Genomic DNA, 102,148 nt, shown 5'->3' on the forward strand with positions numbered 1-102,148 from the left:
CGGTCCCGGGTGTGCCGGTCCCGGGTGAGCCGGGCCCGCGTGTGCCGGTCCCGGGTGTGCCGGTCCCGCGTGTGCCGGTCCCGGGTGAGCCGGTCTCAGGTGTACCGGTCCCGGGTGTGTGCCGGTCCCGCGTGTGCCGGTCCCGGGTGAGCCGGTCCCGGGTGTGTGCCGGTCCCGGGTGAGCCAGTCTCAGGTGTGCCGGTCCCGGGTGTGTGCCGGTCCCGGGTGTGTGCCGGTCCCGCGTGTGCCGGTCCCGGGTGAGCCGGTCCCGGGTGTATCAGTCCCGGGTGTGTACCTGTCCCGCGTGTACCGGTCTCAGGTGTACCGGTCCCGGGTGTGTACCGGTCCCGGGTGTGTACCGGTCCCGGGTGTGCCGGTCCCGGGTGAGCCGGTCCCGGATGAGCCGGTCCCGGGTGTGTGCCGGTCCCGCGTGTGCCGGTCCCGGGTGAGCCGGTCTCAGGTGTACCGGTCCCGGGTGTGTGCCGGTCCCGGGTGTGCCGGTCCCGCGTGAGCCGGTCCCGCGTGTGGCGGTGCCGCGTGTGCCGGTCCCGGCTGCCCCGCACACCGGCTCGGGGCTGCCGCGCTCCGCGGCCCGGGCGCTCTTGGAGCAGGAGAGAGCGGGGCAGGGAGGGGACCCACGGTCCCACCGCCGTGCCGTGGGCACGGACACCTTCCCGCAGGGCAGGCTGCTCCAGGGGCCCTTGGCACCGAACAGGTTTTATTTCTTTAAACAGCAGTCTGCAGCCGTGGGGGGAATGCGGGGAAAATCTTTAATTGTAACAAATAATGGTCGGTAATAGGTAAAAAAAAAAACAAAAACAAACAAAACAAATAAACAAAACCCAAACCAAACAAAAACAACAGCAAAAACATCAAAAACCCCAACCAAAACAAAAATTCCAACCAAACAAACTTTCTTAAGAAAGGATGCCCTTTAACATTTGATCTTTGTAACTTTCAAGCCTAACCAACAAGAAGGGATGTTTAATCCGTGAAACACATAGTAGCTAACAAGCAAGCTGTAAGTAATGTCCATGTGTTACAAAAACAAAGTTTAGGGCTTGACATGTTTCAGTAACCTAAGAACTGGGGGACGAAGTTAGCATCGCTTGGGAGGAAGGATGTTACCACTAATAATGGACACAAAGAGTGCAGAATTTATGGGGCACAAGGACATTTGGCAGGACTCCCAAGACAAGGAATAACTAATAAAACTAATTCAGTGATTGCTCTGAAATCAGCTCCAAATGGGTAGAAGGGAATTCTGGTAGTGGGGGTATGTGGCCATCAACACACAGACCACTGATACTAGAAATAACTGACCCAAAAGAAGAGAAAGACTAATCAGCATGGGAAGCAGGCAATCATTAACCAATAGAGAATACTAATTAATTTGTAGCCAATGAACACTAATTCCTTTGTTTTCTAAAATGTATCAATTGTTAAAAGTTTTGATAATTGCCATACATGTTAGGTGGAACAATCCCCCATGTACCCAGCGCTGAATACTGTCAACTTTCTAACCAAACAAACTGATTGGAGACTTTATTTCCCATTTCTCTGTGTCACTGTCCAATCTGGCCTTGAACACTTCCAAGAATGGGACAGCCACAGCTTCTCTGGCCAACCTGTGCCAGGCCCTCCCCAGCCTCACAGGGAACAATTCCTTCCTAATATCCCATCTAACCCTGCCCTCTGGCAGTGGGAAGCCATTCCTCCTTGGCCTGGAACGCCAGATCCTCATTATGATCCCCCCATCCCCTGCAGGCCCCCTGTAAGAACTGGGGTGTCACTCTGAGGACTCCCCAGAGCTGTGGAAGAGCTCTGGGGGAGTGAGGTAGGAGCCAGTCCTGGGACAGAGACAGAGATGCTTCTGGTTTGTGGCTGGAGGTCCTGCATTCTGGGGTAGGACAGTACCACCCTGCAGACTTCAGCCTCTTTATTAAGAAAAAGGCATATTACAACAACTTCTAAAGTACAGCTCCATACTCTAGTCTCTGGGTGTTAACACATTCTGAAAAGCACTTGGTTAAAAAGCAAAGTCAACATGAATATCATCCTGGCAAAAAACGGCGACATGTAGCAAAATGAACATTCAAATAAAGCAGAGCAGTGTCAAACCTTTGGCATCTGTCCCTCTGTGGCGGTGCTCCCCAGCACGAGGCACAGGCGTTTATTGTTCTCACTGAGCTTTGCAAACTCAGCCAAGGACAATATTTGTGCTCCAGCGAAACCACAGCTGCTCTGGGACCAGGGGAGCTGAGACCAGAAGTGCTGCCCTCCTCATCTCTCTGCCAGAGCCCTCCCAGGTGTCCCAGCACAGCTCTGGCCAGGCAGAGGTGATGTCCCCACCGCACTGGGGTGACAGTGACCTTGAAACATACAGACAGGGCTCGTCCTTGCGGGGCGAGGGGGCTGCAGCTCAGGGCTGTACCCACAGCCCCTGGGCAGAAAGGGTCTGCTGCTTCAGACATGCAAAGATTTGGGGCATTCCCAGGGCCTGATAGTCTAATTCCTGTGGTAATTGCAACAGGAAAGGGGAGCTTTCTTGGAAGCTGCGAGATGACTGAAATCTATCGGGAAGAGCCAGGAGGCACAACCACACCCTGGCCAGGGAGGGCCAGGCACCGTTTGGGTGTGGGCTGGGTGCACCTCTCACACACCGGCAGCTTCGCCCCCTGTTCCTGCCCGAAGGTGCGAGGAAGGGTGGGTGAGATGAAGGGATTGGATGTGGTGGCAGTACCGAGTGTCACCCTCCGTGTCCTGCCCAGAGGCACCATCCTTTCATGGGGCTGGGACAGCAGCGTACCTGCAGGGTCAGGGCTGGCAAGGAGGACACAGAGGCAGAAATGGGGCCCTGGGGAGCAAAGGGCAGTTCTGACGGCGAGGGGACACGGTGCTTTGATCCTTGTGCTTTAACTGGCCGTGGTGTCTGGTGGCTCCTCCACAGCTGCTGTGCTCTTCGATCCTGAGCTCCTGCTGCTCCCCCAGCCGGCACTGGCACTGCTGATCTTATCCACAGATCTCAGATACCTGCATGAGGCAACCCAGAGGCGCAAGGGAGTTCTCTCCCATCCTGTTGGCAGCCAGGTGCCGACAGTGCAAGAGGGTGACAAGAACAGGCGTGCAGCGAGGCGGCTGCAGCGTCACTGCAGCTAGACTGGCTCATCAGGGCTCCTGGGACGTGAGAGCTGGTGCTCTAGGAAAGGCAGGATGGTGTGGCTTCACTGGGGCAGCAGGAGCCAGTTCACAAGGCTGTACGCAAGGACTCTGAAAGGTTCACCTAACCCACAAAAATGAAAGTCCCTTGTTGTGCTGCTGATTTACCTTCTTAGTGTGGAGAGCTTGGGAAAAGCAGAGCAATCCCTTCACACCGCTGGCTCCAGCCGCTTCAGGCAGGACGTTTCTTGCTGTGTCACCGCCACCTCTCCTGGGCAGCCAGGAAAGAGCACCCCTCAGTCCCCCCAGAGCACCCATCAGCTGGGCCATGAACCTGGCTTTGCCTGCCACAAGGTGATTCACAGAAAGCTTCCCCTGGGAAGCCAGCAGGGCCTGGCCCCAGTTCAGACTGTCTCAGCACAGAGCCATGCAGCAGTGGGAGGGCTGGGAGCCTAGTGGGGATGCGAAGGACACGGCTGGGAGTGCTTAGATTAGTCCTAGCAAACACATTCAGAAAATATGGCTTTTTAGCTAACAGGGTCAAGAAGATGAACTTCCTGACTAATCTGCCCAGGGTTAAAGTAAGTCCAGGGGAGCCTGCACCCCACAGCCAGGACTGGCTCTGCCACAGCGAGTGCATCTTCCCACACCCACTGCTTGCCTCACACCTGCTGCAAGGTGCATGTGAGACATCACTTTCTCAGATAGCATTAGGAAAAATAATGATAATAATAATAATATAATAATAACAACAATAAGGAAAAGAGAAATTAGCAAACCAAACACATCAAATCCATACTCCTCCGCAGAGCTACAGAGCGAAAGCGGGTGCAGAGGAGAGGAGCCCGGCTGTTAGTCTGTAGACAGCTCTCAGCACGTGGTGGTTTACACACACAAGACGTTGTTTAACAACCGAGCATTATTGCTATGCTTCCATTTCCAGTCTAATCTTTAAGCTTTACAAGTCAACATCAAACACTGCCCGTTCCGTCGGTGTCGGCGGTGGCGCTCCTCAGTCTGTGCTTCCAGGTGCGCGGCGCAGGCTGGAGCTGTGTGCGCCCTTTGGACTCCCGAGGAGTGCAGAGCACAGACTAAATGCACCTACAGGTCCCTGTTACACCTTACAGGCTAAGGGCTAGCTTACAGTGCGAGGGGGGAGTCTACGAGAGCCCCCCGCTACAGGAGGGGAGGGCAGGCCCTGCCTGGGCCCCAGTGGCTCTCAGGCTCCTGGTGGCTCCAGCAGCCTTTTCAGTAAAAAATAGGAATACTGTCTTTTTGATTTTTTTTTTATCATTTTGATCTCTTTGATCATTTTATATAAATACAAAGATTAAAATAATTTATCTCAACATTATTTCTATTACAATCATACAGTTTTCCCTTCAAAACAAGTGCATGTATGTGTGTGTGTATATATATATATATATAAGTGTATATATAGTATCTCTAGAGCTTCCCTCCCCCCTAAGAAAAGCAGCAGTGACTGAAGCAGGTACAGCACGCAAGAGCTGATCCTTCCTGCTCCAAGGCAAATGTGCCCAAGGAAAAGTGCAGGGCTCACCCTGACAACTCATTTCCAAGCACATTACGTTGGCAAGAAGGGGGAAACTGGGGTGCTCGCTCTCCGTCCCTTTGGGAACCCCCCCCCCCGCTGCAGGCGGCTCTGCCTGCCCGGCCCGGGGCTCCAGACCTGCCCAGCTGGGGAGGGACCGGCATGGGGGGCTGGAATGAGATCAACTCCTTGAGCAAGCTGCTAATTACTGGCGGAGAGGAAAGGGCCCCGCAGCTCAGACAGGGTTGCTTCATTTACATACTAGGCACTACGGATGATGATTGCTAGGAAGGTATTTACACAGGAGAAGGATCATACTTCTCCTTCCACTTTTCAATGCTCAGTCATAAACACCATGATCTCATGAAAAAGTTTGTAATAAAGATGCAACATACTGTGTCTATCAGGATTGTCTAGGAAGGATGGGAAGCATCTGTGCACATCACAGCTGCAGCAACAGCCGAGCACACAGGGACAGGCACCGCCTTTTTCACCCTATGAGAGGAGAGACAAATCTGCAGTAGAACCTCTCAGAACCTGAGAGAAACAGCAATTTCCAGAGGCCAACAGCACCTCACGGGCACAGCACTCCCGGGACTGTGACGCTGGAGCCCTGGGGCTGCTGCCCTCACAAACCTCCCGTCATTGCCCCGTGGGTGGGTGGCAGCAGGGCCCCAGCACACCCAGCTCACCCCGGAGCTGGGGCTGGCACAGCCTGCCTGGGTCACTGTGCAGAGGGGAACGGGCAGGAAGCATTCTGCAGCCTTGCCGGGGAGCTCAGGGCTTTTCTCCCTCATGTAAGTGCTGCTGGTGCTCAGAGCCCAGCGGGGCGTCACCAGAGCCCCCCGTGCTGCCCTGCACCTGCCGAACCTGTGCAGGCAACCCGGGCGTGTGGAGCTCTGCAGCCACGGCCTGTGAGCACCCTGCCGGGGCTCCCTGAAGCCTCCCTCGGCTGTGGCAGTCTGGGAGGAGAGCTGGGGGCTCATGGGGGCTCTGCACGGCCGAGGCAGCAGCTCCAGATACCTCAGGGGCTGCAAACATCTCCCACTAGAGCTTTCGTGCCCCAGGAGCTGCACACCTCGGCCTGGCTCCAGGCCAGGCTGCTGCCCAAGCACTGCCCAGCGTGGCTTTGCTCTTTCCCAAACCCAGGGGTGTGTTAGGGACCATGGGAGCAGCTGGGGAGTCCCAAGCCTCAGGGGTGCCCTGGGAGAGCACGAGGGGTCTTGCCCTCCAAAGCCTAACTAGTCACATAACAGCCAAAGAAAAGGTACAAAAGCTGCTAATTTCTGCCCTGCTAGTGCAGCTCACATGCTTTGGGGTTTGTTTTTACCAAAGAGCTGGTTGGCGACTGCTGCTGTCAATCTCATAAAGCATTTTAATAGAGTATATAAATATTGAACTACAAAAATAGACAGCTCTGACTGCACGGGCACACTGAGGGTGAGTGCGGGCAGGCCAAGCCTCCCTAGTCTATGAGGGTGATGTCTTTCAAGAGGTTTCAAGCTGAATTGGAAGGAAATAAGGTCTGATCTCACCCTGCAGCTCCCTCCTGCCCACACCAGCTGCGGAGGCAGTGAGGGTCCTGCGGGAGGCTGCTGCCCACCAGCCTGGCAGGGCGCTGGCTGCAGGCAGGGGCCGAGTCCCGGCTGGGCCAGCCAGGCTGGCAGCCCACATGCCAGGGCAAAACCTGCCCCTTGAGTTGCCCTGAGCAGCACAGGTCCGGCAGCAGCGGAGCAGAGTGACCTTTGCCCTGCCTGGCCGCCAGAGCCCTCCTCTCCTAGCGCTGTTTCACAACACCCAGGGAGTGACTGTAAAGCTGGCAGTGTGGTTGGAAATGGGGCGAGGCTGCCCCAGCGGGGCGAAGGCAGCTGCGTATGGCCGCTGTGCTAAGGATGGGAGGCAATGGGGGAGGACTGGGGGCTGCTCAGCCCTCAGCAGCAAGCCCAGACCTGGCTGTGGATGTGACTGAGAACCAAATGCTGGTGCCGAGGAAGCCCTGTGCAGGAGGCACAGGGTGCAGCCCTGCTCCAGCAGCACGTGGAGCCCGGCTGCAGTGGCCGAGGAGCCACGGAGTGTGCAGCAGGACTGCCAGTCTCGGCACCTCTCCAGCTGCCTTGTCCGAGTCCTGCGTGTGAACGTGATGAGGGGAAATCCGTGCTGGAGACAGCCAAACGGCTGCACAGGGGAGCGGGGGACAGGGCCTGGCCAGCACAGCAGCACTGTCCTTGCGGAAGGGGATCCCTCCGTCATCCACAGGGTCGACCTCGTTCAGCTGCCTGCGTTCTGGAGAACCTTCCTGGTGATGTCCTGGGCCCTGTCCTGGGCCCGGTGCCGGTGACGGCCGGGCTGGGCTCATCCCGCGGTGCCGAGCCATGTGCCGCACAGCCTGCTGCTGCTGCACACCCAGTCCCAGCACCCCGGCCCGGGGCACGCAACCCGGCACCCACCCTGAGGGCAGCAGCAGCAGCAGCAGGAAAATCTCATTTCAAAAAGGCTTCCTCTTCTTTCTTTCTCTTTTCTCTCCTCGCAAGCTCGGACAGGCGCTCAGACGTGTCCCCTTCCCAGCCCGGGTGCTGGATGCTCCCCCGTCCCGCAGCATTGCCGGTAACATCCCCGGCTCAGACCTTTCGGGCAGAGGGGACCCTCCCTGCCTGCCGGTGGGTGGGAGGCGCGGGCAGGGCTCCGCGTTCGGCCGCCCCTTCCGCTCCACCGAGGGGACGGGGGCCAGAGCCTCGGCCCGCGCCCGCCCCGCTGCCGCCGGGCTCAGGCCTTCCCGGCCGGTCGGGCCGCGCCGTCCCCTCGCCGCCTACTCCTGGGCCCGGGGGGCACCGTGGGCACCGGACCCCTGCCTCTTGCCGGGCTCGCCCTTGGCCGACCTGGCCCTGGCCGCCGGCTCCTGCGGGGGCTGCCGGGGGTGCCGCTGGCCCCGGGAGGCCGCGGCGGCGCCGGCCGAGGCGCGGGGCTGGCCCGGGGGCTCCGGCGGCGGGCGCTGCGGGCCGCGCGGCCGCGGCGCGTAGAGGAACAGGGCCGGGTCGGGCATGGCGTCGTGCTCCTCCTGCGCGGGCTCCCCGGGCGGGCGCCGGGCGGGCGCCCTGTGGCCGCGGCGCCGGGGCCGAGCCTCGGCCGGGGGCTGCTCGGGGGCCGGCCGCCCGCCCGCCCGGGGGCCCGGCAGCCGCTGGGCCGTGGCGTGCAGCTGCAGCGAGAGGTAGGCGGCCGCCTCCGTCTGCTTCTGCAGCTCGGTGTCGAGGATGGTGACGCGGTGGCTCCGGCGCTTCAGCTCCTCCAGGAACCGGCGCTCCTTGCTGCGGAGGCTGGAGCGCAGCGCAGCCACCAGCGTCTCCTTGTGCTGCAGCTCCTTGCGCAGCTCCAGGTTGTCCTTCTCCTTCTCCTGCAGCTGGGCCTCCATCGCCCGGCACTTCTCCTCCAGCTCGCGGTCCAGGACATCTGTGGGTCAAGGCACAGAGGGGTCAGGAAGGGGAGCGGGGCTCAGCCCCACTGCTCCTGGCAGGTCCCCACACGCTCCCAGCGTGGACGTGACCACTCCGTGGTGCCAGCATGTCCCAGCGGTGCCATTGAGGCTGCCTGGGTGCTTCTTGAAGTTGGGAAAGAACTCCCCGTGAGCTGCCCGAGCACGGGCTCAGTGCCAGCGCAGGCACAGGAACCCCAGCACCGGCCGCTGGCACGGTGCCATGTGCAACACCCAAATGCGGGGTGACAGCAAAAGGCAGTTTCACTGGAGGATGTTGTTGCCATGGAACCTGCTGCTTCTACCTTGCTGCAGTTTAAAAATTTCCCTAGGTAAGTAGTTTTTCACCCTAAAAGTGACTTTGAATGTGTGCAGAGGGTGTGGGGGAGCACACGGGCTGGAAGAGAAAAGGAATTGGTGCAGGGAAACCATCAGCCCGACTTTGGAGGGACTTTTGGCCTCAAGCCCTGGGACTCCAAAGCCTAGTTAGTCGGGATGGAGATGCTAATCTGAGATTACAGAGGAATTGGGCTTCGCTCAGCAGGGAAGGAGCCTCCATCCTGGGACAAGGGAGCGAGTTCTAGGGAATGCTGTCCTGGGGCAGGATGGCCAGGCAGCTTGGGGAATTCGCAGCTTGGGGTTCAAGGGCCAAGCCCAGTGGGCAGCAGGAAGGCTGAGGAGTCCTGACCCCAGCCCTGGCTGCCTGCTCCAGCACCCAGCCCTTGGCAGGGTGCAGGCTGGCACCTGCCCGCGCTCCCTGGCCTGCCCAGGCCTGCTCCCATCCTCTGCAATAATCTGCTTTTTATGATGTGATTGGCAGCTGCTTACAGCCTCAGCTCCTCAGTGTTTCTGCAGCTTTCTAATGAGGTCTTAGGGAGGCGGTTGCAGGCAGTAATTATTGCATGAATGGCATTAGGAGAGCAATCATTTGATGGCATTGTAAATGAGGTGCTGCCCCATAAATGTGGCAAAGTGATTGTGTAGCTCTAAAAGGCTGAAGGATGGGCAGGCACCATGCAGGAGACTCGCTGCATTGTGGCTGGTGACACCCCGATGGCACCTGGTGGGTGGGGCACCAGGCCCTCAGCCAGCGAAGCCCACGGTGCAGAGAAGGGACCCCTGGCTCCATGGAAGGGGCTGGGAGTTTGGAATTCCCATGGAGCCAGCCATGGCACTGTGTCAGGGTGCCAAGGGGTGAGGACCCTGCTGGCCCCAGTGAGAGCAGCCCACACCCACCCTGGGACTGCCTGCCCTGGCACTGAGGACAGAGCACAGGCTGGGGCTTGGTGCCAGGCACCGTGCCCAGGCAGCGCCAGGGAGGAGTTTCAGTTTCGTCTGTGGGACAGAGGAAGGAGAGGAGCCAGGCTGCTCCCAGAGCAGCCTCTGCCGGCCGCGAGGCTCCCGGGCATCACCAGCAGTTATTGGGCTGCCAGCAGGCTGTGCACGCTGCCTTCCCTGTCCTGCCCTCAGCCCCACTGCCCCCTCAGGCAAGGTCCCCGTCCCTGCAGCCCTGATGGGCCCCTCTGGCCACAGGCTCTTCTGCACCCACACCTGCTCCCCTTGCCTTGTGCCCAAAGCTGTGCTCTTACCTTGTTGGCGGGCCTCCAGCTCTTTCATTTCCAGGTCATGGGTGAGCTCTGGAAGAGAAATCCAGCAGGACTGAGGAGAAGCATCCTACCCATTCTGTGCTCCTCAGGTCCTCCTCTGCTCCTTTTGGGGCACTGGACATCACTGTGGCTGCAGTGTTATCTCTGCCCAGCCTTCATGGGAGTGTGACCATCTTGGAGCACTAGCCACAGGCTGAGCAAAAATAGGCAATTCTGGCAATTTATATGTTATTAAGCAGCCTCACGGCGAGGCATTGTCCGCAGGATGCTCTGCTCCTCTGACAATGCCTTTCCTTTTTCTAAAAGATTTGCTGAACCGTTTTCAGTGCTATAAACCAAGAAAAGAGCAGAGCGATGGATTGAAAATAGACCAAAGTGTTAGCTGCCACCCAAAGCATTTCAAATTTACTGCTCCAGGCTGATTGCTGCTGCTGCAAGTGGGGATGGCCTCTTCCCAGCACGATGTGCCTGCAGAAGAATGCTGCCCTGCTCCAGGGCAACGTGGAACTTCCAAATCTCAGGAGCTGCAGCACCCACCTGCCTGCTCAGCCCCAACATGCTGCCTCCTCTCTGCTGCCCTTTGCCTGCTCGCTGTCTAGCCCCAGGCTACAGCACCAGGTCACAAGGGCAGCTCAGGGACCTTCGGGAGTTCGCTTTACCCTTCACTCTTACAGACAGTCCCTTCTGAATTAATTATCACAGCCCACCCAACCACTAACAGCCCTGAGCAGAGGAAGAGAGCGGTAGCAGCAGCATTCAGCTGTTTGGGGGCTATTTTTTCTCCTGAAAAGGAGTTCAAATGGTTAATCTTTGCCCTACATTTTTCTTTTAATCTGCTTTTGTGTTGACTCTAATCCCATCACTGCCATCCTTCTGAAACCCATCGCTTGTCTCAGGCTGCTCTGCCTGTCTGTCTTGGAAAACAAATCTGTAGTGAGAAGGGAGAAGTACCTGAGACCATAATGCAGTTTCTGGAAAGCATTCAGCACTCTCGACTGCCCTGGTGGGAATCAATGGCCATTGTGCTATTTTTTTTGAAGCTAAAATAATAGGTTTGGAGTCTCAGCTATATTTCAAATGAAAACCAAACCAGTTGCCTATTTCCAAAGACATCATCCTGCTGAGCAAGTGCAGGGATGATGCACAGCCTGGGGTCCCAGTTTCTGTGCTGGAGCCAGGGGGCTGGTGCTGATCTGCTTCAGTACCATCCCCATGACCCCTGAGGGGCACCTGAGAACCACCTCTGTGGGAGGGAGAGCTTTTCCCACAGGGATACCTCAGAGAGACCAAGGGGATAGTGAAAAAGCCAGAAACAACAGTGCCAGGGCAGCAGGCGAGGCTCCACAGGGCCACATTGAGGAAAAACTGACTTAAAGACTCTACTCTCCTCCTGCAACCAGCCCCCCAGATAATGACACTCAAATGTCAGGGAGGTCTCCTTAAAACTGCCCAGGGGTTGCCTGGCAGTCCTGGCAGAACCACACACCTCGCCCAGGAGGACAGGACCCCTCTGGTCAGATATGGCTATCCTTGGGTCACACTGGGAAGGGGAGATCACCCCTGCAGTGGGCTCATTTCAGCCCATGGGGACAGATCCCCCAAGTTTGGTTTAGGCAGGAGAACCCCACTGTCTTGCCTGCCTAAAGAGGCCGTAGATGAAACCATTAAAACAATGAAACAGAACAGCAAAAGCTCAGAAAGGATGGGGAAAAATAGCCAATTTTATCAGTGCAGACATTTCTTTGTTTCCCAGGAACCTGGGAGAATGAGAGGCTGGAAGACAAGGAGTAATTAGCTATGGCTGAATTATTGATGAGAGCAGCAGCACAAGTTGGAATGAGTTCCAGTGGTGGCAGAAGGCTGGGCAGCCATCTCTCCTGCAGGGGTGTCTGGAGGGGACTGTGACACTGCTGCGGCGGGGTTGTGGGGGCAGCTGTGCCCTGCAGGAGTGGAGCAGTGGGCAACCCTGCACAGCCAGGCAGGGCCCCGAGCCCTGAGCTGCAGCCTGGCACTCGCCTCCTCTGCGTCCTGCCGAGCACCCGTGTGAGCACCCCGGGCTGCCAGCAGGAGCCTTCCTGCCCGAGGTGCTCCGGGAGCACTCAGCTCCCCCACACCGTGGCCGCCCCAGCGCTCACCTGAGCAGTGCTTCTGCAAGCGGAGGATCTCCAGGTGCAGGTCATGGAGCAGCTCCATCTGCTCCTTCTTCAGGAAAGCGATGTGCCGCTGCACACTCTGGATCTGGTGCTCCAGGGACACGGTCTCCATCGCAACCAAATTCACAGTCCAGGCCTGCAGGGAGTGGAGGTGGCTGGTGATCAAACGTGCGGCAGTGCACTGGGCTTGCAAGCCCCAGCCCTGGAGCCCTGGTGAGGGGCAGAGCCCCTCACAGAGGTGCAGGGTGCTGCCTCCTCTCCTCAACCCTCTCCACGGGGACTGTGGCTGTGGACAAAGCAGCCCTGCCCAGCTGATGCCCAAGGAATGGCCTCAGCCCTCTCACCTTCCAGTGCCTCTGGGGCCGGCTCCTAGCCTGCCTGCTCTGAGACTGCACAGGCAGAAAATCCTGCTGCATGAACCCTGGCATCATAGCATGCCTGTCTGTTCTGAATTTGGCCCCAGGAAATACTTTACTACTGAGTAGGATGCATCTGGGACAGGATTGCTCCTCGTTGTCCCCAGGTGGGAGTTGCACAAGAGACGATTTTGGCTCTCACTTGACAAGCCCTGCTTTCCACAGCAGCAACTGCAGCACATGAAAAATACAATATGCTCTGTCTAACCCGATCAGCACTGCATGGCTAGGAGAGTCATGTTGCCTTCCAGGAGAAGGAACATCTTCCCTGGTAATTTCCCTGGCAGACAAGAGCTGCTGGCAGGCTGTGCCAGGCAGCCGAGCTGGGCTGGGGGTCCATGCCCACGTCATCGATGGCTGTGGCGAAGCAGCTGCAAAAGCTGCCCACCTGTGCTGCTGCACAGAGAGATAAAAATATCCCCTGAAAGAACCCTTTATGCCAGCAAATACCATTTTGTGGTGTGTGGAATCTGTCCTTGCTCCCTACACACAGCCCAGAAGGAGGGAAGCTGCAGCAAATCAAGGTAACCTGGCAGAGTGGCTGGACTCAATGACCTAAATGATTCTGTGGGGAGATGCTGTGCCACAAGCCTGAGGGATGGAGTCCATCATCCTGTCCCTGGGCAGTTGCTCCCCACATCTGAGTCCAGTTTTCTCTCTACAGAAACTGCAGAACCACTGTGGCTCACTGTTCCAGCACCCCTGGCATGGTCACATAGGACATTTTGCAATTCCTGCAGCCAGAATGCATTTAAGATCAATTCCTCAGTAAGTGGTCTTGGCAGTGCCCCAAGGTCAAAGCTGCGTTCCAGCCAAAGGCTCTGTAGATTTGTGACAACACTACAGTCAGGTCTCCACGTTCCTGTATTTGATGAGGTGGAGGGTGCAGGCTGGTTGGGGACGGCTGAGCACCCAGCCTGCTGGTAAAGAAATGATCCAAAGTGCATTGTCTTCTAGTTGTCCTTATGGAAGGTGTCAAACCCAGCTGTGCCAGGGGGCTGGGGCTGGCTGGGCCATCCTCCTTGGAGGGCCATACGTCCTGATGCCAGTGCAAGAGTTATGGCAGTTATCTGGCATCTGCCAGAGACCAGGAATGCAAACTACACCATGGGTACATCCTCCTGCCAGCCCTGGCCCTGGTGGGCTGAGCTTCTTGATGGGAGTTGTGTTCCTCATCTCAGGAAACATTAGAAAGTAGGTTGGCCAAAGCCCAGGGGACACATACTGCTATTTTCAAGCACTTTGTTCTGTCTAGTAGAAATGTCTTTAGTAGGAATGGCTGCAAATTTTCCATTGAACTTTCCCTTCTCCCCTTAAGTAGGAAATTGCTCTTTTTTTTTTTTTTTTACCAATGAAAATATTTTCCTTTAAAAATAGTTGATAGATTTCAAGCTGCAAAAAAGTCAAAGAAAAAAAATCTGGAATTGAGGTCTGTTTGTTGTCTCTGATTTGGAAGCTAAGAGCCTTCATAATTTACCTGTGCATGTGGGAAGTCTGTCTCCAGAACTGCAGTGGGAAATCCTTAGTGGGTTTGAATCGGCTTTGCTTGTCCAACATGACTTTCATGTTTTCTCTTGAGGAGCAGCTCTCAGCTTGTGGCAGGAACATCTGAAGCCCCACATGAGGGATGAGCACCTTGTTTTGTTTAGCCATGAACCTCCCACCAGTACCAAGGGCATGGAGCAAGGCAGAGGTGGGACACAGAGGCAAGCAGGGCAGGAGCTGCCTTCACTGGAAATGAGGACATGGAAACAGTCGTGCTGTTGCCCAAGAGCAGTGAGGGGAAGAGCTCTCCAGGGATTCCAGGGACCCGAGGCTGCTTCTGTTCACCATTTGCAGCCCCATGGGAGGGCCATGTTCTCCCCTCTGCAGGTCACACAGCTCTGCCTCACAGGTGATGATGCAAGAGCCAGAGCTGTTAAGGAAGATGCAATCTCATCCTGAGGCTTCAGTAACATCAGTTTTGGAGCGTCCCTAACTTTACCAGAGGGCAGTAGACGAGCATTTGCATCACTGAGGCAGTGTCCACCTTTTACCCCAAAGGAGTTCAGAACCAAACTCTCAACAGCTGGTATCCTCCCTCCAGTGCTTCTGAAGGCAAGGGGGATTGCAGGAGCATCCTGAGCCTTTAGTTTGATGTGTGCCTTGTGTCATTTCACACAGTTCGATCCTGGGCAGTGTTGGGAGTTGATTAGCTGCTGCTGCTGGCTGATTTAACACTTACAGGGTCACCGCAGCTCCCAGCTGGCAACACCAAAACTCCCTGTGCCGAGGGCTTCAGAACACCCACAGTGGGGATGACCAAAAGCCTGTGCAGTGAGCCATGGCAGGAACTTTCACCCTGTGCCACAGACACGAGAGCCAAAGCATGATGAGTGGGGCTGTCCTTCCCACCGGCTCCTCCTGCCCCAGCTGGGTGTGCGTGGCTCCCAAAAGGATGGTTGTACTGCAGCGAACAGGGACACGGTTGGGGGCCCCCACTCTGATCCCTCCCTCGCTGCTGTAGCTGTGACTTCTCCTTTCCAGACTAGTTCTAAGATGCTGAGGCAACTGGTGGTGGAAGCTCTCACAGTGACCGTGTAGTCTGTGATTTTGACGTGTTATGTATGAGGTTACAAACCTAGAAAACAATGTCATTCATAATAAAAGCCAAGAGTAAGTGATAGTAGTCCTCTTTAGCTTGAAGGATGCTCTGTGTCCTTGTGCTTCTGAGAGTTGAACATGGGCACACACAGCAGCAAAGGAGGCAGCAGTCAGCTGAGCAGTGTGGTTTGCCCCTGTTCAAAGGTGACACCTACAGCCTGGGCTGGCCCCTGCTCCGTGCAGAGCTCTGGCTAAACAGTTCTCTCCAGTTTTGGGGTCTGGACTTCATGGGGCTTTGCTCCACCACCGAGAGCTTTCCAGGAACGATGTTCCTTTGCCGATCCCCCAAGATTTTGAGCACAGAACTGATGAGGCGGCACTGGGCCCTCCAATTCCCCACGTGGACTGACCATGAGCATGGTCTTGACTGCTGAACCTTCCTGTGCACCTGCCTCTAAACCACGTTTTTTTACGCACTTCTTGTACTTTCACTATGCAACCATGACTTTTGGCACAAGCATACTGGGAGTCCTGATCTCAGCTGCTTCTTTCAAAGTGCTGGTGGAAAACCCCAGTGAGATTTACCATTTCATCCCAATTTATCAAATTCTTATTTCATAAACCAAAATGACTGAAGCAACCTCTTGGAGCAGCTACAGTGACCAATTCAGTTGCAAGTCTACCAAGAGCTGATTTCCTTTGCACAGACAGGCTGATTGAGAGTTTGCTTCCAGGGCAAAACTCTGCTCAAGTCTGCAGGTCAATGTAAATCGAATCCCAAAACTTTGACCCAAGAAAAACCCTCCATCCCAATGATGCATGTGAAAGGGAGATGCAGTATTGCATATCCACGTACCTCTGTACACACACCCTCACACCACGGTCTGGCCCTTATCTGTGATTGTTGTTCCCCATAAATGGCAAATTAGCTGGGAGTCAGAGAGCATGAGGTTTGCAGGAACAGGTCAATAATTTGTCCTGCTGTGGCTGCCAGCAACCCCTTCTCCATCACATTAAAACATACGCAGGAATAAACACTGACAGAACTAGAAATCCAGAGCGCTTTGTATTTACAGCTCAAAGAATATAAACTGCAGCAGTGCTGCTAAGCTAGTGCATCTTTAAATGTAGGCAAATTAGACAAGCAGGAAGCTCAGAAACTTGCAGAAGGTCACAGAGGCAGTGGCAATGCCAGGAATAGAAACCAGAGGTGAAATCCCGGCCTTGGAAAAGTCAATGGGAAACCTTCCCTGATCTCAGAGAGGCAGAATTACACCTGGAGTGCTGTTTGCTATTCATTATCTGTCAGTATCTATTTACAGATAAAATCAATACAGATGGTGATTATAAATTATTGCTTCTTGCAATTCTCTGAGCACAACCGCCTGAGGAAAAGCCCCAGTGACGCTTGTCAAGAGGCTGCGGAGGCTGAAGGCAAGTCCGTGCTTTCTCCTCCCGGCTCCGAGGCAATTCGCTATGGATCCAGCTCTGCTCCGGGAGCGGAACCGGGCCATCACCGCCGCTCCGGGCCAACCCTCCTCCCCGGCGGGGGAACCCGCGGTGCCGCCCGCACGCTGGGGCTTGGCAGCGACACTGCCCGGTCCCGGCGCCGCGCTCCGCGGCGGCCGGCAGAGCCCGGCAGGGCTCGGGGGGGCCGCGGGGACAGACCGCCGGCGGGGCGGCACAGGCGCTGCGGCGGGGTCACGTACCGGGAGAAGCAACTTCTAGAACGGGCACGGCGGGGCTGCGGGCAACTTCTGCGGGGCCGCCCCGCGGCCCGGGGACCCCGCCCGGCCCGCGCCCCCGGCCCGCAGCCCGGCCCGCGCCCCCGGCCCGCGCCCCCGGCCCGCCCCGCGGCCCCGCGGCCCCGCGGCCCGTGCCTTACCTGGGGGGAGCGGCGGGGCCCCAAGGGGCGCCCGCTGGGCGTCATGGGGCGGCGGGGCCGGGGCCGGGGCCGGGCCGGGCCGGGCCGGGGCCGCGCCGGCTCCCGCGCTGCCCGCGCTGCCTGCGGCGGCCCCGCCTCGCCCGGCCCGGCCCCGCCGCCCGTAAACAGGCGGCAACGTGACCGGAACTGGGGAGCTCCGCCGGGCGGGCGGCACGGGCGCGGGCACACGCCCTGCCCCGGGGCCGGGCCGCGCCGAGCCGCCGCCGGGGGAGCCGCATCGGGGCTGGGGCGCCGCTCCCTGGGACCTTCGGGGAAGCGGGGCTGGGCTCCCCGGGACCCTCGGGGCCCCGCTCCCGCTCCCCTGGACCCTCGCTGCGGCTGGGTCCCGCTCCTCGGGGCTCTCGGGGTCCCGCTCCCCGGGACCTTCGGGGCGGCCGCGGCTCCGCTCCCCGCCGCTCCCCGCCGCTGTCCGCGGTGCTGAAGCCCGAGGCCGAAGCTGCCCCGCGGGTCCCGCGGCCGCCGCCCGCTCAGCCCCGGGCGCGGGGACCCCCGAGCAGCCCCGGGAGGTCAGAGCGGGGGGCTCTGTGTCTGTGGGGAAGGCTGCGGCGGTGTGTCCCTGCAGGGTCACCGCCACTCGGGGGGATGCGAGTCAAACGGGGCCGGTACCGGCTGCAGCCGGGAAACCGCCCGGTCAAACCAGCGGAGCTGTGATCAGAGAGATGGTGAGAAAAACTTGTTTACTCAAGTGGTTACTGATTTTTCATGCCTTTTGTTTGTGGTGCCCAGACCAGCTGGGGCTTCACTTTCAAGGATGACTCAATGCTTTGCGCCTCTGTTCCGGCAGGGAGGCTGGGATGCGGTGGCCTGTTCCATGCTGCACGGCGGTGACGGCACAGGAAAATGGTAGCGTCCTCCCGTCAGCTGACAGTCTGCTGATTCCCGTTCCCTTAAACCCAAATGTGCCTGGAGAGTGCCGTGCTCCTGCTCTGATGCTGAACTGTGCTGCCGTCTCCCTGTAAAAGCTGCTGCAATCCTGCTTATCCCCGTGTGCAGCCATCACACAGAGGAGTTGTAGGGGCGCTCACAGAGTGTGGTCTGTGGTATCATTCTGCCATCCCACATCCTTCCCTCCCCTTGAATGCTTCCAGGCTCTGAGTGAGTGTTGGTGCTCCACAGATCCAGCGAGGGTGTGCTGTGGCCAGTAGACTGCCCTGTGCCTGCAGCAAAGCACATGCTCCAGGTGTGATACCGAAGGTTTGTGACATCTCTGCACAGTAACGGCCAAGGACTGGGCCCTCACCTGATGCTCAGTGGTGGGGTCCAGCCTGGCTTGTTGTTTCTGGTAGTTGAGAAAGGCTGGGCTTGGTGTTAGGACTTATCTATGGAGAGTAAGTTTAGTTCATGCAAAGAAAGAAATCATTGAATCAGGAGAAAAGATGAGCTGTGTGGTCTGAAGGTCTGTACATGCACACACAAGAAGCTCATTTGCAATAAGTTATTCAGATAGATCTGCTTGCAGCCCCAGACAGCACAACGGAGAGCTGCAGGGCCTCCCAATGCTTACTCAGTCATGCCAACTCCTATGTGGGCCTCCTCTCAGCTTGTGTTCTCTGAAAAATGAGTTATTGAAACAAAAAGTTGTTAAGGGGTCATAGATGCCTGTGTGAAGGGGGAGAATGCAGTCTTTCTTGTTCAGAGCAGCACTGTCTGATGTGGAGCCCCTCTCACGCATTTGTGACCCTCAGGTCAATGCTTGCCAAGGTGTCACTTGTCCTTCTCAGGGCAGTGTGCCATGTTTGAGGTGTGTAGCTGTTTTTAACGTTTCCTTGTGTCTTCCCCTAACTTGTGTGCTAACTTGAGCAGCAGTGAGCTACAGACAGGAGGTGGGGGGGGAGAGAGAGGGAATGTCTGAGTGCATCATGTTTCACAAGGTTTGTACAATTTTCATCGATTTTCCACTGGATAAAAGACAAGCCTGCAAACAGTCAAGGTCAGGCACTCAGGGACAGAGAGCTGCTCTGTAAATGAGGTCATCGCTCCGGGATGCAGCCTGCCGGGCGGGCGGGACAGCAGCAGAGCGCAGCGCGTCCTCTGCACCCAGCATGGCGCAGGAAATGTCGGTGCCTCCTCAGCGGTCACCGGGCAGCTTGGGGTCACTCTGGTGCACACAGGCTGCTCATGTTTCCCATCACCAGTTCCAAAATTAACTGGTTTCACTGGCAGCTTTCTTGAGCAGGACATGACACGGCAGTCCCTTTGCTGATGCTTCCAGCCACCGTGATGTCCTGCAGTGCAATTATGCTGCATCTCTTCCCCACTCCCTGCTTGCTCCGAGAGACAGAATTCCTTCTCAAACAAGTCTGAGGTTACAATATAGTGAGGCAAAAATGGCAGGAATACCAATTCAGGAGGAACTGGGGCTCCCTGCTGCCACCTCAGACGTGTGACTGAGCTCCAGAGCCTGTTGGGCAGAGGCAGTCGGCTCCTTGCCAGTTATACCCCAGCTTGGAGACATCTCACTGCCATGTCCCTCAGTGAGAGCGCTGCAGCCCCCGCTCACGGCGACCCACGGGACATGGGGACACCCACCAAGGGCCTCAGCTCCGCGTTCTGCTGCAGCAACATGGCTTTTTCCCTGGTTCGAGGCCGGTGGAGATTGTGGGGATGCAGGACGGGGAATGTGGGGATGTGAGGATGTAGGGATGAAGTCTGCGGGATGCGGAGACGTGGGATGAGAGATGCGGGATGCGGGCACTGCGGATGGGGCTGCGGGCGGCAGCTCTTCCGAGCGGGGCTGGGCTCCGGCGCCGCCGCCGCTCCGTGCCGGCACTGACCTCTAGCGGCGCCGGCACCGGCACCGGCACCGGCACCGGCACCGGCACCGGCACCGGCACCGGCACCGGCACCGGTGGACAGCGGTACCGGCTGCGGTAAGGATAAGCGGTACCGGCGGCAGCACCGGTACAGGCAGCACGCGTGCGGCCGTGTGTGCCTGTGTCTGTGTCTTTGTGCATGCATGTGTCTGCATGTATGCGCACGTGTGGGCATGTGTGGGTGTGTGTTTGTGGGTGTGTGTGCATGACTCCGTGTGTGGGTGGGTGTGCGTGACTCTGTGCGTGTGCGTGTGTGCCTGTGTGTGCCTGTGGGTGTGTATGACTGTGTCTGTGTGTGTGTGTGTGTGTTTGTGGGTGTGTATGACTCTGTGTGTGTGTGCGTGTGCGTGTGTGCCTGTGTGTGATCGTGGGTGTGTATGACTGTGTCTGTGTGTGTGTGCGTGTGTGTTTGTGTGCCTGTGGGTGTGTATGACTGTGTCTGTGTGTGTGTGTGTGTGTTTGTGGGCGTGTATGACTCTGTGTGTGTGTGCGTGTGTGTTTGTGTGCCTGTGGGTGTGTTTGACTGTGTGTGTGTGTGTTTATGGTTGTGTATGACTGTGTGTGTTTGTGGGTGTGTATGACTCTGTGTGTGTGTGTGTGTGTGTGTGCCTGTGGGTGTGCCTGTGGGTGTGTATGACTCTGTGTGTTTGTGGGTGTGTATGACTCTGTGTGTGTGTGCCTGTGGGTGTGTTTGACTGTGTGTGTGTGTGTTTGTGGATGTGTATGACTGTGTGTGTGTGTGTGTGCGCCTGTGGTTGTGTATGACTGTGTGTGTTTGTGGGTGTGTATGACTGTGTGTGTGTGTGTTTGTGGATGTGTATGACTGTGTGTGTTTGTGGGTGTGTATGACTCTGTGTGTGTGTGTGCGTGTGTGTTTATGTGCCTGTGGGTGTGTATGTGTGTGTGTTTGTGGGTGTGTATGACTGTGTCTGTGAGTGTGTGCGTGTGTGTTTGTGTGCCTGTGGGTGTGTTTGACTGTGTGTGTTTGTGGGTGTGTATGACTGTGTGTGTGTGTGTTTGTGGTTGTGTATGACTCTGTGTGTGTTTGTGGGTGTGTATGACTCTGTGGATGTGTATGACTGTGTGTGTTTGTGTGCCTGTGGGTGTGTATGACTCTGTGTGTGTTTGTGGGTGTGTATGACTCTGTGGATGCGTGTGGGGGTGTGTGTGTGCGGGTGTCGCAGGCTCAGGGCCGTGCCAGGCTGTGTGCCCGTTGTGGCCCCGCTGGACACCCCACACCCAGTGCTGGGCCGGGGGGGCGGCTGGGGGAGGGCTGGGCAGGGCCAGGGCCGTGCTGCCCTGCAGGGGGAAGGTGTGCTGGGCACCACGGCCTCGTTCTGTCCTCAGAGGTCCCCGAGTCTCGCTCTGATGCGGAGTCCAGTTGATCCCATCTTGGCCGAGCTCCACGTCCCGTAAGGACAGCAGCCATCCCACACCGTGCCACAGTCAGCGGGCAGGAACGGGCTCCAGGCAGCACCTGGGGCTGCTTCTGCCACCATCTCTCCTTCCTGGGGCTGCCAGAGGAGCTGAGGGATGGAGCCTCTGCCTGCAGGTCTGGTTGTGGCCAAGGGCCTGTGCTGGGTAAGCCCTGGTCCCTTCAGTGGTGACTGGTTCCTGGAACAAACAGCTGATTCCCAATAGGAGCTACATCCAATGTGCACTGGAGTTAACCTGAATCCTGTGCCCTGCCGGGGTGGCTACGGGAGTGCTTTGAGACCAGAGCTTTCCCCCGCCACCCCCGAGTTAATTATTGGGGGCATTTTTTCATTTAATTTATAAATGAGTTTAACTTTGCCTCAGATATTATTTTTCAACCTAATTGAAATGTAGTGTGTGTGTGCCTTCTAATTGCTTTGAAGAACCTAATAAGAAGCTCCTTAAAGTCTAAAGGCTAAAAGCTGGAGGATGGCAGATTTTAATAAATTTAACATTAGCTTAACATTTCCACAGGGATTGGAAAATATCTACTCGTAAGGCTATTTGCTTGAGCTAAGCAATGCAATTTGTTCCTCTGTGTTAGTGCATATGTGATATGTGAACAGTAAAATTTTTAATTTTTCTCATGGTTTAAAAACTCTTTTTCAATGAAAGTTGCTTTTATTTTTAAATCTCACAGGTCTTTAAAAATTGTTATGCTGAAGCAGGGCTGGGTCAGCTCCGGGGCCCCAGGGGTGGGAGGGTGAGTTTCGGCCCCTCTCATCCCTCAAGTCCATTCTGTCACTGCTTCCCTGCCCGTGCCCTCCCACAGCTGGGGCAGGGGCTGGGGGGAAGCTGAGGCTGGGTCAGTGCCAGTGAAGGGTCAGCCAGGGCTGTGCTCGGCAGTGTGAGTGGTGGCAGCAGCGGCACAGCTCGGCTGTCCCCGTGAGCCCTCTGTCCTGCAGCTGTGGGGCTCCTTACGGCTCTGGGGCTCTGTGGAGCGTGGCCTCACCGAGCCCGGTGGTGACCATCAGATGCGGTGTTCCAGTGATTCCCTGGCCACTGTTTCAGCTGACACACACACACGAGGGCCAACTGCTGGGCTCCCACGGGGGCATCCCATCTGCCAGCTGCCCACCTGGCACGTGGACATGTTGTCTCCAGCCTTCAGCCCATGACTTGTCAGAGCTGACAGCCCCTGTGGAGGGCAGGTAACTGCCCAGATTTGGGAGAATCTGAGTTCCCTTTCTGTGGCCCAGGCAAGGCACAGCCTCTCCAGCTAGCATGGCTAAGCAACCTCAGCTTCCCAGATGTGAGGAAGCATCAACACCCTTCACATATGTTTGCACCCAACAACAGCAGGACTTCAGAATTACCAATAACAGGAATTTACTCGAGTAATTAACACTGTTTGCTTTAAATGAAGCGGTTGGCTTGTGGATGCAGCACCTGGGTTTGCTGAGCTGTGAAATTAAGTTCTCAAAGATCAGAAAAGTGAGGATTCCTAAATCCAGAACACCACTTTTGGGAAACAGCTTTCAGTGTGGTTTAAAGCTCCTTGAAGTAACACCTGACTGCATGTGTGGTTTGCTTCCTGAGCCCCCTGCAGCGCCCAGGAGGGAAACTCCGGCTCGGGCAGGTTTTACTTGGACTTTATGGGAGAATAGCTCTGCCATTCTGCCAAGAGGGTTGGGTGGGTGCTCTTACAGCGAGCAAGGACCGTGACAGAGCCAGGGGCGGGGTCCAGCCCCCAGACTGTGCAGCTGTGGCCTCCGCTCGCCCCTTGTGAGGGATCGCGTGAGTGGCGGCTCGGGGAGGACCAGGATGTCAGGGTCCCGTCTTGGGGTTTCTTTCCCCCGGTGGCTGTTCCGAGGCACTTTGGGATGCTCAGCGCGGACTTGCTCTAAGTGTTTAAAAGGCTGGGAAACGTACATTTCCCCGGAGCCCCGGATGGGATCCAGCTGGTCGGTGCGAGACTCCGGGCTCCGCAGAGAGGTACCAGGGGCGTTGTGTGCCCTCGGGGCTGCCCCGGCGGGGGCGTTGCATAACGCTTTACATAACCGGGCAGAGCGGTGCTGCCCCCCCGTACCTGCCCGGGGCCAGGCCCCCCCCGGGTCCCCCGGGCGCCGGAGGGGGCGGGAGCGCAGGAACCGGCGCAGCCGCCCCAGCCCCGGGGCCGGCGCTGAGGAGCCGCCGCCGGCTCCGAGCGGGGTCTGCGGGCTCCCCCCGCCCGGCGGACCCCCGGGATGGCCTCGGGCAAGGCGGCGGGGGAGCGGCGGTGGGAGCTGGTGCGCTGGTGAGTGCGGCGGAGCCGGGGGTCCCGGCTTTCTCGGCAAGGGGGACCCGAGCTGAGACCGGCAGGGGCTCAGCTTGCGAGGGGGTCTGGGCTTTGGCGTGGGGATGATCCCAGTCCGGGACAGGAGGAGAACCCGGGCTGGGGGGACCACGGGTAGGGTTGAGGGGACACGAGACCTCGCCCTGGAACTGGGATGCTGCGGGGCGCTCCGAGGGGCGCCGCGTGGTCCCGGCTGGAGCGGGGATCCCGGGGGTGCAGGGAGGGGGCGGGTCCGTGCTGGTAGGGGGATCTCTGGCAGAGGGAGGAGAGTCGGATCCCGAAGACTTTTTCCACTTGGGAAAGGGTCCTGCCCGCTGAGGAGGAAGCGTGGGAGCGGCAGCGGGCCGGGATGCCGAGGTCTCCTCATTCCGGGGGAGTCCCCGGACTCGCGTGGCGTGCTGAGGCTCCACTGATATCCGGCGTGCGGGGACGGGGCTTGGAACAGGGCACCGTCCGTGCCCGGAGCAGCCGGGACGGGCTGACATTGAGAACAAGCTTTGTCTGTGTTCTTTTATGTTGAATTGTGCAGTTTGTGACGTCCGAAGCTTGTGACTTTTGAGCAGGGCGCTGCGGCGATGCCAGGCTGTGGCTGGGTGGCTCCGTGGGGATGCTGATGGAAGCGCTGGGACGGGGCCCGGGCTGGTCCCCAGGCGGGAGCAGAGCCCGAGCCAGGCCGGCGCTGGGTGCCAGCGCCCCAGCCGTGGGTGGGAGCCCCTCAAACCAGGGCAAGAGTGGGAATCACTGAAGCTTTTTCTTCTCCTCTCTCCCTCCCTTCCCCCCACTCTTTGCAGCCAAGGACACTTTTTTCCCCTCACACACTTGAACAAACTATTACAGCAGCTGCATGGCCCGGCTGTTCTGCATCCCCACTGCCTCACCCCCACTTCCCAAGGGACATCCTGGCTTCCCTGCCTCTGCTCTGTGCACGGTTATCACATACCAGAGCTGCAGGGAGCACTGGCATTGCACCGTGCTTGGTTGCTTTTAGAAAATTGGCAGGTGACTCTGTGCTGGGATGCTCAGGGAGCCTGTCGGGTTTCCTTTAGCTGCAGAGCAAAGTTCCTGCACTGTCACTACCCCCAGCGCCACGGGACCCCGCAGGGCTGGGCTGGACTCAGTGGGCTCAGGCAGGTCACAGAGCCCAGCAGCAGCAAGTGGGGAGCTCATGGCACAGAGGAACATCCCCTCGGCCCCATCCAGACAGCGTGGGCACATCCCTGCCGTTAATGTTGGGAATGAACCTCCTGGAGCATCCATGTGCAGAGGAAGGGACAGGAGCTCTCTCCAGCTCTGGCTGAGGCTCATGGATGCTGCAGCTGTGTGTGCCTGTGTCTCCAATCAGTACTACAGGGGCTTTAACTTATTAATTACTTGCTGATGAAATTTCATGTTCAGAGGAGTGTGTATGAAGTGCAGCTGGCTGCTGGGCTGGAAGCAGGCAGCAGGATTTTGTCACAAAAGATGGAAACAACTGCAGTTATCAGAATTTTGCTCACTTAACAGGGAACCCATACTCTTCTAATCAAATTCATAACCATCAATTAACTCGACTGTCACTTGTTAAGCCTCGACATCTGGCCTGGCATTTGAAGTGATGCTAGAAAGGCCTTAGCTCGGCTTTGGAGCCAGTGACAGCCTGGGGAGGGGCTGGTCAGGGGGTGGGTGTGTGCTGGGCACAGGCTGTACCCCAAGACGATGGTGCTGAGCAGGGGGTGCTGTACCTCTGTCCCCTGGGCCTTTACAGGGGCATGGCCTGTGCTGCTTTGGAAATGTTTGTTCTTTGCTTTCCTGCACATGGTGGTCACGGGGGCCTGTGGGGCTGGTCTGGGGGCCCTGAGTGGGTTGGGGGCTGTACAGGGGTGGCTGCTGGCAGCAGCCCCACAGATACCCATGGAGGGTGCAGGGACTCCTCCCTGGGGGTCAGTCTCAAGGGATGCCCTGTCCCAGACACGGCCGTGTGCCCGTGGGTGCATGGGCTGGTGGGCAGTGAGGGATGGGGGTGGCACAGGGATGCAGGCAGATGGGCTGTAAAGTGATTTTCTGCTCCCACTGAGGAACGCGGTGGTGCCGAGGCAGCCGCTCCTGCATCCTGCCGCTCCCTCCCCGCAATCCAGCGCTGATGAATATTTCAGGCTCTCTCGATGTTATTTTTAGGTACGTGCGAGAGGGCCGCTTTCGCATTGAGGAGAGGACGCTGACGGCTTTCCAGTGGCTCTACTCGCCCCACCAGCACCGCATCGTCAGCCGGGCAGACCTGGGCTCCCCCAGCAGGTAAGGGGACTGCTGGGTGCAGGGCTGGGGACTGTGGGGAGCACTGGCACAAACCCTGCTGCTTGCTCTTTCACAAGCCCTTGTGGTTTTGACACAGGCCTTGTGAGCCCCCGCCTGTCTGGAAACCCTGTGATACATGAACATCTTGGGCTTTGCTTTAAAATAAAGTCCCAGGCGCAGCGGCTGCACCAGGAGCTGCAAACACCACATAAGCACTGTTTAGTTTAAAGCAGAGGAAAGGACAAATTATCACCTGCCTGCCCAAACTTTGCTTGTAATCACCCCCATGGTTTTGGTTGAGGATCTGCTTTATGTGTGCAGCACTTGAGGTTTACTTAAAAACAGATGGTAGCCGGGGGCTGTGTTTCCTCCAGCCATCAGTGATGATTGGAAAATACCTGTCCTGATCCCCTGATTTTGGTCTGTGCTTAAACTCTCCCCTTGGGAGCCACATCCCAGGCATGTGCTGTGGCTCTCCCTGCTGATGCATATGCATTGCTGTCAGTTCCCATGCCGTGTTTGATGATAAAACACCATTAACATAAAAGCCTCATGGGCCTTCAGACACACACAGAGCAGCATCTGCTCTCTGGCCTTCGAAGAGCTCTGGAACATGCTGAGTCCCTGAGCGGCTGTGGCACTAAAAGCTCTTCCCTCTGTGTTTCAGCAGCAGTTTTGCTCCAAGAGCCCTTAAAGCCCTGAAGTACTTATCTGCCTGGAATTGCATGGATAAGAACAACAGAGGGTGGCTGCAGAGGAAGGAGGTGCCCAAAAGACTTGGCTTTCCCAGGACAGGAAGGGCTGTGGGTACTCTTCATGCAGGGCAAGCAGGGTGGGGGTGGAAGGAGGTGACATTCACTCCTGGAAGAGACTTCCAGGGGCATGAGGGAGGTGCCAGCTGTTCTCGGCAGGAGCCATGGCATACACGCGTACTGCTGCCCTCTGCTTCCCGCGATGGGAATTCCTCTGCCTGCCGCTGGAGAAGCTTTCCAGAAACTGGAATGACTGTGCTATTTATTGATTTTAACTAATTTTTGCAAATTGCTTTCAGAGGTTGTGTTAGCCTCACGCCTGATGTGCACGTTTCATTTGGCACGCGGAACTGAAATGCGTGTAGCATCATTTATAATTAATGTTAAGTGCTGTTGGGGTTAATTTCACTAGCTTCATTTGATTTCCCGAGGGGTTTCATTTCCCTGGATTCGTTTGATTTCCCAGAGGAAAAGTTACCTGGAAGTTTCCCCCGGGAAGTTACCTGGAGCCGACTGGAGAGTCTGTAGGACATCAGCCACCAATTAAGAGCGGTGTCTGTATCTCTCTCATTGGAGTGAAATGTTTGTCTCCCAGGGCAGCCCAAGCGTAAACTCCGGCTCGGCGAGAGCAGCCGCGGGCACTGCTGCGGCCGGGGAGCGGAGCTGCTGGGGCACGGGGATGCTGCGGGCCGGGCCGCCGGCTCCAGCTCCTGCTCGGTGGGAAGGGAACGAGGAGACAGGCACGGCGAGGCCGTGCTAGCGCCTTTAGGCCCCTTTAGGCAGGACAGGGCGGCAGCCTGCGGGATGCCGGGCCGCGGCGGCGGGCGGGGAGCGCGCACGGCCCCGCACCGCCCCGCACCGCTCTGCCCCGCCCCGCGCGGGGCCGGCTCCGCCACCGCGGCGGGATCGGCGAGCGGCGGGCACGGCGCGGGGCTGCGGACTCCATCCTCGGCGGTACGTACGTGCTCCTGGCGGGGCAGCCCGCGGGGACGCGGCCGGACCCGGGCCGAGGCGCCCTCACGGCTCTCGGCTCCTCCGTCCGCGTTCGGAGCCGCGGTACCGGGGCAGGGGCTTGGCGCCGGGAACCGGGGGCTGTACGGAGGCTTGGGGCTGGGGACGGTGGACCGGGACCCATGCGTGGGAGGACGGTGAAGTGGCTGCCAGCACCGCTCTTAAAATATTGACCATTCGAGGAGGCGATTTGCAGCAGTCCGCGCGGGGCTCTGCCTGCTGTCCCCGGGGGTCCGGGTGGTGGGGCCCGGTGGCACGTGGGGGGCTTTGTCCTGCCTCCCCCGGGCACCTCCTTGGCTGGGGAGCCCCAGGTGTTTGCACAGAAAAGGGACGTCTGAGCCTCCCTGCATGCCCCACGCCAGTCTGCTGGGGCGATCCTCCACACCGCTGTCCCTGTGCGAGGATGCAGCTCCTCTCTGACAGGAAAGCGGTGCAATATCTGCTCACCAGGCTGAGCGTTTCCCTTCATCCTGCTCGTTCCCACAGGCAGAGCACCGACGTGCCTGGCGTGGGGCTGCACAGAGCCCGCGAGGGCTGTGTGAGATGCTGCTTGCATCCCTGGCGAATGCGGGCTGTGAGATGGATCCTGCCAGGTTGTGCTGTCTTCTGCATGCTCTAGGCTCTTCTGTTTTGTTTAAGACTGCTTGTTGTTTTAGTAGCAGAAGGGACATAATATCTGTCCACAAGGCATGATTTATTGAAGGTTGGAATCATGCCAAAGAGTTTAAATTCAGATCCAACACGCGGTGTGATTGCAGGTGTGCTCAGCTGGCTCACACTTGCACACACACCACATTTCACAGATACTGCATTTTCCCTCTGCTGCTGGTTCCTCCCACTAGGGACGATAACGATAGCAGCAAAAATGCCTTTTTCTTTGCTTGTTTGTTTTATCATCCTTCCTTCCCTTCATCCCTAAGCATATCTGTATGGTAGCGGGGTCCTGAGGGCTGCTCAAAGAGGCCCTCTGCTGCTGCTGCCTGCTGTGTACCTGGTCAGATGCTCTGGTGGTTGGTGGTTGCTGCTGCTGTGGAAACAGGAACAGGACTTCAGCAGCAACAGGAGGAGAGACATTTTTTCCAGGAGCTAAAATCAGCTTGATCTCCACAGACAGTTTTGCAGTTTTGTGGGGGTAGATGAATCCCCGCTTGGAGTTAACATCTGCCTCCAAGCTGGATGCCAGAAGGACTGTTCCTTGACTGTGATTTGGTTTCAGCCCAGCTCTTGAAAAGCCCACCCAAAATGGTTGAAAAATACAGGTGATGTCGGCAAGAGGTAGCAGGACTTGGAAAAGCTCAAGTCCAAGCTCCATGTCGCTTGTTTGCAACATTCAGAGTGTCCACACACAGGTTTGGCCTCAAACCTCAGCCCTGGCTGCTGAGGTCTGACCTTGTGCCAGCGCAGCTCAGCCAGTCTGCTGCTGAGGCTGGGGTGCAGGGCAGGGGAGTCTGAGAGGAGCAGCCCTAGTCAGGGGAAGGTGCCAGGACACGTACTGGGTCAGCGAGCCCAGCGCCCCGCTGCTGCGGGACCACAGAATCACAGAATGGTTTGGGTTGAAGGGACTGTAAAGGTCACCCAGTTCCAAACCCCCTCCTATGGACAGAGACACCTTCCACTAGACTTTACCATCTTGTGTAACATCGTAAATGTTCTGAGTCTCGGTGAGGGGGTTGGGGTGTTTTTGATTCCTTTCTTTCCATAATTAGGAAACTGTTCCAGAGATTGATTGTATTGAAAATTAGAAACCTCCTAATTTCCAGCCAAAGCATGTTCAGGTCTCTCTCATTCCCATGCTTTCATCCCGCCCCCACGTTTTCCCAGCCCTGGTTTTCAGTTTAAGCTGTTCTTTTTCTGTCTCTCCACGATTTCTTCACTGGCTGCAGCCACCCCCCTGCTCCGTGTTTGTTGTGTGAATTGGGCCAAACATTTCCCAGTTCCTGGCGCAGCTGCCAGTGCCAGCCTGCCACTGGGAACAGGTTTTTGTGGGAGGTTTGCCCCAGTGCATCCTCCTTCCACCAGCCCCTGCACGGCCTGGGCAAGCGAGCGCTGAGCTGCTGCTCCTGCAGGCAGTGGGGACTGGGAACGCGGGCTGGGATGTGCAGTGGATGTGCAGGTAGCCATGGTGACAGCGCCCAGGGACCTGGCGTGGCATGGCAGCTGCTCGTCTGGCTGCAGCAGGGATGCCACCAGGCACAGAGGGCAGCACGGTGGGAGCAGTGGTGCCTGCCCTGTCTCTGGAGCATCCTGTGCAGGGCACCCATGTGGGCATTGTGTGGATGTGCAGAACAACCTTCCTGCTGGATCCTGGGGAGGCAGACTGCATGAGGATGCGAGCCTCTGCTGCTTCCCTGAAGCATCCTCCCTCAGGCTCCACTGGCATGGGAAGGGGGTGGTTGGAAGAGGTGGAGAAAACAGGCACAGAAAATCTGTGCTTGAACAGGCTTTTCCTAGAGAAAGCCTTTTCATGCCTCTTCATGAGAGGCATTTCATGCCCTTGCTAGCAAGGCAGGACTCTAAAATGGGTGGCCTCGAGAAAACAAACAACGCTGTACGTTAAATTCAGTGGGCTGAGAAGAATTCAATGAGCCTGGGAGCCCGTGTGATGAGTTTCTGCATACAGGGCTGTGATGAGACATGATCTGTGTCCCTCTACAGCAAAGAGCTGGTTCATGTGATGGTGGGAGAGACCAGTGGGGCTTTGGGGGTCACAGGCACCTGGACAGCACGGGGGGCCAGGTGGTCAGCCAGCACCTGTTGGTTTCCTGGGTTCCTCTCCTCTGTGCTGGGCGCTTCCTGGGCTGCTGGGAAAGCTGGTGCTGCCACACCTGGGTGTAAGTATCCCTCTGTGCCAGCTGCCTGAGAAGTGATGCTTGCAGGTCGCACAGTGGCCTCCTCCAGGATCTGTTTTTCAGCCATTTCCACAGAAATGAGCAGGAGTGGTCAGATGACTTGGACATAGGGATGAGTCCATGAGCCATCGGTGTTTTCTTGAGAATGTGGAAGGGGAGCTGGAGCATGGTTTGCAGCTTGAGCCGGGCATGGCCTTGGGCTCAGGAAGGGCTCTGGCTCTCCTGTCCTCTGTCTGAAGCTGTCCTCTTGGGTCACACACAGCCTCCCCTCCCCAGCGTGGTGGCCGAAGGAGCCCTCTCAGTCCTTCTGGTCTGAGTTGAACAGTGCAGAGCCACCCCTGAGAGCTAGCTGAGGTTTGTGGGAAGCTGCATTTGAGACATCAAGTTTCTCTTTTCACTTCAGCAGTTTCATAAAGGGGAGAAAATAGTGTTTAAAATATTCCATGAACTGAGTCAGACGTAATTTGGACACTGTTTTCCTTTGCTCTGTAGGTCAAGCTGATGATGCGCATGGCATGGTCTTCCTGTCAGGACAAAATCTAATATTTCTGTGTGCCCACAACCTTCTTTAGAATCATAAGAGGAAGCTGAATGCCCTCAGAGTGCCGCAGGCAATATTAAAGTACTAATGATGCAATCAGTCTCTTACCCCAGTCAGAAAGAGACGAATTATGCTGCCCTTGCTGGGCACCATCCTGCTCTGTGTTACCAGCAGTGTGGCACTGTTCCCAGTAGGCAGGAGCTGCTCACCAGGTTGGGTTGGAGAATGGTATCCTGGTTCTGGCAGAGGCCCCTGGGAGATGTTAATTTAGACTGGTGCAGATGGTACTGAGGAGTTGTCCTCCCCCAGGGTTTTGTTCCCTAATTTTGGCTGCTTGGTTATGATTTGCCTGTGCCTGCTCTGAAAGTAAGAAGGTTTTTTCCTTGTTGTTTTTGAGCCTGTGTGAAATACCTCGGGGGGAAGAGGGGAAGTGAGAAAATGTCATTGCAGAGACTATTTCTGGAGGCACGCCCCTGCGGGTGAGATGGTGCTGGGCAGGCTGTGGTGTGGTACCCGGGACCGAGAGAGGCTAGTGGCCTCGGGCGAGCCGAGGTTGGGTCCCTGGTGTGTTTTTAACCTTTGCCTGGATCTGTGGTAGCTGATGTGGCCCTGGGGAGCTGCTGGTTGTGTGGGGATGGGGAGCAGGAAGAGCTCCACTTCCACCACTGCCAACCACAGGTATCCCCAGGTGCTGGAGCGGGGTGAGGTGGGATTGTGCAGGGGCTGCCCCACACCCTCCTGGACTCCTGGCAGGAAATGGAGATGCTTCTCTATGGCCATCCCAGGGTCCTGCCCTCTTGTGCTCTGAAATCCTGGGGCAGGCATGGGGGGTTACCCTGCGCTTTAGCATGACGTGAGGAAGCTGCAGGAATGATTCTGACCTACTGACTGAGGTCCTGGCACAGGGAGTCAGGTCCTGCCTCGCTGTGCGTGTCCCTGTTACCCTTCCTGCTTCCGTGCCACCTCCGGCAGCCGCAGTTCCCACAGGGCTGAAGCAGCAGAACAAGATGCAGTAGATGGTACTGCAGGGGAAAAGGTCTAAAGCTGGCCATTTCTCTGGACTCTCCAAGTTGTTCCTGGTGTGGTACCAGCTAAGGCCGGTGCTTCCCACAGCCACTGTCACTCTGTGTCCCACACCTCTGCAGGCAGGGCCGTGCCGGAGCAGCCGCACTGGGTCTCATTCCAATCCACAGCAGAGCCTGGCTGTACCCAAAGCTTTTGTTTTCAGACATTTTAATTGTGAGCAGCTCGGTAGAGCTGGGTAGAAACCAGCTGGGAGGAGTGTAAGGAAGACATGACCTGGGGGAAGATGAAGCGAGAGGATAACGTCAGGCTGCTGTTGGTGCAGAGCTCTGACACAGATCATGCAGGCCAGGAGCAAATGTGTTCCAAGCAAATGACTGCTCCAGGTATTTTGTAGCACCTGAATTATGGCTTCAAAGTCTGCAGCTTTTTTATTTTAATAATGTCCTTAAGAGCTCTAAAATTAAAAGATTTTTCCATCGTTTCATCCCTTTAAGGCTGTGGGCAGAAAAGTAGGAGTTGAAATAGCTGGATTTCAGTCCAAGTTTTTTCTCTGGAGTTGAGAGATTTCTCTCTCCAGCTCCTTATACCCTCTCTCCTCCCCCCCTTTTTTCACACATCAGATAGAATTCAAGCACCTCTCAATTTAAAGCTTTTGGGTGCTTGTATGAGAATGCTGGGCTAGAGCTGCCTCTGACCCAGGAGCCAGCACTGCATGGAGTGCCAGGGCAAGGCGATGCTGTGAGTCCACACCAGGCATTGCCTTGGATCACTGGGGCAGGAGGTGAGTGATCTGGCAGTCAGAGGCTCTTTCTGGCCTTTGAGCTGCAGTGGCTCTGGGACACGGGCTCCTGGATCCCGTGGGCATGGCAGAGGATATGTGGCTGAGCAGCTCGTCCCATCCTGGCTGTGGTGTTGTGCTGTGGCCCCAGCACAGCCCAGCTCCCCCTGCCTCTCCCCTGCCAAGGGGGGCTCAGCATTCCCACCCCTCCTCCTCACATGGACTGGCAGAGGGTGATCCCCTGGTCTAGCCCAGCTCCAAGTGGTGCAGGTGGGAGCTGGTGGTTGGTTTGGGGAGCTGAAAGGGGTGAGGACACCTGGGCATCATGCCCACCCCTGCAACCGGGCTCACCTCCCCGCATCTCTGCTGTGCCCTACGATGCCCAAAGCGTGGTGCACGGAACAGCATCTGTTTTCTGGGGATTTGTGACGGATGGGAGCTCACACCCAGCTAGATGCCAGCATTTCCCTTTCTGTGGGATTTCTGAAGCCTGGCTGCTAAAGGACAGGGGCGTTTGGGTGGTGGTCAGGCTGCAGATGCCACTTCAGCCTTACAGAGCTGCCAGGGAACCAGAGGATGGAAAACCTGTGTGCCACAGGCAGCTGCATGGGAACTAGTGGGAGATGCCTTGCTGGGCTCTGGGATGGTGGGATCTGTTTGCTGTGAGAGATGAAGTGATGGGGTTTTGCTTACTGAGGCTTGATGCCTTTAGTGGGATGTCCCCTGAGGGGCACTGGAGGGGTGGGTGCAGGTTCCCCTAGCAGGGAGCCAGCCTGGTGCTGTGACTGCAGCGCTACCATTTCGGGGACAGGGAGGAAGAGGCAGAGTACCCCGCTGCCACCAGTGACCCTCCGGATCGGGCCTTGGTGGCTGGGCAGCCGCAGGGCACGATGTTTGTGGGTGACACGGTGTCCGTGGATCAGCCTCGCTGCCCATGCGGCACTGCTGGTGGTCCTGCCATTAGGAGAAATACGATATTTGCAGCGTGAGGTTGCGAAAAGCCTGTGGCCACAAAAAGAAAAGGAAATGACTTTTTTTGTGGGGTTTGTGTGTGCGCGTGTGCAAGCGCTGCTGCGCTGGGGCGGCTGGCCGGGCCGTGCTGGGGTCCCCCCGCCCCGCACAGCGCCCGGCGCCGGCAGAAAGCGCCGCTCCGGCCGTGCCCACGGCCGCCGCTGTCCCAGCACCGCTGCCCCGTGCCCGCAGCGCCCTGGCGGCACCGAGCCACCAGCATGTTCCAGAGGAAGCGCAGCGTCTCCTTCGGCGGCTACGGCTGGTGGGTGCCTTCCCCTTCCTCCCTCCGTGCGCTGGGAGCCGCGTGAGGAGCTCTCCTCCGCCCCTCGGGAGCAGGAATCGCCGGGCGCTGCGGCGCGGTGCCCCCGCGCAGAGCCCTTCCCTCGGCCCGTGCCAGCGCGAGCATGCGGGCGTCGGGAAGGACCTTCCTGCCCCTGTGCCCGCAGGAAGCCTGGCACAGCTTCAGCCTCTCAGCAGAACCTCGTGAGCTCTGCGGGTGATGGGCACTGAGGGGACCTCCCTGCGGGCTCGCGGGGGGCTCCTGGGGGCACGTAACCTGCCAGAGTGTCTGTCCCCGCACCTTTCTCTCGCCACTTTCCCTGCTGCCTGCTCCTCCTGCACCCAGACAGCGATGCTTACAGCCACCTTGGGCACGTTGGGGTGTGCAGAAAGCTCCCTCCTGGTCCAAGGCAGGTTCTCAGCACCACTGGTACCTCCAGGAGTCATCCCTTCCTTGTCTGTCCTCAGCAGAGCACTACGGCTGCTGCCCGCACCCCGAGTTCAGCGGGACTGTTTGCTCCTGTCTCTTCCCTCTGAGAGGTGCTCATCTGTAGGGAAACAGCTTAAGAAAACCACACGGTTCTCCCTCTGCCCTCTCTTCAAGTCTCCTCTCCGGGGTGTTTTATGCCTGTTCCAAGTCTCTTATGGCCGTGATGGTGTCTGGGGCAAAAGGCTGCTCTGCGCCCTCCCCGTTCCGCAGGGGCTGCAGCGGCTGGGGCTGGACAGTGGCAGCCCCGAGGCTTTGAGGGAAACGTGGTGTCCTGGACTTGGAGCTGCCTGAGACCGGCTGGGGGAAACGCTGAGTAACTGCGGGGGCAGTGGGAGGGCAGCTGGAGCGCCGAGGCTTTCGGCAGGGTCCCCTGGGATGGAGCACACGCCTCGCTGAAGCCAAGAGAGCTGCCTTGGCCGGATTGAGTTTTCCTTACTTACAAAGGCGAAGGGAGCACTTGGATAGACTTCAGTACAAATAAGTTTTGTGATATGTGGGCTCATGGTGGCCAAATCGCAGCTCTTGGACAGCTCTGCCCCATGGTCGCTGTTGAGAGCAGGCTCTGGGGCCCTGACTGCCTGGGGGCATCCCAGGAGCTGGGACCCTCCTTGGCAGGGCATTCAGCCAAGCTGGGCTTTGCTCTGTCTTTTTTCTTGCTGTGCTTTGGGAGTTGCGGGGGAAAGAAAATCACGAGCTGGAGAGTCACTGGGGAAAACGGGCTCTGCCAGCTGGGGGAGGCTGCACTGGCTCTTGGGGGCTGAGGCGGCTTTTGGGGGGCTGCACTGGCTCTTGGGGGCTGTGCCACCGTTGCAGTTGGGGCTGGGGGACCAGGACCCGGGCTTTCCTTTAGGCACCACGCCCGTATCTGCATGGTGAGAGCGGCGGGGGGAGCCCCAAGGGGGTCGGTGCGCTTCTCCCCGGGTCCCTGGGGAAGGCGCCGCCTGGAAAGCCCTGTGCACCGCCGGGAGAGCCCTTCCCTGGGCGTGTGCTGGAAAAGAAGTGATCTGCCACAGCCCCGTACCTGCACCTGCATCTTCTCACGGTCCCGGCCGACCCACCCTTCCTGTGGGGCTGCGTGTGAGGTGCCTGGGCACACCCAGCCGCCTCCTGCTGTGGCTGCACTCGCTATTTCCAGCCTCTGCTGGACTGGAAATTGCTATTTTTTAAACTCTCCACCGGCTGCATCTGCTGCCAGCGAGGTCCCGGAGCGGTGTGCTCGTCTTCGGGGACAAACGTGGTGCTCCCAGTCTGGCTGTAGGGACGCACATGGTGTGCAAAGCCGTTGTGAGTGAGTGAGAGAGTGAGTGAGTGAGTGAGTGCTGCCCCCGAGCTGGAGCTGCCCAGGGCCGGGGAGCCCCAGGGCTGTGGGGTGTGGGCAGTTTCATTTTGCCGCCTTTAGGGCAGGGCGGACAAACGGCTCTCACAGTCACGCTGCAACTGCGGTTTCCCAAACATGGGAGTTTATTTCCTGTTTTTTTTTTTTTTTTTTTTTTTTTTTTTTTTTTTTTTTGTTTTTTTTTTTTTTTTTGGTTGTTGTTTCTTTTTTCCCCTTCTCACTCTAAGAGGCCAAATAACAGCAACTGTTTTTAATTCCTGTGGCTCCGGATGGAGCCACTCGTGCAGCCCTCACTCAGGGACAGGTCCACAGGTCCCATGGGAGCTGCCCCAGCCACCCACTGTCCCTGAGCTGTTTTGCCACTGAGTTTGGAAACAGCTCTGCTCCCCCGCATGCTCTGATGTTCAACGTGATTTAATGATCAACAAGGTCTGGGCAGGCTTGTAAGGTATTAAGCCACAATAGCAGGTGCTCTAGATCTATTTTTAGGAGCAGCAGCATGCTGGCTCTCCAGAGCATAGCATGGAAGCTGATGCTTGGGGAAATGCCTGGAACAGAGCTCCCGTGGCCATGGGGTTTTGTGAGGGTGAGGTTGCTGCAAGTGAGGGACCCTGGGGAAGGTAATGGTTCCTGTACCCGAGTGCCTGCCAGGCTCAGCCTGTGGCACAGGGTGCTGAGGACCCGGCCCCCTGTGCCACCCGTGGGTGCAGCCCCCTCCTGACAGTGAAACCCAGCCTGGGGGTGGAGAAGGTAAAGCTGCAAGTGGGGGGAAGCTGTATTTCTGTGGCCATGCTGTGTTCTCTGCGATCACAGTGCAAAACAAGAGGGTGTTGGGGGTGTTATTTTGCTGTTTGGTCTTTTTTTGAGATGTGGAATTGGTTCCATGTGGCAGATTACAGAGCATTTTCAGTGACTGCCAAAAGACATTATTTTGCATTTTGAGACATTACTATGATTTGCATTAATTAATATTAATATGACTGTAACCACAATGATTCTGAGGAGACGAGCACTCATTACCAGTGCCTGAATGAGTGAAGCAACTGGGGCTCCTGGTCCCATATGAGCCAGCTAGGGCTGGGAGCGATGGGGCTGCTCTGTGTTTTGTCTGCCTGGGGCCGGGTTGCAATATGTGGGGTTTGGGGGGATCTTCCTAGCACGACAGGGCTGCCACAGGTCCATTATCTGTAAACACGTGTTTTGTGGCAGCTGTGCTTTGGAGAGAGCTGGGACACAGGCGATGCCCTCCTCTGCTTCCCAGCTCACCTCTGGCATTCCAGACTGGGAGGCAGCAGTTCTGCACCAGGAAAGACCTGGGGGATCTTTTCTTGCTTGCTGCCAGACTTCATTTTGGGTTAAATCTTGGTTGATTCTGTTTTCCAATGAAATCTTTCTGTGGCGATCGTCGTGTCAGCCGGAGCGCTGGCACCTCCAACCATGTGCTGAGGTCGTGTTTGGCAGCAGCGCCCAGTATCCAGCCCCCTGCCAGCTACATCTGGAGCCCTTGTGCCTCAGTAACACCCTCCTCTGCTCTCTCCTCAGGATCGACAAGAAAATGCTGGCCAGCCTGAAGATCAAGTGAGTACCTGGCTCTTCTCTCGCGCAGTGATTTCCCGTGGGGTGCGTGGTGCTGCGAGCTGGCTCGGTGTGTGGAAGATGCTTTCCTGGGAGCTGGGCTCCAGCTGGTGCAGTGGAGTCCAGCCATGTCCGCCCACTCCAGGACTTGTGTTCGTGCATGTCCCACAGTCTGCTCTCCTGGAAGCATGAAGTGAATCAGGCACTGGGAGATTACAGCAAACATGGTGACACGATCACTGTGAGATCAGCGGGCTGGGGTGTGCATGGGGCAACCCACAGGGCACCAGCTCTGCCTCGGGGGTAATGGGGGTGGCAATCAGTAGGTCAGGCTGGCACTGAGCTTCTGGGTGTAAATCCAGTGAAGTCTGGAAGTCTTGTATTTTGTTTTTCAATCTGGAGAAGTGGTGAGTGTCAGTGGAACAGTGAGTGCCTGTCTGTGACCCAGCTCCTCTCCTGTGCTGCTGAAGGGCTCTGGGCACTGCTCTGGAGGGGGCGGAGATGCTTCTGGGGTCCAGGAGGGTCTGTGGACTGGCAGTGTTGCTTGGTGGGTCCATCTTGGATTTGCCACTTGCTGGACACTGCTTGACACTGCTGGGTGGTGTGGGCTGTGCAGCTCTGGCAAGGTGGTTGCTGGTCCAGGTCCTGTGCTGTGATGGAGTGAGTTGTGTGAGGTCACCATCCCCGCTGGGGTATGTCCTCGGCTGATGGGGAAGAGAAGGTGGTGGAGGTCTGGGAGTGGTGCCACCAGTGCTCTCTGCTCCCCCAGCACTCGTGGCTGTCTGGGACCTGCCTCCTGTTCCCACCAGCTTTGTCCTCCTGGCTGCACATCCTGGGTACTGATCCCTTCTCTCCCACTGTAGTGCATCCTCCCCTTTCCTGGATTCTGGGTCCTGGATTCCTGGAAGCCCGGGTCGGGTTCCCTGTTGTGAGCACACCTGCAGCTCCAGCGCTATCAGCTACACCCTGTGCTGATACAGAAATGCTCTGGGCAAGCCTCCCCTGGGCTCCAGGCAATGCATAGGGTGATGGCTCATGTGGTTTCCCTCTATAATCATTCTGCAAATTATTCATTAATGGAAAAGTATCCGGAAAGCCTGGGGGAGCTGCTGCTTGAACGAGCCGGCAAATGCCCGTTGTAAATGGCACAACAGAACCGCTGGCCTACGCTCATTGCTCAGGTTGTGCTGAACTAATGAGAAGTTTAAATCAATGCTTACTGTTTTAGGGAGTGGAGGGAATTCTCTGCAGACTTTCCTTTTTCCGTGAAGCTGAGAAGGACTGAGCTGCTCTTTGCACTCTGCTGTACACTGTGCCCTGATTCTTTTCGAAGGCCGTTGGAGCAGTTCTGCAGCAGAAACCCCTGTACCCTCCTGTCTCCACCGTGCCAGGCAGCCAACGCCGTGCTTGGAATGCTGTGCCAGTGCTGTGGGCACGCTGCCATGCTCCTGCCTGGGCAGGGTGAGGATCTGGGGCCACGTTTCTCTCTCTATCTCTACCTTTCCTGCCCTGGCCAGAGGAGGGAGTTTCCTTGGAGCTTTTGATGAACATCCACTGCTGTTTGCAGCTAATGCTTCCCACAGCCCCGTGGTGCTTCTGGTCTGTGGGTAGGCTGCTTCATTAAGTGGTTCTGTAATTGGGGCTCAGCCAGAGCCACGTTTCGTATTTGTAAAAGCTTTTAAAATTATAAAAATATTGTAAACCCAAACTTTTGGGGTTTTAGCGCCCTCTTGTTATTGCTGCAGCCTCTGTCGGAGTGTCCTGGTTTAACCCGTGGCACAGAGGCACCAGGCATCGGAAGTTTTCTTCCCCTGTATAGGTTATTTCCGAAAATCTGAGCTGCTTTCCGCATGCCCTGGAGCACTTCAGGGAGCCTCGCGCTGCTGCAGACATCAGCACTGACTTGCCGAGAGCTGGGCGGCCAGGTGGCCACCGCTTTGATGCCTGATGTGGCCCCCCAGAGTGGTGCCGGGCATGCCCTGCCTGTCCTCCATGGGACAAACTCGCCCACAGAGTCAGGATAAACTCAGCCACTGGGGCACCAAAGCAGTTTTCCTCTGCCTGTCTCTCCGTTTTCTTCTTCAGTTCGGGTTTGGTTAGTTCCTATGGTAACCGTGAATGTGTCGGAGGGACTGGAGAGCTCGAGTAGGCGCTGCCGAGTGGGAGCTCGGGAGAGGTGATGGTGGGGAGCCCTGAGCATAGGCAGGGCTCAGCTGACCCCTCTGGTGACAGGCAAAGGTGCCAGGGCTGCAGGTGGGCAGGGAAGGTGTGGTACAGGGCTCGAGCATTCCCGGCAGCTGCTGCCGAACAGCCACAGAGCTCGGCCTCTGTGAAGCACCCGGGGAGCTCTGGAGTTTGGGTCTGGCTCTGCCCCAGGGAGCTGTGCCATGCCCGTGCCTGCCGGGCAGAGGAGCCTGGGAGCATCGGCGCCCAGCCAGGAGCTGGTGTGCCCTGTCCCACCACTCGGGTTTGAGTGTCCTGGCCGTGGGCCAGCCCTGGCTCTGGAGCCCACTGTCCTGTGGCAGGAGGAAGCTGAGCCTCTGCTGCTCTGGGGAGCTGAGATATGCTCCTGCCCAAAGGAGTCTCTGGGGGATGAAGAGCCTGGGAGAGGGCTTTGGAGTACTCTGCTGACTGTTTTTAGGGGTGCACGTCCCCAAGGGTGGAAGCAGGCACTGGTGCTGCTGTGCTTGGGTGCTGGGGCTGTTGAGAGCTGCTGGGACTGGGGCTGGCCCCAGGGAGCTGTGGGATGGAGACTGAGACACTTGGGCAGTAAATGGGATTTGGCATTTGCAGACCCTGGGTTTGGTTTGGACCAATTCCATTGTGATCCCTACTTTTCAGTTACATTTTTTTATTCCTTACCCACTTCAGGGGAAAGCACTTGGAGCTGCTGAATCCCCTGGGCTGGCAAAAGGGGAATCGTGTCCAGAAGCAGCTTCCCAGCCTTGGTTTGGTGTTGGTATTTTCTTGTGTCACATGAAGTCTCTGTAGGGAGCTGGAAGTGTCTCCAGGTTCCTGGGGTCCCCTTGGTTCTCCTGGGGGCACAGCTCCATGCAGTCCTAATCAAACATGGGGTGCTTGAGGTCAGGTTGTGCTGCTGGGAAGGGAAGACCTGAGCCAGATGGCAGCTAAGCTGCTTCCCTGGTGGGAAGGTCACCCTGGAGAAAACCTCAGTCTGCAAAGGATCTTTGCATGTCAAACAGCAGTTCTGGCCAGGTGAGCCAGCCAGGTGGGTTTGCTTGCCTCTCACAGCAGCCCAGCAAGTGCAGGAGTCCCCAGGAAAGCAGGCAGAGACCCTCGAGCCCCCTGGACCTTGTGAAGTCCTTGTATTGGGGATGCTGGAGGAAAACTGGGATGGGGACTCGTGGGGCCCTTCCTCCTCCTCTGTGGAACAAACTGGTAGGGTGATGTCCCATGGGGGTTCACCAGCCCTTTACCTGCTGACAGCTCCTCAGCCTTTGTGCTCTGGTTATTTGCTCATTGGTATTGATGGGGTGTACTGAGAAACCAGAGAGTGTTAAACAAAAAAATCAGTAAACCCCCCCACCCCCCCCTTCAGGCAGAGTCAGCTCTTCTTTTAGCCTTATAAAGCAGAAATGGCACCAAAATAATCATGTCTCTGTGGAATGGAGGAGCCATGTACAGCAATTACTGGGAGTCAGTGTGTGTGCAGTCAGAACTCACATGAAAGAGCATGTGATGCTCCTCTGCTGATGGGAGCAGGAGGATGAAGGTGGGAAGAGATGAAAGATTTACTCGATCTTTGTAAAAAGAGCTGTGTCCAGGCTTGAGGCTCTTTAATATTTGATGGGCTGGAGCTGAGTTAATGGGAAGATGTGGGAATGATTTAGCATCTTAGAGCTGGCTGCACTGACTATTGCACTGATCTTGGAGGTTTGTGCTTGGGTCCTGTGAGGACAAGGTCTGGTGAGCAGATTGCATCTAAGTAAATTCCTTTGACTTATTAGCACTTCATAAATGGATAATTGCATGTAAATGTATGTTTTACAATTATATTTAGCCGGAGAAGCGCATGCAAAGGAAATGCTGTCAAAACTACTGCAAAGCAGCCAGCTGCAGCACACAGGGATGCTTCCTATCTCCGTGTCTTTGGAACTGCTCCTCTCCATTGCTGACGGGCTTGGAGCCAGCCCAGTGTAAACCCCAACAATGACCCCCACCAGCAACATGTCCTGGATGGCTATCCCAGTTCTGGAGCCTGGCAGTGACCCCCTCCTGCCAGTGTGCCTGGGAAGGACTGAGCGTGCAGGGCCAGGGTGCAAGGAATGCTCTTGACTTGCAGAAAACTTTAAATTCGGTTAGAACCAGTGCTGAGCTGGAGGGGCAGAACGAGGCCGGGCTGTCTCTCTCAATGGGTCAGTGCTGGATGGGTGTTAGTTGTGCACCCAGCAGGGCCGTGGCAGCTCCCGGAGCCATGGCTGGGCATGGCGTGCCAGGCAAAATGAGTCCTTGTGTTGGTAGCAGGTCTTTCGCTGGGTTCCTGCTGGGATGAAGCCCCTTGCAGTGCCAGGGAACTGCAGGCGTGTGCCCAGGGTTGGTGACAGATCTCTGCTGCTGCCACGGCTGGTGGCTGCCACCGGCCCTGCTTGAGTTGCCTGCCAGGATGGTGGCAGGGCCATGGTCTGTCCGTCCCTGTCAGCCCAAGGACCGGTGGGAGATTTACAAAATCCAGCCAGTCCCAACGTCTCCCTGCTATCTCTGGCAGGCAGGCGGGAGCGCTTCCCTCTTCGTGGAAGGGCAGTTATCGCCCTGGCTGCCTGCCCACACCCAACCCTGCACCCACACAGCATCCTCCCAGCACGTCTCACAGCCTGCCTGGGACAGAGGAAGCTTTCACAGGAGGAGGAAGGTGCTGTCAGCTCTGAGGACTTGGAGTGTTTCAGCCATTTAATCTGGTAAGCCTCAGCTATATAAAATTTCAGGCCGGGGGAATGGGTACTGGCACAGCTCCATTGATGCTCCCCCTTGGTATTTGACTCTGTGCTTTCCTCTTAGTGGCCTGCTGTAGATATTTGGGTTTATGTGAGGGTTTGTTCCTGCAGAAGGCCCAGCCACAGAGCAGAAGAGGTGGGCTGGGATGTGGCGATGCAAGCGCCGCTCCCCGGTGACGTTGGAGGTGGCGCAGCGGCAGTGCCGCCCCGTCCATATGCTAAAATGTTGTTGTTGCTGTCAGACAGCCTTCCCATATTTAAAGCTAGATTATCCACAATTACATCTGCCCAGAGGACTGAGCAGCCCCACATGGGTCTATTTTTAGCTCTGTCTCAGCACTAATAAACTGTGCTGGTTTTTCCTCCTGCCATATTTATAGCCTGTCAGGCTGGGAGCTGTTTGCAGCCGGAGGGTGGTTGCTGGGAGAGCAGGCACCTTCTGAGAGCAAATATTGTCGTGATGGGTGGAGGGAGCCGTGATGGCTGCGGTGATTGAGGCACCATCTGCCTGTGGGTTCGCTCCCTGTCTGCAGGAGTCACAGAGGTCACCCAGGCAGGGTTTGCAGGGGCTCTTCCCTGCTCGGGGTGGCTGCTGGCCACCCCTCGGCCCTGGCCATGTTCCCACTGGCCTCCCCTTGGCCATGGACATGTGCCCACTCACTGCCAGGGTGGGAGTGATTTGGGGACCGTGAGCAGCCCCATGTCTGCCGGGCCAAGGAGCCCAGAGCAGGGTAGGCAGTGCCGGCGTGGCAGTGCAGGCATTCTGCCAAAGCCTGTGGTTTGTTCCTGATGATAATTTTGTTAATTACTGCACCGCTCCCGCCGGCTGTTGCTCTTGCTGCCAGTTGGCAGGGCCTGGCCTCCTGCCGGCGCCGGCGAGCCCCGCGGCCCGGCAGGGACGGGCGGCCACTGGCCCCCAGCGGCATTCCCGTGCCACGGTCCTGCACTGGAAATGGCCCTCTCCATCTCTGCTGTTTTATTTCCAGTGGGGCTTGTGATGCTCTCAGTGACCCATACCATAGCCAAGGAACTCACATCTTCCAAAGCCTGTTGTGAAAACATGGCTCAGCTCAGGCTCCCACCCAGAAGAGACATGCAGAGGCTTGGCAGGTACTTGAATAGGTCAGAGCTATATTCTGAGTCTCTGTGAAGTCTCAAAGGTCAGTCTTTTCAGGCACTGTCCTGTCTTGTTCCTATCAAATGCTACTGATGTCACACCAGGGACTGTGACAGCTCCTTCCTCCTACAACAATATAGTGTTAATCCTTCCCAATTTGGAATGCAGAGTCCACTTTCTAAAGCCCAGACAAGCTGATCTAGGTCTCTTGTTCCCGATCATTGATGAGGTTGCACAGTGTGAGGTGATTTGAAGAAGAAGGTGGTGAGTCTGCAGCTGAAAACTGCTTCATTTTCCATCTTTTCTTATTTGGAGCAAGAGGCAAGGAAGAATCTGTAGAGCATCAGAAACCCCTGGATGTGATTGACTTCAGAATGTTCCCTGTAGTATGGATGTGTCAGAGATAATACCTGTGTTTTAGCTCCGCAAATTATATGTCTTTTAATGCTTTCACATCAAACAAGGTGTGTGAGGGCGGCGGGTAATGGAGATGGTGTCATCTCCGAAGCGTCGCAGGGGCCCAGGTGCTGCTGCTCCTGCTGCCACCCCCTGTGGCACTGGGACTGTTCCATGACCCCCTCGCTGCCCACCACCTCCTCCCACATCCCTTGCAGCATCCTCAGGAAGGGCATTGCTCCACTGAGGCTAAAGTCTGGGCCTAATCCCAAGTCTCCCAGCAGGATTCCAGTGGAGATTCATTGGCATAATGGCTTCAGAGACATCTTTGCTCTGCACGGGGAGCGGAGGGAAGAGCGGGGGCTGAGCAGGGTGCTGGTGCTGCTGGAAGCTTTGGGTGAGTGGCTGTGCCTCCCAAATCTGGCTTTATTAGTGATGTTAATGATGAATGGTGACATTTAGCTCACTGATTTGCTAGTAAAATTCAGAGGATCTGCTCATGCTGTAAAGACTAATTTCCTCTGCTGATTTGATCTAATTTAATTGGATGCTGAAATCTTGGAGCTCATCTCTTCAGGAGGCCTGTGTTCACAGGGAGAAATACCCAAATTATCAGGAATACAATTTCCATGTAATTGTGCTGCTGTCATGGCCACAACTACCTCGTTCCGTGTCAGCTGTGCTGTGGCTGATGCTGCCCCCAGTTGCCACCACACAGCCAGGCTGCAGTGCAGGAAGAGCCCAAGGGTGACTCACTTGGGCTGTCTCAATTACAGAACAGTGTTTGGCTCATAGCCAGTGGCACACAATGGATGGGAGAGGTGGTCAAGAGACTCCTTGTACCCATAGCTTGCTTTGTTCCTTGATAAATGCATCTTGGAAAACCACTCACTCATGCATTCATGTGTTGATGGCGTGGTCAGTGTTCCAGGCTCCTGTCACTGATGCTCTTGGGTCACTGCTCTTTGGTGGCTTTCTTAAAATTCTTGGCCTGGCTATGGCTCAGGTTTTACCCCCTCTGGAGCTGGTGTGGCTGAGTGTGTCTGCCACACATGTGATCAGTGTCACCTGCACACGCTGCAGCCAGGAGCCCTTTCACTGGGATGCTCTGGAAACTGTGTGCCCTTGAGCAGGGGCAGCCTGGGGTGCACAGGGAGGGGTTGCTCCCAGCACCTTCCTTAGCTGTGCTCCTCAGCATCCCCTCTGCCCAGGGGAGAGTGACAAGACCCACCTGACCTCAGCTGCTTTCTGCAGTGAGAGTTCTTTTATTTTTGTTCTTTCGTTGTGGCTTTGACCACTCTTTCTGCCTGTTGCTTGGGAGGGCTGGAAATTGTGCTGGGGATATGGGCACTCATGGGCCCTGCTTGGCCACAGGCCAGGCAGAAGGTCGATGCTGGACTTCACTCATCACAGGGATGGGCTCTGGACAGGGCCAGCCCATCCCTGCGTGCCCCTCCTTGAGCTCAGCAGGTAAATTTCTCCTTTCTTGCACTTCAGCTCTGCTCCTCTGTACAGGAGCCACAGAGCTGGGCACGGGGAGCTGTCAGGGGCACTGCTGTGCCAGGGGGGCCTTGCCAGCGTGTGGGGTGGGAGCTGGGGAGCTGGGGCTGCCCCACGCCTTGGCACACGCCGATCCCATCTCTCAGGAATGACGTGTGTCGGGGTGGCTGGTGGCGTGTCACACCCGTCTCACACCATTTCTGGGGAGATAACTCACTGTGCTCTGTCGCTCATTGCCTGCATGGAAGAGCTGGCTCTGTGCTTTCCTGGGATTTCCTTCATGTCTTTCTAACTGAAGCCATAAAATAAATTTCTAATCAGATTACTTGGGGCTGGATGTAATGTAATCTAAAGCTCTATTTCTTGTGATACTTCTGTAAAAGTGGATGCCCTCTTATCCTCCTCCTGCAGCACCGATTGAAATACTATAATCGCTTTCTCCCTCGTTTGCAAGCTCCCAAATCCGTTTCTGCCATGCCAGGGAAATCGGGATGTGACTGCTCCTTTGCAGGGAAACAGTTACTATTTTTGGGTTTTGGGCCATGCTGCATTGTCTCCTTTTGTTCCTCTCTGGCTCCCAGTCCTTGGTGCTGGCGCAGCAGCCCCATCTCAGCTGTCCCACCTGGGCAGGGCAGGTGCCCGTGCTCTGGTGGGAGGCAGTGCCCAGAGGGGCTCTGGGCGAGTGCCTGGGGCAGAGGTGAGGGGTCCCAAGGTGGTGGGGAAGGGCCCCGGGCAGATCTCTCTCTCTCTCTCTCTCTCACTCCCCAGGCAGATCTCTGGGCTCCCGGCAGCCCAGGCACGGTGCCGCGGGGATGGGCTGGTCGTGCCTCCAGCCCGGCTGTGGCAAATGCCTGGCATAGCTTGGGTATTTCTGGCACTGTCCCTCATGAGCGAGGGAACCAGAAATATCTCCTGCCCAGGGAGGCACGGAGGGTGACAGGGACATATCCTGCACTGCCTGATGAGGCCGCGCTGTGGCTCTGGCCAGAGAAGCCCTGAGTCACCAGAGCGGGGCTCAGCGGTGGCTGCAGCTCAGGTGTGAGCACGGGGCTGGCTCCTCTGCAGGTGGAAAGGCCCCTGCAGGTGGCTGAGGCAGATTGATGGGCTGCCCACCTATAGGGGGTTTCATCTCACAACAGCACCTATACAAAAGCCAAAGTTATTACATAAATTAATGGCTTCATAATAATATTAATAATGTCATTTATTCATGGTAGATTCCATACTCCTAAGGGACAAAGGCTCAATCTTGTCTTAGTCTGGTGTGTTTAGATCCTTCTTTCTCAGCAGTGTCCAGACGGCTGCCAGGTGATGTGTTAATCACGGTGTGTAATTGTCCTGACCTGTCCTGCGCTCCCTCCAGCCCCTCAGGCTTCCTACTTCATTGCCAAACTGCTTTGTCTGGAGCAAAAACGTCAGGCCATTTTTCAAGGGATATATATTTCTTCATAAAACAGGGGCAACCTCTTACCCTGGAGGTGATTTAGTCACTGACAGGGTGATACTGATGTTTTAAAGGAACGATGGAGACTCGGAATGTCTTGAACGGCAGTGTTCTGTCTTAGGAGATGTCCCTTGGGACATCTGGAGAGCTTTGGGGGTGCTGGCCCTGACAGGGCGTTCCTATTGCAAACATTCAGGAAGGTGATGGGTGCTTTGGGGGCATCACTGTGGGAACAGGAGGCTGGCTGGAGCCGGAGCGGGTGAGACATGGGGAAGACAGGCAGGGCAGGAGCTTTCAGATGCACCAGCCCTGCCACCTTGTGTGCCTTCCTAGGCACCCCTGTCATCCTGCCCCGCTCCATCCTGGAGCAGCTACCAGATGGCAGAGCCTAAGAAATACAGGGCAGGTTCTGCAGGGCCTGGCACAGCCAGAGGTGATGTCCTGTGGGGCAGGAGGTCCTGGTTCCTTCTGCCTATGTGAGCATCCAGCCCTCCTAGGAACCCGTGGCCCCCAGCCCACCTCAGCCCTCACCATCTATTGCTTTGCCCTCAGCCCATAAATTACAAATCAGCTGCTGTGAGTCCAGATACAATTACTTCCACTGTGGGCTGGGCCATGTTTGCGTGGAGAGGGAACCTGAGTTTCTGCTCAAAGTATTTGTCTATTTCCAAATAGGAGAGAATTGGACATCTTTAAAAATCAATACAAAGCCACTTCAGCATAAACCAAGAGGAGATTAATACTTACCTTGTCTGGAAAAGGGGAGGGGAGATGTGGAAAATGTCTCCAGAGAGGGACACTCAATGAAATTTGAATCTGCCTGTTTAATGTGAGAGCTAAAAGATTTAAAATTAACCCCCTCCCCCTCCATTAATTGGAAATGAGTTCAAGAACTGGTGTAATTTGGCACAGAAATAGGATCTAATTTTTTTTTTCCTGTGCCTGAGAAATTTGTCAGACTGATAGCTTCAGCTTGAAGGAAAGCAGACAGGTATTTTCTGCAGGAAGAGATCTATTGATCCATCAAAAACTTCATTGAAAGGCTTGGCAGTGCAGGTAGCACCCAGGTTTAGCAAAAATCATTCCTTGTACCCATTTACATTCTTTCACCACCACTCAGAGTTTGGCATCATCTGATGTTGTTCTGAGGAGACAGAAATGAATTTTGGAATTTTTGGAGAATGAGTTGGACTTTTTCTTGTGGAGAAGTGGTACCTCAACACTTGTCTGCTGTATTGCTGCTGCCTCAGTCTCCCCAGGGACCTCGAGATCCGGTGAAACACAAAAATACTGTTCTTGGGTTTCAGTTTGGGTCTTGACTCTCTGGAGTGCTCCGTGTGCACGGTGTAGGTCGGGATGGGTGCTGTGGTGACGCTGAAATGCTGTCTGGTTCATCTGGGGTGAATTCATGTGGTGTGTTACAAAAATAACAACACGGCTGACTTATCTGACTTACAGTAGGATACGGAAAGAGAGTATGGCAATGATAGGGGTTTTGTTGTTGTTGCATTTAAAGAATCATTCTGATTAGAGATTCTGTTGAAACATTTAGATAGAGAAGGCCAGAACTGGGGTTATGTTGATCTCCTTAAGGGTGGTAGACAAGAGTGTGACAGGCAGGACGAGGCAGCAGGAGCGGCTGTTCCCTGCCAGATGTGGTCTGTGGCCTCTGCAAGCTGTTTCTCCTGAGCAAACACATTTATTACAGGCTTTGCCATGGGAGCCCCATGCATTGTTAATGATTGACTGCCCCAGCTGGGGGTTTCCAGGCAGCTCCTGTTGGTGCTGGGCCCTTGCTCTGTGGGTGGGGAGCAGGGAGCCTTTCTTGCCATCTTTCCCTGGGAGTTGCTCAGGTCCCGCTTGAATGGGTGGTGGATTTGCTTGTCTGCAGCCTGTGTGTGCCCCTCAACAGGTTCCTGTTTGTGGCAGGGTCCCCTCAAAACCCTGACCTGGCTGTGACACTTGGAACTGCTGCCCCAGGGACCCTGCACCTGTGTGCCACTGCCAGGGAGGTTCTGCCCTCCCTGCCCTAAGGCCAGGCTGGTTAAACCCACCCAGGGCAGTGGGCTGGACCAGATGCAGGAGGATTGTTTGGACTGTTCCTAATGGCTGCAGGGATCAGAGAACAGCAGGCAGGCTTTGGGAGGTGCCCGTGTCCCGTCCCGTGCTGGGTGGATGTTCTCATGAATGATCCCACACCTGCTGGCAGCAGGCATAGTGCTTTCATCCCTTAGACTAGGAAGTAGCTCAAAGTGCTGTAGCTTGTCCTGTGTCTAATTCCTGTGAAAATTAAACTGGCAGAGGAGAGAGGTGAGATAAGGGGGGCAGAGGGACCTGGGTGTTTTATCACCATGGCAACAAGGACTTCCAGGGAAAGGTGCTGAAGTGAGAAGTAGATAATTTACAGTTTACTTAATAAAAAAAAAGAACTCATTTCCTGGAGGGAGCTGTGTGTCAGCTCCCGGTGTGAGGGACAGGCTCGAGGCCCCGAGCTGTCCCGCTGCTGCAGCCGGGGCTCAGGGGGAGGGATGCTCGGCCCTGGCAGAGGGATGGCAGGGCCAGGCTGGGACCAGCCGAGAGGTCCTGCGGGGGTTTGCTGCGGTGAGGAACCCGGCTGTGGGGCAGAAGCGAGTCCTCCCTCTGTGGGGGTTGAAGGGGCTGTGCTGGCACTTCGCCCCTTAAGGAGTCCGGGCTGCGGCTGCCGGGAAAGCCGGGAAAGCCTCCGTACCGGGGCGACCGGGGGCTGTGCCGCGGACAGTCCGGTCCCCGGGCCCGTGACGTGCTCAGAGCCCCGCCCGCCCGCAGAGCCGGCCCGGGGTTGTCCGGGGGTCTGCGGACACACCCGCGGCCCCCGGCCCGAGGGGACGGGGCAGAGCTGCCGCCATTCCGCAGCCGCTCCCGCGGGGCTCCGTTACCGGCCCCGCGCTCGCTGCCGGCGGCGCGGGGCGCGCGCGGGGCGGCGCGGGGCGGGGGCGGTCGCGGCCGTGGACGCGCCGCCGCCCCCGCCGGTGCCGGCGCTCGGTCGGCGGCGGCAGCGGCGATGTCCCGGGCGGGCGGCAGGACGCGGTCCCGGCGCGCGGGGGTGCGGGCGGCCGTGGTGCTGATCGGGCTCCTGCACCGCTCCCGGCAGAGCAGCGAGAGAAGGTGACGGCGCGGGGAGCCGGGGAGCGCTCGGTACCGTCGGCCGGGCAGAGCCTGGGGGCTGCGGGGGGACGCGGCGGGAGCGGCGGATGGAATTACTGGGCGGGAGGTGCCGGCGGCGGTACCGGGAGCTGGAAAACAGCACCGGGAAAATCGTGACCCGCTCGAGGTGTGCGCTGTGTGCCTGAGCGGTGCCGGGGACCAGACAGCCGGCACCGGCGTAACCGTGACCCGCTCGCGCTGTGCGCTGGCAGCGGCGCCGGGAGCCGGGCACCGGGATAACCGGGATAACCGGGATAACCGGGATAACCGGGATAACCGTGACCGCCGGGGCGCGTGTGACCGCCGTGTCAGTGCGTGTGTGTGCAGGGGCCGCACGCCGGGCCAGGTGAGCCCCGGCACCCGCTGCTGCTGCACACCGGGAGGAGCAGCGCGATCCTCAGGGCCCCCTCGGGCGCCCGTGCAGATCTGCTGTAACTCGGCTCCGCAGCTTTGTCTGCGGCGGGAACAGCTGACAAATGGTCTCATCTTTCATTGCCGAAGCCACGGGCTGCACTTCGTGTTCAACTTTGTGCCGTAGGAAACGGCCTGTTTGCAGTGCTCTGCGAGCTGGCATCTGCTCCGCCGGCGCCGCTCCCCCCGCTCCGCACGGGAGTTGCTGTTGGCCTCGGAGACTGACCCCGCGCTGATCTGTGCGGGCTGCCCCGGGCAGGGAGTTTTCTCCTCCAGGACTCTGCTGCTCTGGCAACTTCGGTGTTAAAAATAGTCAGAAATATGCACCCGAACCTCACAGTGTGTGTACCTCTGTTTCAGTGTGGAAGCAACATGCTGCAGGCTGAGGGTTTTTTTTGTTTCTTTCTTTTTCTTGGTTCAATTTGTGATTTTGTACCAAACTAAAATGAATGAAGAAACGATTATTTGGAATAGTTACTGTAAAATATTCTACCACTCCCTAATCTATAAGCACGAAAAATCAGAGTGAGGCGACTGAGGATGAAGCTTTTTGTCCACCATCAGTTGTGGACTGTGGGGCTCGTACCCCATTTCTTAGTGCTGCTGGCGTTGGGACTTTTCCTTGGACAGCTGGTGCCATGGAGAGCAGGATGTCAGTGATGCACTAAAGACTGAACATTGGCATTCTGGGGAGTTCCTGTGTCACTTGCTGGATTGAGATATTTTTGTCTCCGTGGCTGGGATATTGGGTAGATCATCAAAGCAGAACAGTTGGAAAAAACCAGCCTGCAGGTCCAGAATGAGCAGCAGTAATGGCTGCTCACCTGAGCTGAGCCGTGGCTGGGCCCCCTGTACCACACTCCCAGCTGGAATGAAGGATGTGGGGACTGTGCTGGGGCTCCCTGCTGGGCTTCACTGTCCTGCCCCTGCTGTTGCTCCTTGGGTTTTGTCCTGTTTAGCCCAGGCCCGTTCTAGCCATAGCTCTGCCCTTGGACCATGGGCTCTAGCTACCAGCTAGCAAGTGTTGGAGGGACTGGCTGGCTGGGGGTGACCTGGAGTCTCTCCTCCTGCTTTCACGTGTGTGGGGACTGTCCGAGTGCAGAGTGACACTGGTGGGGACCCAAATGATCCTCGGGATGTTGTCCACACTGAAACTCATTGGCCAATCCTGCATTTGCCTCAAGGGCAGGGAGTGCTTTACTAGTCACACCAAGGAAGACTTTGCCAAAGAATTGTCTTTCCCCCAGGTACCAGGTTTTTATGAATGAGCTCAACATGACACTGGAGTGCTTAGAAAAAACCTGGCTCTGAACTTGCACTGGAATCTACCCCGTGATGTCTGAGCCTGCTTTTCCTTTTTATTTTTTCCCCAGCATCATGTTGTGTACAAAACGTCTCAGTGTGCCTCTTGCTGCAGGGTTTACTGAGTACAAGAGTCACACAGATTTCTCAAGGGGAGAACAAGACCCTGAGGAGGTTTTTTCTGTCTGCCGTGGACTGAGGAACCTCCATGGGAGTGATTGCAGGAATTCAAGCAGTGCTTTACGGTGGTTGTTCCATCTTATGCAAGCTGCCAGGGCCATCAAAGTGACATAATCTGCAGGAAAAGGAAGGGACTGCTAGCAGCATCGTCAAAAGGGACTCTGTTCCTCCACCTGCTCCTATTTGCTTTTTTCCCTCCTACATTCAGTCTTTGTTCTGCATTTGCAATTGAATTTTGCTTTCCATGAGCCATATGCAAGCCTGGCAGGATCAGTGGCAGCTGCAGAGTCTGTGGTGGCCCATGTCCCTTCCTTGTTAGCAACCCAGCAAAGTGCAGCGCAGCACACCAGGCTCCCCTGGCAGAGCTGGGTGATGCTTACCTGCCCCTCCACCTGCAGTCTTCTCACCTGTGCCTCGCCGGCACACCTGAGCTGGAGGGGAGGACTGGGGAGGTCTGGGGGGGTGGCTGCTGCTGCGGGCTTTTCCTTGCTCCTGTTTGGCTCTGAAAGCCTGGGATTTGGAACTGTATTTATATCTACATGGATTTTCCCAACTGTCCCACATGCAAGTGAGGTGACGCTCTGGTGGCTGCCCTCTCACAGGGGAGAGCTGGTGGGTGGGTGCCCTGGTGTGGGCCACTTCTCCTCTCACAGCCTCCCCTTGCCCTTTGGCACCAGTGCCATGGCGTTTGGAGGCGCAGGTTTCTGGGAGCTGTTCTCTGCAATTTGCAAATTATTGAATCAGCTCAGAAACGGCTGCCCGAGGCTCCTGGCTCGGGTTTGGCAGGAATAGGATCAGACGAGCCTTCTGGTCTGAAAATGTCTGCAAGTGCCTTGGCTCAATTACCCAGATCTTCAGGAAATTGCCACTTTCTCTGTTCCTGCAAGGGAGAGTAAGCAGCACATTTTGTAAAAGATAAAAACTTCTTTTCACCAATACTTGCATATCTAGCCTCAGGGGCCTGACCTGGCCTGGACCAGTGGGAAGCCCTTGGCCAGCTCGAAGGATTCCAGTGTCTGTAGAGGTGCAGGCAAAGCAGGAGTCAGCTCCTTGCTGCCCCCCGCTCCCCAGAAGGACAAGCATGTGTGGTGTAGCAGGGACCTCACGGCCAGCACCGGCAGCAGGGTGACCCCCGTGGCCAGCGCAGGCAGCAGGGTGACCCCCATGGCCAGCGCAGGCAGCAGGGTGACCCCCATGGCCAGTGCAGGCAGCAGGGTGACCCCCGTGACCAGCACAGGCAGCAGGGTGACCCCCATGGCCAGCGCAGGCAGCAGGGTGACCCCCGTGACCAACGCAGGCAGCAGGGTGACCCCTGTGACCAGCGCAGGCAGCAGGGTGACCCCCATGGCCAGCGCAGGCAGCAGGGTGACCCCCATGGCCAGCGCAGGCAGCAGGGTGACCCCCATGGCCAGCGCAGGCAGCAGGGTGACCCTCATGGCCAGCGCAGGCAGCAGGGTGACCCCCGTGACCAGCGCAGGCAGCAGGGTGACCCCATGGCCAGCGCAGGCAGCAGGGTGACCCCATGGCCAGCGCAGGCAGCAGGGTGACCCCATGGTCAGCGCAGGCAGCAGGGTGACCCCCATGGCCAGCGCAGGCAGCAGGGTGACCCCCGTGACCAGCGCAGGCAGCAGGGTGACCCCATAGCCAGCGCAGGCAGCAGGGTGACCCCCGTGACCAGCGCAGGCAGCAGGGTGACCCCCGTGGCCAGCACAGGCAGCAGGGTGACCCCCATGGCCAGCGCAGGCAGCAGGGTGACCCCCATGGCCAGCGCAGGCAGCAGGGTGACCCCTGTGACCAGCACAGGCAGCAGGGTGACCCCCGTGGCCAGCACAGGCAGCAGGGTGACCCCCATGGCCAGCGCAGGCAGCAGGGTGACCCCCATGGCCAGCGCAGGCAGCTGGGATCCTGCCTGCTCAAGTGCGGGACGCTCTGAACTGTTCAACAATGTGTATTTGCTGTTTGGAGGGGCAATTAAAGCCAGCCCCACTGGCAGTTAAATGTCACCTTTCTCTGGGCAGGGCTGCGGTCCTGCTCTGAGGACAGCGTGCTGAGGACGCTGCGTGTGTGCAGGTGCAGGCTGGCAGTTTGCAAATACGTAATTTATTGCAAGAAATGTAGATGAGAAAATGCTGCACTTTTTTTTTTTTTTGCTGACTCTCAGGCTTCGATGTGAGAAGGCGACACTGCTGAATAGGGCTAAGCTGAGCCAGGGCATAACAAGGTAAATCAGTTTCTATAGAAGATGTTCCATGGCAGGGGCTCTGCCCAAGGGTCTGGCAGCTCTGCAGCAGTGAGTGCTTGGGCTGCACCCCACGTCTGGGGGGGATTCTGGAGCCCCACAACTGTCTGACATCAGTGGGAGCCTGCAGCAGTGCATGTCCTCTGCTGATGTCCTCCGTGGGATGAGTGATGATGCAGCGAGATCTTGCCTGCCTGGCATCCTGGGATTGGGTGGAGAGCTGCTCAAAGTCAGGGCAAGGTTCTTCATTCAGGCACTCACTGCAGACTTCCAGGTGTAAACTCACAGCAAGGTGCCCTTGTCTGTGTTGCAAAAAATCCACAGTTTTGGTTGAGTTGTTTTTTTCTTTTTTTTTTTTTTTGCAATTTGTGAGCAGCTGGCAAGGGTCCCTGGCTGTGCTGCTCTGCCTGGTGCTTGTGTCCTGGGAGCCAGGGGTCAGTGCAAGTTGTGTGGGGGATGGAGAGGAGCACCCCCAGAAGGAGGACGTGCAGTCTGTGCCCCCCTGCCCACTGTGGGCAGGGCTGAGCCCGGGTAGGGAGAGGATGGAAAGTGATATGGAAGCACAGTCCCCTCTGAAAACTTGGGAGACTGGACATGGAATATTAAACAAACCAAAAAGGAAGCAGCTGGCAAGGTGATGCCCATCAAGGATAAAAAATGATGAGTCCAAAAATAGAGGCTGTTAATTTACAAGAGAGTCACTGCTGACCTTCTCAAGGATGAGGCATCTGACAGGCAGAACTTGTTGCTGCAGGAGTTTGGTACCTCCTTAGGCCAGGTTTCTGTGGAATTAAGCACAGGCATACAGGACCTGGGGTGCTCCCATCTCATTTGCACATCTTGACAGAGGTAGAGCCAGCCACATGTGGAGCATTTCACCATGTCAGGTAATATGCTGGCACCTCCCTTCCCCACCTGTGATTTATCTAAATGTACTGTGTTGACTTAGAGCCTGTCTGGGAAATAGATCAGATGGACAAAATGAGGAGGTGGGATGCATTAGGACAAAATGAGGAGGTGAGATGCATTAGGGCTTTTTCATTAGGCTTTGGCTTGAGAGCGCACAAGAGAAGTGTGCACTTGGAGTCAGGGTCTGGATGGGAACACTCCAGGCAGCCTTGGCTCATGCTGAACAGGACTTTTTAATCAGAATTTCAGTATGTCCATGGGGTTTGCCAAATACAGGATATTAATTTGAAGGTGCTTTAGGACTGTGATCAGGGAGGCTTTAAAGAGAAAGACCTTATCTGCCCTTGCTGTGTTGGGAGCTCACTGGTGTCCATGGTTTCCCCCCAAACTTGGGGGGGAAAATCCCTATTTTCTCCCTCTTTGGAAGGAGGCAGAAGAGCAGCCTTTGGCAGGTGGGCTTTGCCTCCCTAAGAGCTGGCAACAGGTCCCAGCCCAGTCCCGGTGGGCTGGGATGGCTGGGGTGATCTCAGTCTCCATTCGGAAACCCTGCAGTCGGCCCTGCCATAACCGCATTAAGGTATTTCCTTAATTAGATTTACTAAGTATGTAGGATTCTAATTCTCTCTTTTCCTTCTCTCTTAATTTGCCTAATGAGAAAAACAGAGAAATAAAATTACAAAAGTCATGCCCACGTTTCCTTCTGGAGAGGCCGGTGTCCGGCCGCAGCTCCGGAGGATGCTCTGGCCCATGCCGTGCGCTGCTGCCTGGCTGTGGCCGTGGCCAGGGTGGGCACTGGGGGCGGGCAGAGCCCCCTGGTACGGGCCAGGTGCCCCCTTAGGGAGCGGACACAGCGCTGTGACCTTTGGATGTCGGTGCTGGAGCTGCGCGTCTCCTGCGGTGCCGGGGAGGGGCGAGTGCGCGCGGAGCTGCCCGGCGTCCCCAGCGCCCAGCCTCGCTGCCGTGGGCACCATCTCCACCTCTGCTGTGCTGCAGGCTTTGCAGAGACTTGCAGCCTCAGTGGCAGCTGGGGACTGGCTCACAGAGCGGGGCTGCTGCGAGTCCCCGCTGGCCCCGGGCTCGCTTCAGGGGGATCCCTGCGGGCTGCACCCCTCGGGGTGCACAGACAAAGACGAGCTAATCTTCCCCCTGATTCATTTATCATCCCCTGAGGGCAATCCGTTTGGGAAGTGGGCCGCTGGCCCTTGAACCCAGCGCTGATGGCGGGCTGAATCATCGGCGTCTGTGGTTGGACTTTAACATAACAGATTCGCAGCGCAGAGGCCCTTCCAAGCAGTCCTTGGGGATGGGCTTGTTTTGCTCTCCCGGAACTGCAGGAGCAGTTCCAGCAGTTTGGCCCCAAAGAAGCAGCCAGCATGTGACAGAGGAACATGTTGTTAAGTTGGGTGATTTTATAATACTTAGAATATGATGCTATGGCAACCCACTACAAATCCCAGATCAAATCAAATTATTTGTGCGCATCCCTGTAACTTTAATCTTTTCAAAGTCGTATCTGTTTTATGCCTTTGAGGCCACTGTGCAGCTGAGTGCAATCAGGCAGAGCTCAGGGTTCAAAGCAAGGAGAGCAGAGGATGAGTGGTTTGCTCCAGATCAGGCTGTGCTTTAGTGTCCTAGAAAGTCAAAGAGCAAACAAGGAAAATCTGTCATCCTTGGCATTTTTCAGCAGTTGAGACATGTTGAGGTTGTGGAGAGCAGAGAGGGAAGGAGCTTGATAAACAGTATGGGTGGGCAGGACAGGAATTCCGCTATTGCCCCACATTGCTCCAATTAATTTCTTGCATTGAAAAACTGGAAGATGCCAGGAGCTCAAATGAGGTGTAACAATGTAAATTTAACCTGCCCTGATATAAAAAAGAGAGAAAGAAGATTTATTTTGATTTAATGTAATGTGAAACATCAGTCCTTGGTCTGGGTTCACGTTTGGACACAACGCAATGGGTTTTTCCCCCAGTGCCTCTGGCTAAGTCCATGCTGCTGGCACAGCCCAGGTGGTGCCATGACTCTGCTGGCTGTGAGTAGGATGATGCTGCTGGTCCCACTTTGCCTTCCCAGCATCCCTGCTGCCTCCCCGCTTCATCCCCTCAGCACCTCGGTGGCACAGGGCCCTGCTGAGGAGGCGCTGCAGGCACGGCGTTTCCCCACGGCCAGCAGGTGGTTGTCACCTGCTGTCACAAATGCTGGGGTTCGGGAGGAGGGGGCATCGTGGGTGGGAGGGCAGGGCTGCTGGTGAGGGCAGGTGTTTCGGAGGGCAAGTGTTGGCAGAGGCCGGGGTGCAGCCTGTGGCAGGAGCTGTGTGTGCTGGAGAGGCCCCGGCGGGCACCGGTGCCTGCTGCGGCGCGCAGCGCTGCGCGGAGCCATCCCGGGGCGCGCTGCCATGGGAACCAAACCTCCTTACGGCGAGATAAACAGTTGGACATTTTGGCCCGGTTTCTCCAGGACTAACCTGGCAGGGACTAGAGGAAACTAAATTAAATCTCAGATTTTCTGACTCCCAGAGGAGCATCTGGCAGTGCCACTGCGTGATGGCGTGGCTGCCTGCCCGGGAACTGCTGGGTGACAGGGATGGGAATTTTGTTCAGGGGAGGGCTGGGGCCGTACTTTTCCAAAGCTTAGGGGACTTTTGGGGGGGCTATCTTGACAGCTCCATGGCTCCGCTTTCCTGGGGTCTTGCATCTTCATTATGGCTCTTGGTGCTTCCAAATCCGGTGCCAGGTGCCGTGTTGGCAAAAGGGCCCTCAGCTGGGTCCCTCCAAAGCTGTGCTGGGGTGTCCCTGGGTGTCGCTGAGCCTCCTTTGCTGCCAGAAGGCTGCTCAGCCACAGGTCCTGCCCAGGTGGGGAGGGTGCCAGAGGGAGGGATGGCTGGTTCCTGTCATAGGAACCCAGGCCTGCTGCCCCTGCACCAGCAGCACCACACGTGGGGACTCGCAGCCCACCCTGGGCACGGGCTCTTCTGATGACTTTTATCACCTTCTCACACTGTCTGCTGGGTTTTTTCTCAGATTCCAGATACTACTGTACGGGCAGCTGCACACCACGGCTTTGCCGAGGGAGATAACCCTTATCTCCTGCCTGGTGAGCTGGCTCCGGCAGGGGGGAGCTGACACGGCTGTGTTTGGTTTTCCAGGAAACAGGAGCTGCTGAACAGCACGGATGTGACCGCCCCGGAGCGGCCCCTGTCACCCCCGCTGACAGCCCCACCGACCATGAAGGTGAGAGCGCTGGGCCGGGCCAGGGCCCCGGGTTTGGAGAGCCAGGTTGGTGGGGAGCAGCACTTCCAACGCAGCGGCTGCACGGATTAGGGCTGTTCCCACAGGAGCAGCAGTAGGTGGTTTCTGGAATTCCGCCGGCAGCCTGTTCCGACGCCATCCCTCTCTCCATCCGCGGTGGCGAGCCGTGCCTGCCGGCCTATCCCGCGCCGACACTCCCGTTACGCAACGGCGAGCGGCGGTGCCAAGCAGGGCGCTGAGCCCTGGTGCTGTTTCCCAGCCAGTAGCTCTCCCAGTAAGCCTCCCAGAAACCATCCCAGTAACCTCCCCAGCACCGCGCTGGGTGGCTCGGTGCCAGCACGAGGCAGGCGCGGCGTGCCCGCCATGGGGCCGGGCATCGTGAGCTGTGCGTCCCAGCAGGCACCTGCCTGTCCCCTGCCAACCCCCCCTGCTTCCTGCCCAACCTGGTCCGGGCACTTGGCCTCCCAGGGGAGCCACCCTTAGAAATAACAAGGCAGCTGCCCTGCTGTGCCTCTGGCTTGAGGAAACGTTTACCAAAGGGAGGTGGGGCTGGGCAGGGATGGCCGGGCTGGGGCTCTTGCGGGGTGCCCATGAGGAGGTCTGGCTGTGTGGCTGAGGCAGGTGGGAGTGATGCCAGGAAGGTAATAGATTTCTTCCAGGGCTGCGACACGTGGGGGAGAGTGCTGGGGAGGGGGGCACAGCTCTGCTTGCTGCCCTCCATTCGTGGCAGCTCCCGCCTGGTGCAGGGTTTTCTTTCTGTCCTTTCCTTTGTGTCCCAGGAAAGCTGGCTGTAAGTGGGCACAGCTCTCTGAAGGGCTGCATGCTTTGCTCAGTATGTGTGCCATTTTCTGTCGGACTCGCTGTAGCAGCTGGGTCTGGTGCCGCCGTGGGGTCAGGTCTTGGCTCTGGCTACTGGTAGAGCAGGACCTGAAACTACCCAACAACATTTATACGTGGAGATAAACAGAATCCAAACCAAGCTCAACTAAGGAAGATTTTTAAAGAGTATTCAGCTGTGGGCACAGAGCTGTCTGAGCCTGGGGTTTTTCATTTTGACTCCCGCAGGTGTGTTAGGTAAGAAGGGGCATGGACTAAAGCTGGAAACAGCCAGGGTTGTGTCCGAGCCACAGCTGCCCCACCTGTGCTGGCAGCCATAGACTGCTCGTGCTGTAAATCTGACCTTTGCTCACCACAAATATTAAAGGAAAAAATTTATCTCAGACTTTTCTTTTCCTTTGATTTTCATTTCTTCATCCCCTCCTCTGTTTTTTTCCTTTATCTTTTTATCTTTTGAGAAATCCAGTGTATTCTAAGCGCTCACTAAAAATCACCCCCCTTGCCTTTCCCCTTGTTACCGTGACCTCCTTTTTTGGCCCCAAATCATGCATGTCTCTCCCGCAAGCCGTTTCTGACAGCCGGTAGGATGGGAGCTGCCGATCCCGCTTTTCAGTCCCCCTCGGGCTGGCAGCGCTGCCCTGGCCCGGCTTGTCCTGGTCTGCGCCGGGCGCTGCGGCCGGAGCGGCCGGGAGCAAACGAGCAAACCCGGCCCGATGAGATGAGGGCTGAGAGAAGGGACGGGGCGGGGGCACCACGCCTCCAGAAAAGCCACTTAGGGTTTACTGGGAGTGCCGCATTTACAGCCGTGGTTTGGCTGGGTGATTTATTTGTGCGTACCTGACAGCAGGAAGAGCTGGGAGAGGGCTCAGGAGTGTCCAGCAAGTCCAGCTTCTGCGGGTGCTGTGCTGCGGGGGTGGCCCCAGAGCAGCTCCACGGCGCACCGGCCACCACCAGGACGGTGGGCAGCGCAGGTAGATCAGGCTGGGCACAGGGTTACCTGAAGTTCCCGTCGCGGAACTTCACCAGAGGGGTCCTGGCAGCTCTCCCGGAGAGGCGATGGTGGGCTGTGCCCACCCCGGTGGGGTTCGTGTCCCTGACCCCCTCTCCGTGTCACCGAAGGTGCAGGGCCACTCACCCTGTGTGAGCACGGCTGCGGCTCCTGCCCCCGGCACGGAAACAGGGCTTCTGATGGGAGCAACTCAGTAATCTCTTCAGTTCCTTTGGCACGGGGGGGATTAACCCTGCTCTGGACAACCCAGCACCACAGGCAGCAGCTTCACCAGTGCTGCTGTGATTAAGAAAATAAATGATTCAAGACCCCTGATCAAACATGCTCAAAGCTCGGCACTTTTGGTGGTCAAGAGCTTCTGGCAAGGCAGCTGCTGCAATGATGCTGAGCTCCAAGTTGGGCTGGATGGGAATCCTGGTGTTCCAGCTGCCTGGTCACATTCAGGGAGCAGGACAAGTGCTCGGGGTGGGGGTCCAGTGTCCCTGCTGTGATGTGGCTTGGACTGGCTTGCCTTGTGTCTGCTTTTATCGAACAGTAGATTTCCTTCTTTTCTTTTCAGTCGGCAGAATTCTTCGAAATGCTGGAAAAAATGCAGGTGAGCAGCACTGTGCATGCCAGTAACTCGAGATGCTTGCCCCAGCAGAGCCCCTGAGGGCAGAGGGCCTGTCCCAGGAACAGACCTCACCTTCCAGCCACTTGGGTTGGAGTGATCTCCATGTAGCAAAATATCCTCATGTTGGTGGACCGACCCCCTATGTTGGTAAAAGCATCTAAATTGTTTGATGCATTCATTTTCTTCCAAACAGGCACCAAAACTGGAAGAACAGAGGTCTGGAAGCCAAAAACACAAGGTTGGTTGATTTTTGTTTCTTGAGGGGATCTCTTCAAGTGTCCCCCCCTCATCTCAGAGGTTTAATGTGATCACCAAAGACAGTCACTCAAAGGGCTGGGAAGGATTTAGATGTTATCTAAAAACAAGGCACTGATTGAATTGCAGAGATGGGAGCATGGTGCCTGTAAATCCCTAATCCAGCTTTATGTCCAGACCAGTGCATTTCAGCTTCCAGCTGTGCAAAAGGGTTGGGGTTTGCAGGGAACACTGCACTGGAAGTTGCACTACCCTTTAGGCAGGACTTAGGCTGCATTGATGCCTTCTTGTGAGGGACCAGCAGGTGCTGGAGGCACTCCCTGGGTTGGGTGGGCAGGGCTGGGGTTTTAAGGGACAGCTGGTGGGGAGCAGATGGCCATAGATGATGTTTGGTTCCTTTTTCCAGGAAGACTACATCCCATACCCCAGCATCGATGAGGTGGGTACCCTGAACCCCCTGAACACCTTCTGGTGAATGCCTTTCCAAAATTGCTGACAGCAGAGGAATTGGTGGAGATTCTGTTTGAGAGGAGCTACATAAAGCATGTTCCCCTCTCCCTATCTCTGTGGTTTTTGGCTTTTCCTCAGTAGCATGTGCCCCTCTTCTGTGACAGAGAAGAGGTTTCAGAGAGGGGTGGACTTGTTCCTGCTGGGGCCAGGGCTCTGGGGTCTGCTGCAGTAGGGGGGCAAAACATGGAGCAATGAGCTCTGCATCCCACATCCACACCCCTGTCCTGCCTGATGCCTCATGGCACGTGTCTCTGCAGATACTGGAGAAGGGTAGCCCCTACCCGCTGATCATCCTGCCCCAGTTTGGGGGATACTGGATAGAAGACCCAGAAAACCTGGGCACGCCCACCTCATCTGACAGCAGCATCTGCGAGGAGGAGGAGGAAAACCTCAGCCCCAGCACCTATGGCTACAAGCTGGAGTGCAAGGGAGAGGCCAGAGCCTACCGCAAGCATTTCCTGGGAAAGGTGGGTTCCTCCATCCCACGGGGCCCAAAGTTGCACACCTTTGACTAAGAAAACTCTCCAGCTGAGAGCAAAATGGGCAAGTTTTACAATTTCCCTCTTTGCAGGGAATGGAGGCACTGGTGGGTTCCCAGCATGGCAGTGATGGGCACTCATGTGGCCTTTGCCCCTGGTCCCACAGCCACAGGTCTCCTGTGACCCCAGTGGGGATGTGGGCCCTGAGCCTCCTGTCCCTGGGCACCTCAGCCAGACATGGGGGCCTGTGTGGCAGCTCCTGCCCTGGTCCTGGCAAGGGGGTGCAAGTGTGTGAGTGATGGGAGGGTGTTGGGGTAGCAGGTGAGTGTCCAGGCAGTGTCCTTGCCATTGGCAAGTTGCTTCCTGGCTGCTAACGTGCTGTTTTCTATTTTTAGGATCATTTAAATTTCTACTGTACAGCCAGCAGCCTTGGAAATCTGATCCTTTCTGTTAAATGTGAGGAGACAGATGGTACAGAATATTTAAGGGTTATACTCAGGTATGGAAAAAAAAAAAAGCTTTGTTTAACAAAATATTCCCTCTTTGGGAGTCCCTGATTCTTTTTCTACAGCAAGTGCTTGAGCTGGACTGGCAGCATGTGGTGGGGTCTGGGTGGGACAGGAGGCAGTGGCAGCATCCCTGTATTTCTGTGCTGAGGCTGACTAAACCTGATAATGAACATGAGACTTTGATCTGTTGCTAAACCCACTGGAACTGAACATAAATCTCTGTGGGCCTAATCCTCCCTGGGATAACACCAGTCACTTCTCTCATCATCCCTCCATAAGCTGACAGGACCCAGCATGTCTGAACCGTTGTGTCATTTCCCTGGAACTATGAATATTTTAAGAGATGAGAAGACAAATCGAGCCTTTGCTCACTAACCAGGCCCAACAAATGCAGCACAACTGTGTTTCCCAAGAGCGGGTGTTGCTTTGCTGTAGACACTCTCTGACCTCTGTCTGCTTGTTGTTTCTTTGCTAGGTCCAAAGTGAAGACATTGCATGAGAGGATTCCACTGGCAGGATTCAGCAAACTCCCGAGTATCCCCCAGATTGCAAAGGTGAATTGCCTGGCTTGGCTGGAACACGTGCAGCAAAGCCTGTGCCAGCGCACAACAGAGGCAGGGCTGGGACGTGTTGGGCAGCACCACAGTGTTGGGCAGCAGTGCCTGTGCTCTCAGGTCAAGGGGCACTTGGGTGATGCTGGTCCTGCTGTTGTTTTCCTGCTGATCCCAGGCAAGGAGAGAAAATGGCCCTCATTTGACATGGAGGGACCTGGGACTTGGCTTGCTGCATCCTCAGTCGGGGCCAGCCAGGCCATGGGGCATCCCGATGAGAGGGTGTGAAGGAGGGAGCTCCTGCTATTGCAGGCTGTATTTGGCTTCCTTATAAGACATTCATGGCTGAAGCTTTGGCCAAGGACCTGGCACTGACTGCTCTTTCCCCTTGCCCACAGGCCTTCTGTGACGATGCCTCTGGGCTGAAGTTTAACCCGGTTCTCTACCCCAAGGTGAGGTAACTTGCCCAAGTTGGTCGTGTGTTCTGCAAGAAGACTGAGAGCCACACTCAGGGCCACTGTTGAAAACTTTTAGCCTAATTATGTGGGAATTTGGCTTCTTTGCCCCTTCCACTCCCCTGATGCCGCCCAGCTGTTGTTGTACCCTACTGCAGCTCTGGTGGGCTCTCCTCACCCCTCACCATGGATCTTCTGGCCATCACATTTTGAACCACCAGGTGAAACAATTGGCATTTTGCTTTCCTGCAGGCATCCCAGATGATAGTGTCTTATGATGAGCATGAGGTCAATAACACATTCAAGTTCGGTGTGATCTATCAGAAGTTCAGGCAGGTGAGTTGTCCCCATGCTGCTTTAATGGAGCATGTCCCTGTGCACCAGAGATCCACGTTTCACGAGCACAGGCTCAACTCTGACCTTAATTCTGCCATGTGCAGCACCTTGTGTCACTGGATGTCCTCACTGATTGTGTTTCTCATTGCTTGGATGTTTTCCCCACTCATTAAAAAATGATATGACTGAAGAGTCTCGGTATGGAAATCAGCCCACAAGCTGCTGTAGGGAAAAGCGGATGTGAAAATGCATTTTAGCAGGCGTGGTATTTTAATCAGATGTATGTTTAGACAGCTAACCAGCTACGTTTGTCTGGAGGGACTGTGGGCTCTGAAGAGAGGTGCTTGCTGAAAATGCTGTCAGTAGCAGGGGGACTCTGGATGGGGAGTGCAGAACTCAGCCTCAGAACTCACTGAGAATTACTCTGACAGGCACTCTACATATTGCATTTTGGGTTGGATGGACTGACTCATGCAAGGCTGTAATTAGGGTCTCATTGTTTTGAAATACAGCAAGCAGGAGATGATTAGGGATTTTCAACAGAGGATTCACTTCTGGTTTGGTATTTCCTGGTTATTATCCTAAAGTCCTTGCTGGGGCTCAGAAGAGGCTCTCAGCAGCTTTGCCCTAGGCTGTCCTGGCACTGAGCGGGCTGTGATAGCCCATGGATGGTGCTGGTGGCTGGCGGTGAATGTGGTGGTGGCAGCTGGGGACCAGAGGTGGAGAGCAGCCTGTGGCTGTGCAGGTCACCATGGAACAAGACCCCAGGGACCCCCTGCATGGAGCTGGAGGTGGCAGGGGATTGGACAGGCAGGGAAATTGGGGCTGTCAGCAGATGCACCCTGTGTTTTGTAGACCCAAGAGGAGGAGCTGTTTGGCAATAATGAAGAGAGCACTGCCTTCAAGAACTTCTTAAGTTTTCTGGGAGACACCATAACTCTCCAGGACTTCAAAGGGTAAGTTAAATAAAAAGGATGATTTTACAAATACATTAACAAGAGACCATGTCATATGTAAAAATATCTACGTGTGAGAACAGAAGTCATCTCGCTCATGAGCGGGATGTGCGGAGCAGAAGCAAATATAGTTTTGGCTTGTTTTTCAAAGCTGGGGGAGTTAAAAAAAAATGGAGCTGCCAAGAGAGAAAAATTTCTTTTCCTTCAGCTTTGAGGTTGTGATAAAATCTGGCTATATTCAGCCATAGATGGAAGGCAGTCTGTGGAAGTGTGCTGTGCCCATGGGTGCCTCGGGGGCAGTCCCTGCAGCGGCCACAGTGCGGGCAGAGACCCCCACTGCTGGTGAGGGATGGTGAGGCCACGGCTTGTGCCCATGGCTGTGGTGAGCCCTGGCTGACCAGCCCTGCTTTATGTGCACCCTGAATTTCAGGCTGGTGACAGCGATGGCTGGTTACAACACATGACGCACGGTTTGTTCTTTCCCATTTGCTCCCTGCTAGATAAAGATAAATGAGCTGGGCTGTTCCATCAGCCTGTCCCCTGACAGCCGCGGGTGCTCTCTGTGAAGCTTTCAATTAACATCTCTTCGTTTCTCTCCGCCTTTCCCTCGATCTCCAGTTTTCGAGGAGGCCTGGATGTCAGCCATGGGCAGACGGGAGTGGAGTCTGTGTACACGGTGTTCAGGGACAGGGAGATAATGTTTCATGTCTCTACAAAGCTGCCTTTTACCGAAGGAGACACACAACAAGTAAGAGAGATGTGTTTGCTTGCACAGAAGGGTCTGAGTGGGGCGGCACTGACCCTGCCCAATGCTGTGGGCACTGCCAAGCCCTGGCACCGTGGGAAGTGGCTGCTTGGTTCCCCAGGGCAGGACTGGCACTCGCTCCTGCAGGAGCAGAGCTGCCGGGTTTTACCGACCCAATGTTCTCCCTTCCGGTTTAGCTCCAGAGGAAGAGGCACATTGGCAATGACATTGTGGCAATTATCTTCCAAGAGGAGAACACGCCGTTCGTCCCAGACATGATTGCCTCCAACTTCCTGCACGCCTACATTGTGGTGCAGGTGGAGAACCCCGAGGCGGAAAACACGGCGTACAAGGTGGGTGCAGCCCCAGTGTGCCCAGGTTTGCTTCAGCAGCTTCTGACAAGGGCATGGAGTGACGGGACAAGGGGAAATGGCTTCCCACTTGGAAAAGTAGGGTTAGATTAGAGATTAGGAGGAAATGCTTCCCTGTGAGGGTGGTGAGGCCCTGGCACAGGCTGCCCAGGGCACTTACCCTGTGCTCAGTGATGCAGTCAGTGTAAGGCCTGGTGGGGGCTTGTACCTGTGTGCTGAACACACACAGGTGTGCACACAGGTGTGTTATGCATGCACTGTTACATAATGTGTGTGTATACAGACATCAGTACATAAAATACATGTTTGTAAACAGCTCATTTGTTAAAGAGTTTTGATGGTCCTCAGCATTTGAGTGTGCCGTGGAGCAGTCTGACATATCACCTGGGTGCAGGTGGCATAAACCCATGGGAATAACATGTCTCTTGACTCCTCAGGTATCGGTCACAGCCCGGGAAGACGTTCCCTCCTTTGGCCCACCCCTGCCAAGCCCTCCGGTGTTCCAGAAGGTAGGGGCTGAGAGGGAAGCATGTTCCAAGCTGTAGAAAAAGTAGATGTGCATGTCCAAGATGTTTCCAAGCACACTGGCTTGGGGAAAACAGGACTTCTGGAATTGACCTGCATTAATTTTGGTTTCCATTGAGGCCCCTGGAGGTTATGGTAGGGTGAGTGGCCATGCACCACTGCATGGCATTACTTGAGCAAGGTGGCAGCAGCAGCTCTGGTGCTGAGGCGCTGTGTTGGTGCAGGTGAGCACCTCAAACCCATCTGGGGTTTTCCACCAACGCTTCCACATCTGGAGGGACTGCCAAGTGCTGTGAGCTTGGGTTTTGGGTTGGTACAGCTGTGGTACCAGAGATACAGAGAGTCCTAAAACGGTGGGTTTTTTCTACCTTGGTTGTCTCCCCACAGAGCCCCGAGTTCCGGGAGTTCCTGCTGACCAAGCTCATCAATGCTGAGAACGCCTGCTGCAAGTCCGACAAGTTTGCGAAGCTGGAGGTAACGCTGCCCACGTGTCCCTGCCTGGAGCGGCTCTGGGGAGCTGTCCCACTCCTCCTCAAAGCCGCCTTTCCCTGTTGAACCGGGTCAGTGCTTGCAGGGACGAGAGCGTGGTGACCGTGGGGCGTGCGCTGTCCCCAAGGAGCACAGCTGGTGCCGTGGGTCGGTGCCTCTGCTCCTCCCTTGGGTCGGTGCCTCTGCTCCTCCCCTGAGTGCTGGCTGAGCCTTTGTCTCTCCCTCAGGACCGGACTCGGGCCGCCTTGCTGGACAACCTTCACGACGAGCTCCACGGGCACACTCAGACCATGCTGGGGCTGGGGCCCGAGGAGGACAAGCTGGAGAATGGGGGTCATGGAGGCTTTCTGGAGTCGTTCAAGGTAAAGCCCTGCCCTTGCCAACAGCAGAGCTAAACCCCAGAGCACCTGGGGTTGGCAGAGCGTGTGTTGGGGGACAAGAGGTGTCCCCCGAGGGCAGGGTGGCAAGACGAGGTGGGGGCTGCTGCCCCCACCGGCTGCTCAGCCTGCCAAGTGCCCGAGCTGGTCCCAGTGGGAGCAAGCCAAAGCTGGCATGGTTGCATTGTTGGTGAGTGTCCCCATTGGAGTGACTTCTCCAGAGCTCCTGAGCACCTCTCTACCAGTGTGCTGCAGCATTTTTTGTGTCCCCAGAGGGGTCTCAGTTCAGGCCCAGTCCCCTGCCACAGAGTGTGCCTGCAGCTGGGCTCTGCTGTGGCAGGACATGTCCTGCTCATGTTCTGGCTGCTGGCTGCCACTGCTGTGGGACTGGGATCAGGAGGGGTGCCTGGGGCAGCTGCCACAGCAAGCGGGGGGGTGGTGGTGGTCATTGTGCTTAAAACAAAGATAGAACAGTGCTGGGTGTGGAGTGGGGAAGTGGTGCTGAGTGTGCCAGGGAGACTGGGCAAGTAGGAGGGAAAGCAGGTGATGTTGCCTGGAGGAAAAGGAATGGGTAAAGTGCTGTGGAGGAAACTCTGAGCAGCCACTGGCAACAGGGACAGTGACTGGCTGGGCAGCAGGGACACCCCTCGAGACGGAGGAGCAGCATCTGAGTCTGAGGGTATGAGCCATTGCCAGGTGTGTGGTGCAGCTGCCCTGTAGCACAGAGGGGGCTGGCACTGGGTGGCACTGGTGGTCTGGGCAGGGGGCTGTCCTGGCTGCGACTGCTGGGACAGCTCCTGCTGTTATCTCAGGCATGGTTATTTCTATAGCATAGAGAAGTGAGACTGGTGAATGAGCCACCTCATCCTGTACCTGGAGGATGGGGCGGGGGAGGAGGGCTGCACAGCTCCCCAGACCCCGCTGCAGAGGCTCAGATGTGTCCTGTCCAGTGTGAGACGTGTAGGAGTGGCACTGCCATACAGTCAGTCAGACATCGCAGCGTTCACCTCAGGGTCTGCATGCTGAGGTGAAGCAGGGATGTTCTGGCACACGCTGAGTGAGCGAGGAGACAGCGTGCTCTCTTGGCATTGCAGGGAGTGCTGGGGTGGGAGGTGAGCCCCGTGGTCCGTGCTGGGCGCCTCGGGCCCGCGCTGCTGGGCTGCCTGCTGGCTTACATCCTGCACCGCGCGCTCTCGGAGTGACGGGGGGAGACACACGGTGAAGGAGGGCTGGAGGGGCTCGCACCTGGTCCCCATCGTATCTTTTTGCCCGCTGCCTTGCACCTACGGCCCAGCCTACAGACCCATCCCTTTGGCCAGGGGACCAGTTCTCAGAGGTGAGCAGAGCCCAGTTCTGCTCTGAGTGAGTGAGAGCTGCCTCTGCCTCTTCTGCGGGGAAGGGAGCCACTCCTCAGGGCTGGGGTGCTGGGGAACCTCACAGAGTTCCACATCCCTGGACAGGAGCCTGCAGAGAAAATGATCACTTTTACCTAAGAACAACATCAAATTGTATATGAATGCTGCTGACCCCAATAAATTCAGTCTGATGGACTCTTGCTTGATGTTCATTATTGCATGGGCAGGAGGGGCTGTTGAGGCTGTGATCTTCAGCACTGCAGGCTTGGTGAGAGCTCAGGGCTGCAGCTTCCTCTTACCCTGGTGCAGGTCCACCTGTGGCTCCATGACCCCCAGAGCCAGCAGCAAACAGCCTGTATGCTGCAGATGCAGCTGGCACCCTCAGGAGTTTGGCCTGCCATGGCTCATTTACTCTTTAGCCTGGCTGGGATTCAGGGGCTGGAGGAGCCATGGCTGAGGGAATAGCTGAGATGAGTGAGGCTGCTGATGTGAAGAGTGAGGGAAGGGGGCTGCTTGCCATGGAGAAATGAAGATAAGCGGGATTAGGGAGAGCCTGTGGCTGCTGTGGGGCCAGTGCTGCACAGCTCACCTTCAGTCCCTTGCAGAGGTGGATAGACCAAACCAGAAGCCACAGCAGCAGTTCAGGCTAAATGTATTCTGAAGCAGTCGATTGCTGAAGAACAGAAGAACTTTTATGTGGCTATGAAGCCTCCAGCTCAGGGGATGTTTTGGGAGAGGCTGGAGAGGTGCAGGAAAGAATCTGTCCTCTCTGAGTCCAGGCAGAATTGTAGAGGGTGTGCACACAAACATGGCTTATGGCTTGGCTGTGGTTCCCATTCCTGCCGAGGGGTCTGGGAGGTTGGCCAGGCAGGAGGCAGGGCTTGGGGCTTGTGTCTGCATCTCCTGGTCCCAGAGATGGAGTCCTTGATTTCACAGAGCAATGGGGGGAGAATCTGATCCTGTGGTGGCTGTGGGGCTCCCCAAGGGCAGCCCACGCTCAGCTGCACCTGCCAGGGCTGCTGTCACGAGTTGTGCTGTTGTTGGGGTGTGTTTGCTCTCAGAGAGGCATAGACAGGTTGTTCTCCCTTGTGCCTGGGGAAGACCTGAAGCTGGAGAGGAGTTCTGGGGACAGCACCCCGCTGGGTGTGATGACCTGCTGTCCCCTGTCCCCTGTGCCACAGAGAGCCATCCGGGTGCGCAGCCACTCCATGGAGACGATGGTGGGCAGCCAGAAGAAGCACCATGGCAGCGGGATTCCAGGCAGCCTCAGCGGGGGCATTGCACACAACAGCGGCGAGGTGACCAAGACCACCTTCTCGGTGAGCATGTCCACATGTCCCTCTGTCCCTCTGTCCCACTGTCCCTTCCTCTTCCCACCCCTCCACAGCCCGACAGGTCACTGCATTCCACTGATGCAGCTTGGCAGTCCCCTGCGTGGGCAGTGAGGGGGAGACTTGAGCAGGCTGTGAATTTGGATGCCTTGTTCAAGTTGGGCTCATTTTGTGGAAGAACCAAAGATAAGCTTCCTGGGGTTTTGGCCCCAAAAGGAGATAGAAAAGCAGTTTTAGCATTATGTGGTTTTTAGATGCGCAGGCAGCACAGTTCCTCGCAGGATGTTTAGTGTCTGAAGTCCCAGGAGAGAGCTCTGCTCTCAAACTCAGATTGTCCTCTGCTTTCAGCCCCCTGTCCCAGCTGTTGCTGCCAAGAACCAGTCCAGGAGCCCCATCAAGCGCCGGTCAGGGCTGTTCCCTCGCCTGCACACGACATCGGAGAGCCAGGCGGAGAGCAGGACAAGGTGGTAAGTTTGTGGTGGTACCTACAGAGCACTGCCACTCTCACAGTTCATTGTTGGCGTTAGGTAGGACAATGTGACCATCATTTCTAAGTCTCTTGTATAACTCGTGCAACCTGTCTCTTTGTGCCCTCAGTGACAGTGTTTCTGGAGCCCAGAAAACACCAGATTTGGGACATTCTTCCCAAGAGATGAAATCTGAAACCTCATCCAACCCCAGCTCCCCTGAAATATGCCCCAACAAAGACAGGTGAGCCAGGACGAGCCCATCCTCCTTCCACCAAAGCTCAGCAGACATCAAGGAATTTGTGAAACAAAACCATATGTAAATTTTACTGTAAATAAGTTTGATATTAAGGGAGAAAAGATTCTGGTGATTCTTGAGCACAGCTCCTTTTTGGTCTTTACAAAGAAAGAGCAAAGAGCAGCGTTTGACCGAGGCTGCCCGAATCCCCAGGACATGGAAGGCTGCTGTGCCTGTTCCTCCCTGCCAAGGCGAAGTCAGCTCGACCTAGGGTTTCCTACTGGGCACCCACCCAGTGCCTCATCCCACGCCTTTGGAAGTGGTTATGTGCTGAAGCACCCCAAGAGGTTCATTCCTACGGCAGCACTTTGCTCCGGGGGTGTGCAGGAGGGTCTGTCCCCCCGTCACAGTCCAAGGGACATGCTTCCCTGGTGACAGCCACGCGCCCTTCCTTCCGTTCCGCCTCTCTCTAGGCCTTTTATCAAGCTGAAAGAGAACGGGCGGTCGAACATCTCCCGTTCCTCCTCCAGCACCAGCAGCTTCAGCAGCACGGCGGGGGAGAGCGAGACCCTGGAGGACTACGACAGCGTGGTAGGTACCAAACCCTCCCCCGGCACATTCCCCACTCCCCTCGGCTCCCTGCTGCCTCCAGACCTCTGGGGTCCGACGGGGAGAAGTGCTTGCCAGCCCCCAGGTGCCTGCTCACTGCTGATGTGGAGAGGCTTAACCCATCTCTGGGTGTGGGGAGGAGGAGGGTTGGTGTGCCTGGTGGGACATCAGGGTGTTGTGGCTGCCCCATCCCTGGAGGTGTCTAAGGCTGGGAGCAACCTGGTCTAAGGTTGGACAGGGCTGGGAGGAACCTGGTCTAGTGGAAGGTGTCGCTGCCCATGGCAGGGAGGGTCTGGGTTAGGGTTAGGGTCCCTTCCAAACCAAGAATCCAAACCATTCTGTGATTCTGTGGCACCCCAGTGAGCCTTGGAATGCCCTGGGCACTGCTCGCTCTGCCCAGGCCAGTAGCTGCAGTGGGCACGGGTGCAGTGGGGCATTGGCAGGGTGTGGGGGAAGACCTGACTGCAGGAAAAGCCATGTCCTGTCTCTGTGAGCAGGGAAGCCAGCCCTCCACCGCGTCCCCATTCAAGCAGGAGGTGTTTGTCTACAGCGCTTCGCCCGGCAGTGAGAGCCCCGGCGTGGGGGCCACGGCCACCCCTGTCATCATGAGCAGGAGCCCCACAGGTGGGTGACAGCCAGACTGGCAGGAGGCACCAGCTCTGCCTTTCACTTCTGGAGCTACCCACACCCAAAGCCCCTGGGTTCCTGTGGTGGCGGGTTGGAATGGGGTCTGTGGCTCTGGGATGGAGGAGCCCCCTCCCAGCCTTGTCGGGGTCCCAGGGTGAAGCAGCAACTTCACCCTGGGACAGGCACCCACGGGGTGTGGGGCAGCCCCATCCTGACAGGGCTGTTCTGGAGAGGTGGCCCCATGTGCTGTAGTTCTGTTCTTCCATGGGGAATTTGTTTCCTTCCTCAATTAGAGTGCAGAGGTGGCTCTTGCTGTGGCTTTGTTCCCTCTGTCTCCCCTGACAGGCATGTGCAGTAGTCGTGGAAACTCTGTCTCCAGAGGCTGAGCCATGACTCACAATTACTTCATCAACAATCAGCTTCCCGTGGTCTTGGCTCCATTCCTCTCCTGCCAGCCCGCTCACCCGCTCCATCCATTTCACTGGGAGGATTTGCACACTGAGGTGCAGCTCAAAAGGGCCAAAGAGGCAGGAAAAGCTCTGTGCTCTTTGCTCCATCCCGTGGTGACGGTGCAGTGAGATGGGGGACAGCCGCAGTCACCCCTCGCCCACAAATCCCCATGGCTGTGATTCCTTGAGCTTCAGAGAGCCTGCCACAAGGCACCAGCATCCACGTGGAGACACGCTGTCAGCTGAGGAGCTCTTTTTGAAACAGCTGGGTGGCACGAATAGACCCAAACAGCTCTGTAACTGGGAACTTTGCGGGCAAAAGGGGACCATGGAGTGCAGGCAGACTTTTTGTGTCTCGGCACCCCACAGGTCCTCCTCCTTACTTCATTAGTGATTTTCTGAACCCTTAAACCAGCCCCTTTTAATGCTTGAAGTGTTTATTTTGTATTTTTCCTGCCAAGAACATGAAAATCCACCCATACATTATATGGATCAGTCATTCCTTGTAGCCTTTTCAGTGGCATTTTCAGGAAGAAAGACTCTGAAATGTAATTAAGCCTCAATTTGTTCCATCGCAAACACTTAATGTACAGCTTTTGCCAAACATTCAGCCAAGGCAGACTAAATATTGGTAGCACTCCTGACAGCCTATTAAAGTGCCTAGCTGGGCGAGTGCAGCCAGTACTACAGCAAATATTTTTGTTCACAGTTTATTATTTTTGTTCTTTGTTTGTCCTCTCCCTCCAGCAGATCTAAAGAACAGAAATTCTCCAAGGTCCAACCTGAAGTTTCGCTTTGACAAGCTCAGCCATGGCAGCTCCAGCATGGTAGGTGCCAGGGCTCTCACTGGTGGGATGCTGTGCAGCCGTGTCCTCCCTGCCTGGCATGGGGGTGGCTCTGGGGCCCGTGAGGGAGAAAAGGGAAGGGATTTTGTGACTTCTTGCCCCTTTGTTTGCAATCCACCCCATGTTCTGTTCTTTCACATAGAGCCACTAGCAGGAGGAAGTCATGAACTTGTCACAGGTGAGTGTTGGTATGTTTTCTTTTGTTTTGTGCAAAAAAGCTGTTTGGGGCTGCTCACTCTGCTTGGTATTGCTTATGGTACACTGTACCTTAGAACACCTTAAATGCTGCTGTAGGTGAGTGAGGGAAAGGGCAGGGATTCATGACAGGCCTGCACCCACCCGTGCTGCTGCTCCTTTCTGGAGCACCATGCTCCTGCACCTGCTCCCAGGGTCAGGCACCCCGGCCCAGCAGGTTGCATTTTTCCCAGTTAACCTTTGTCAAACACTGGTGCCCGTCTCCAGGTTTGCTGTGCTGTGCTCTGGGGTGGAAAGGCAGTGCAGGTCCTTACCCATTCCAAAAATCCAAGGGGAAAACAAAGATGCGCAAGATGGATTTCATGCGCAGAGGTAAAGGGAACTCAGTGGGATTTACATGGGTTCCTTCTGTTCCATGAAATTAAGGGTGTCATTAGGAAGATCCAAACTGAGCAGAAGAGCCCATAGAACTTGAAATGAAAGAAAGTTACATTTCTGAAAGCATGGGCCTCAAAAAGCTTGGATTTTCTCCCAATCACTGGGTATCCTTCTCTCACAACCTGGGAATGATGGGTGGCCTGGCGTTTTGGGGAAGGTCGCTGCTGTGGCTTCAGCTCCCTCCCTGGGACAGGTGCTTCATAGCCAGCACCTCAGGGGTGGGAATATTCTCCTTCCACACTCCTGACTTCTATCTTTTTCTTCTTTGCACAGGATGTTTCAACAAAGGGAAAAATCTTCAACACCCCATGGGACCATGCACGCCCCGGCCATGGGCAGCGAGGTGCCCTCGCCCGCTACACCAGAAAAGAGCTCTCACCTTGCTGCAGTCCTGTCCTGACAGGGACCAGCCACCTCTCACCCGGCGTCCCCCTGTCCCGCACACGCCCTGCGCCCCCGCTCTGCGTGCAGGAGGGGAGTGTCCCTGCCTGTGCTGCACACACGTGGCCAGGGCCATGTCCCCTTCTGGTGCTGCGCTGGCTCACCCTGGGGCTGCCCACAGGTGCTGCGGCTGGTGGGCACCGTCCATTCCCCCGTCCCTGGGTTGCCTGGCAGCTCCTTTTGGGCAGAGGGGCAGCAGGAGAGACCTCCGCAGAGTTTAGGTCCCTCCATGCTTTATTTGCAGTTATCAGTGGGGAAACGGGTTTATGTTTGTTTTTTGAAGGGTGGGGGTCAGGCCAAAGTTAGGTGTTAGTGGCTCTGGGGCAGTTTGCCCTCCACCATCGTTTGCTCTTGCTCTTCTCTGGGGACAGTGGGGCAAAACCTCCCTGGGGGGCCCTGGCCAGCTCTCCCTGGAGGGGGGTCTGCAGTGTCTCTCCAGCCATCCCCCAGCTCCTACCTAGACCCCAAAACTCTTGGGGCAGAGGCAGCCCCTCTCTCCAAACTTGCTCAGTTTCTTGCACAAGAGGCAGGTGAGTGACTTGGCCCAGGGAATGGAGCTGGGGACAGCAGCCCGCCCATCCTCCTTGGCAGGTTCATCCTCCCTGCTTTGTCCCTGCCTGAGCACAGGCCTGGGAAAGGTGGCCCAAAGCTAAAGCTGTGCTGTATTACAGCTTTAGTTTTTCTAAGTACTAGAACAGGAGCCAGAGGGGATTTACCTGGTGGGCTCTGCTTTGCCCTATGGCTTGGATCACCAGGCAAGCAAATGCATAAAACTCTGGTGATTTGTGAGGCATTAGGCTGCTCCAGGCCTTACAGAGTTTGTCCTGCTGCTTTTGAGCAAGCTCTTGTAATTCTGAAAGGATTATAGATTCTGCAAGGTAACTTTCCCATAATGCCCTTTCCCAGAAAATACCTCTCTCAACATGCCAAGAAATCCTTTTGCTCCTTTATGGAACTTCATGTGAAGTTTCCTGAAGCCTGTCCGTAAATTTCACATTGCTCATAGATTTCCCTTACCCATTTTCTGGAAGACAGGCCATGATGCTGCAGAGATATTCCCCCCCGTTCCCCCAGCCTGTGACCTTTGGACACCCTCATGAAATCAGGTTCTCAGTCTCAAGTGAATGCAGTTCTTCAAGTTTGTGATTCCTACTGAAAAGAGGACTTTGAGTGCCAAAGTCACCTTCCCCCAGTGGGTGCTCCAAGAGGCACAAGGTACCTGACAGTTTCAGGAGCAGGGGCAGAACTGTGCTCCTGGAGCAGCCCTGGGGCTGCTCCTGCTCCCCTCTCTCTGGGGCAAGTGCTTGTAGGATTCAACCATCACCTGCCCTCCTCCCTGCCATGTCCCTGGGCCAGAGACGAGCCAAGGCAAGCAGAACGTGCTCTGCTGACCCTGCTTCTGCAGGGAGGTGCTCTCCGAGAGCCTTACGATCCGGTTCACGTAGGTGCTCCGCTCGTGCTGGAATTAATCCGTGCAGGAAGGCTGTAGTTGTGATGGGAGGGGAACCAGGTTAAAGAAGGAGAACAGTTGTGAAAAGGCAGGGAACAGTTTCACCGGCCCTAAGTGCTGTGTAGGACTAGTAAATATCAGTAAGTCCCACGGGGATGGATGCTCCCTCCTGCTCCCAGCCAGTTGCATTTCAATAGAGCTTAAGCCTTGAGTTTCCTTTGGAAGAGGAGCATGCAGTGTGCTCAGCCCAGCCTGTAGCTGTAGGTGTCTCAGGATCACACACTTTGCTGTTCAGCACTTGTCTGATGATGCTTCAGTAGCACTTTCAAACCCACTCCCAATTCTCCTCTTAGAAGCTTTGGTCTGATTTCCTGAGGCTGCGCAGTGAAACAGTGACTGGTGCAATGACTTACTCCCAGGGTCTGCTCTGCTCTGGGTTTGCTTTTTCCTCTGAGAAGTCACTCGGTTCTGTAGATGTCGTCATTCCTGTGGGTGCTGATCTCCATGAGATCTTTGAGCAGATGATGCAGTGGCTACTGTCAGCTGGTTTACCACTTTTGGTTGTTTTGTTGCCTTTTTTTTTTTTTTTTTTTTTGGAACTGTGTCTTTCCTTTTTGACCTAGATTGATTTGGGAATTATTCAAATGGGACTAGCAGAACAGTGTGAAGCCTCAGGGAGAGTTGCAGTGCTCTGGACTGGTCTCTCCTGCCAGCCCGCGGAGCAGCGGTGGGGCCGGGGTGTGGCACGAGGTCTGCCAGCGGCTCCGGCGGGACATTTCCAGCAGCACTCCTCGCCAAAGGCCGAAAACCCGCTGGGCATCCTCACCAGCAGCCGGGCTTTGGCTGCTGCGGTCCCGGCCGGGCTCCAGCAGCTGCCCGTGCCGGCCCGCGCCTCCACCCCGGCGTGTCCTGGGTTGTCCCGGGGCGCTTCTGGGGCTGAGCCGTGCTTGTGCTACATCCCGGGGACTCCTGCACTTCCAGCAGCGGGTGGAGGTGTTCCTGTATATATTTTGCAAAATGTTTTGTGCTTATAAGTGACACTTACACGTCTATACATATATAAAAGGGATATATATATATATGTATAAAATATATATATTTATATATATATATAAAGGAAAGGATCCTTAACTGACACTAGAATTACTGGGCAGTGCATTTTCCTTTCTGATTCCGCTGTTTCCATGCACACAACCTCTGCCCTCCTCAGAAGTGACATTGCAGAGGGAGCAGAGGGGGCTCAGGAACGCCTTAGGGGGGTGATGGGGAAGCCCCCCCTGTGGGGAGGAGTCTCTGCTGCTGGGGGTGCTCCCCCTCTGCTGGGGTTTGGGTCCCTGCCTGCTCGTGCTGCAGCCCCCCGGCTCAGCTCAGGTGCCGCTGCACATCTGGTGCCGCTGCACATCTGGTGCCGCTGGCTCCGGGAGAGGGCCGGGACCCTTCCCCTCCATCGGGGGCTGCAGTGCAGCTGCTCCGGGCTGGCAGAGCGGCTGCTCCGGCTCGGCTCCCGTTCAGGAAAGCACTTTGGCACGTACTTGCATCTTCTTGAAACCCCACAGAGCCAAAGCACAACACGGAGGTGCTTTTTCCCGAGGGAAGCAGGGGATCCTAAGCACAAACTCAGTTTCTTTCCAGAGTTTTGAGGGTCTTCAAGAACGGCAGGTGAGGGGCCTAGAGCTGTTGGTGCCGCCAAGGGGCTGCGCCTGGGGCTGGGATCTCGTGGCTGCGGGAGGTGCTCGGGGCCGGTACCGTCCCCCGAGCCCGGGCAGAGCCCGGCGCCTCTGCAGGTCCCGCCTGCGCTCTCGCTGCTCCGCGGCCGCTCCAGCTCCGCCCGCAGCCCCAGCATGCTTTCATCGCCCTCCATGAATGTAGCACTGCGTGTGTCCTGCAAAGGGAAATGCTGGGTTTATAGCAGAGTATGTGAAGAGAGTTTATAGAGTGAAAATAAATCTTGGAGAAATGTATCTGACAAAGTTTATTTTTGATGTAGAGAGGCAGTGCTTTGTAGTTTCTGGTGACCTATGTCTGTTGTAAATAATGTATATTTAATTTATTGCTATGGTAGCAGATTGTTATGTATAAAACTAAAGGTTCACAAATGTATATTTTGTTGCTTAAATGTGTCTTTGCAAAATTCACAATAAATAACATATTTTGTGTCCATATACGTGCTCTGTGTGTGTGGCCGTGTAGTGACAGCTTTAGAGGAGCTTTTTGGGAACTTTCATTTGAAAACCAGGTGAGGGCATGGAACGGGGCTGAGACGTGGCAGTGGGAGCCTGGGGGAGCTCCAGTGAAGTCAAACACTCCGGCACTGGAAGCAGAGGAATACTGAAGCACAGGCACATGTAAATGGGGAAATCTCTGCTGGTGCTCCCAGCTCTGAGACTGGAGCAGTGGAGGAGGAGCCAGCGGCTCTTCTGCAAACACTCAGCCATTTAACCAAGAGAACTCTTCTGTCTGAACTGAAACTGGTGTCCCTGAAGCTCCATATAAACCGGTTCCTGTCGGCAGCCAGCCCGTGTGGCAGCAGTTCTGTGCCAGCCGAGCTCCCCTCAGGGCATCAGGCTCCGGCGTTGCCTCTGGGCAGTCTGGGTAAGCTAACAAGGAAATTGCGTTTTCTCTCTCCAGCTCCTCAGCCTCCTTTCAAATCAATTTTATTTTATTTTATTTTATTTTTTAATATTGTAACAGGGGTTAGGGAAAAGGGTGCTGTGGGAGAATCTGAGCAGCTCGGTGTGTGGTCAGGGGCACGCAGCCTGTCTGGTACCACAGGCAGTTGTCACATGGTGCAAACTTACTGACAGCTCCTCACGTTCAGAGCAGGGTCAGCCTTGAGCGGTTTAAAAAGTTAAGCTTTAAAATCAAACAGTGTGAGACAATGTTGACAGATAAACAAGCAGTTTTAAACGATTTAAATAAATGTTTTCTAGACCTGGCAGATGGGCAAGTTGGGAATTAATGGCTGAGTATTCCAGCCAGAATTTGGAAAGTTTCCCACGGAATCTGACTCTTAAGTTTGGTGGGAGGGACACTCAAATACTGCAGACAACTGGAAAACAAACTCGAAACAGGCTGCTCAGCCAGAATTGCTTCACTCACTTTTATAGTTTAAACAAACCGTGAGTGTTGTGGGAACAAGTACCCAAATCCAGGTTTCAGAGGAGTTTGCGTAGAGTCTGTCATTCACGGGGTTGCAGCTTTCCGCAGCCTCCAGAGCAGCGTCCCCGACTGGTTCTGCCAGCAAATTGCAGATGTGACCAGAGCCAGAGCTGGGGACACAGCGGCGCTGCCCAGTGTGGCCCTGCCAGAGGTCCAGAATCACGGGAGGACGATTTTACTGCCCGAGCACCTTCTCTGTCTCCTGTAGGGACTCTCACTGTGCCACAGACTGCTCGTCCTGATCGCAGAGGAGGGTGATTTGATCATTCAGTGACAGGAGCGTCTGCACACGTGAAGACACTGACCCCAGTTAAAAGTGGTTGGATGTTCTAAGGCTGTTCCAAATCATCTTGAGAGCTTATCAGATCTGGCAGGGCAGCATGGGGCAGCTATTAGGAAAAATGATAAGACCTTGTCTGTCTCTTTAATGAAAGTCTGGAGGTACCAGATAATCATGCTGAATAGTGCTTAGTGGAAAACCTCCTGAATGTAATTAATCAAGTAATCAAGTAATTTTCCAGGCACTGTAGGAAAGAAGAAGGACGAATGAAATCACAGAACGCTTTGGGTTAGGAGGGAGGTTTAAAGATCACCTGCTCACCCCCTGATAAGGGCAGGGAGATCCACTAGGCTCAGGTGCTCAAAGCCTTATCCAGTCTGGCCTTGAACACTTCCAGGGATGTGGCTCTGCGAAGGTGCTGCTCTGGATGCAGCTTTGACAATGGCTCAGCCAAGCAAGGCACCAACTGGTAAAAATCAGGTTTGTTCTTAAAATTTGAAATTAGGGAGAAGAAAATCCAACTTTTTTTTTTTTTTTTTTTTTTTTTTTTTTTTTGGGGGGGGGTGGTTTTAATACCTGCACACTCAATACAATATAAAAAAGCTGGATATTTCCCACAGTCCTCTGGCTGTGTGGCTGGATGCAGTGTAGTCTCCAAGGATGAGGTGTGTGTTCCACGGCACAGCCAGGACACTGTGGCCCCACAGCAGTCTCAGGCTAAAAACCTCTGGGAAAGGCTCAGGATGACAAAGAAAAGAAAAACGACTATTGCTGATCACGTACTTTAATCATGGCGCCATGAATTTATGTGACATGAGGCTTTGATATTTATAGCCAGACTTACACTTTACTTTTTTTTGTAATAGTTTTTTGTAGTGTTTATTTCTCTCACCCATTACATCCCATCCCAGAAACTGCACAAATTTATGACAAAGTGAGGCTGATGTACTTTCTTCGTATAATTAGAAGGTTTTGGCACCTGTGGGCGTCTCCAGCACACAACTCAGTGTGCTGTTGAGCTACTGAAATGTAAATCCTTCAGTGTTTAATTTCAATAGTGACTGAATTTTTCCACGTGGGTGGGGGAAGAATTTTCCAGTTTCATGCCTCGGCGCTGCTGAACTCAGCGGTTTCCCCTTCTGTACAGAAGGTGGCACTGGAAATACAGGAATGAGGTGTCGTCATCTGCTTGCCTTTACAGTCAGGCTGGTGTCTGGTAACACCTGTCAGAGCACCTGGGAGCAGAAGAGCTCCCTCTCTCCGTCAGCGAGGTCCCGTTCTGCCTCTTGCTGAGGGTTAATTTTCCAGGCGACCAGCACAGTTCCCACAGAACACATTTAAAATGTCTGAGCCCCACAGCTGAGCTGGGGTCTGATGGGAATTGTCAGAGCCCAGACGCCCAGGACAGCGACAGACAGTCCTTGACACGGAGAGCTGGCCAGCGCCGTCCCCTTTCCGAGCAGGGAGCTGCTGGGCGGCTGAGCTGGGTGCCCCCGTGTCCCCGGCCAAGCCCCAAGAGCCGAATCCTCTCCGTGCAGGTCCCTGCGCGCAGGATCCCTCCAGCAAACGCGCAGGACCCGAGCCCAGCTCCCCATGGGCAGGCTGAAGGACTCTTCCAGCTGATCCGAGCTCTGTGGGCGGCAGGAGCGGCGCGAAGGGGTCGAAGGGGACGCGACCTGGAGCCGCAGGCTCCACTGGCCGCAGCCCCGGAGCCTCGGGACGTGGCAGCTCCGCCCGGGACCGCCGAGCGGCGGCAGCGCCGCGGCGGAGACACACACCGAGCCTGCGGAACATCGCCTCTGGGGGTAACCTGCAAATAAAAAACTGTGGCTGCAGGAGCTTAGCGCTTGCACGCTTGACTGGACGGGAAAAACCTTTCTTTCTCTGCAGTGTTGGAGGCGCTGCAGGAGACCTCAAATTCTTGTCTCACAGGAGCTTCTGCTCAGGGATGGAGCAGCTGCTGTTGGGAGAAGCTCAGCTGCAAAAGGCATGTTTGTGTTCATAGTGCTACTAATGTTTCCTTTACAACTTTGCCAAATGCAACAAGTTTAAAGAATATTTGGACCCAATGAGAAGAAATGAGTTAGGCCTGCTAGCAGTTCTTCTTGTGTTACCTCAAGTCCCATCTTCGGTGGAGTCAGCAATGACCTTTGCTGCTGGGATGCAGAGGGAAGGTTGCTGAATAGCTGTGAATTTCAATAGTGCAAAACACAGGTCTGGCCAAGGCTCAGAAGCTGGCTGCACATCTGGCAGTTCTCTTACAGCCAGTGCCACGGTCTTTAATTTCCGTGCTATTTCTGGCTCTATTTCTTGTGTCCAGTAGGAGAGGAAAGTTTGGAAAGGAAAAGAAATAGATCTGTCTCTGTGCATGGCTGACACTGAGACCTGCAAGAGAAATTGTGTGGCTCTCTGAAGCTCTGCAGGACTGCACCCCGCCCACTGATCCATCTCCCTTGGATCCCTCCCCATGGTACACCTTCCCCCTTCCAATTTCCACCAAGCTCTTTCTGGGAAGGGCCCTCGCACCTCCCGACAGCTACAGGAGCTTCTTCCTGTACCCTCAGGGCCACCTCCCCTCTGTTTCCTGAAGTCAGAAGCTGACTGCACTTTGGAGTGTAGAAATGGCCACTTTGGGACACTCTAATCATACCTCCAGTTGTCTGACAGGGACTGTGATGCTTTGCTTTACTCCGGTGCTTTGTCTGAATTTTGTCTGCAGAAATAGGGACTGGGCTGTATCTGCTGTGCTCTGTTTGCTTTCCTTGACGCCTTCCTAGAGGAATTATTTGTTAAACAAATAGAATGTGTTGGGAATAACACACAATGGTTCATAATTCTCTGTCATGTACCACTGACTCCAGTGGGGATTTCTGCTACATCACTAGCACAGGGCTGGGGCTCAAGAGAGCACTCTGGGAGGTGGTGCTGCTGCTGAAGACATGGCCATATTCATTGACAAGCAGAATTAATTTGTTGGGTTTTGTTTGCATGGATTTTACCGGAGTAAAATCCCACTTATTTTCCATTTCAGTGCCATGAAAAGTGTATTGATTTTTCTTCACTTCTGATTGTTCACATTACTGGATTGCTTTTAAATAGTTGACAGAGATCATTCATTTTCCAGCTGTAACATATTTTACAGCCTGTCCCCTATTTTACTTGTGTCTGCTTTGGGGGAGTTCCACAGTTATACATCATACTGATCACCTTCTGCAACCAGCAGCCCTGGCAGGAGGGAGGGAACTCTCCCCCCGTAGGGTTTTTGCTTCCTCCTGCCTTCTCCCTAGCAGCTTCAGCACCTGTGTTTCACCTTCCTGACTTAGAAGGTGGAGCTGAGGCTCAAAAACCCTCTACGCCAAAGGGCAAAACAGGCCAAGGAAAGAACATGGCCACAGAAAAATGAGTGGTGTTGCAAGAGGTGTTGGTTAGTGAGAGAATGTAAAGAGCTGACCTTGGAGTTGGTGAGTGAGGGGTGATGAGCTCAGCAGGGGAGGGGCAGCATCTTTCCAACCCAACACACAGAGAAATGCGGGAACCTCTGGGCATTTCTTCAGTGCAGAACCCACTGGGTTTGGAATGCTGCCCCAGCCCAGCACACCCCTCTTTACCCTTTCTCCTGAGCTGTGTCACCTCTCCAGGCTGAGCCCTTTGGGAGCAACAACTGCCTGTCCCTGTTTGCTAGTACAGTACCTAAACAATGGGGTCCTGATTTCACAGAGGCCTCAGGCAACAGTGCTAATAATGAGAATTAATTATTCATTTATCACTTTTCTCTCAGTGAGTAATCTCCAATAATCATGTACAATTTGCTGCTTCAGTGAATACTTTGATACTAAACAGAGCTGGTAGAATAAAGTCACAGAAGTGAAAATCCCATGTAAAAGGAGTGAGAAAATGGTCAAGACTAAAAAAAGAAATATTTGTGCATAAGCATTTGCCCAGATCTAGTAGTGCCCTGGATAAACAGATGTAAGGCAGATAGAGACATAGATTGCTCAGTCTCTTCCCCAGCTCTTGCTAGAGAGTCAGAGGTCACAGTATGATCCCAAACAGGAGCCTATGTTCTGTGTCCAGAGGGTGGTCCAGGAGATCATTTTACCCTCTTTAACCTCCTTCTGGGATGAAGGAAGTGCAGTAAGGGAAAGCTACTTGGCACTGAAGCAATTAAGTGGGAAATAAAGTATTCTTAAGGCCTAAATGACTGGGGCATCCAGAGTTCAGGTCAAAAGCAAGCGTGCCCTGGGAAGTCAGGGAAAGCTGCCTCCAGTGCTGCTCAGGGTGAGTGTGCATGGTTTGTGATAGTTCAATGACATTGATTTTCCCATTTTCCCTTGCCTTTTCCCTTCCCATGGCTACTGAGAGCTCGACCCATAGGGCTGTGCTCATCCACACCATGTGCATTTATTGCAGAGCTGTTTGTGACAAAGGCAGATTCCAGCAGCCAGGAGCTGTGCTGGGCCGTGGTGTTGTTATGGGAAACTGCTGAAACATTGTCTGTTCCCACATGGAAATCTCTTTCAGAAGCAGATTGCACTGTTGTATTTTAGACGGTGGTGCCTGCTCACATTATCCCTCGCTGACGTACAGTGATGATGCATATGTTGGATCTCACAATGCTGAGAGAATTAACGCTTTGGGAGTGTTTACCTCCCCCATTATTGATGTTCTGTCAGTAGCAGTGTGCTCATATTCTCTGCAGAGAAACTAAAGGCACTGATAAAAATCACTGAGCTTCTCTTCTCATCTAAATCTCCAGGTAAGAAATGGCATTTCTGTATGTGAACAGCACTGTTTGGTGACACAAACCCTTACCTGTTTGCCCTTTGAGCTACAGGATATTTGTTCAGTTTTTCTTTTTCTTTTTTTTTTTTTTTTTCTGGACAACTTTCTGAAGTATCACTTGGCAGATTTTATTTACTTGTGCTTTCCTCTCTTATATCTATTTCCACAGAAGTATTAAAGGGTTTAACTTCCATTTATACATTCATAAGTGTGTGACTAAAGTCCTGTTGGTGGGATGAACAGCTACAGCTCTCCTGTGCACTGAAAAATGGGCATTTTCAGAGAGAAAACAGAGTCTAACATCCTAAAGCTATAAGGAATTCAGATATCTCATGTTTTGGACAGCTGGTTGGAACATAAAAATCCAGGAAGGGATTTACTCATTTTCTCGTTCAGCCACCTGAACCAAATCCCAATGTCTGTGTGAGATGCTCTCAGTGAAGGACACGGGTGTTTGCCAGTGCTAATCAAAACAGCGCAGGCTTGGGAATGCCAGGCTGGCAGCAGGGCTGAGCAGCAGGGCAGCCACGCCGAGCTGGCACGGGTCTGGACCAGCACTGGCCCAGGAGCTGTGGGAGCAGAGCATCCCCACCTGGGAACTCCCCTTCCTCAGCAGGGCCACCAGCCTGGCCCCACAGGTGGGTCGGGGCAGGAGCTGCAGCTTGGAAACTCTCCTCTTCCTTGTGCTGGCACCAGCAACGCTCTGGGATTCACAGCACCGGATCCAAACTTCCCCAGTCCTGGAGCATCCCCAGCCTGCAGCCCCAGTGCTGCTCACTGCTGAGAAAATGCTAATCTTCCATCTTGCAGGCATGTCCTGAGACTTAATTAATGCTTCTCAAGTATTTTAAAGCCCTCAGATGGCAAGCAGGCTAAAATATTGCCAGTCCCTGAGGAACCTTCCCCTTCAGGGAGGACTCTGGGTGTTTTATTTAATGAGCAGCAGTGTCTGAGGACTGTCTTGACTGATTATTTCTGAGGCAAAGCAGCAACACGTTCACACGATGCTGCTGAATTTTAAATAGACTCCAGTTTATGGTGGAAATACAGCACTGGAGCAAGTACTCCCTTTTGCACTCCTGCAGCCAGCCTGGCCAGAGACTCTTCCTCCAGGAACTGCTCCACAGGGGCAGAAAAGGCACCCACGGAAACCATTGCACCATGAACAAGCTGGGGAGGTCCTACCTCTTCTCCCTCAGGGAAAAATGTGTGGAGCCAGGTGATTCACGTTTTCTGCAGGAATGTGTCTTGCTCACCTTTTCTGTGTCTCTGAGTTAGACAGCGCTGGCTGCATTGGGCAGCATCTCTTCTCACACCCTGGGAGTGCTGGGCAGCTCAGCGATGCTGATAAACAACTTTATGATAATGCAGATCATGTAAATGTACCAGTTTTCCTATAATTTCTTGTGCTACCCATGGGAGCAAGTATTTTCTGGTGTGTGAGCAGGCTGCAGCATTCAACCTGCTGCCTTTTTTAAAAACATGCTTTACAGGAGCAGAACTGTCTTCAGAGGTTCTCTCGCCTGATACCTGAACTAGTGACTGTGAACACGACGTGCACCGTGTGAAGCCAAATAACCCTCCAGGAATTCTTTCTATTAAAATAATTGCTAGGGCAGGGGAATACTGCAAACAGCTGTGGTTCATCCCATAAACATATTCTGCCTCCTTTTGGAGCCTCAGCCTCCAACTGATGCCAGAGCCTGTCAGCTGCAGGAGCATTGGAACATATTTCCTTTGCAGAAATGAAACGATTACTGATTAATAAATCTGCTGTGCACAGACCTGAACTCCCCAGTGCGTACTGCATATGCAAAAGGGAAAAGTGACAGTGTTTCACCCTGGAATGAGCTGGAGCGACAGTTCATCTGCTGAACACGCTGGCTGTGGAGCTGCCGTGTGTCAGCAGCCCAGCAACACTGAGCGTGAGGAAAAATCCCCCGAAATCAGCCCAGCACTGAATGGCATCGCCTTGCCATGTAGTGCCCTTGCTCTGGCAGGGAAGCAGCTGTCCCATGCAATGGGATGTGCTGAGAGGAGGCTCCCTGCGAGCCCTGCACCCTCCTTTTGGCAGTCTGAGCAACTGGTGGCAAAGGGCTGAGCTGGGGATGACAGGAGGGCGGGGGGCCCTGGGACCAGAGGGTCCTGAGGTCCCTGGGCTGGGGCAATGGGCGCTTCCAGGCTGTTGTTTGCTGCTACAGCAACCCAGGCTAGAGATGAGTCCCTGGCTCCACTGATCCCCCGAGGTGATGCCCGGAGTGGAGGGGATGATGAGATGGACCAGAGAAAACCCTGCTCTGCTGCTGTGAGGGGACATGAAGGAAAAATCTCAGAGGTCAGTGAGAGCTGTATGTGCCCAGTTTGATGGGCTTGGTATCGCCTGACAAGGTCAAACCCCCTGAGAGGCCCGTTTACTTCCATCAGTCGTGTCTGGGTGGAGGAGATGAGCAGTGCACGCGGTCCCTGATGACCCCGATGTGCTGGTGAGGTGTCCCCAGCCCTTGTGTCACAGTGGTGTTTCTGCACCTGGCCTGCAGGAAGGTGAGGGCTCTGCAGGGAGTGGGAGCAGCGCTCGCCCAGCCCCACCACTGCCTGTCAGGTTGCTCAAACAGCCTGCACTGCATTTGCAAAATGCTGTTAATCAAGAGACACAGTTCAAGGCATTTGACTGGCATATCCAGTTAAGTGGTAGCAAACACGCTGTAAAACCACTGTGCTGAGGCCACCTTCCTAATGAATGCAAAGTGGGAGCAATCAATCAGGGCCAGCAGCCAGCGCTGGCACCGCCTCTGCAAATGCAAATTGAACGAACAATAATGAGTGTTATCTAATTAGTGCACACAGCTGCAATGTTACAGCCCTGTATAGGACACACCTTGTTAAATTTCATGGTATGTATCCCAGAGTGTCTGAGAAAATGATGGAGCTTTGCCACGTGCACACCTTGTAGAGCACAGACAGGTAGAATCTTGGTGATAAACGCATTATTCTCATCAGGTATGCTCTGGATTGAGTAGTGCAAGGGTCTCCTTAAAAGTCAGCTAGTTAATGTGCAAATTAGCCAGCACAGTGCAGATTTTTGTGTGTGGGTGCTGTGGCCAGGATGGTCAACAGACTGGGGAATAGACCTTGCTGTCGAAGGGTCAGCCCTCAGTGAACCTCCTCCTACAGCCACAGCTCCAGCAGCTCTTCCTTGGTGTGGAGGGTCTCAGGGGAGGGCAGGGAAGAACTATCTGGCAGGGTGTTGTGGAAGCTGTTGAGTGGGCGATGTCCATGGCTGGTTTTTGGAGCTGGCAGTTTTAAGCAGGGTATTTCAGTCCTCTGCCACCCACGGACCTCTGTCTTTGCAAACAAAACTCCTCAGAAACAAGCATGTCTCCCTCACCCAAAATCATGGATGGGAGTGCTGCCCATGCTGTCCCCAAACACTTCTCAGCAGCAACACCTGGCTCCTGCTGTGACCATGCAGACTTCTTTTGCATCATCTTGGTGTTGGAATCACTCGGCATGAGGCGATGCTTGGCAGCATATGATAAATGATTTAGGATTGGCAATTGAAAATTCATTAGCTGGAGCCACCCTCGGTTCTCTCAACCAGCGTTGGAGCTGGATGCACACGCTGAGCAGGCAGGGCCTTGGAGCTTCTGAGTCACTCGTGACTCAGTCCCAGTTGTGCTCATGTTGATTTGGTTGCTTGAAGCAGCTGAAGCAGTAAAAATCCCATGGAAAAGGTACATCCCAGCAAACAGTTTAGCCTGGCTTCCCTGACCATACTGAGACCAGAAAGCTCTGCCCAGGCTCATGGCTGGGTGACTGGAGACCTGCCTTGGGACAGCACCGTCTAACGTCACCTAGGGCTGCACAGAGGGGCCCGAAGAACGCCTGGTGACCGAGTGTGTCCATGGCACAAGCTCCCTGTGGAGCTGCTCCACTTAGAGTCAGCTCCATGCATTCCTCTGGCTTCCACTTCACCTGCTCGGGGACTAGGAACCCACTGGCAGCCGTTCTTAGCACCAAGAGGAAGTGTCTTTCTGTGAGACACTTTTATTCAAATTCATGTCAGGAATTTGGTGAAAGAAATATTTCAGGCGATTCTTTTGCCTTTGTTGCTTTAATGTTCAGCAATATCTGTTCTTCCTGTAAGATCCCTGGTGACACTGCAGGCGATGGTGGGATGGTGTTTAAATATTGATGTTTTAGCAGCTTATGGTTTTAATACAATTTAAATTATGCACATTTTTATTGGACTCATAGGTTCATCAGCAATTAGTCTCTCCCAGCTGCACAGGAGGGTGTTCAGCAGCTCTGTATTGATTTCTGCCTCAACCTCTGAATTTTAGTGACTGGCTACATGTTAGTGCCTTGGCAAGGTAAACAAATCCACAGCCCTTATTCAAGAGCTGCTGGTTAGCAGCCATTAATGTGTAATCAACAACTCAGTATCCTTGGAATTAGATCTTCTTAACAATCATTAGTTTCATCCCTTGCCGCTCTAATAAACCTCTTGGTAGCAGGCCAGAGCCAATTATACACGTGCTTGGAAAATTATAAAAGAAGCAGAAAAAGTCTGTGTTGCCACAAATAAGTGAAAATGTTAACTAGCCCAAACCTGTGACACATGCGGGACTCATCTGTTGTTTATTGGAGGTTGAGCACTGGGGAAATTCTGTATTTATTTTGCACGTTATGGATTCTTCCACCTGATGCCAAGCTGGCATCAGTGCACAAGTCCTGCAGCCCTTTTCACATTTCTTCTGTGGGCTCTGCGGACCAGAGCCACCTGCCCAGCATGACCCAGGGTCATTTTGTGAGAGCTGCCGTGAATGACATTGATTCAAAGATGTTTTGTGAAGGATCCCTGCCCGGTGATGCACTGCAGTGCTCAGGATGAGGATGGCTGTCATGATACAGTGACCAAATTACTTATTTATCTTTTGAGTGTGACAGGGAACTGCTCAGCCTGGGGGTCCAGAGGCTGCTTTTTCATTTCCCCCTCCCTTCTACAGCCTGGGCAGCTCATGGAACATCCCTGGGGACCAGCTCTCTCTTTTTTTTTTTTTTTCTTTTTTTTATCTTTTGGGATAAGCCTTGGGGAAGAGCTTGGAGCCCTGGAGTGCTCACTCTGTTCCTGTTCTGTTCCCAGTGCAGTGGGATATAACAGATAAACACCCCTGAATCACTAAGTTTTTGTTTACATTTGATTTCTGTTCATTCAGTGGAACTTTTGCAAGGTGCAGTGAGAAGAGAACATGCACCTGCACCAAGTACCGTGGCTGTGTGGGCTCTTGCTAAAAAAAAATCATTAATAACAGATCTACCCACCCTTCTCCAGGTGGCTCTTATGCCATCCTGCACAAGACACGTTTTTTTGAGAGAGGTGACAAATTTCTAGGATGTGCCATCAGCTTTACAGTCAAGCTGCTGGCATTAGAAGAGGAGAATGGGAATGCAAACCATAAAAATAACAGATGGGAGGCAGATGTGATAAAATGGAAGCACAGGCAAATTATAAAACCATTCAAACTGCTCATGCAGGTAGAATCAGGAAACAAAATCACATCTGAAATCACAAGGACTGGGTGTCTGTTTGAGAAAAAGGTGTTTGACTTTGCTGTTTGTTAGTGGTATTGGTGGTGGAGGTGTTCAAGTTCAAAGTCCTGGAGGAGAAGCAGGGATTTTTGCTGTGAAGCACAGCATTTTTGCTGTGGAGGCTTAAAGATGGTGTTTTTTCTCAACTCACACTGCAAATGTTAATGTTCATATTGTGCCAGTGCAATTGCTTTAATGCAGTGATAAAATATCATCCAAATAATTGAAGAAACACAAGGGGGAAAATACCCCTCAAAAACCTAAAGGGCAGATGAACATGAAATGGAATCCCAAAGTAATGCTGGGATCTTCTGGAGCTCCGCTGGGTGTGTGACAGGATCCCGCAGGGACAGGGCTGAGTGGCACAGTGGCCAGCCTCGGAGCCTGGGGGAGCAGGGACCAGGAGGGACCACGGAGGCTCTGGTAAGGGGATTTTACATGACCCAAACAAAAGACCTGTTACACTGGAGCATCTAAAATCACCCAGCCAGCACCCTGTCTCCAGCAGAAACTGCACAGATCTGTGCCTACAAATCAGGCTCTCAGTTTCTAGTAATTAGCAGATTACAGACTTCCTGAGCCACCAGTTGTGTTGGGAACAAGGGGCTTAATAGCCACAGATAGGTTTCTCCTCCAAATTAATTGAATCTCTTTTTGAATCCATTTATCCTTCTGGCCATCACACATCTCAACATTTAATTACACATTCCCTGGGGACTTCAGGGGCACCCCTTCCCATTGCACCAAGCATAAGGAACAGATATCCAGTCTCACCCTCTTCACACCACTTAGACAAATCTCACTGTGGGTTTCCACAACATCTGATGCTTGTTAAAGCCTTGTTTTCTAAGCACACAGGACTGGGAGTCTGGTTTTGTTTTCTTAATGAGTTTTTAATATTTTCTTCTTTTATATGCCCCAAGAAGAGGGATGAGGTCTGAGTATGTTCTGAAACCTCTGTTTAGAAGGTAAACAAAGACTCCCTTTGTTCTCAAAGATTGGCTTTATTACTCTAAATTTACTAACTCTTCCTGATACAGGGCTTCCTTCAGGATCACAGAGTTTGGAATATTCTCTGAACACTTGGACCATGTCAGTGAAGTGGGTGCTATAGCCAGGCTGTGTGTCTTACTCTGCACTGGATGTGGTTAGAAATCCAGCTTCAAACACAAATGCAAGAAAATATGATATAAAATATGATAGGGACGGGGAAGGAAGGAGGAAGAAGGTTAAAGAACTGAACCTTACAAAACACTCATGACCTCTTATTGACTTTATACAATGATATTCTTATTTATAACAGTATCAAGTCAGAATTAGGCTTTTTCTACCAGTATTTATGATGATGTTGGCAATTTGATGAGTCTTTGTCCTGCAGAGCAAATGAGTGATTAAAGTTTTCAGTGACCTTATGTCTAAGGAGTTCTGCTTTACCCTCTGGGAAGTCTCAGCACATGAAACTATTGGCCTCTTTGCAGCACCAGGGCATTGGATTTGTTTGCTGGTTTGTTTGCTGGTATGGGGCTTTTTTTGGCTGGGATTACAAGGCTAATACTTAGCCTTTTATCTGAAATCCATAGTTTTCTGTGGTTGCTAAAACTTTTCAGTGTATTTTAAATTTAAATAGAAATGAGGCCTCCTTGAAACAAATTCATTCTGGTTGGCTTTGCACATTGATGATTAAAGAACGTGGCTCAATTTTTTTGTCTCATTCTGAGCAACGTCTCATTAGATTTTCATTGTATTTCTTTCCATATCCATCATGATTTGTGTCAGCAAAGCGGTTACATAGATGGACAGCTTATTATCAGTTTTAAGTGAGGAAACAGAACACAAGAATGGTTACTAAAAAAAGGGAAAGGTAATTAACACAGGGTGCCAGAATATAAATGAAGCTTGACATTTCCATTTTGCTAATCCAAATTAACCCTCGTCTTAATGTTACAGAATGCAGGAGGGGATTCTGAGCCTCTGCTTATGTTTCTGCTTCCCCTAGTGCTGCGCGTCCTGGCATGGCACAGCAGTGCCCAGCAGTGCCCAGCGAGGCTTCAGCTGCTGCTGTGGTGGGACCTGAAGAAGACTGGAACTGCTGCAGAGCTCCTCCACCCAAACAGAGCTGCTGAGCCTGAGCAGTGGCTCACACACAGTGGAAGCTGCAGAACTCACATCTGTCGTTCCAGTGCACTCTGTGTCCCCTCCTTCATTCTCTCCTCCAAATGTGGTATGTCTGCAAGGTAATTGGGTTCCATTATTTGATATATAAAGTGGGAGTGGGAGGGAGGGTCAGGGAGGACGAATTAAAATGAATTGAGAACCTTTATGTGCAGAGAAAAGAGGACTGGAGGGAGCCATGATAACTCTTTACAAATACTTAGAGGGACATTATGAAGAGGACAGAGACCAATTACTCTCATTAGTCAGTGCAGCAGAACAAGAAGTAATGCTGTGTGCTGCTGAAGGGAAACCTGGATTGTGATGCAAAAGTTCTAAGGGTAACACCACAGAAGGAGTCATCAGGGGAAGCTTTGTCCTGGCTTGACTGAAGAACCTGGTCTAGATTTAAGGCAACTGACATGCAGACTTCCAGGTAATTCACCAGCACAGTAGGGATAAGTTTTTGCTGTTCTCATGTCTACCTGGCATATATTCCTATTCAGTCGTGGACATATTTCCTGCTCTCGTATCAACCCTCAATATTTGAGGTGACATTTTAGGAACCCACCTACAGTTTGTTGCTCCTTTTGATCATACACTTCTCATGGAAATGGGAGGGAAAAGGAGAAAACCTGGGAGGAACCAGAGTGGGAATCAGGGGCAGTGTATTAGCATTTGCTGAGCTGGGCACTAGAATCACTCAGGAAATTAAAAGCAGGATGATATTTTGAGGTGATAAAACATTAAAGTATGAAACTTGCATTTGACTCAGGTCCAGCCTCAATTTTATCTTTTTAAGCTGCAGTTCAGGAAAAGCTGAACACTTGCCAGTGACAAGTGCAGGCTCTGGACTCGTGCAAAAGGAAGAAGGAATTAAATTCTGTTAGCTGGTGATGAAAAGACATGAGAAATGCAGAAAGAGGACAAAGGAAAAAGGTAACCATGGAGGTGAAACAAAAAGGTACGAGAGTTTCCTTACACAATGTATTAGTTAAGGCAATGTAGTGATTTTCAAGGCGACTCTAAGCTCACTCAAAGCCTGACCAAAGAGATCAGGCAAGGTCCATGCCCTGGGGGCCTTCGACACAATGCAGGGTGGTGGTGGTGCTTTATACCAGTGCCCTGCTCTTGGATGAAGCCTCAGCTTTCCATTGGTAAAGTTGTAAGCCTTTTGTTCTGTTGGGTTTTTGTTTGGCTGTTATTATTTTCCTCTGGTTGGAAATACACTCAAAGAGGGTGTAAATGCTGCTGCAAAGGTAGCATTTATTTGATAAATCAAATACCCTAAATGCAATGTAACATAAAAGCCTTGGGTGGTTGGTTGGTGCTGATTTTGCTGTTCTCTGTGTGTGAATGTGGTTCAGTGGTAAGAAACAGTGTAAGCCCTCCTTACACAAACTGGAGTGGCACCCAGCGTTCCCCCATGTCCAAGCCCAAGCCCAGGCTCTGTGGTCCCTCTGCTGCAGAGGCTGATCCCTTCCTGCTGGGGCATCATCCCTGTCCTGTTTGTTTTCATTAATTCAGCCCCTTGTGCAGAATGATCCCCTGAGCAGGCAAGGATTCAATCACTGATTTTTCTCTCATTCCCTTTCACAGCTGTTATTGGAGGTACAGCTGTTACTACATCCATTCAGGGGAAAGAGATGATCAAAGGGGGAAAGACAGGAAAACACCATTTAAGAAATAAATGCAAAGTTATGATGCCTCTGTTTGCCTGAGAAAGAGAGATTTTTATGCAGCTTTTGGCATTTACAAATCCTTTGTGAAAAGGTCACCCCGTAGCTGGAATCTTATTAATACAGAAGAACGGCCCAGAAAATGTCATGTCTTTTTACCCTGATATTTACCCAGAAAGGAGTGACTCGGCACCCGGAGCTCCTCTGGCAGTTCGGCACAGAGCCGGAGCCCGCGGCCGGGATGCGTGGGTTTGGTGACAGTGCCACCACTGCCCCGACCCTGGGAGCAGAGGGTCCGTGTGTGCACAGCCTGCCCCTCTCTGAGTGCAGCGAGGCAGCCCGTTAACTGCCCACTGTGTGCAATGTGCACATACGTAGCCAAAAAAAAAAGCGTATAACTGTTCTAGAAACATACACACATTTAGTATGGGTATAATCACACCCAGCAGGACTTGGGGATGGAGTTTTGGCAAATAAAGGCTCAGAGCTCTCAGGGTTCAGGCTGTGAGGGCAGTGTCAGGTGCTACAAGGGGAAAGAAGAGTTCACAGTGAAAAAAAAAACACGAAAAATGCTTTTCCTCTGGAAAATCACTAAGAAAAAGTTTGTCATCTGCAGTTTATATTTCAATCTTTAATTTACTGCTTTTAGTGACGTTTGTGCTCACTTCCTTCAAGGGAATTTTCTTTCCGTTTGCTTTAGTGGTGACTTGTTTACCTTTAATATGTTTTGGCAGAACTGAGGTATTTATTTTAGCAGAGTAGTGAAAACAGTTTTGAGCGTGGTAGCGATCGCTGCGACTCCTGCCGTGTCACCACATGGTTAATGCCCTGGCTCGGGCTGACCTGACGGAGCTCTGAGCACACAATCAATCACCATCACACCTCACACTGTACATAATTTCTTCATTTTTAATAACTTGCACAGTGAAACATTTTGCCAGTTCTGACATGTTGCAGACTCACGCTAAATTGAACTGTCTCGTTCAGCATTTTCTAACCCATTACAATGTTTTCATTTTACTTTTCTCTTTACTGGACCTGCAAGAGCTCAAGGTGGTGTTTATAACAGAGAACAATGTGATACACCATCTCTGACTGGGGAAGTTCTCAATATCACTGCTTGTTTCATTTTTATTTCCTGTGGGATTTAAGGTTCCCACTGCTCTGTCCTGTGACCCAAACACTGCTCTCCTCTCAGGACACAGATCTAGCACAGATGCTCATGAAAGGACACACACGCTCTCTTGGTAATTTGTGCATCACTGATCACTCACAAGCTGACTAAATTCTGCAAAGTCGTGGGCAGAAGGTCTCTGGTGCTCACCTCCACAGCCAGCATCATGGCAGTGAAAGATTTTACAGGAATGTAATTGCATTCCAAGAGGAAATACCCCCAGTCTGGGTTTTTAGAACCACACCCAATTCTTTAAGAGCATTTCCCTTCCACTGCAGCTGTACAGCCTGAGTACCACATTACTCCTCCTCTCCCCCCTTCTCCCCTTTTCCCCCAGCCCAAACCCAGGTGTATCTCACCATTACCCACCTGGTCCTCAGGCTCTGCTGCTCAGTGGGGAATTGCTGTCACTGCCACTGCTGCTGCCACTCATGATTGTACCTGAAACCACAAAGGAAAATTGACAGACAGCAAGCAAACCAATGGCTTCTGAATCCAGCTCCTTCACCCATGTGAAGGTCACCCACACCTCTGTGTAGGAGCTATTAGTGTTCATTTTTGTAAAGTCTCTTGTGAGCACTGTAACGATGAACGGTGACGGCTCATGTACGTGTGCCTGTGTACACACACGCACTGAGACCCGCCCCCACGCTGGAACACTATGCCAAAGAAATTATGTTTCACATAATTTCTAGTGTCATCTTTGATTAATTTGCGTTTATTTTCTCATTATGGCTCATCCCTCATTTCAAAGGTGTCCTTCAAACCAGAACATGGTAAGAGGACCAAGAAGTGACAGGCAGCAAGGAATCATCTTAAGGCAAAGCCCAGGAAAGCCATTCTCACTGCCACATCTCTGGTTTAACACTCCCACCCCACACTCCACAATGCTGCTTCCCATAGACAGTTTCCTCTTTGGAGAATTTGTTTTCCCAGAACTGACTCATTGTGTCCCAATGGTCACAGATTCCTCTGTTACCCTTATCAGTCAAGGAACAAAGAAATGCCTAAATCAGTGAGATTAGCCATGGGTCATTTGACAGCTACACAGAGTCACAATATGCAGAAATACAAACAGCCCAGTGCCATTTATCCACCTTCTCAGCACCCCCCTGCCCCAGTGTGATGTGTCTGGGCCACTCTGTGTTGAAGGAGGAGTGAGTCCCTTACTGTCCACAGCTCAGCAACAGAACCATAAATTGGCTGCAGGACATGTCCCCAGTGCGTGACCCCTGGCTCTCCCCCTGCTGGGGGTGGCCACTCTGCAGGGGCACCAAGGACACCTCTGGCATTGTGGAGTAATCACAGCTCCGCTGGCTACAATATCGTTGTTAAAATAGCTTGAGAACATCATAAACAGAACTCGTCTGGGGACATATTTCATCTCAAGCTTTGATGACGAGGTCAGCACTGCTCAAATACATCCTTCAGCTACAGGTCAGCCCTTTCTGCACATCTATTTTGAGATGTCCATACCCCCTTTGCTAACCCCTGAAACAGTCACACGACCCTCTGGACTCCTGCCTCTCCCTAAAATCCTCCCCAAAACTGTTGTCTCTGGTGGCACAAGTGGGTGCTCAGAAACTGTGTGCTCACCTTTCTGCTCACGTGTGAATTGTACAACACAGACACAGTTTGTTCTTTGCCTAATACAGAATTAGACGTTATGCAACTCACTGAGTGATATGTTTTGTCCCACGAGAGATGTGCTTCAGAAATACAAAGAGAGAAAAATACTCAACTGTCATTATCATACCAGTTTTCAATCAGCTGAGATATGCTGCATCTTCCCCAAATGAGCAGGCTGGATAGAAACAATGTTCTACCTCTGCGTCCCCCAACGTTGCTTCCTTTTCCCACAGAAATTTTCCATTTTAATTAGATTCCTTTATTATCACCCTCTTTTCTAGCACATCTTTTCTTGCTGTTAAACTTTTTTCCATCTCCATATCTATTTTTCATTTTCTTCAATTGCCAAGAGCTACAGCATGTGTCCGTGTGCATATGCTGGGGGAAGGAGAAGAAAGAGATAAGAAAGGCATAAAAAGAGAGAAAAGATGGAGAAAATTAATTTGATAATTGTTGGAAAGAATCGTTGCCAGCAGCAAAAGTGCTGACAAGGCACTTTTGTGAAACCAGAAAGTTTTCCTATTTTGCCAGGATGGAAAAAGGCCCTTCCCCACCCTGGCTGCACCCCAAAAGTGTAAGGGGGAGTGAAGCCCTGACTGCCTGTTACAGCCACTGCTCTGCCTTAAGGACTTTATGCAGAGAACAAACCAAGCAGAAACAAGAGATTTCTGGTTCCTAAACCACTCCCAGCTCACTGACAGCTCTGGCCCATGATGCTGAGGAGGGGGATACCCATGAACAGAGTGGGGCTGCCGGCCCCAGGGCTGTGATGTGCTGTGGGAAATGCTGATGTGTGTCTTTCATTGATGCATGCTAAAGCTTACATTTGCATTCCAGCTCCAATGAAAAATTTATGACTGTTAAACTTCTGTATGTCATAATTAAACACAAACAATAATTTCCAAATAACTGTTTACCATACCGCATATTTAATTGTGCAATCAATCTCAGTGACTCTTTTTCCTTGCAAATGAAGAGAGGCGGGCCTGTACCCATCACGATGCGCTCGCACCCAGCCTGTGGAAGATGAAGAGTCAATCTGACATTTCAGGAGAGAGCGGTTACCTGTGGAATAAATAGATTGAAGCCCTGTCATTCCCAAATAGATGCCACCTCCTCCTGCTATTTGTTTGGAGGAAGCCTCCCAGAGAGATGGATGGGATGACTGCTGTTCAAACATTAATCTTAATGCAGAGAGAGAAGGAAGCAGCTGCTTGCAGAGCTCTGCCAGGGGACTAAGACCTGCAAGGAATGTGTGTGAGGTGGTCCCAGCCCTGCCACCAGTGATGGCCCCACAGCCTGGACCTGCTCTGGGAGGAGACAGGGACCAAGTGACCAACAGAGACCCCCCCATGCTTGTGACAAGCTCCAGCAACAAGCAGGCAAGGGGATGTGCAGGAATGCTCCATTGAAAACTGGCAGAGGAGAAAGACCTCGGCATGAGGATAAGGTTCTGCCAATGCCCCAATGTCCCTGGGCATACCTGTGCTTGCCAGTTCAGGTGGCTTTGCTGGCAGTGCCCAGGGTGGCCAGTGAGGAGCCAGGGCTGCTGTGGGAGCTGAGGAGTTGGTTCACGCTGAGTCAGTGGCACTGTAAGCCATGTACCGGTGGGATTCAGAGCAGCCTGTTTCCTTTGTGGCATAAAACCTGCACTGGTGACCTGCCAGTGGTTGCCCATTGGTGATGGCTTCACAGGGAACTGCATTTGCCCTGGAAACAAGGTGAATAAAAGACATAATGGAGTTCAGTGATGCAATACAAATAATAGTGTCCTTTTACATTACTAACAACACACACTATGCTGTCTGGATCCCTGTTCTCCCGAGGACACCACTAGGAAGCCCTTTGTAAAAAGGATGTCTCAGACAATGCCCTCTCCCAAAGACTGTGGCAGGTACCACACGTGCAGGAGAGCCGGTGTCACGGCAGCTTGGGGGCCATGAACCCCCTGGGGGGCTTGCAGAGCGGCTGTGAAGAGCAGGAGGGGATGGAGGAGACCTCTTTGGCAGCCCCTGAGCTCTGCTGCCTCTATGAGCAGGTGTCAAGGAGTCTGGAGTGCACTTGTTAGTTCAAGAGCCTTCTAATTGGTTCTGAAGGATTTCTTCTCTAGACTGTGAGCTTATATTGTCCCCAGGTTGGTTCTAGTGACTGGAAGCTATTTCCACCCAGAGACTTTGTGAAGTTGAATATTGTCCCATACTGGGTCCCTAAAGATGGTTTCTGTAACTCCAGTCCCTGCTCATGCGGAGAAGGACAGGGCTGACAGCACATGGACCCTGCTCTGTCCTCCTGCCAGGAGGGCCAGGTGTGCCCCAGGCAGCAGCTCCCAGTGAAATCCTGTGTGCCCAGCTCTTGCCATGGCCAGATTTCAGCTCTCTGGGCTGTCAGCTTGCTGGCTTTCATAAGGACTGATTTCCTAATTAAATTAAATTCTTTAGCTGTATTTAATGTTGCATATGCAACATTAATTTTTGTGCTAGCATGATCAGTGCCATATTCAGACTTGTTTATTGTCAGGGTGTTAATGCAAACCCTGTTGTAAACACATTTTCACAAGTCAAAAGCAAAGCATAAAAATCAACAAAAATATTTTCATCATTAAGTTTTCCAGTTCTACAGTAAATGTAATGAGAGAAAGAATGTCTTGAGAGCAGGAGAGGCTGTTGGAGGGCCCTGCTGCTCTGAGACTTGTTATCCCACAGAGGAGCTGCTCTCACAGCCACATCCAGCAGCAAACCCTACCTGGGAGTTTAACTAACCCCAGAACATTTTGTTTTCCCTTCTGGGGAGCCCCATGTCCTGCCTGGGCAGGAAGTTATACATAGGGTGAAAAGTTTAAGGGAACAAAAAGGCTCTGAAAGGCACAGAACCCTCACTTTGGATTGCACAGATTCAAAGTGCTCCCATTGGGACATCAAAACCGTGTCAAACAAATGCAACTTATTGTCCCTTTCCCTGTCTTCAGTCCCTAACAAAGTTGTTTCCATTGTTGTCTCCCCTGGAGAGGTGTTGGCATCGTCAGCAGCCCTTGTAAGCGGAACCAAATCAGGGAAGCGAACAGACAACAGAGCAGAGCAAACAGATTTCATTTTCTATCTATCAGGTTCTATCAGCTTCACAGACAGGTCTCTATCACAGCTGTGGCCTGTCTGTGGTCAGAGTGCACCCAAGAGATTGAAATGGAAACACGCCTGCTGATGGGGCTGGCACTGTTATTGGGCTGAACCCAATCCCCAGCTGAGCGAGGATTCTGCAATCCATCGGGCACCAGTCTTACAGACATTCCTACCAAATCCTGTAGGCAAAGCTCTCTGCAGGGCTCACCTGGTTCACAAATAGCTTAAAGCACATACCTCTGATGTGCATCCAGGTGAGATCAAACTGCTGCTGGAAAGGTTCTTTGTGCCCTGCTCCTCCCACACACTGCTGCAAACCCCTTTTACCCACCAAACTCTTTTCCAGCATCTGTAACACATCGTGGGCAAACTGCTTAAACACCACAGCAGGGTCTCAGCCAGCCCTGGCAGTGCTGGGACATAGGCTCCAGTCACCCTGAACAGCCCTCACAGCTACAGAGGAAGCACCATCAGGAAGTGAGGGGAAGAAAATTTACCTTGTAATTGCTAACAAGTCCCATATTTCCTTGCTAGCACATAAACAAGGGAATTTGGCTCTCTTGCTGCATTAATGCCACGTGTGAAAACTAACTTGGGAGGCTGGATGTTTTTTCCAGGGTAAGGAGATGTTCCAATTACCACTAAATTGCCAGCACTTGGAACAACGCTGCATATTAATTCAAAGCAAGTGAATGTTCATTGAATTACCCAGAAGAGTAAACAGCTTTTTGTGGGCTGTGTAAATAATACCAGGGTAACGAAGAAATTGGGAAAAGAGGTTTTACAAACTAATTTGCCTGGGCAGAGAAAAAAATTCAAAGGAAGTGAGTAAAAGAATGGGTTGTCAGTGGTTGTCACAAGCTGGGTCACGTATTTGTGACTGGAAGGAGCAGCCCCAGGCTGCCCATCACACCAGCACTGCACAGAGACTTTCCTGGAACAGGAGCACATGAGCAGCCCCCTCCCTGTCCCACAGCCCCTGTGGCTGTCTCAGGCTCCCCATGGCAGGACAAACATGGACCAAATGCTGTGGGAGGAGGAAGGGGATTCAGGGGTTGCTGTACTTCCCACCTGAACCAAAGTCCGATGCCTCTCCAGCTCAGTGTCCATTGCAGCCACCCCTAACGAACACAGGTTTAACAAATACACCTGGCTTCAGGGGGTTTTCCACCATTGTCTTTTTTTTCCAACTCAGCTCCATCATCACTGAGCTAATGCACTAATGGACACTCACCATTACCTAACTTCTGACCTAATGGGCACAGCAAATAAGTGAAAGGCTCATAAAATCAAATTTACCGAGCATCATTCCTTTTGCTGTCCATTAACTGAAACTATTTATCAGGTTAAGCAGATCCAGGGTATGGAGCTATATCCATCTTGTGTTAATGCTGTTACACGGACATTTCAGGGTCCCAGGCTCTCCAGCAATTGCAGGGAAGTGCTGTGAGGCCAAGCTCTTGCTGCTGGCGGTGATTTCAGAAGCTTGAGGGGTGCACCAGCCCTGTGAGATGGGTGGGTTTCTTTTTCTGAAGGCATGAAGGAGCTCCAGTCAACTGGCTGCTGCAACATTCCCAGAACAGGGAAGTGCTGTTAACCTGGATGACACTGTCTGGTTTATAAATACCAAAACTAGAGACAGATTACATGAACTTTAAAAACTTTCATGTATTTATATTTAAAGGGTTTTTGCTTGCTAAGTTACTTTTTTCCTTTCTAAACTCCCAAGGCCCCAGTAAAGCCAGTCATTATGCCATTGCAATCATTTGGGGACCAGTAAAGCTTTGAAAAATAGCATATGCACTGTGGATTTAAAGAAACCATCTGAACCACAGTAAGCCTTGAAGATAACTTTGAAATGCATTTTTATTTCTCAATAATTTCTTGAGAATCATTAAAAGAAATGAAAACTCTGCACCCTGGACAGAAAGAGGGTGGTAAAGCACTGTGAGGGGGAAAAAATATCATCAGTACTTTGTAAAGGATCTCAGGAGTGTCCCCCAAGCAGTGTTTTGCTAGCAGAGGAGACAGCTGCAGCTCTCCTGTTCCCACGTCGGTAATCCCATCGCTCACCCTGCAGCTTTGGGGTGCTGCTGGTCCCTGCTGCTGGCACAGGTGGGGGTGCTGCCACCACAAAGCACAAGCACCTGCTTGTGGTGGTGGTTTCCTGCTTGAAATGGTGTTTGGTCCCCAGAGACGCAGTCCTTCCTCTCTCCTTTCTCCTACTAACCATCCATTTGACTATTTTCTAAAACAAAACAGCAGCTTCACTGCATTCAAGTAATGACATCTCAGGCTTGAAAGCCGTGCTGTGCACACAATTCACAATGAATCAAACAGCCTCTAATGTCCCCTGACCTACTTCTCAGATCCTTCATTGGATCTGTTTAAGATAAAACCCTTGCCAGGATTAAAGCATCCGTGGCATATGTCCAAAGGTCAGAAAAGGCCATGCTGCAACCACAAACCACAAAAACTACTCCTGGAAGTTTCAGTGTTGTATTTTACCTTCAGGACAGGAAAAAACTTATTAAAACTGTGAATTATCAGGCCCGTGGGAAGAGCTGGAGCCTCTCATTGCAGAGTGGTGCCTCTCGAGCCAAACCCAGTCTCTGAATGTACCTTCTTCCTGTAGGGTGAGAACAAGACATCAACAGAAATTAGGATCTGTTTATGCTCTTAAATATCTTGATTTTCGTCAGTATTTATGCTATAAATGGGAATTAAGTAGTAAAGGATTTGAAGCCATTAAACAATTAAATTCCTGGTTTTCCATTTTCTCAGCTGTAGGTTAATTTGGTCTCCAGCACAGGTGGCTCTTTGCAGTGGAGTACCAAACACATTTGGAACATTTCGCAAGCACTCCCAGTTGGCAGGAGAGT

General features: G+C 54.2%; 2 protein-coding genes and 2 long non-coding RNA genes across 23 annotated transcripts; 3 read left to right on the plus strand and 1 right to left on the minus strand.

The window, feature by feature from the left end:
• Nucleotides 1–1,922: 1,922 nt before the first annotated feature.
• On the minus strand, nucleotides 1,923–17,099 carry CCDC92B (coiled-coil domain containing 92B). Its single transcript, XM_068210832.1, is given in 6 exon segments — nucleotides 1,923–8,155; nucleotides 9,767–9,814; nucleotides 11,920–12,073; nucleotides 16,822–16,896; nucleotides 16,898–16,979; nucleotides 16,981–17,099. Coding segments are annotated over 6 exon segments (1,116 nt in total). The 3' UTR covers nucleotides 1,923–7,517.
• Nucleotides 17,100–19,550: 2,451 nt separating this feature from the next.
• Nucleotides 19,551–76,603, plus strand: RAP1GAP2 (RAP1 GTPase activating protein 2). Of its 20 annotated transcripts, none has more exons than XM_068210789.1 (26): nucleotides 19,551–19,751; nucleotides 25,600–25,716; nucleotides 37,332–37,367; nucleotides 58,143–58,227; nucleotides 60,651–60,686; nucleotides 60,898–60,942; nucleotides 61,366–61,398; nucleotides 61,727–61,936; nucleotides 62,344–62,447; nucleotides 62,933–63,011; nucleotides 63,407–63,460; nucleotides 63,716–63,799; nucleotides 64,655–64,755; nucleotides 65,374–65,503; nucleotides 65,698–65,853; nucleotides 66,309–66,380; nucleotides 66,784–66,870; nucleotides 67,113–67,247; nucleotides 69,799–69,936; nucleotides 70,297–70,415; nucleotides 70,546–70,659; nucleotides 71,184–71,244; nucleotides 71,760–71,886; nucleotides 73,086–73,165; nucleotides 73,326–73,361; nucleotides 74,090–76,603. In XM_068210789.1, exons 1-25 carry the CDS (start codon nucleotides 19,567–19,569, stop codon nucleotides 73,332–73,334), a joined length of 2,397 nt encoding a protein of 798 aa, XP_068066890.1. In that variant the 5' UTR covers nucleotides 19,551–19,566; the 3' UTR covers nucleotides 73,335–73,361; nucleotides 74,090–76,603. The 20 variants fall into 20 exon arrangements, with proteins under 20 accessions (XP_068066890.1, XP_068066886.1, XP_068066887.1 ...); XM_068210785.1 differs by having other exon boundaries at nucleotides 71,127–71,244; nucleotides 74,090–76,602; XM_068210786.1 differs by having other exon boundaries at nucleotides 71,127–71,244; nucleotides 73,089–73,165; nucleotides 74,090–76,601.
• A 6,938-nt stretch (nucleotides 76,604–83,541) lies between these two features.
• Nucleotides 83,542–85,712, plus strand: LOC137485957 (uncharacterized). Its single transcript, XR_011005513.1, has 2 exons — nucleotides 83,542–83,902; nucleotides 85,422–85,712. It is a non-coding gene; the product is annotated as an uncharacterized lncRNA (long non-coding RNA).
• A 6,103-nt stretch (nucleotides 85,713–91,815) lies between these two features.
• Nucleotides 91,816–93,378, plus strand: LOC137485958 (uncharacterized). The gene is made up of 3 exons (XR_011005514.1): nucleotides 91,816–92,104; nucleotides 92,471–92,632; nucleotides 93,268–93,378. It is a non-coding gene; the product is annotated as an uncharacterized lncRNA (long non-coding RNA).
• The last annotated feature ends 8,770 nt before the right edge of the window (nucleotides 93,379–102,148 follow it).

This window comes from Anomalospiza imberbis, chromosome 20 (genome assembly GCF_031753505.1).
Source record: "Anomalospiza imberbis isolate Cuckoo-Finch-1a 21T00152 chromosome 20, ASM3175350v1, whole genome shotgun sequence".
Lineage (NCBI taxonomy): Eukaryota > Metazoa > Chordata > Aves > Passeriformes > Viduidae > Anomalospiza > Anomalospiza imberbis.

Coding starts and splice junctions, on each gene's coding strand:
- RAP1GAP2 (XM_068210785.1), top strand. CDS start 19,567: ATGCGGGCACTGCGGATGGGGCTGCGGGCGGCAGCTCTTCCGAGCGGG. Junction 63,012..63,406: donor GTATCCCCCAGATTGCAAAG/GTGAATTGCCTG, acceptor CCTTGCCCACAG/GCCTTCTGTGACGATGCCTC. Junction 70,660..71,126: donor ATATGCCCCAACAAAGACAG/GTGAGCCAGGAC, acceptor GCCTCTCTCTAG/GCCTTTTATCAAGCTGAAAG.